This window comes from Varanus komodoensis, unplaced genomic scaffold (assembly GCF_004798865.1).
Source record: "Varanus komodoensis strain SLA01 unplaced genomic scaffold, ASM479886v1 scaffold8, whole genome shotgun sequence".
In the NCBI taxonomy this organism is placed as follows: Eukaryota; Metazoa; Chordata; class Lepidosauria; order Squamata; family Varanidae; genus Varanus; species Varanus komodoensis.
The window spans coordinates 2,664,319-2,804,005 of NW_025336481.1; the positions used below are offsets into that span (position 1 = coordinate 2,664,319).

The window sequence follows — 139,687 nt, forward strand, 5'->3', positions numbered from 1 at the left end:
TGGACTTGCAGGAGTGCCTGAGGCCCGGAGGCATAAATTTTGTGCGCTGCGCTGCAGAGCCAACCGGGCCGATGCACGAAGAAAGAGGAGCAGTAAACAGTGGGGACAAAAGGCGATCCATCTCTAAGTGCCTGCAATCCACCCTCGAATGCAACCAAGGGATGAGGGGCTGCATCCGCCACTGGGAGCTTGGGCAGAGCCGCTGGAAGGGGGGCTTCCCAGGGAGAAGCGCGTGAGAACCTGGAGCAGGGCCTGGGTGGGCCTTTCAGGCTGCTCCAGCAGAGCCTTCTGCATCCTCCTGCGACCCTCTGGGCCGTGGCTCTTGTGGTCCGAACCAGGAGCTCCGTCCAGTGGCCCAAGGGGTCTCCTCTTCTCCACATTGCCTTCACGTGAACTTCACGAGCAACTTCATACGATTCAAAGCCAGCCACCCGAAGCCCTGGTCCCACTCTGCATGCCACACCGCACTGGCTCTTTGCGCAATTTCAGCCCAGGCTCTCTTCAGAAAGGCTTCCCGTGAACCTCAAGGAGAATCCCATTCCCCACCTGCAGCCTTCTTTAGCAGCCACCATCCAGAGGCGGTGGACTAAAACTCTCAGCATCTGCAGCAGGTGCTGCCTGGAGATAAAGCAAGCGGACCTTTTAGCAAGCCATGCTGGGGAAGGCTGCTTGGTCTTGGCAAGGGCTGGGGGTTAACCCTGAAATAGCACCCCAGTCTGGGGTGCCCCTAAGTCTCGTTTTGGGATGAAATACAACTGAGCAGGAGGGTTTTGAAAGCCCCACCCAGGCGCTGGCTGGAGAGAGAGGCCAGGAGTTGTGATCCCAGGCTGAGTTATAGCCCAACGCATCTGGAAGGCACCAGCGGAGGAAGAAGAAACCAACAAGCTCATCCCATCAAGCTGAGCAGTTGGAGATCCCAGAGAGGTCAAGGGAAGGCCTCTTCCCAGTTCATGCTCAAACCCTGGAATGCAGTTCCACCAGAGGAGTCATATGGAACTGACCTCCCACTCCATTTGCAGGGCTTTGGAGGCAGACTGCTCGATTCATGGAGGAAGGGGAACACGGCAGCCTGTTACAGCTGGCATTTTCCCATCCTCTGTACATGCTGGGGTGCGATCGCATGTTTCCCCCACTTCCAAGCCTGAAGTTTGGCAACTAAACTGATTCCAGACCAAAGGCTTCGTGGGCTGGATCAGTACCTCAAGGGGCCTGGGCTAGCCAGGCACTTCACTTTTGATTCCGGGATACTTAAGCAGAACCAAAACCCTTTGTGTCAAAACTGATCTACTGTTGATTGAATCCAGTGATGAAATATGAATGCAGTCTATAAGCAAGCAATATAAACTGTGTGTTTTTCTTGTCTGTGGCTGTACTGAATCCCTGAACCAGCCAGCGGATGCTCAGGGGAGCTCCAAAGTTGTTTGCATGAGTGACATCAATTCTCCTCGCCAAACTGAGGGCAAAAGCCCACAGCTCTTGCCTTGGGTTTCATAAAGTTCCTTTGTCTCACTATTGCACAAACTTTAGTCTAGCCAACCCCTGCCCACCGTTCTGGGAAACGAAACTGCTTCGATAGGGAAAACAGTCTCGTTCCCACAGCAAAAGCAGCTCTTCTCTACAGCATGACTGGGGAAGGCAGCCCCAGGGGGGTTTTCTGGGCTGATCTTCCTAACGAGCCAAAGGAACTCTCCTGGCTTTGGGGCCACGGAAAGCTCCCTACACTTACCTGTTGAACCTTCATAACTTCTTTTCCATTCATCCAACACAGACAGGTTCTGCCCCGTGTTGGTAGCAATGGAGTGGTACCTGGGCAGCTGAAGAAGACGAGACAAGCCCAGAGCGAGCTGCAGCCTGGGAAGATGGCCAGTGCTGCCTGCCTCTCCATCACATCGCCCTTCAGCCGCCCTGTAACTGAATACAGGTGCACTTTTCCCATGCAAAAGGTCCCAAGTTCGATTCCCAATTAAAAAGGGATCGCTGATAAACCAGGGCGGAAAACGTGGCTTTCCCATGCCCTGCAGATTCCCAGCTAGAGCAGAAGGCCCAGACAACTGGGGAGATCTTCCGTTCCGTGTTGTTCTGTCCTGTAATGTAAGCATTTCGTGCCTCCCCCTCCCCGCTGGCATGAAACCCTTCCCTACTTCTGTGCTTCCTGTTTATTTCCTGCGCACCATGGCCTCACCTCCTTCCTGCCAGTCCCATCCTCATTCCCCCGAGAGCCTTCCATTCATTTTGTGGAAGCTTTTACCAGCGCTCGCTCGCTCGCTCGCTCGCTCGCTCGCTCGCTCTCTCTCTCTCTCTCTCTCTCTCTCTCTCTGCGCGCGTGTGTGTGTGTGTGTGCGCGCGCGCACGATTTTTTCTCTTTTTCCCTGGGAGATCCCCCTCCCTGCAAGGGAAGGGCGAGGAGGCAGGCAAGCAGGCGAAGTGCGCGGGGACTCACTTTTGCCAGCCCACCTTAAGAAAACAAATGTGTCGCTGATTCGAGCAGGCAGGGGTGACCTTACCAAAAAGGAGGGAGGGGGGGAAGCAAGCCAAGCCAAGTTGGCTCGAAGCGAGGCGGCGGCAGCGCAGAGCGGCGCGGCGGCACCCCCGCCCGCCCCGGCCCGGCCCCGGCGCCTTGGCTCCGCTCTGCCCGACTTGCGTTTTGCGCAGCTCGCGGGAAAACCCTGGAGCGCCGCATCCAAGAGACCGAGGAAGAGGCGCGGGGGGGGGGGCGCGCTCCGGCCTCTCGCCCCACTTTCTCCCTGCCCCTTCCTTTCCTCCTGCTGAACTGGCGCATTGTTGAAGATGGAGCCCTCCAATGCTAGGCAACGGGGCCGGGGGCGCTGAACCGGCGGCGGGGGCGGCCGCCCCGGCGGGAGCGGCGAGGGGGCCGGCGAGGGCGTGGAAGGGCGCCGGGGCGGGCCCGCCGCCTCCGCGCCCGCGGAGGGAGCAACGCGGCGGCGCGGGGGGGGCGCTGCTTCGCTCCTGCCCGTCCGGGGCATTTCGCGCCGCGCGCGCCCCTCTCCGGCTTGGCGAGCGCCGCGCGGGCGCGAAGGCTCGGAGGAGGGGAGCTGCGAGGAAAAGACCGAAAAGTGGGGTGGGGGCAGCCCTGGCATGTGACTGCCGGAGCCCAGTGGCGATTTTCCGGCGGCGCCCGGGCGCGGGGGAGACGGCTGCTGGTGCGCCGCAGACAGATGCTCCGCCAGGTGAGTCCTGCGTGGCTGGGTTTGTTTGTGTACGTGTCTTGCCAGACGTCCGAAAAGGATGTTGCCTCGTCCGCGACGCACGCGCCCCCCGCCCCTCCCCGCCTCCCCGTCCCCCTTTTTCTTTTCCTCCTTGAATATTTAATTTCCTAGCGATTCTTCGCCGATGTGTCAGGAGCAAAGGAGGGGGCAGCCCCTCTGATTCATCTGTTCTTAAAAATAGGTTGGGGCTGGGTTTGCTGCCGTTTTTTCCGCGCCTTCCGATGTTTAGTTGACTGGGAAGTCAGGCGGCCTTCCTCATTTCGAGGCTGGAGTAATGCGGTGCTGCCGGCTCTCTCCGGCTCCTTCTTTCCGATTCATCTGCCCTTCACGCCGCCGTCTTATTTCCTCCTCATCACACAGTTTTCTCCCCCTTTCTGTCCCCTCCAGTAGCAAACGATCATGGAAGCTCCGGGCGTCGCTTGCGGAAGGCTGCTAGCCTTTCTTCTGCTGCTGCTGCTGCTCCTTGGGAGATGGCCAGGTAGGTCTCCCACTTTCTTTGTTTGTTTGTTTCTTTCAAGAGCATCTTCTCTTGCAAGGGGCCACGCTCGGTTCTGATGCTGACCTTCCCCCTGCCTATTTCTGCTCGTCCTTACCAGACCGGTTCTCTGTCTCGCAGACAAAACCCCCTGTGCATGCTAAACAGACCCGTGTGGGGCTGTACCGTCTCCCAGAATGAGCGCAATGCTGCTGGAACCGACCCCCTTTCTCCCCCTTTCTCCCTCCAAGTGCATGCCTCCCGTTGGCTTTTCCACATATGCACAAGCAAGTTAAGGAGCTGTTCTCCAAGCGCCCGAGGAAAATAAAGAATTCTGTGCCTGCCAGCAAAGGGGGCTGCAGCTGGAGGGCTGTTTTGACATTTGCAAGATGAGGTGCCCTTAATCTGCAAAGGGAACAGAGAGAAACCAAGAGATAAGATGCGTATCCTGTGACTTCTCTGCATGTATTCATCAAGGAAGGAAGCTGTGCTCGCGGTGATTGGGTTTGGCACGTATTTTGCCTGGGAAAGGGCAGAAAGCGTTCCCTGGCCAGCGTGGTGGAAGCCACCCTGAACGCCCGGGCCCATACTCTGCCAATATAATTATCATACATGGAGTGTTTTTAGCCACAGGGAGTGGGGTGGGGGAGATGTGCAAAGACCTTAAGCTTAGGCTCTAACATCTGAGTGACCACCTCCTAAGTTTACTGCACGGCCCTTCCACTGGAGGTTCACCAAAGTCTGAGCCTGAGGGCACCTTTCTTAGAAGCGATGGGCGTCTTTTCTGTTTCAGCTGGTGTGTCATGCTAGGAGCCTGGGTAGGGACAGGGGAGCTCTGTATTTTCAGGCTTGGTTATTCAATTATTGCTGTTACCGGCTTTGACTCGGAGGAGGAGAACTGGCTATAATTAAATCCTGTGACTTCCCAACACAGCCCTTCTCACTTTCATTCTTTCAACCATCCTCTGGGAAATGCCGTTCCCATTTTACAGATGGAGGCTGAAAATTGTGAATCTGCAGAAGATTTTTGGCTGTGCTTGATCTGTAAGCCCTGGAAAATAAATGGATGTCTGTCAAAGGGCCCCTGTTTGGATTTGGGGATACTTCTGAGAGAGGTTTTTCCCCCTTGTGTCTAAGTCTCGAAGAAGATATCCATCCTGCCTTATGTCAGAACGAAAGGAGGAAATTAAGCTGAACAGATGAGCTGAAAGGTAGGGAGGTCTCTTTCTCGAAAGCTCCGTTCCCTGTGCGATGAGAAGCCTTGCATTTTACCGTGTAACACAGCACTCGTAATGACAGGTTAATTACAGAACTGGCGAAGAACCAGTTAGCTGAGCTCTTCCAACAACTGCCCAAGGCAAGAGGGTGCCCTTTGCTTCCCCAGCACCAACCTTTTCCTTGGAAAGTTTTCACAAAGGAGATTCCACTGGTTTCCTGATAGGTACCTGTTCAGCCATGACTAATTGTCATAGTAGATGGTTTGTTTGGTAGCCTAAATTCCTGTTAACTTGTGTTCTGGTTAAAATAGGGAGGGAGGGGTCTCGCTGTCCTCTCTCGCAAGCCCTGAGCAGCCCCATAGGGAATGTCAGTGTTAAATCGGGGCGTCTGTGGCTTGTGTGATGCTTCCTTCTGGGAAACCTTATTGGATCAGAATTCCCAAAGGGTGCCAAGTGGGATTTAAGGCAGAACCGCTGGCATTGGCCTTGGGTCAGCTCCCAAAGGGTTAAATGTGTGCTTGTCGTGACACAGGTTTTCCTGATTTTGGATGTCCTTTTCATGCTTCTGGCCCCAGTTGTGATGCATAAGAGCAGTGGTTGTCATTGGGAAGGCATTATTTGGAGAGGAGCCAGTGCAGCAGAGCAGTTAGAGGGTTTGAGTCCCCGTTTCTCCATGCAGATCCCTGGGTGACTCTGAGCAGGTTCCTGATTCTCAGACTAACCTACCTCACAGGGCTGTTCTGAGGATAAAGTGGAAAATAGGAAGAAGCGTATAGAAGCTGCCTTCAATCCTTGCAAGAGGAATAAAGGCAGGTCTATAAGCAATATAACAACAACAACAAAAATAAATAAAACACTTCCAAATGTTCAAAATGCTTCATTCATGACCTTATTCCTGCTACCTTATGACAACCCTGCAAGGTTGGCTGGTATAGCCCCCTCCATCCCCCCACCCTCAAATTGCTGGTGCAGGGCTGAGTCTGGCAGAAATGGTGGACTTGTCCAGGGCTGCTTGGTGAATTCATGGCAGGAGAGCGATCCCAGGCTCTGGGGTCATGCTCAGCTCTCGTCGCCCAGCCCGACGCTTGCTTTTTGGAGCGGCTGTAAAGCTCTTTGGGCTTGGGTGCCTTTTCTGTTTTTGCATTCCCCACTTACTCTCCCCTTCCTTCCAGCCGCCCCCTCCATAACCACCGAGCTGTCAACATGATTTCCTTAATCGAGTCCTTCTGTGGGCTAAACACATCCACATATGATCTGCTTCATCATCCAATCCTCTGCCATCCTCCTGCGGGGCTGATTCACCGGCACGTGCTTGTCTGTGACTCTCCCAGGCTCTGCTGGAGATCCTTGTGGGTGGATTGAGGTGCTCCGTCCTCCACACGTCCCCGTCACCATCTGATGCTGCGTTGGTTGAGCAACGAGCAAGCAGGAAAATGGGCCTGTGGGCCTTTTTCCCTTTCCATGCCTGCTTCATGCCTCCCGCTAAACCACAGTGCAGTTTATTGACGTTAACGTCGTCCTGTTAGGTCTGGACCCATCCCTGGAAACAAGCCGTGGTTTGCTAGCTAACCAGCTGGAAACCACAAGGAGGGGACACGGCTGGGGGCTGGTTTGCGACCTTCTGCTTGTCGAGGCCATGGCTTTGGGGGCTGTCTGAACTGTGCTTGGTCCCTGGTTTGCCTGTGCTGCTGTCTGTCCGGAAACTGGCTCCCAGGTAGTGCGGGCTCTGGACTCCAAGGGCTCTGCTTAGGAGATGTTCCCCGCTGGCTTGTTGGCCGGGCGAGAGGCAGCAAGGACGTAGGTCATGGCGCTGCGCTTCCTCTGCACCACCTCTGTTGTCTGGGTCCGAATGAGCGGCAGGGGAGCAAGCAGTGAACAGAAGGGGGAGCGACTCCGGGGGGCTTTGCTCAGGGGGTCCTGCAGGCGTGTGCAGTGTCCAAGATGCTCTTCCCCGTCGGCACCCCTGCCCTGATTTTGGCAAAATGGGCAGGAGAGGAAGAAACCAGAAGTACGTAAAACCCACCTCCGGTCCGTTTGCTTGTCTGCAAGACAACTCCTGGCTAAACAACAAACTGTGGTTAACCTACGACACAGTATAGCAGAATATGTGAACGCAGCTTATGGGATGCCTTCGGGATACACAGATGCTGTTAAACTGGGGAGGCGGGACCTGCGTCAGACGCCTGGAGGCTGCCCCCCCCCCCCCCGCATGGGGAAGGGCCTTTTCTAGGGTGGCCAGCCATTCGCCCTCGTGGCCTTGAGGAAACAAGCTTCTCCTGTTTCCAGGTCTGAGTGTGAGGCCGGTTTGCCACTGTTTCATCTGCACTGCAGAACTGCTCTCCTGTGGCTTGTAGGACTCCAAGCTGATTTTCCCACCCGGGCATGTGTTATCATGCTGCTTAAAATATGTCTGGAGCACTTTCAAGGTGAAAGGCAGAGATCTGGAGCAGAAAAAGCAGAGGTGCTGGCTAAATGCCTGGGGCAGGGTCCTGGGCAGAACCTTCTCGGGTGGGCCTCTACGGCTGCCGGTTAAATCTCCCACAATGGCTCAGAGCGATGCCAGGCCAGCAGCGCTGTGGTGGTTGGATTGACTGCCCGATGCTGCTTGTGTTTTCAGCTGGAGGGCGGGGGTTAATGGGGCCAGGGGAGCTATCAGGAATATGTCCTGCCAGGGCAGGGGGGTGGTCTTGGCAGCTTGCAAGGCAGCCCCCACTGGCCCCAGAAAGAGAAGAGCACTACCGAAAACTGTGCCAGTAACCTTCCGCAATAGGGCTTCCCCACTGAGGTATTGCTTCCTCCCAATCTTGCTTTTCCATGCAATAGTTTGTGCTTTTACACACAAAACATGTTTTTTACAAGCAATTAACTGGTTACAAGCTGCTGCCTTGTAAATGGACGTTTCAGCATGTTATTCAGAGAGGATTTCGGTTGCCACACCGGCTACCATTTAGGCTTAGTTTTCAAAGATGCTCATCCTGTGTCGGGGGCATCACACATGTGCCTGCGAGGAGGAGCTTACAGAAATGAATGCTTCTCCCTGTTTGAACCCCCTGCACAGAGAAAGCTAGCATGCCAGGGGGGAAGGCTAGACTAGAATCCATGCCTTTGGCTTCTAGTGACCCTCTAATCACCCACAAATTTCTTTTGCAGTTTGCTTCTATTTTAGCTTGGAAAGTTCCTTGAAAGTCCAGGTGCAGCTCACCCACGATCTCATGGAAACCCGGCTGCCAAGCATGCCACCCGTTGGTCACAAAGCAGGGCAGAAATAAAGCAAATCACTTAAAAATAAGTAAAGGTCAAACTTTACAGTTGCATTTGCAAGTTACCCTGAGTTGGTCACCAGTTGACATAACCCTGGGAGTGTTTTAACATAATAAGCAGCGCATTATTGGCGAGTTTTCTATGGAAAATGGCTATGTAAATTTAGTTTTACTTCCCTTTGGCCACATCCTGCTTCATATGTAGTGATGAAATTCAGACAAAGTAGTTTCCTGGAACCATTGCCCTCAGGCTAAATCATTAGCCCAATCATTCTCTCTTTCTCTTTCTTTTTTCATCCTTTTCATTCATGTTTCATATATTGACAAACATTAAACCATTCTTAAGGTCGCAGAAAGAGGATGAGTAAAAAGCTCTTGGGAATGCACTGAAGAAGGCCCCATGGCAGAAAACAGCGAGGCTGAGGGTACAAAACTGTGTTTGGGTTTGGATGTAAAGAACACAACCCTAAACTCCCTGGCAAATAAGTCCTGTTGGATTTAGAATGAGAGTGTAATTAGTTCTAACTTGTAATGACCGATTTTTGTTTCCTCTCAGAACACATGAAAACTTCTGCATAGACAAATGGGGGGTAATTACTGGCTTGTTCTGTTTAACTGACTGCTGAGTTAGTTTTCACTGTATGTCTCATTGGCTGTCGTATTGTTATGTTGACTCGCTGCCAAAAAGAAACTAATGAAAAGAACATAGCATCTCATAATGAAAGGGTGTTTATTCCTCTGTTTAGTGCCATGGCACCCAGACTATGAAACCTAGATGCCTGAAACTTGGCATGCATACCAAGGGGTCCCTAGGAATGTGCACCTCAGAGTGATTTTGTTATTCAAGCACATTAATTAATTCTAATTCATGTAAAGGTGTCTCTGTGTTTGAAGTCTGCAGAACCATCTTCAGTTACAAGGCAGTAACTTACCCAGCGCATGCCTTTGCCTGTATGGAGTGAGGAGTGTGAAGCCTATATTATTTGTTTTTCGGCACCAGGCTAAGACCTTTTTATTTACAACTTATTTTAAGTGTTAATTTATTATGTAGGATTTTTAAAAAATTTAAGCCGAGATGCACCGGGTTTTAATATTTTTAGTGTATAATTTTTGTATAATTTTGTATGTTTTTGTGGTGAGCTGCCCCGAGGCTTTGTTGCGAAGGGGGTGGCATAGAAACGCTTTAAATATATATATATATATATATATATATATATATATATATATATATATATGTGGAGTGAGGACTTTGAAGCCTATATGGAGTGAGGAATGGGGATGGGTTGGCTCTAGGTGCCTCATGGAGGGACAGTGCCTGGAGATGCCAGCAGCTATGGCAAAACTAGAGGCAGCATTGGGGGAGGCCCATCAGGGCTGGAGCCCCAAATCTTTCAGCTGGACCCCCGAGACTCTGGGAGGCCATCTGCTTCGTCGCAGTGTGTCCACTGGCTGAAATGAAACGACATCTCTGCTGCATCTAATCCCCCTGGATTAGCTGGCTCTCTGCACCTGGGCTTCCACGCCTGTTGCCCCTTGCCTTCGAATCTTTCTGCCAAGGTCCTCTCTGAAATCAAAAGCCTTCCTTTCCCCCATGCATGCATCTGTCCTTATGCTCAGAGGTGCTCTTAGGAAACAGGTTTGCTTAAAGACACACAGAGACTTGGAAGCCTGTGTAAATTAGCGGACGCACACAAATAGCTTCTTCCCCTTTCTGTCCTGTGGGCCTGCGCCCCAGCCCTGCTCCTGGCCTCCCCGAGGAGGGACTCGCACAGGCTGCCCACCGCTTGAGAGCTGCCCAGGTTTGCTGCAAGGCAGGGCTGCGGGAAATCAAGGGCCACTCCAACCCCTGCGGAAGTGGGGCTGTTTGCTAGTTGTTTGCATAACAAAGGTGTCGCAACAGGATGACAGATGCAAGGCAAGAACACACAGGCTTGCCTTGCGTTCTGCTTGAGGAGGAGGATTGCGTGGCTGCTCGTCATTGCAGTGCCTGCAGGCTGACCCGCACTCCGTGGCCAGGGCTCAGAGTTCAGCAGGATTCCGTTGGCAGACCCCTTCCCCCAGGGCCAGGTCGGAAGGAACAGGCAGGGGCCCCGGCACCATTCGAGGGGCCCCCGTGGATGGCCCCTGCACAGGGGGTGAGAAGGGGTCAGGGAAGCAGCTGCACCAGGCAAGTGTGCCGCGAAAGCCGTGTTGTCCTCTTGGAGGCGCCCTCTCTAAGTCTGCCTTCCTCAGCCTTCCAGGTGTGTTTGGCTGCATGCCTTTCCCAGCCAGCGTGGCCAGTGACCAGGGCACGTCCTAACATCTGGAGGGCCCCAGGTTGGGGAAGGCAAACCTCCCAACGCAGCGGCCCTGCACTTGCTGAAGAAACGGCCCTCAGCTGGGCCGGGTGTCCTCTCCCTATCCGCCTTTGGAAACAGGCTGTTGAACTAGACGTCCTTGTGCTCCTGACGCACTGAAGCAATTATCATGTTCTTATTTTGCGACACTGGGAGTATGTAATCAAATCTTTGCTGTAGGCTGAGAAATTTCCAAACTGTGTTTGCTTGCCTGTTGCAACAGAGGCTGAAGGGGAAGGGTTCCTGGCAAGGGTTTACCAATGTTGGGTATTTGATGGAAGAGCCGTCCTTGCTCTGGTTTTGACTTCCTTCCTTCCTCCCCCTTTCTACGTGTGTCTCCTTGCTTCCACAAAATGGTGGGGGGGTCTCATTCGCAGGAACGCCACCCTGCCCTCCCTTTCATTGCACCTCTGATGCTTTTTAATTTTGTCTGCTGGTTTGATCTGAGGCTGGCGTTGGCCCAGCCTTCGCAAATTCGCTCAGAGCCTCCTGCAGGAGCACATTTCTGGGCCTCAAGGAGTCTGTTCTGGATGCTATCATGTCAGGGTCATGTGGAACGGAAACTCAAGTAAGGGAGCTCTCTACCCAGGAAGGAAGGAGGTTTTCTGGGTATGAAATGCCTGTTTGCAGAGAATTTATCAACCCCATATCAGACAGAGCAAAGGTTGAATCATGCAGCACTTCCCCATTTTTATGTTTATTTTTAGTTGTATGGCTATTAAAGCCATTTCTGTTTATGTGATGAGTATCATGTGGTTTTTGTGTTGTCGGGAAGGCAGGTGCATGTGTCCTTCTTGTCTCTTTGCCTCCGTGGCCAAATAGGCTGGGCAGACCTGCCTTTCCTCTCCTCGAAGGAGCTTGACTGCAGAACATGAAGCGCTTCTGTTCAGCCAGGCCAGGAAAGGCCGATCTGGCGGGGTAACAATCCACCCCCATTGCTTTCTGCTCCCACCCGGAAAGCTCCAGAGCAGAGCACGGATTGGAAGCCCCTCTTTTGTCCTCCTGCCGGCATCCCAAAATGTTGACATGCTCCTCCTCCTCCCTGCTTGGTCCTCACAACGACCCTGTGAGGTAGGCTGGGCTGAGAGCCCGTGGCTGGGCCACGTGGGCTCCGCGACTGGGGGTGGACGAGAAAGTCGGTCTCCACTGCTGCACCACACCAGTTCTTGCTTTTGGATTTTCTCACACCCGGATCGGATCCTCTGTCTCGGCCCTCCCCAGCCTGGGGCCTTCCAGATGGCTTAGAGTGCATCTTCCCTCTCATTTCCTGGGAATGATGGGAATTGTAGCGCGGCGGAGATGGCGGGGATGGCTGCCTTAGTCGCCATTGGCAACACTGCATCATCAGCAATCTGAAGGATGGTCTCACACGGGGTCCCCATGTAGCAGAAATGGCGCGTACCCTGGGCCACAGAGACCCCTGTGGGCTAACGTGAGGCAAGAGAGTGGATAGTTCTGGGCTGAGGATGACCGGGAGGGAAGGACAGCGAGTGAGACAGACAAATCAGAGGCGTTGCTCCCAGGGAGGGTGGGAGCCCGGGCCGTTAATTTACAGGCCTAAAAAATATGCGACGGGGATCCCAGTAATTTCCTGCAAACCGTACACAGCCCTGCAGGGTCGTTGTGCACACCCCCAGGTCCGCAGCTGGAAGGTGGCTTTCAGAACCCTGAAGCATCCAGCCGTTTCTCAACCACACGTGAACACGGCTGAGAAATGGACTGTGGGGAGAAAAGTCAAGATTTTGCAATGGAAAATGCCAGGCGGCCAAAGATTGAAAGTGAACTGATTTGATTGTAAAATGTCTTCAAACACATTTGGAATAATAATTAACACATCAAAGTATCCTAGAGATTATAACTTCATTAGGACTAACCAAAGAATTATGAAGACATTCATAATGCTTTCCAGGATCTCAGCTAAAACTAACGAAAAGGGAGAGAGTATCATTTTGGGCCATAGAAGAAAAGCCCAAGTCTGCTAGTCATATAATTTTAGAAGAGTAAAAACAAGCAGCAATCTTAGCGTTTTCAGATTTTATTATGGCATAAGCTTTTGTGGACTAGAGTCCGCAAAATGTAGAAGCTGTAATTACCGAATTCTTAAATGACCTTTCTTAAAAACCTTTCTTTAATGGTGGTATATGTGTCAGTCTTCCCGAACGGGGAACCATTCCAATGTGTTGGGCAGCAGCATCCACCTACCCAGCTATCAGAGCCTGCTGGGGGATGATGGGAGTTGTAGGCCAACACATCTGCCGGGTGCCAATTGAGGAAGTCTGGTATAAATGATATGGGACTTTGGTATGTTTGTGGAAGGGGCCCTGTATTAGAAGTTTGTACTGGATCTCCAGAAAAGTTACTTTAGGACTTGCCAACTAAGGCTTTTATATACGAGTCCATCAAAGATGCAGTTGACTGTATAAAATACAACCAAAGAGAGATAAAATCACAATCTTTTCTGAAGGAGCACCTTTACCAATTAAAACTGCATCTTCAAGGTCTGACGACTCAGCACACCTTTGATGGCGATGAGGGTGGTGGGCACGAGGAAGGGGCTGCTCTCACACTGGACCCCGTGTCCGAGGGATGGCTGTAGCCCTCGAGTTACCTCTAGGCCTGCTTGGATGCTGTATTATCAAGCTTTTGCCTTACTATGGCTAAAAGAATGGATAACCTGAAGAAATAAGAGAATCCTTTACCTTGAAGGGCATGATTTGCAGATGGGTTGGCACGCTTATACGTGGTATGAGAAGTATAAGGCACATGGATGCTTTTTAAACCATTATATCAGAAAGTCTTTAATGTCGGTGTGGGAAAAGCTAAAGACAAAACTGTACACTAAATTACCAAGATGGCTTTTGCCTATGGAAGCTCTTGTATATCCAAATGTATTGAGTTTTGACATGATTGTGAGATACAGTGATATTCTGGATAATGATGGAGGATTGAAACCCAACCAAGAACTACAAGAGCAGGGAATTAATATTTCTTGGGGGCATAAGGTTCAAATACAATCGAGATATGTTAAAGATTATAAAATGTGGGTTTTTTAAAGAGATACCTCTTGGTCCATCACCGCTGGCCCTTAAATAGCCCTGCAGCAGGGGTGCTGAAGGTTTCCACCCCCTGGGGCCAGGATCAGTGTTGGCAAAGCTCCGGGGGTGGGGGGGCTCGGCTGAGAGGGGGGCGGGGCTGCAGGCAAAATAGGTTGAAATTTTTTATTTAAATAAAAACATACTACAAAAAAATAGGGCAGGGTCAAGATGCTGGAATACCAGCCTATTTTAGCTGGAAGGTTTTCCTGCCAGTGGCAAACAAAGGCATTTCAAACTTTTAGGACTGAGGGATAGGCGTACATGCAAAAGGCAGAAAACCACCAAAATGTGTAACAGTTTAGTAATTGTGAAGGAAGGGCTGGGGAGACCCCAACCCATGGCTCTCTCCCAGCAGCCTGCCCGGGTCTGGACACTCGGCGTAGCCCAGGATGAATCCCCCGAGACAGCCAGACCAATCGGGCTGAAAGAGTTTATTTAACAGGGAAGGAAACACAGAAGCAAGGGTTAATAAGAGAAGGGGAGTTTAAAGAATTGGTTGCTGCTAGCAAAAGCTTTAAGCTAGAATAGGTGAATGTTTGGGGAGCTTGTCTGTAAAACTCCTTCCCGGAAGGGCTGCTTGGTACCTTCTCTGCAGATTTTAGACGCCAGATCAAGTTCCTCTTCCTGCAAGCATTTGGTCTTAAATCTGTTTCTTTGATTCTTAATTTTTGCTTCTGGCTCTTGAATATTTTAAATAGGTGTTCTTGTTTTTAATGCTTAAACTGGTACTACATCAGTTTGTGTGTGTGTGGTTGCATTGCTGTTTATTGTGTCAGGGGGTAGGGTATGATTGTAACTGGCCCCAACATTTGCCAGCCAGGTGGCAAACAAATCTGCCAATAATAAGTAAACAAATAAGCAAATAGCTGTGTCAGACTTTGGGCTTCTATGCAAGCTATGCTGAAGGACGGGCTCCCTTCATGCAAAGCAGGGACCAAGCTGCACTGATCAAAGACGAGCTTGGGATGCGGGAGCACCGACAGAACGGGGGTGCAATGAGACCAGGCATTCTCCGCCACTGCAGTGTTGCCTGCACGGCTGGCAGGTGCTAATGAGTTGGGCTTCGGGCTGATTGGTCTGTTTCCCTTCAGAGCTGATGCATGGAGCTGCCTGGTCACAGAAATTATATCTCTTGAAAATGAGGGAAGCCTTCTGCAAGTGCCGGGCTGCTATCAGGCAAATTGAATGCAGACAAATGGCTTTGGTAAATGAGAGAGGGGGTTCTTTTCAACGCGGCGAAGGAGCTCGCTTCGGCGCCCAGCCCACTTAATGGAAGGGGTCAATCTGCACGGAGGAAACGTGCATTTTTGGAAGGACAGTGGCTAATCAAAAGGATGCTGGCCCTCCGCGGGGTGCCTTGAAGCTTGTAAATATGTTGTATCCTGATCTAATTTGGCATCTTACAAACAGGGCCTCCCTGCCTTCCTTCCCTCCTGGGCTGGTTTTACAGGGAACGGTATGGAGGAACAGGAGGCAGACGAGAAGTCAAGGGCTGAGCCACATCCAGAGACAGGAAGTGGCCAAGCAAGGGTGTGAGGGGCTGCAGACACCCAGCGCTGCTTTCTGGCTTCCTGGAGGTCTCCTGAGTTCCTGGTGGACCTCCTGGAGGTCCCGGCTCTGCTCCCATCCAACAGCTCTTCTCCGTTACGTTTTTCTGGAGCTCGGTGTGGGCCAGCAGTTTGAAAAGGCCTTCTTCTGGCGGCATGTCTGAGCAGACCTGTGGTGGAGAGCATCAGTTGCGCCATGGTCCATTCGAAGGGAGAAGGGAAGTCCAAGGGCAATGGTGGCGCATCAGGAAGGAGGTGCCCATCGAGCAGGGAGGGAGAGAGGCCGGCCAGCCAGGAGGGCCGAAGTGCTCAAGGGCAAGGCAGCCTGGCTGAGATCTCAGAGACCTTCAAACAGGGAGAGTGCACTACAGCGAGGAGGCAGCTGGTAGGAAGCTGAAGGGCCACCAAGGCCTGTTCTTCTCTTTCCCCTTCTTAACGTGGCCAAACGCCTCAACCTGACCACCTGCATGGCACTCCTGGAGCCCGTCTTTAAGAAGCGGGTGAGATACAGCAGGCCCGAAACACAGAAATGCATCAGTTGGAGCCACACGCTTCTGGTTGGGGCTGATGATTAAAGTAGAGGATCTGGTCCATCTCTTATTCCAGCTTTCCCCAAGCTGGTGGCCTCCAGGTGTGCTAGATTGCAACCTCCATCATCCCAGCCAGCATTGCATGGGAGTTGTAGTCTATCACTTCTGGAGGGCACTGGATGAGAGAAGGCTGCAACCATCATCTTCTGGAAAGTGATTTGCAGTTTAGGGTGCTCAGAAGTCCTCCAATTCCCAGCATTCCTAGGCAGCATATCTGTCTGGGGCATGCTGGGAGTTTTAGGGATTCTTTCTATCTGAACATAAGATTGCCCTTTTCTGTTCCTTCGTAAAATATACGCATTTCATTTCATTTCATTTATTATATTTTGATACTACTCAATATCCAAAGTTCTCTTTCCAAAATGCTTCTAAAACATTTCAAAATATACACACTCTCCGGAACCTGGGAACTTGATTAAATAAGGAAGCATATGTATGTGTGAACTAACAGAAATTTGTGTAGAGTTTGCAATCTGCTAACAACTTAGAATGTGATGGGACAGAACTTTGGGAAGAACAAAGGTTGTTTGAAAGCCAGTGTGGCACAGTGGAGTTGGTTAGACTGGGACTTGGGAGATCGGGGTTCAAGTCCCCACTTAACCATGAAGCTCCCAGGGTGACTTTGGGCACACCTGTCCCTCTCAGCCTAACCTACCTGACTGGATTGTTGTTGGGAGGCTAAAACGGAGAGAAGCTACTTGTAAGCTGCCCGGGCCTCCTTGCAAGAGGAAGAACAGCAGGTTACAGGTGGAATGTGATACATAGCAACCATTAAAGTGTGGGGGCGAAACGCCGTGCTTTGCAAGAGAAGGTCTCGGGTTCACAGAAGGCTCAGGTAGCAGGAGATCTTGGGAAGTGGGAAAGCTGCAGCTCCAGCCCAGGACACACACTTCGCTTGCAGGAATCCCTGGTTCGGTCCGTGGCAGATCCTGCGCGCCAGAGATCTCGGTGCCGCAGTAGCAGGGAAGGGACTCTGCCCGAGGCCTGGAGCCAGTGCAGGACAGACCAGAGTCCTCAGCTCGATGGGTGGGCTGCCCACCACTGGGGAGGCGGCTGCCAGAAACTGCTTGGCTGGAGACCCGCCAAAGGGCGCCACGGGGCCCTCCACACTCTCCAACGGCACGTGCAGGAAGGATCGTTGGAAATCGGAAGTGCTTGTGGTCAGGCAAGGCACCCATCTTGCGTACATACCTCTGCAGCTGCTGTTGCACAGAAATAGGAAGCTGCTTTCTGCAGCCCGGCCAGGCCTTGGGTCCATCTAGCTCAGCACGGCCCACGTGGATGGGCAGCGGCGGCTCTGCGTTCACACGGAGCTCCCCATCCCTGCCAGGCAAGAGCCTGGAAGAGTCGGGATTTCATGTCGGGACCTCCTGTGTGCAACGTAAGGTGTTCCCGGGCGACCAGCGGCTCCTCCCCCGCGAAGGTGCGCCAGGCTTTCTCTCGGAGCACGAGTCTGCCTGCTCCTGCAGGGGTTTTAAGCGACCGATCTCCCTGAGCAGATGGAGGCTGGCCATTGAAAGCTCGGCCTTCCAGGCCATGGGATGCCCACGTGCCCTGCTTTATAGAGGACAACCCTCTGTTTTGGAGAAGACAGCCCTCTGTTTGAAGGTGCCGTCTGTCCAGTCCAAGCCCGCTTCAAAGTCAAAGAACTATAAAAGGGCAGAGCAGGGAGGGGTCCCAAAGTTGCCCCCCCACACACCCACTTGCCACCTGCGCCCTACAGCTGATGCTCCTCCTGTCGGCAGTGAGATGACTGCCTTAATTTCAATTCTGATTTCAATTGCTCTGTTCAATAATTGCCATTTATAGCATGCATGGTGCATTTGCGTTGTGCAAGTTAGGACCCACTGTTGGCCTCTTTTTTGGTGCAATTCCTCTTTTTCGGGAGTGGATAAGTTGCTGTCCTCTTCCGGGATATCAGCATCTGGCCAGCTCTTATCTTCTGCAACGTGTGAGACAAGATTCAAGGGTCGATACGAAGCCCATCTGCCTTCCAGATTGGCTCATCCCAACTGTTGAACTGCTCCCTCCCTGGCCCGTCTCTCTTTCTCGTGCTCTAGGAAGGAAGTCATGACCAGACACATTCTGTAAGTTGCGCATTATTATTTGTGTAATAATAGAATCGTGTTTGCTCTCCTTTTTAAAAAAGCATACTTCACTCCTGCAAAATTAGGAGAAAGAAGCAAGGCAAGGCAATCTGCTGGGGATATTTCCGTATCAGCAGTGCTGAAAGCATCTAATCCCTGTCATTTCAGCAGAGGATCTGGAGGGGTGTTGGCATAAAGAAGGAGGCTGGGAAATGCAGAGAGATGTTCCACGAATCCCTCACAAACAGATGGCCTTCAACAGGCTTCGTGACTTCTTAGGGCTGAAGTAACCCCGGCCCAAATCTTTCTGTGCATCAGTGAAGACGAGGAATGGGGTTTCTTTAAAAGGATGGATTTTTGGTCCATCTCGTGCTCTTCTTACTGCATGAAATGGCTCTACTAGGAGCAGGTATCCTGCTTTGCTGTTGTGGTAGACAAAATAACAGGGTTGCATGTTTCTGCATGAGGCATTTCTGGTGCTCTCATCTTCCCTTCCTCACAGCTGTTTGCAGGTCTGGCTTCTGTTTTTTAAGAGCTCTTTGGCCAGCAGGGAGGGCATTGTTGTTGTTGTTAGTCGCGAAGTCGCGTCCGACCCATAGTGACCCCATGGACAACAATCCTCCAGGCCTTCCTGTCCCCCACCATCCCCCGGAGTCCACCTAAGCTCACGCCGACTGCCTCAGTGACTCCATCCAGCCCCCTCATCCTCTGCTGTCCCCTTCTTCTTTTGCCATCTATTGTTCCCGGCATCAGGCTCTTCTCCAGGGAGTCCTTCCTTCTTGTTAGGTGGCCAAAGTATTTGAGTTTCATCTTCAGGATCTGGCCTTCTAAAGAGCAGTCAGGGTTGATCTCCTTTAGGACTGACCGGTTTGATCGCCTTGCGGTCCAAGGGACTCGCAGGAGTCTCCTCCAGCACCACAATTCAAAGGCCTCAATCCTTTGGCACTCAGCCTTCCTTATGGTCCAGCTTTCACAGCCATACATGGCAACTGGGAAAACCATCGCCTTGACTATACACACCTTTGTTGGCAGGGTGATGTCTCTGCTTTTTAGTATGCTGTCTAGATTGGCCATCGCTTTCCTCCCCAGGAGCAAGCGCCTTTTAATTTCTTGGCTGCAGTCCCCGTCTGCGGTGATCTTGGAGCCCAGGAAAATAAAATCTGTCACTACCTCCATTTCTTCCCCATCTATTTGCCAGGGCGTAAGAGGACCAGATGCCATGATCTTAGTTTTCTTAATGTTGAGTTTCAAGCCAACTTAAGCAAGGGAAATAGAGAAATTGAAAATCACTCTTTTCCTACTTGTGTAATGGCTTTATTCTGCTATAGGTGACACAGAGGAAAAGGAGGAAAGGAAAAGCTCAGTTGCGTCTCAGTTCTGCAATGAAACTGGAACAGATTTAGCACATTAACAGCCATCTATAGAAAAATCTGGTGCAAATCCCATCTCTGTGGTACTGATATTCCTCAAAAGGCTTAGGAAATGGGTCGCAATTCTGCATCTTGGTTCAGGAAAGAAATGAGCCTGAAGTTTGGCTCTAGTGCTTCTCTTCCTATATTCAGGGGCCTTCGTGCTGTCTGATTTCCGTTGCATAAGCCTCAGGGTGTTTGGGGGCCACCTGGGGAGCTTGTGAGTCAAGTGCACCTCGAAACAAAGGCTGATGAAGGCTCTCAGGGCATGTCCTGCCCAAATGGTCCCCCATAGCACACAATGCAGAAGCACCATGACATGCATGGTGGACTTCCAAGAGAAGAGCATCCATGGTGACCCATCGGTAAGGAGCGCGTTTCGAAGTGCGCTTGTGGATAGCCATGCGGTGCATGGCTACAAATGTGCATTTCCCTGTTTTCCAAAGCAAAGCATGTCCCTTGTGCTCCAAAACAAGAAGGTAGATATCCTTTGTCACCCGAAAGAAGCAAAAGAAGTCAGTCCCATGGGTAATTAGACTGCTAACCCATCAGGAAAAGAAGGTGCGCCGAAGGTAGATAAAGAGTGTTACATTTCCCACTGTTCTTTGTTATTACTTCTTAATGGCATTAAGCTCTTGCATGCCTCTCTGGTAGCATTTTTATGTGCCGAGTCCTTTACTCTGAAAGAACCACCAGGTCTGAACCAGAGATGAGGCTTTGGCCTCTCCTGGGATGAATTTTGGAAGTTCCTTGACACAGAAACATAGAAACAAAGAGAGTCAGAAGGGGCCTCCCGGGCCATCTAGTCTGGTCTTCAGCTCCAGCCGGGTCCACTCACGACATGCCCACGACATCAGCCACCATTTTTTCCCTTTCCCTTTTCCCTTTTTTAATTTTCCTTTTCCCAGGGGTGTTGCAATGAGCTGATTCATTTTATGGGCAGAGCGAGGGTTGCTGTCGAAGAAGAAATTATTAATCCTTATATAACCCTTTGGTTGGTTCATGCTTTAGTTTATTTGTGGTCGTGATGATGATGATGATGATATTTATTGGGGTTTTATCCCACAAAGAACTCAGAGCATTCTTCTCCTTATACTCTCAGACTTATTTCCACAACAACCCTGTGAGGTGGGTTGGGCTGAGAGTCTGTGACTGGCCCAAAGTCCCCCAGCTGGCTCCATGGCTGAGCGGGGACTCGAACCCAGATCACCTGAGTCCCGGTCCCAGGCTCTTAACCACTACGCCACACTGGCTCTCCTCTTTATCAAAATTATCTATCAATCTGTCTGTCTGTCTGTCTGTCTATCTATCTATCTATCTATCTCTCTTTCCATTTATATCCTGCCTTTTTCCTACAAAGGGCTCAAGGCAGCATACATCATCTCTCCTCCTCCATCTTATCCCCACAACAACAACCCTGTGAGGTAGGTTGGGCTGAGAGGCTGTGACTGGCCCAAAGTCACCCAGCTGGCTCCATGGCAGAGCAGGGACTCGAACCCGGATCGCCTGAGTCCCGGTCCCAACACCCTTAATCACTAAGCTGACTTTTCTCTAATAGAAGAAGTGTGAACGCCACGGGTTGGTTGTCTCCTTCCTATGTTGGAACACACCAGCCATTATCCCAATCCACAGGCCTTGTGGACTAGAAATGATGGGAATTGTAGTCAAAGCACTTCTGTGACTGAGGCCGTCTCTGATACAGTCTGTCTTTCTTGCCTGTGGAGATCTTAAGTTAATTCCTTCATTTCTGGAGCTCTGCGAGGTCTTTCCAGCCCACTGAAAAGCCTGAACAGCGAATGTGCAGAGGCAAGACTGGGTAGTGTTTTGAATGATCAAAACTGGGCTCCGTGGTCCTTTCATTCATTCTCTAAGGAAGACTTTAACCCCTGACTAATGAGCGACCCATGACGTCTTACGGGTTTTGTGCAATTTACTCATGGCTGAGTATTCATTGCTGCAGAAAACTGTATTTTGTTTAGATTGCTGATAGGATCTCTCTGCATGACAATAGCAGTGTTTGCCAGAATATGCACTTTAGGGCAGAAACAATGCAAATTTTGAGCAAAAGGGAGGAGTCTCAGATCCTAATTATCCAGATTGCAAAATGGGGATTTGGAAGTCGTACGCTGAATTCTTAACCTGTTGGCACTGAACTTTCTTTGTTGTTTTTGGAAAGCAGCTCACGGTTTTGTACATGCATGTTTTGGAAGACCTGTGTTTCAGTTTGGTACTCCCCCTAGGTGTACCTTCCCCTGTGAGTTTCTGTGAGACACCCTTCTAGCCCAAACCCCTGGTCCTGTCTCTCCAAGATGCTTCGGCTTTTGGACAGTATAGAAATGACATGAATATAATAAATAAACTGAAATAAACAGAAACCGTTCCCATAGTTCCTATCAATTTCCCAAGGCATTGCCTTCATATCACATGTGTCCCCCGTCTTGACCCAACATATGGTTGGGAAGTTGAAAAGACAGCACTTTCTGCACAAAAATATTTAAGAAGTAACACTGTGCTTTGGCTGATCTGCTTGCATGGACTTAATTTTTTTTTTTTCTGAGCCACCATGCTGATAAAACAGCCTGTAAATCCTTGAAAATGCATCTGTTTTTATTTTTACATTATTTTTATTATGACATTGCTAGCCCACTGTTTTTCTTGTGAGGAACCCAAGGCAGCTTATATGCTCCCTTCTTGCCATTTTCTCATCGCAACAACCCTGCGAGTTAGGTCTGGTCCAAACTAATCGCCAAGTCAGGACTAAAGCCTGGCTCACCCCATCCCAGCAAACTCTCTAAGCCCCACACCACACCGGCTCTCCTCTGCCTTGCGGAGTCACATCATCTGAAATGAACACTTCTCTAACCTGTGTGGTTTTCTGGTGAAGTCTCCTGAACGCCATGCAGGGAGTAGTTCTTGGTCCATGGAGAGGTGCAGCTGCCTCCACCCCACTGCCCTTCTTTACTGCAGGGGTGCTAGAATTTGTTCAGCCCTAGGAACTAGGTGACCTCCAGGAGTCCGCCTCACCTGTAGAAGACCCCAGTCCCACTTCCCCAGGGGGCATCTCCAGACAGGCCAGGAAAAGCGCCAGCTCGAGACCGGGAGAGTCATTGCTGCCGGTCCGTGCCAGCAAAACTGGGTTCGATGGGCCAAGCGCATCTAACTCAGCATAAAGCAGCTTCTGAGATTCCCACATCTTGGCAGAAAATACTGTTTTTGAACTGAAGCGGAGGCAAAAGTCCATCCGAGTCATATTTTTCTCCTGCACCAGGGAGACTAGCGGAAGAAGTCAGTGTTCCGCGGTGGGTGTAACCACAGCTGTGTTTATACGGATCGGGCACGGATTCATAAGATGCAGAAAGACTTCTAGTACAGCAGTGGGATTTTTTTCAAAGCCAACCCCCCACACACACACTGGTTGCATGGCTCCTCCGGTGGCTTGGAAGTGGTGATGGGAAGGAATCCAGTGGGAATGGGTTGCTGCAGCAATCCAGCTCCTGAAGGATTTCATGGAGCCCCAGAGCTGTAGACATCTAGCTTGCTGAGAGGGTGTTGCAGCTATTTGGTGCAAGCTCCCTTCCTGCTACTTTGTGGAGGAAAAAGTCATTGTGCATCACAGGCATTGGGGGACTGGAATGTCTGCTCTCGCTCTCTCTCCTTAAGAGGATACTGCTGGGTGTTCGTCCAATGCAAGCCTTGTCAACACGCATCTTGCCCTCCAACCCGATGTCGCCTTCACCCAATTTATATGCACAGTATTCAGAGACAACGGCAGGATTTGTGGGACTATCTGTCCTTTGGTGCTTTCTCATCATGCTGTTATGTGCTGTCAAATTGTCTCCAACTTATGGCAATCCTATGAAGGGATGCCCTTCAGAACTGTCCTTGACGGCCCCGCTCGGCTCCTGTAAATTCTAGACTGTGTCTTTGTTGACAGAATTGATCCATCTCACTTTTGGGCTGCCTTTTCTCCTTCTGCCTTCGAATTTCCTAGCATGAGCGTCTTCTCCAGGGAACCTGGCCTTCTCATGATGTGCCCAAATTATGACAGCTGCAGTTTGTCAGTTTTGCTTCCAGAACAAGCTCTGGCTTGATTTGATCCAGGATCCGCTTGTTCATCTTTCTGTCCATCCAGGGTATTTCCAAGCTCTCCTCCAGCAGCCTGTTTCGGGTGCATCCATTTCCTTCCTGCCAGCTTCCTTCCCTGTCCAGCTTTCACATCTATCCTCGGCGACTGGGAACACAGGGGTGTGGCTGATCTTGGCCTGCAGTGAAACCGCCTAACTCTCGAAAATATTTCCGAAAATATTTCCTCGTTCTTTCATTGCTGCCTTCCAGGTCTCCTGATTTCTTGGCTGCGGCTTCCCTTTGAACTGATGACTAAAAGGGGAGGTGCAAAATATTTCACAATTGCAGTTTCTTCATTGTTGACATGAAAGGCCACTTCTTTTGCTGCCACAGTTTTTGCTTTCCGTAATGTTCAGGTGCAGTTTTGCTCTTGCACGTTCCCTTTTCACTTTCATCAGGAGGCATTTCAGTTCATTGCTGCTTTCTGCCAATACAATGGGATCATTGGCACATCTTAAATTACTGGGGTATCTTCCCCCTATTCGCACTGCTTTTTCCTCTGCTCCTAAGCCAACTTTCCTTATGACATGCTTTGCATACAGGTTCAACAGAAAGGGAGATAAAGCACATCCTTGTCTGATGCCTTTTCCTAAAGAAAACCATTCTGTTTCTCCATATTCTGTCCTAGCTGAAACTTCTTGTCCGTGATGCAGGTTATGCATCAGGACAATCAAGCGCTGGGGCAGCCCCACTTCTTTCGGGACCATCCAAATCTTCCTGCGATCCATACTGTCAAAGGTTCTGCTGCTGTCTATAAACCGTAGACCGATCCCCTCCTGAAATTCCATGGTGTTCGCAAGTAGCCAACACGTATTTGCAAGTGTTCTTGAGTACCTCTCCCTTTCCAATCCCGTTTGAATGTCAGGCGTTTCTTGATCTATACAGGGCAATATTCTTTCTTTGCCTGGACAGGAAATTAGGGCAATGGTCGTGTGGTTGCTGCGCTCCTTCCTTGGGCATCGGAAAGCACAATGACTGTTTCCAGTCTGTGGACCATTATTTTCTTTTCTGTCTTTGTTGGCAAATTGTTGCTACGTAGGATATGGACCGATTCGGTTTCTGCGGCTTGGGATTCTTCTGTTGGTATCCTACCTTCTCCCGGTGCTTTATTCTTTGCAAGTGCTTTCAGAGTAGCTTCCACTTTGGGATGCAAGAAGTGTTTTGATCTTTCCATGTCTGGGTCCAGTACCCACGGGGCTAGGCAGGCCAGGGGTTACAGAACCATGGGTGGCTCCAACGGGGGCTAGCAGCCTCCCATAGCTTGCTCACGAAGCAACGATTGGGAATTGCTCACCCTGGTGAGGCCTGGCCCATGGCGCGCACAGGCGTGTGCTTTCTGAATATACCATCCCCACTTGGGGTTGTCTGGTCATGTGAATCCAGCCACTGAGGGTTAAACAACCCTCACGGGACCCTCACTTTACCCCACAAATGACTTTCAGTCCCTTTGCAGTACATGGCAACCTGCAAGTTGCAAGTTTGCATGCTCCAAATGTCAGGGGGGTTGAACAAGCCACGGTGAGCCTCCGGTGCCTTGCGAACGAACGGGCCCCCTGGTCCAGCCCACCCTCCTCCAGCTCCACCCCCTCGTAGAGGGCCGTGCGCCAGGCTCGTGAACGGGTGCCCTGCCCTGCTCGAGCCCTCCCTCCTCCCCTGCTTGGGGCAGGGGGGCCCTGCAGAGGCTCTGGGGAGGGGAGGGGGCTGCTGACGGCGGGGGGCAGCCTCTACCGCAGCCAAGGGGCCCAGGCTGGCTCATCCACCTGCAGCTCAAGGCTCTCCTCCTCCTCGAGAACGCAGCCATGTCAAGTTCTGTCCTGGGCATCCTCAGCAAGAGCAGGATCACGAACATAAGGTAGATCCGTCTGTGCAGGTGAGGCCGGAGTCCGTTAACCTGTGCGATCATTCCAGCTGGGCCACGTGGACCTTTGCTCTGGTCCGGCAGGGCTGTTCTTCTGTCCTTCTCCAACCTGCCTGACGAAGGGAAGGCTAAAGCGCTTGAGAATGAGAACCGGTTACCGCTCTCTCGCACCGCTTTTGTTTGCATCTGTGGCGGCAAAAGCATAAAGGAGGGGAAATTTGCTGAGAACTCACAGCTGCTGCCAGACGCAAACCATTATCGATAGCGCCCAGCAAAGAAGGGTGGGAAGCTGTTCGTTCAGCCATTTGCCGATTCTGTCCCAGCTCCTGTGTGCGATGGCAGCTCTGTCCGGGGCCCTGACCTCACCAGCTGCAGCGAGACACGGGCCTGACCTCCACTGGATGCGGCGCGATGCCCCCTGGACGGAGCACAATGGACGCGATGCACAACAACAAGGCCGCTGTGCGCACCCTGACCCCCCGCGGCAGTGAGCTGGCGCCTGGTGCGGGGCGGCACGTGCGCGCGAGTGAGACAGACGGCGTGTGACGGCAGGCAGGCGGGCAGCTTGCAGCCAGACAGGCCTGCAGCTCCAGCACGGCGTCTGACGGGATGGATGGCTGCCTTGAGCTGGAGAGCGATTGCCTGGAGTCGTTCTGGCACAGCTCTGATCATTTGGCTCAACGGCATCCGGGAAAGTGGCAGGAGGAGAACGCCTCTATTCCAAAAGCTACGGCCAAAAAGCTCGCTCTCGGTTCAAGATACTTCGGCCTGATTCACACACGGCACTAACCCACAGTTTGTCTTCCCCATGGTGAAGCCATAGTTTGTTGTCCTAGCCAGGATTTTTCTGGCATATGATCAAACAAACCACAATTCCTTTTTTAAAAAAATCTTTTGGTTGCTGGATTCCCTTCTCCTTGGCCATATCCTCTTTACACCTTAGGTGCCCTTGCAAAACTTTGCTGCTGCCATCTGGAGTAGCTAGGGGTTGTTACTGCTTTTGTGCACCACCTTCATGCCCTAAGAGTAACCTGTACCTCTGGGTTCACATGCAACAATAACCCAGGCTTTAAACAACCCAAAGTTCATAATCCAAGAACAAGCAGTGACCCAGGACTCCACAACCCACACCATGAATTCCCATTATGTGTGGACGCAGACAGTGGCTTGGCTTATGTGAAATGCTGGCAGATCATGGGTTAAATTTAGTTAAATAACCCATGGTTAATCTACAATTACTGGTTTGCTAACACTGAGTGATTTTAACCCACATTTAACCTATCGTGTCCAAGTCAGGATGTTGCAGAGCAACTTTTGCTCACACTATTCACAAACTGGGTTGCCAAAAAGCATGGCAAATGTGCCTGACACACACAAAGGCAAATTGTGGGTTAATTGACCCATGATTTGCTGCCAAGATGTGCAAACAGCTCCAGTGGCTCCCATGGAACAGCCAAGCACTGAGTCAGGCCACTGTTAGCTGTAGCTCAATACGGTCTCCTCCTTCCTTGGGTTGCTTCATCATTCCGGCCAGGGCTGGCTTCCGGCGCTATTTCCTTGGATCCCTTTTCCAGCCGAGGCCCTCCCAGTCCACTGGGCCGGCAACTCCCATAATTAAGTCATAATTAAGGGTTGTGGGCGGTGCCTTACCAGTTCTCAGCACTGAGCAAAAGCTGGGGAAGGGTCTCTCTGGCCGAGAATTCATGGGCCTGCCTCCAGACTTAGACTTAATTTTCCTTTTTAATGATGTTACCTCCTCTGCAGTTAATATACACAATCCCAGTTTCTAAAAAAGGAGGGGCAAGTTTCCTCCAGAAGCTGTGTGCTTTTAATGCTGCTCTTTTGCACGCCCTGCGTACCCGCACACGTACTGTGACATCCAGCAATATACCACTGCGCACTTCATTCCCCAGATCTCCCGCTTGCACGGGGTCCTGCATTTTAGCCTAGCACATCTGGAGGTCGACTGGTGGAGCAGGGCTGCTGCTCCGCCTCCGTCCAAGAGGGCAGAAACGATGACTGCAACGGTGTTTTGTGGTAACCAGGGCAACTAAAGAAGGTGTCCGGGATTCCCTCTCCTGAAATCCAATTATGCAAATGGCATGAGCTTTTCCTGTACCATCACAGATTGCAAAATGCATTTGGTCAAGGTTTAATAAAAGGAATGCTTTTCTTGCTATAAAAAACGCTCTAGTCAGCTCATCTGTTCCTCCTACTCATGTCAGACTGGATCACCAGCTTGCTCCATCTGTACTTCAAAGGGGACAACGTGTCATAAGAACATAAGCACAGCCCTGCTGCATCAGACGCATGGGCCATCCAGCACAGCACTCCGTAATGTGGTGGCCACCCAGCTGCCCTCAGGATCCCCCCAGCAGGATGGGGGCAGGACCTCCACTTGCCCAAGCTCCCCAGCAACTGGTGCATGCAGGCCCGAAGGAGGGAGGCCATGGCAAGCAGGCCAGTAGCCACGGAGAGCCCCCTCCCTCCCCCATGAATCTGCCCGGTCCCTTTTTAAAGCCCTCCAGGTTGACAGCCATCCCCATTTCCCATGGCGGCGAATTCTATAGGTCACCTATGTGTCTAGGGTTGCACAAGAGCCATGGTACAGATGGAAGCCATCCAGGAAGCCGTTCCCAGGAGCTGAGCAGGGCTGTCATGGAAGGTCATTTTGGGGTGTTTCATTCTTCGGGTTGCCAGAAGCCAGAGATGTCTTGATGGCACATGACGACAACAAACTAAACCACACATTTATCTCCTCCACCCGCCATGTCTGCGCACATGAATGTGCGTGTCTTAAATGCAAGGAATTTGACCACAGACCACAGATCTCGCTGGACCGCCGAACAGAGCAAGCTGTTTTTGATCCACCAGAGACTCAGCAACCACCCTACAAGGCACGGTTTATGCAGGGGGATTCGGCAGCCATTCTGAATATTCAACCCCCAGTTGGGTGTTGTTAGGTGACACCAGATACTGTAGGTTAACTCTGGGTGGAATGACCTACAATTGGACACATTGCAACTCCCGAAAGAACCTTCCAAAAGTCTGTGCAATTTGCCACTGTGCCAAATTGCGTTAATTATGTCCGAAGAGGACCAATAAATCATCTGTGCTGTCGGACTGCTCAGGCTTGGCAAAAACAACAGTGGCAGATTTAAGCTCCTGCAGGATGCTTCCAGCGCACACTTCGCAGGCCGTCATTCAAAGGTGGTGCCATGCCTTGAACCTGCAACCTTTTAAGCATGTGCTCATCCACCACACAAGGACCCAGCTCCTCACACTGGTCTCCAGCTATGAAAAATGCTGCAGGAATCAGTTGACTTTGTCCTGCATCAAAAGCAAACTTCATCCTGGATATATCCTCTCTGAGCACAATATCATGAACAGCCAATTCAGTCTTCCCCGCCACTCGCGTGGCTGACGAGATGGAGAGGAGGGAAGAATCGCTCTGTCTTGTCCCATCCTTACTCTTTATGGGCATCTTCACCAGTGACACATAACCTTTGTGCTTCTCTCATGGCACTTTGGAGTGACACTAATGTGGTGTATCATGCACCAGGGACTGTCTCTAATCGATCGAAAGCCTCCACTAGGAGACGGTTTTTAAATTCATGTTTAATGCTTGACATGGTGTTCCAGTCACCTGTGAATGGATGCGATCACAAATAAGAGCATTAGTATCTCAGCTTTAAAACGGATGCACAGGCGCTGTTTCCTGATGAAAGCTTTGCATTTCTCCAGACAGCGTTTGGTCTAAAGGAAAGTGACAGCTGAACCTCTTTGCGGGAAGTGGGACATGAAGGAATGGAGGAGAGTTTGCTTCGGTGAAGGGGGGTTGCTCTCGCGCTATTTATCCTGGTTCCGCGTTGAAGCGATCGTAGGCTGTTCGATACTGCTTCAAATTCTGAAACGCTAATTGCCACATTCGCTCAAAAACAGCAGGGGAGAAAGCAGAGTTTTTATTAGTTGGCCCTGGGCACAGAAATATCTTTCTGCAGTTCCGTCTCTCAGTCTGAAGGCAGGTGATACGGCTGGGAATCAGAAGCCGGAAAAATATGGCGGTGTGAAAGTTTGAACACAGGTGTTTGCAGCATCATCAGAAAGGTGTGCGAAATTTGAATGACAGAGATCATCTCTGGAAATCTCTTTCTCTCTCAGGTATAGTAAAGTCTGGTTACAAGGGAGAAATGGAGGAATTGGCAAAAGTACGTACTACATCAAATGCTGTTAGGCTTTTGTGTACATGGATTGGATTCCAGCGTCTTGCAGTGTTGTGTACTTGACTACTCGGGGTCAGAGAGTGGCAGTTGGAAAAAAGTAGCGGAGCAAATGCCCATCCCTCATCTCTTTGACGAGGTGTTTCGTAGGACACCTTGGCTGCACTCAATCCAGATGTAATTTTAGCTTCCTAGCATGATCGGCCAATTGCTGGGGCATATTACTAAGATTAAGAAGAGATGAATGTTACTGCTTCTTCATTTCACTTCATTTTTATTCCATCTGGCAGCTAAAGGCCAGCGAACAGTTCACAGCGATGCAGGTTCATCGGCCAGTTTAAAGACTGCCTGTTCCAAGTTGGGCCCACCCATCTGCAAGGTCATAGACCTATGGCATGGCATTCTGGGTAAATCAAAATGGCAGCTGGGCATGAGGTGCACTGCTGTACTGCAAGCCATGCAGAGTCGTGGCCCATGAGAGACCTTTCAAACTTGGAGTCAGCCCCACAGTCCTGGTCCTTCAGGAAGGGAGTGCTTTCACCCACCAAAATGAGAACGCCCATCTCTCTCTTGGATTCCTGTTTGTTTATTTATTAAAACATTTTTATGCCGCCCCATTCGCCGAAGCCTCGGGGCGGCTTACAACAATAAATTGTAAGTCTCACACCACTGCTCAGAGATGACACGAGGGGTGCTGGACAGTGGTCCCGGGGTCACAGCACTGAGACTCCGATCAGCAGGGATTGCTCACATCCTCTGCCATAAGCAGCCGCACCGCCGTGGACTTTTCTGTCCCCCTGAAGCTCAGCTGCAACCCTTCGCAGCATCTGCGGAAGAAACGGATGTTCCTAGAAACAAGGGGCTGTCGGGAACCCCCCCCCCCCCCCCCGCTGCCAGACAAGGCATCTGGGGGCAGCTGGGTCGTGAATGCAGATCTCAGACCCCCTTGCAGAGTTGAAATCACGCGTGCGGGAGGGAGCAAAGTAGCTGGCTGGATCTTGGATCTTTCACCTTTCGGCCGAGACGGTGAGGGCTGCCACAAGAGCACCTGAATTGCCCGATTTACCACCACCGCTCTGAGCATTTCAATTGCCCCGCTCTGACTACCCCCTGTCACCCCCGTAAGCGCTCAAAGCGGGGCAGACAACTCCTCTGTATCAGGGGACACTGACTGTCCCTTGGTCGACCCCAGCTCACCTCTTCGAGAGGCACGTTTCACAACAGACCTCCGGCCCCAAGTCTAAAACCCTGCTCGATCACAACCCCTGTGCCACAGCTCCTTCTGGCTTGGAGCTCCCGAGCTCCTGGGCTTCACATGTTCCTCCATCGCGTTGCAGTCTCTGCACAGCCGTTGCCTCCCTAAGCAGTCGGCAGATGGAGAGGAGGAGGCCGCAGAGTGTGGCGATGCTCTGAAATCATTACGCACTGAACACTTTGCCGAGCCTACACACTCGCGCTGCCTGGAGCGATGGATCCGTGCGGCAGGAGCCCGTCTCTCTCAGGGACCGCTTCCTGCAAATATGTTCGGAGTCTGTGCTGAGAGTTTCCCCCGCCCCTTCGGCTCCTTTGGAGTCACGGTGGACCTAAGCTCCCGTCATCGTGTTTTGGCAGATGCAATTCAATCCATTGCTACCGTTGCGTGGATACAATGGGCGAACTCCTCTCTCTCGGTGAACTCCTGTAGGCGAAATACAAAAACTGTGGGCAGAGAGTCTGTTATTGCGAAACTCTGTGTACTTGGAGTGTTTGGAGGAAAAACAAGCAGTGCTTTTTCAGTTCCACAGACTAGATCTGAGCACCTGTTTTTCCTTGGATAAATATTCACAGCTACAGGCGGCCTTGACATATGAATTCAAATTAACTCAGATTTATTATTTTTTCCTGCTTTTGTACAGAGTAAATCAGAAATTTAAATGCACGGGAGCTGAATTACCTGGATTTTGAAATAATTGGACAAGTAGGGCATTCACTAATCAAGTAACTTGCCCTGCAGCGTAACAGGAAAGGCAGTTGCAAATTTCATAAATAATGTGAGTAAATTAAGCACAAGCCGTGAGTTTTGGATTCATGAATTCCAAGTTAGCAGAATTAAATCAACCAGCACATTTACAGCTTTGAAAATTTGTCTGAGCAAAGATAACTTGGGTTCTCACATCTTTTTAAGGCTGTGATGCAGAAATTCTGAATGTGCCAATATTTCTGCTTTGAGTATTGGCTTTTTGGCAATGTGTAAGTCCCATCTTTGAAGTACGCTGGTAGTATACCGATGGACTGGATTCATGAAAGGTTTTCTTCCCGCCACCAGTCTGATTCATCTCCACCCCCATGGAAGCTGCAGATTGCACAGTAGAGCGCTATTTGGTTTCCATGTAAGGGGCATGTGGATTTTGCATTCTCCTGATGGCCGTTGTCTGTACCCTGGAAGCCCTGCATCCTGTCCAAGATGTCCTTGAAAGGAGCGATGGATGTGATCAAAGGCTCAGAGCATGTAGCCACTGACCAACTGGCTGGGGTTGACTGGGACTGTAATCCAGCTCCAGAAGGTGGGGAAATCCACAACGGCTTCAAATGCACTCAGAGTTCTAGAAATCTGATCTTCACATTGCACAAATGTTCTGAGTTGTGCAGATTCTGTGAGGTGGATTTTTTGTAGTGGGTGGGTGGATCCTTGCCAATGCACACCTGCACTGAAGTGTAAGAGTGCGGGGCTGGGATTCAGGCGATCTGGGGTCTAGCCCCTGCTCAGCGATGGCGCCCCCTGGATCAGCCGCAGTCTCATCCCGGCCTGTTTCACTGAGTTGTTGCTATGAGGATAAGATTGAGAGGAGGAGGAGATGACGTAACCAGGCTAAGGCCTTTTTATTTAACGCTTATTTTAATTGTTAAATTGTTGAATTAAGTAGGATTTTAAAAATTTTAGCTGAGAATGCACCGGGGGTTTTTTAACATTTTTTTTTAAATTGTTATATTATGATTATTTATGTTTGTATTTATGTATTCTTAGAGAGCCGCCCTGAGGCTTTGTTGCGATGGGGGCAGCATAGAAATGTTTTAAATAAATAAATAAGCCCACATTGAGCTCCTCGGAAGGAAAAAAGGCAGGATAGAAATATAATAATATAAGCAAGTGCATCCGTGCTTCCTGCACGCTTGTGCAAGCGTAAGTTAACACACCGGAAGCCTTTCGAAAGCATTCCTTCACCCACCCAAAAGAACACCGTGCTCCCTCTGTCCAGCTCACCGGAAAGGCTTCCTTCCACGAGACGGTTGTGCCCAGACAAACGAAAGACCGCAGAGCCACTCGTCTCCCTCGGCCAGGCCTAGTCACAGGTTCGACCATCTCTCAGAGGGCATGTTCTGCCCACCGTGCTGGATGCTGTCAAGGCGGCTCCTCCCCACCCCTCCGGGGGGACCGGGCTGCCCACAGAAAGGAAGGGCATCCACACAGTCTTAACTCTGCCAGGCTGCCCATGGCTTCTGGGCTGGGCCTCAGTCACTGCGGAGCTGGGCGTCCCCCGTCACCCCGGCTGCCTGGGCCCCAAATCCTTTTCTCTAGCCATCATCTGGTTCAAGCTCATCCTGGAGGGATCCATCCACTTCCGCTCTGTGCAACCGTCGCATGTGCCGGTTCACATGCCTGTTCGGTCCCGTGGCTGCATCTCGATGCTTGTTTTAAAAGTCTGCACAAAACTTGCGCCAATGGATATAGATACACTCCACACGCACACACTCATGCATTTTGAGCACGTTCTCTCAACAACAACGTCTTTAAAGTATTTTTATCCTGGTTCTCAGCCAAAAAAGGCTTCCAGCGCATTTTAAAATAATCAATAAAACCCGCAAGCGTGCAATGAGCGATGTGCGAGGAATCTGTTCAGGGCTGGAGATTAATCGGACCCCTGGGCGTGACTCCCCAGACTCTGGTCCACTTTGCCCAGCATCCAGGTTCCTGGTGACCGTGCCCGGCGCTCATGGGGAGCTTGCGAAGAATCCGCCTCTCGCTCATTCACCAGAGCAGCTGCTCGAAAGGCAGCCGTTCTCTGTGCCAAGGAGGGCTGGCCGTGGGGTGCTTGCCCCAGGGTACATGCCAGCCCCACAGCGGCTGCTCTAGGGAAGTAAGTTGCCGATGGCGCAGCTGGGTCTTGGAGAGCTTTCGTGGACTTCCTCCGAGCTCGGCGCTCTGTGGAAGCCCGAGCCGAGCGCAAGAGGAAGCCCCGGAGTGCTCGGAGGGATGAATCCGGGAAGCGTTCATCCCATCTCGACTTACAAGGTATAAAGACTTGACACACAAAGGGAAAAGGGTGGCGGAGGGGGGAGTTAAGCTTTTCAGCAGTCCTGCCGAAATGGCCCACGTCTCCCTTAGCTAGCGTTTGCAAAATGTATTTCATCAAAGCTGATGCCTCCACAAACCCATTTACCTTAAAATAAGCCTCTTAAGCTGCTGTTGTGAGCCAGGAAGGGCTACATTCCAGGGATAAATCCATGCTGGTCTCAGGCTCGGATCAGGTCAGTTTTCTCGGATGCGCTTACGGGCTCTGCAGAAGCTCCGGCGTGCCCCCATCATGTCCAAATATTCAAAAGTGTGGCTGCCCCCACAACGAGATACCCCAAGTTGGCTTCTCATTACATGGAAACTGGGCCTTTAATAACCCCCCTAAAATAGCCTCCCCACCCCAATTCTCCCAGTTTTAGCAGTCCATGCTTATTTGCGGAGATTCACAGACTACAGATGCTGCGGCGATGGACGCCCGTCTCTTTTGAGCCTGGCTTAAGATGCTCAAAAGCCCCATTTCCCCTTGGGGTGCTGCCTGGGAACAAATATGGGAAAGGAAACGGCTTGCAAAAGCACCTGCTTGCAGGAGGTTCTGCCCTCTGGATTGTGTTCCCTTTTTAGATTTGACGTCGCTTTGATTGAGTATTCTGATCTGTTGGTTTTCATGTCGCTGCTGATTCATGTGATAAGCGGCCCAAGGTTTGTGCTCATGAGCAGCAGAGGATCCATAAATGGCCGGCAAAAAGGCTGCAGGCAAGCAGGAGTTACCCATTGCTCTTCTTCCTGATCACGAGATAGAACCTCCAGCTGCAGGGGCAGTGTGTCTTGGAACACAAGGTGCAAGGAACTCCTGGTGGGAGGGAGCTGCAGCCTTCGTGCTCCTTTCTACCTGTCACTTTCCTGGTGGCGTTTAGCTGCCCACGGCTGGAATCAACCTTCGAGACGAGTTGGATCGTGCCTATTTTCTAATTTCTCTCTATCCCTCCAAATGTGTTTGACTCCAGCTCCCAACCTCTGGCCATGATGGCTGGGACTGATGGGAGCTGTAGTCCAAAACAACTAGGGCACGCCAGATTGGGGTTAGGGTTATCTTGACAACTTCCATCCCGTAAGGTCGGGTAGGCCAAGACATGCTGCCTGTCCCAAGGTCACTTAGTGAGTTCAATGCCAGGGGTCTGAACATGGGCCCCGCTACCCCCCCCCGCCCCCCAGCGATGCAGCATACGAGCTCTGCGATAATAGTGGGGCAGCTCCTTGAACCTCCAGGTGGATCCGGGGAAGGTCCCAGAAGGAAACAGCCCTGCCTCAGTGGGCCCAGGGCAGCAGGGGAAGCTTGCCCAACCTGCCTTCTCCGATCTCCCCCCCTCCAGATGTGCTGGAGTGCAACCCCCACCCCTCCCAGCCACCATGGTCAGTGGTGTGGCCACTCACCCGGCGGGCACCAGGCCAAGGACAGCGGGTGCCGAGGACCGGAGGAGCCGGTGTTCATTTGGTCACCCCGGAAAGGAGGAGCCCAGATCTGGGCTGGCTTCGGGGAGACAGAGCTGGGCCTTTGCCAGGGCTCCTGGACCAGCAGTGGGCCCACTGCCCTCTCGGTGCTTCCCTTTCCGTTTTGCACAAAGTAAAGATCAGTCCTAGCCCAAGGGAAGGCTCAGCAGCGTGCGCCACTTGGTTGGGGCTGGCAAAGTCTGACGAACGCTGCCTTGCGGTGGAGGCAAAATCCTGGAGCCAGCCCTGGGAAGGGACCAGAAGGTGAATTTTGACAGGACTCCAGCTCCCATCAGCCTCAGACAGGAAGCGAATGCTCAGGGACGATGGGGATGCTAGCCATGGAACCCCTGCAGCATCACAGGTTCCCCAGCCCTGATCCAGAGAAAGAGTTCTCTCTGTTTCGGATCCAGTCTGGTGCAGGATCGGGCTTCCTGCGTTTAAACTCCCCTGCAAGTCCCACACCTGACCATCTTCACGGTCCTGTTTTAGTCTTGCGAGAAGCCGGGGAAGACCAGGCCAAGAGAAGGGGGCCCAGGAACCCATCCCGTGAGCCCCCCAACTGGGCACGGCATGTCCAAGGTGTTGAGGCACCAGATTTTGCTCACAAAAATACTCTTCCTTCCCACCTTGCACTGACTGGGCAAGGCTGGCAGGGGGCGAGGGGGGTGGACAAAATGGAGGGACGTGTGTGAGATGCTCACCGCCTGGCAGAGTCTGGGACTTCCCAGCTTTGACCACCCGCAGCTTGTCCTCCAGGGCAAGAGGATTCTTCCAGACGGGCCACCAAAAGGCGGCACGGCCACCCCGCTCAGGGTCACGTGGCTCCAGCCACGCTGTGGCTGCTCCCGCCACCCCCAGCTCCCTCCATCGCTATTGTTCTTCGTGTTGTCATTGTTATCTTCAGATCCGCAGAAACCTGGTGAAGGAAGGCATGTACTTTTTGCGAAAGCAGACGCTGCTTTCCTGTTATTCCCAAACGTTCTGGGAAGAGAACAGCTGTGCTAGCAAATTAGTCGCGTTTTCGCAGCCTATGGCGCACCGTCTGCCAAGACCCAAATTTAATATTTAATTTTTACGTAATCACGGTGCTCCCGTTCCCATGGCTCCTGGGCACACTGTGCTTGCTTCAGCCCCCCACAAAGGGCATCCATCTCCACCCCTCCAGATCGGCCAGCTGCACACACTCTCCACTGGCTTTCCTTGACCTGTTAGGAGGGAAACACATGGTGTTAAGAGCTGGGTCCTTCTGGGGCTTGGCAAGGGAGAAAGCTGTCAACCGGAGAGCCTCTTGCCCCTCAGCGAAGCTTATTTCTGCAGCTGGGAACCCTTGAGTGTGGATACGGTTGGGGGTTCAACTGCTCAGGCTGCAGACGAAACCCTAGGATGTCCTAGGGGCAAGGAGAGTCCCCAGAGCTTTCCAGAGGGTTAAGAGTTCCAAGCGTAACCCTGCTGCTGTTCCACCCGCCCGTCACCATTGTGGTCCCATTTCATTTTTTCTTTGGCTCCTTCCCCTAAGTTCAAAATCTCCACAGACTGTGGCCTCTCCCTTTGTAGGAAAGATGCTCCAGTCCCCGGATGATCTGGTTGCCCTTTGATGCACCTTCCACAGCTCAGCTGTGCAATTTTTCAGAGCCAAATTGTCAGCCGGCTTTACTGATGCACAAAGTCGCTGGTTCTCAGACTTTCCCTTTATTTGTTGGGCATAAATTGCCGCCCCCTTTCTTCCCGTATTGCCTTGTCTGGGAGAGAGACCCCCCCCCCCAGCCTCCGCCATGGGACCTCTTCATGGAGCAGGTTGTCAGCCCCTTGGCCTCCTTGGCACTGGCCAAGTCTACCAGGCCCAGTTGTTCCCCTGCACGAACTCAGCACCAGTCTGGAGAACCTGTGCCCCTCCAGACTTAGTTGGACTTCAGCTGCTGTTGGCTCCATCCAGCATCACCTGTGTCCAGGGGTGATGGGAGCTGTAGTCCAACAATATCCAGAGGGCCACAAGTTCTCCATCTCAACTCTAGACCAGCGATGGGTCCTCCAGATGTTTTGGCCTGCAATTCCCATTAGTCCCAGTCAGCATAGCCCATGGTGAAGGATCATGGGAGTTGTAGGCCAGGAATCTAGAGTGCAGGAGTTGCCAGGAACATTCCCGGGGCTCCCCCTGGGAAGTTTGCCCATCTTTCCAAATCTCTCTGAGGAACCCAATGTTCGAAAAACCCCAACATCCCCTCCAGGTTATACCATTCCAATCTGCTTTGATTCCTCAACCCATTTCCAAAGACTCAGGGAAAGTAGCAACTGGAAATGACAATGGCTCATGGCAGTATTAGATGCATGAGAATGACATTTCCATTATAATAAGTTCTTTGATCCCGTGGTCTGAATTTGCGCTCCATGAGCACCAGAACTCAAAGAGGTTTTGGAGCAGAGCCACGTGGTACCAGTGGCTCAGATCAAGGCATGAATAAACATGCTGTTCTGATAACCCTCCAAAACAAAAGGTTGTTTTGTTTTTTTGTTTTTAAGATACTTGAACCTAACAGAACTCTGAACCTGCTGAGAACAATTTTGGAAATTACATTAGCAAGAGCTTGAAGTTAATGGTTTCCCAACAGAGTTTTACAAGTCAAAAAAAATCCCTCCTCTTTCTGGTTGAGCCTCCATCTTTAATCATGATAGATCTGGAAATGAATCAAATGCCAGCATCTTGGGGGGGGGGGGGGGGGGGGAACGGAAAATGTTTGATAGCCAACTGAGGGAAAAAATCAACATCAGTTTCATCCTCTTGCCCAATATCCTTGTTCAATCAAGGTTTGAAAAAAGTTTAATCTAAGCAAAAGATATTAAAAATGATTTCTTTAGTAATGTGATAAAAGAAATTGGACAAATATTGAGGAAAGATGGGAAGGCTCCACAGAAGCGTAAAACTGGGACTCCTCTGTTCCCATTCCGAATCCTGATAATGCCACTCAAACAAGGATTAAATCTTGTATCCTGTGCACACCGTGCCTTTTGTATTTGGGACCAGCCTCTCCAATGTTGTTGAGTTGGTTCCTAAGCAAATTGATTGCGCTGCCGAAATCAATGAGACTTAAGTTCATCACGATGGACTCTTCACATTGATTTGAAAGTGAATTAGGTGTGGTTTACCTACTCTGGATGCAACCCATCATTTTTCAAGAAGTAGACACTCCTTCAAGAGTTGGGGGAATTCATGCTTGGGAAATGGCCTCTGGATGGGGCAAGCCTCCAGCCCCACAACCCTGCCCCACTGGAACAGTCCTCTGCTTGTGAAATGAGTCGTGCTGTGAAGAAACTTTGCATAAGAGCAAAGCTCAGCAGCTACATTTCTGCAGCTGTTCTGCACTTGGGGTATTTCTGCATTGCCCCGAACATAAGGGCAACCCGATGCAAGGTGAGGCAGGAAAAAATGCCCCCCACACCCAGAATTCAGGAATTCAATTAAATGAGTCGTGCCAGTTTTTGGAGTTTCTTTGCCTTAGGATGGGATTGGATGGCAGTTTAGCACAGAAAATGAGCTGGGTGTGCTGGAGGAATGGGGGTGGGTGTACGTGGTTCCTCGTTCATTGTTCCCTGTCCCTACTTTGCTCTGTCTATTGAGTTTGCCACTATTCACATAAGAAGTCCTGACAGTTTTAAACATGCGTCTCTTGGGAACAAGGAAGAAAATCTCACTGTATGCAGACAGTATGATGGCATCTGTTACACAACTCCTAACATCTTTATTTGAATTTATGAAATTAATAATGGAGATTAGCTGGATGCAAGGTTAATGAAAGCAAAACAGAATGAATTGGAGTAAATACAAGCTAGGTCATTAATGAAATGATAGAATGGCAGAACAAGCTAGTGAGCTCTTTGGGTTGTAAGTGTATCTGTGTGGGAGATACGCAGCAGTGGATGAGGCTGGGTCAACGGTGCCGGTTCTCCTTTGCTGGAGGTATTTAAGCAGAGATTTGATGCCTGCAGAATTTCTCCCCCTGCTTTGTAATCAAAGTACTTTGAGCTGTGCGTCTGCATAGCAGTGAATACCTAAGAGATGCATGAAACTGCCTAGCAGTTATGGATTGGCTTTGACCAAAGCAGACCCACTGTGTAAGAAAGTATCTCTTTGAAGATGGTGCCGGTGTGCCGACCCATTATTTTCTAGTGCTTTAATATCAGTCTTTTAGCAGTGAAAAGGGCACAAAGAATTGATTTACACTGACCATTTGTTCACTTCCACGAGGCAAGTAAATAATTTAAAAGGAGACAACAGTGAATATTAAAACTGCTCCAGTACAAAATTTATCTGTATAATAAGCTCCTCCCCAAAAGAAGCATTAGCTGTGTTATAATGCCACCAATTAGCTCAATTAGATGATCCCTTGGTGAAGAAACACTGGCGTGACCAGCAGACATGAAGCAAACGCTTTGCGGAACAAGCCACAGCCTAAGATCCACGGATGCAAAATGTGGCAATTTAATGGTTGTTGTTGTTGTTGTTGTTAGTTGCAAAGTCGTGTCCGACCCAGCACAACCCCATGGACAACATTCCTCCAGGCCTTCCTGTCCCCCACCATCCCCCGGAGTCCACCCAAGCCCACACCCACTGCCCCAGTGACCCCATCCAGCCCCCTCATCCTCTGCCGTCCCCTTCTTCTTTTGCCATCAATTGTTCCCAGCATTAGGCTCTTCTCCAGTGAGTCCTTCCTTCTCATTCGGTGGCCAAAGTATTTGAGTTTCATCTTCAGGATCTGGCCGTCTAAAGAGCAGTCAGGGTTGATCTCCTCCAGGACTGACCGGTTTGATCGCCTTGCGGTCCAAGGGACTCATAGGAGTCTCCTCCAGCACCACAATTCAAAGACCTCAATCCTTCGGCACTCAGCCTTCCTTATGGTCCAGCTTTCACAGCCATACATTGCAACTGGGAAAACCATCGCCTTGACTATACGCACTTTTGTTGGCAGGGTGATGCCTCTGCTTTTTAGCATGCTGTCTAGATTTGCCATAGCTTTCCTCCCCAGGAGCAAGCATCTTTTAATTTCATGGCTGCAGTCCCCATCTGCGGTGATCTTGGAGCCCAGGAAAATAAAATCTGTCACTACCTCCATTTCTTCCCCATCTATTTGCCAGGAAGTGAGAGGACCGGATGCCATGATCTTAGTTTTCTTAATGCTGAGTTTCAAGCCAACTTTTGCGCTCTCCTCCTTCACCCTCATCAAGAGGCTCTTTAGTTCCTCTTCATTTTCTGCCATGAGAGTGGTATCATCTGCATATCTGAGGTTGTTGATATGTCTCCAGGCAATCTTAATTCCAACTGGTGATTCATTTAGCCCTGCCTTTCTCATGATGAGCTCTGCATATAAGCTAAATAGGCAGGGCGACAGTATACAGCCTTGCTGAACTCCTTTCTCAATTTTGAACCAATCAGTGGTTCCGTGTCCAGTTCTCACTGTTGCTTCTTGAATGGTACCCACAACCAATTCTCTAAGTTCAAAACATACTTATGTGGGTTCAACATGGTTAGGGACCCCGAGCATAGCTGTGTCATTTATTTTTATTTATTTATTTAGAAAATGTGCAAGCCGTCCATCACTGTCGTCTCTGGACGGCTTACAACATTATTTCAATCCTCAGTAAAATATCTTAAGATATCATGTCTTGCAGATTTGGGCTAGGTGACCTCTCTGCGTCTTTTCAGCTCCATGAGTCTATGATACAGTCCTGGAATACATCACTTGTGTTCAAAACTATATTACTCCAAATATAGCTTTGATGGCACAGTGTGGGGAAAATACAACATTATCTTGGGTTGGAAGCGCAATATCGTTTGTGAGCTGCGGTGGCTCTGCCTTGAAAGGCAGGATAGAAATACTGCAATGAATAAAACAAATTAATAAACATATTACATTTTCAAAGCTGTTTCACTATTTTTTATGCCGCCCGCTTTTATTCCAAGGGGGAGGATGCAGATGTGGTAGAAACTCCTTGATAAATTTGAGCAGGAAAAAGAACACAGAGTGGATTAAGTGCACTTGAGAAGAAAGAATAAAAAAGAACTTGCTGAACAGTGCAGCTGTTTCATCAAAAGTAGTTGGCTGCTTTAAACCAGTGCTGGAACTTGTTGAATGCCCATTGATTTTTCTCCATTCTGAAGCAGTGAGATGTGAAATTCAAAAATAATGGACATACAGTAAAGATCTCCTATTACAACATATTTGCAAAGGATTAAATTGCAGCTTTAACTTAGATACTTTACATTGTGCAAGGTTGGACCCAATCGTCTTTTTGGTGCCTTCCAACTCTACTATTCTGTGATTCTTTGCTTCTAAGATAAAATCCAAATGGAGATTTCCCCCTGCCCCATCCCGGGAATATACCTGAGGCTGGGCTATTATGGGATAGATGCTATCTAGCACCAAAAGAAGTTGGTGATGAAAGATGCTGCTACAATTGTATGTGATCTGATTTGTGAGAACGTTAACGGGCAAGAACCATTCCCCCTCCACCATCTGCAATTGATTACATGTGAGGAACTGATTATAACTGCATATTGAAAGAGGAGCTGTTAGACTGGAATCTAGATGTGAGACATCAGCAGCTCCCCGGGATTGATGGCTTGATTGTTGTTCTGTGCAAAGTTACGGGAATTGATCGTGCATGAGGAAAATGTGTCTGAAATTCTGGAACAGGGATATACGGGACTAAGCTCATATAGGCTGAAGAATATACGAACATAAGGAAAGCTCTACTGGATCAGACCAAAGACCCATCCAGAGCAGCACTCTGTACGCAGGGGGACAACCCAGCTGCCCCCAGGATCCCCCCAGCAGGATGGGGGCAAGACCTCCTCCTGCCCAAGCCCCTCAGCAACTGGTGTGTGTAGGCTGGCCACCTCTGGTGGAGGAGGAAGCCCATGGCCAGCCAGGCTAGTAGCCACGGATAGCGTCCTCCCTCATGGGAATATATATGGAATGAGGGAATGAAGCTATCACCTTATATCTTTCCAGAAATGGTTTTCAGTAACAATATCTGGATGAAACTCAAATGCTTTGGCCACCGAATGAGAAAGAGGGACTCCCTGGAGAAGAGCCTAATGCTGGGAACAATAGATGGCCAAAGAAGGAGGGGGCGGCAGAGGATGAGGTGGCTGGATGGGGTCACTGGGGCAGTCGGCGTGAGCTTGGGTGGGCTCTGGGGGATGGTGGAGGACAGGAAGGCTTGGAGGAATGTCGTCCATGGGTCGTAAAGGTTCGGACACGACTTAGCAACTAAACAGCAAGCAACAACAAGACATGTGGGGTACAGGATTCCTTGGAGGCACAGATTATTCATTATTTATTTAATGTGTTTTCAACTCACCCTTCATCCTAAAATACCGAGGTAGTAAACAACTAACAGGAACCAGTAGGCACTGAAACGGTTCTACAATAAAGCAGAAAGCTCTGCAATAAACACAGATCAGAGACACAGAAACATAGAAACAGAGCGAGTCAGAAGGGACCTCCCGGGCCATCTAGTCTGACCCCCGGCTCCAGCCGGCTCCGCTCACGACATGCCCACCGTGTGCATGTCCAGCCTATCTTTGAACTCCCTCACCAATGGGGCCTCAACCTCCTCCCATGGAAGCCCATTCCACACCCTCGGGGTCCTGACATAAAAAGCAGACTTGGCTAAGCTCAAGTCACCGGGCACTGACAGCCCCGCAGCTGTGGTGTAGTGGAATCGGGGCACCCAGAGACAAAGCGCAGGTCCTTTTCGAAGAGCAGGAATGTTCACATTGTCAGCCATTCCCGTATTGTTTCACTGCCAAAAGCTTCCGGGTAGCTGGGCAGAGGTGAAGGGATAAATTTCCTAAGCAACAGTATATTGCTCACTTCACCAAGGGTCATCCCATGAAGACGATGGGTGGGAGCTGAAAGCGGATCAAAGGAAGGACTTCTTCACACGGCATGTAGTTACGCTGTGGAATTGGCTGCCCTGGGAAGTGGGGATGGCCGCCAGTTTGGATGGCTTTAAAAGGGGCTGGACAGATTCATGCGGGAGGCGGCAATCTGTGTCTACTAGTCCTGATGGCTCTGGACTACCTCCAGAAGCAGAGTAAGTGTCCCTCTGTGCACTATTTTCTGGGGGACACGGGTCGGAGGGCGCTGCTGTATGCAGATCCTGCTTGTGGGACCCAGTGGGCATCACGTTGGTCACTGTGGCAAAGAGCCCCTTATGTTGTTAGGTTTGTGGCAAGGTCAGGGCGCTTGCTTATTGCGGCATTAAGTGGATGCATTTGTAACTTTAGCTTTCAAATACATATTTCCCCCCATCTGCTAATACAGTAGCATCTCAAGAATTTCTGGATCACATTTTAAAACTGTGTTCAGGCTCTTTCTCCAGTACATGCAACATAGCTGTCTCTTTCTCCTCCTTTCCCTGCCCTTCTCAAGTCCTTTTAGGAATCTGTTTCATAGAAGCATAGAATCATAGAAGAGTAGAGTTGGAAGGGGCCAGGAAGGCCATCGAGTCCAACCCCCTGCTCTTGCAGGACACCAAGTCACACCATCCCACTCAGATGGCTGCCCAGGTTCTTCTTGAATGTCTCCAATGTGGGAGAGCCCACCACCTCTCTAGGTCTCTGGTTCCACTGTCCTATTGCCCTGACAGTGATGAAGCATTTCCTGATGCCCAGCCTGAATCTGGGTTGCCACAGCTTGAATTGATTTTGTGTCCTGCACTCTGACATCAGCAAGAAGTGATCTTGACCTTCCTCTTTGTGATAGCCTCTGAGGTCCTTATAGAGAGATACCATGTTCCCCCTCAGTCTTCTCTTCTCAAGGCCGAACATGCCCAGTTCTCTCAGTCTCTCCTCACAGGGCAGTGTTTCCAAACCCTGGATCATTTTTGTCACCCTCCGCTGGACCCTTTCTAATTTACCTGCGTCTTTCTTAAATCTTGGTGCCCAGAACTGGACACAGTATTCCAGCTGAGGTCTGACTAGCGAGGAGTATAGAAGAATTACTACTTCTCCTGATTTGGAAGTTATCCTTCTGTTGATGCATCCCAAAATAGCATTTGCCCTTTTGGCGGCTGCATCATATTGTTGGCTCATGTTTAGCCTATTGTCCACAATTACTCTGAGATTACTCTATTGTCCACAATTACTCTGAGATCTTTTTCTTGTTCCGTTCTGCTGAGCCACGTATTCCCCATCTTGTATTGATGCCTTTGGTTTCTTCTTCCTAGGTGGAGGACTTGGCATTGTCCTAAATGAATTTCATTCCATTGCTTTCAGCCCAGTGTTCAAGTTCATCAAGATGGCCCTGGATCTTCATTCTGTTTCAATTTGGTCCCACAAATTTCTCCACCCTATAGGCCTGGATGGGGAAAAGTGGCTGCTGGAGGGAACTTCGGGGGAAATGTCCTGACCCCTAGCAGCAAGTTCCTTCCACCTGTTATCTTTGGATGGCTATCGAAGTACCCCGGCTTGATCCCCCCATGCCTCCTAGCAAAGTGGAAGTTACTCATTTCGCTACCCAATTGCTCACCTAGGCACCCCCCTCTTTTGGGCTCTGTATGTTTACACAGGTTTAGGATGCTACTTCTAGGTGACTCCAGCTTGACTTCCTTAAGTGGCTTCTCCTGTTCAGTCAACAGATGGGAGAAATGGTGGGAAAGCCCAGAGGCTTTTCCAGTGGAGGGTGAAGTTGCGATCCTGTGAAATTCTGCGAATGAGCTGAGATGGCTGCACCTGGGACTGGGCTGCGCTTTCGCAACTGCATTCCTTGCATCCTTACTCGAATGCATATCTTTATTTAAACATGTTTATTCTGCCCTTCCTCAGCAAGCCTTCCAAGTGGCTTACTGCCAATGAAACAATGAAAACCCGTAAAGACAACCAAAACATTTCAAGGCAGCATAAATTCAAGCGGGAATCGAAAAGCAGCCAGTAAAAATGATGAGCAGACCAATTCTATGATTCCCCACATAGCACTGGGATGCCATGCTCAGAATGCCCCCCCCCCGTACACACACACACACACACACACACAGCCACCATGGGAAAAGCCATGGCACCTCCTTGCAAAAGCGACCTTGGAGAAGGAGTCGCGGGCCATTTCCCTCCACCCAGAGCATCCCAGGCAGGGGAAATCTGCTGGCCAATCCCCATGCCCGCAAGTCTCCCAAGGTCAGAGGGCATCATCTTAGGATTGCTCCCTGAAACAGCTTCCAACATGTTTTAAAGTAGGGAGGAGGAGCCTTAACCCAAAGCCATCCTAAAAAGGAAGGTCAAGCTTAGAAGAGACACTAAGCCTGTTAGCGTTTCAAAGACTGGGTGCAGCTCTGGAAAAGACCTGTTCATTTATTCGGGTATTTTCGTATGGATTCTTAAAAGTAGTTTTCTTCGGAGCTTTCCCTGCCTGAGCTCCCAGAATGGAGTTGCCACCAGCTGCGGGGCTTCTGGATGCAAAATGCAAGCCTGCACGGGCAGGCGGCAGTGTGTCTCCAGGCCCAGCGCATCCACGGCCTGGGGACTTCCGACCCTGTTCCGCTTTGCACTGTCCATAGCAGAGTCCACAAAACCCAAAGTGCAGCCATGCGCTGCGAGGCACCGAGAGCAAGCGCCACCCGCCCACCAGCAAGCATGGCGCTTCAGCGCATAACCCTGAGCTACCACATCGATACAGATTTTGCTCAGTTCAGATTCAATAATTCTATTGGCACGACAGGTTGACAAGTCATGCCAAAATTAATATATCAAGTGAGCCGCGAGTCCCCCTTGGAACACTCACATCACTCGGGTCGTGTTGCCTGCCTGTTATTTCTCCCTTTCTCATCTTGCTTCTTTTAAAAATCGTCCAGCTGGATTGCCTGGACCTAGATCCCCCCTGCCCCACTGGGCCAGGGGGCTGAGCAGGGCCAGCCCCACCACCAGACGGAGTGGGACGGTCGCTCCGGGCGTTGGAGGAGAGTGCCCTGGCCGTGTGTCCACAAGCTGCACTTCCTGCCTTCCAGAAGGGGGGGGGGCTGTCCCATTGCCAGTGTGGAAGGAAGATCCAGCGGGAATGCGGGGGACCTCACCTTACCCATGGCCACAGGCCGAAAATGCTCTGGTTTCCGCTGCAGTCTGCCGGCTCCTCTGCACTGGGCTCCTTGTGAGCCTCATTTCCAGGGTGAAACATTGCTTAACGCAAATTACAACATCATCCATGCATAATAAAAATATAACCTTTCCAAAGACTTAACTGCTACAAATCATGACATGGTTTAAATAATCACACACAGAAAACGTCACTTTAATGAACAGACAGTAGAATCCAAGGATCCGATCATGTGTGTGCTAAGGACGAACAGAGGAGAAACAAACAGATCAAAAAATTAGGAGGAACCCGAGGCGAGGGGCAGCCAACTTTGTCGCTGGAGTCAGTCAGGGCCCCACCTTCCCACGAGAGACTTGCGGCCAGGGGGACCGAGTTGGATGCTCCATTGTGTGGTGCATCGGAGCGTCAGTGGGCCCTGGTTGCAGAATTGGCTGATAATGGAATTTCTATAGTATTTGTGAGTCAGCTCCAGCTAATTCAGGTCTTTGTGTGCGGTGGAAGTCGCTGGCTGTGTGTGTTGAGCAAAGTTCTGTAGGTCATTAATAATGACAGCCTCAGCCAGGCTTAATTGATTTATTAATAATGAATCAACACTGCAGTCTAGTCAGAAATCCTCCAAGAAACGGTATTTCGGCCAGCACTTTGAAGTGCTCTCAAGCTGCAAGGAATGCTTGCTCAAGTGTATTTTCTGGGGGGCTGCAAAGAATGCACACAATGCGTGTGCGAACAGCCTCGCCGCATGTCACACCCTGGGCTTGCCACCCAAGAGTTGTGTCCACAAATGTAAAGTGCATTTCACACTTTAAAATATATAGTGCAGTCTTTCCTGTTCTGCTACCAGGCCCTGGCCAGGCCCACTGGAAGCGGGTTGCATCCAATACATTTGGAAGGTGCCGGATTGAGGAAGGTTGGCAGAGCATGCGAAAAGGGCGGCTGAGGCAAACGGAACCTGCTGAGAGAAAATACCAGTGATGCTTCCGTTGCCACTCGGGACAGTCGCCGAGGAGGGATCGCAGCTGCCTGGAAGGCCTTGCTTTGCAAGCCCAGGATCCAGGGTTTGATCCAAGAGAGCTGCTGCCAGCCGGTGCTGGCCACACTGGGCAGACGTACCAGAGGTCTGATCTGTTGATGTCCCCAAAGAAACGCCAGTTGCCTCCCTTCCCTTCTGGTCTCCTCTCTCGTTGCATGTCTAAGTTCAGAGGCTCATGAGCGTCTGCTGTGAAGTGGGAGAGAGAGGGCTGCTCTCCAAAATACTTTCAGGTATTGAAAATATTTTAAATATTGAAAGCACATTTAAATAAAGTCTCGGGGCCCCTGCTGTGAGCGAGCAGCTCCGGCAAGAAGAGAGAGTGGGAGAGGGAATGAGGATGGGAGAGAGACACTGGAGATGGTGAGGAGGCCTCAGCGGCCCCCTGGCCTCGTAGTGAGGAATCCTTCACATAGGAGTCAGTCCTCCAGCGCCCAGAGGACTGCCCTCTGCAAAAGAGGACATGTGGCCACCCTGGGGCCTGCCTCACCTCTCTCTCAGATGCGGCCAGGTGGGCTGTTTAGAGCAGGCAGCCAATGGCCACCCTTAGCAGGCATCCCAGGCTCTTTGTGACTTAGATTCTGAAGATGGAGCAGGAGAAGACCTGGCGGACTTCATGATGGGAGTTTTGGAAGCTCAAAGAGGCCTTTGATGTGCCCCGAAGGTCACTGCCCGCAGGTGTCAGGCCAAGCAGGACGGGAGGGATGTGTCAGAAGAGACAGGAGGAGTCCAAGAACGGGAGGAGGGAGAGCTGTCCCCTTGTGCAGCCCCTGACCCCATGGCAAGGCATCCAAAGAGACGAGGTGCCCAGTCTCACTGGCTGGAGTTGAGAGAGATGCTGAAAGGCAACCGTTTTGGGGAGACGTTCCCAGTTTGGGTCCAGCACTCTTGACATGAGCAGAGGCACATCTTCCAGCTTACTGGAGGGCCTTTGGGCGCCTTTGTCTGGCAGCTGAGAAGTGGCGATACGGAGCTGCATTGCTGAGGGACTGTCTGGTGTTTGGGAGCCAAAGGGCATGAAGGGAAGGGCTGAGCTCAGGGCGGTCTGGAAAGTGGGGAGCCGAAGTGTCTGGGGGCCCCTGGCCTCCTGTGCCTCAGCTGAAGGGCTCTTTGAATTGGCTTCTGCTTTGGAAATGTGCAGACAGGTTGGTTGGACGACAGGAAGCCTGATTGAAAAACAACCGGGGGACCACCCAAGCGTGGCGCTGGCCCGCCCAGCTTATCATAAAGAAAGGAGCTGCGATGATTACAAGCATCTCCCGCTCACGTCCTTAGATGGATATTAAAGCTGAAAACGTTGTGCTGCTCCATATTGCAATTTAGGAAAAAAAATGGTCAGCAATGTTTACGGAATTCATTTTGTTCTGTTTTAAGTGCTAATCTTCTGGTGAAACTTATCTTGTTTATCTTAATTAAATACAGGGAGCTCTTGCAAGGCCTCTGGTTTGATCTAGCAGCTCAGCGCTTGCAACACTTAATTGCCAATTAGTCTTGTTTGGAAGAGCCTCAAGGAGAAAGGAAATACTTGGCAACACTTGAGATGAAAACAAAAGCAAACAAAGGGATGGAAGATCAATCCCTAACAGCGATAGCCTACCTCTCTTGATGGGGTTGGCAAATCTCACTTGCCCGGAATGGGCAGAATGGCCTGTTTTTCAGCAGTGTGTCTGTTCACATGGAAACATTGCAGGGACAGCCTCCCTCCAAGCCCCCACCCCTCCCTCCTAGGAGCTGCCGTGGTGTTGTGGGATGTCCATAGACATTCCAACTTTGGAAGTGGAAATTATATCCACTTTTACATCTTTTCTATTGTTATTTATTTTCTATTGTTATTTTATATTGTTATTATTGTAATTTTTATTATGTTGTAAGCCGCCCCGAGGGTTCGGCGAATGGGGTGGCATATAAATGTTTTAATAAATAAAAATAAATATAAATAATAAATAAATTACACCAAGCACAAGTGGGTGGATTCCTCACGTATCTCAGTGGTCTCCACTGTTTTTCAGGTAGGGGCCGCTTGGCTGCAAGCGCCAGTGCTAAGTGCCGGGGCCCTTTCCCAGGGCAGGCTCTGGGATGGGGCAGAGCGAAGTGAATGCATCAGGCTACAGATGTGGGGAATGCCAGCAGCTTCCCTTCCTCCTGTGCCCCCTAACCTTTCTCAGAACTATTAGATGCACAGAGGGTGTTGTTTCCCCACCAGTGCTGAAGTAGAAAAGAACTTCAGTATGTCCAGTCAGATTCTGTAGGTGGGACGGAGAGTGGCCATCTTGTGCTTTGCTTTGAGCAGACAACCTCCGGGCTCAGCTCCTGCCTAAATCCACAGCAGTACCTCAGAAAGTCATCTTGGAAGAAAGGATCTGATTATCTTCTGGATAGACCTTCTTGGTTTGAGGCGGTTTAGAAGAAACAGCATTTTTTTTCCAATGTATATCCTGCCTTTTTCCTACAAAGGGCTCAAGGCAGCTTACATCATTCTCCTCCTCCATCTTATCCCCACAACAACAACCCTGTGAGGTGGGTTGGGCTGAGGGTCTGTGACTGGCCCAAAGTCACCCAGTGGGCTCCATGGCCGAGCGGGCACTTGAACCCAGATTGCCTGAGTTCCAGCCCCCTGCTCTTAACCACGACACCACACTGGCCCTCACATTATTGGAATGCAACCTGCAGTGTTGGCTTAATTAAAATTCTGTTCTAAATACACTGATTCTTTCACTTTAAAAATAGCACCAGTACTTTCCAACTATAGCCTCTTGATTCTCCATTCCCGCACAGGTGTACCAAGTGGAGCAGGAAATGTATTCATGTTAATTGCAGGTCTGAAGGGCTCCAGCCCTCCTCTCATGAAAGATTCATAAGGGCAGGGAAGCACCAAAACTCCATAAAGTTCCCAGCTCTCCCGCTGCTCCGAGCCACGGTCACCGGCTTGCTTCAAACAGACCCGCACAACTCAAACAGCAAAGTACCACAACCACACCCGCAGTCCAGGGGGAGGGTCATGTGTGTCCTGGAGAGGGGGATGTTGGGAAGGCCAGATCGTTCAACGGCACTGCACAAAAAAGCTTCCAGGTTCGTGGGTGGTGGGAAAGACGCTTTCCTGCCCAAGATCTGGAGTGCCGCTCCTAGGTAGAGTGGAAAATCTTGCACCTTGGGATTCATGCACATTGAGAAGACCTAGAAATGATTTGGAAGTGAGACGTCGACCACCAGAGGGGCAGATTTCTGGTTTTACACCCTTCCTATTAGCTCAGTTAGTTTGAAAATGGCTGGGGGAAAAGCTTCCTTCAGTCATGCTTCTTCTGTACGGAGGTGGCCCATTTCTGAGCCTGCGATAATATTTGGGAGACAGCTGTGAATTCTTTTTATAGATTTTTGGCTAGCACGCAAGCAAACAACTTAATCGAAAGGAACATTGAGGCAATTAAGCTTTCCATGTGTACGAAGCTACACGGCTGCATCTTGTTTACCTAGTGCGACCTCAAGGTTGTCACAATTTGAATTGTACAGATGGATAAGACGTTGGCGGAGGCAACCTTTAGTCAGAATTGAAGGGGAAAGGTTTTCACTTTATGACGTGCCGGCTTCAGTTTTCTTTAGATGCCAGCCTCAAATTTATAGGTGTAAATCCAGGACAAAGCCGGTGAAATATTACAGTTCTGGGCATCAGCCTCTATTTTTTAGGCATCTTGTGATTTATTATTTTTTCTCCAGCCATGCTTTCATCTCAGAAGGCTAATGATACATTAGCAAAACCCACGTGACTTCTTTTTTAATATATTTTTGAAACCTGATTGTGGAGTATGAACAACTACCACACAATAAGAAAAAAATGCCATGAAGTATTAGACAGTAAAATGGTACCTTTACCTGCAATTAAGGTATGCCATTTTTCCCCAAACAATATGCCTAGAACAATCTGTAGCTTGGAGGATTTGTGTTCTTTTTCATTTGGAGTGTGTTAAAACCCCAGGGGGGGAGAAGAATTTATGATCAAATATAAGGAAATTCAACATTGGCTTTATGCATCCAAAATTCCAACACTGCTGGGTGTGTTTGTATGTTTCTTTTATATTTAATAAAAAAGTGAGCAGAAACTCTTGATGATGTTAAGGAGGGAGCAAACTCTGAAATGCCCAGTGACGGCTTTCAAGGTTGCAACAAGATTAAGTTATAACTAGAAACTGACGCAGTTTTGACAGCCAAAGCATTAATTCATATTGTCCCGCTTTAAGGAAAGAGCTGTTTCCATGGACATATGCAGCCAAACCGATTTGGTCCTTTGCACAACTTTTGGTGTGATTGACTCAGGAAAAGATTGCTGCAATTTTTTCCCCTAATCTGACAAGTTGTTTGTTTTTCCTGAAGGAGATATTGAAAATCGATTTTATGATTTGCTTATTCCACTCCTGTCAGGCATTAGAGGTAGGCAGGCTGAAAATGTTTAACAGTGAAACCCAAACTCCACACTGCAGAAGAATCTTTGTTAGGACAATCAAAGGAATGTGGAAGGTTGCAAGGTCTTCAGAATTCTTCAGAACTGTTGGATAAAGAAAACGAAAGGCTGGGCAAGAGGAACAATTGCTGGTTGGTGCTGAAGCCCGAACTTTGGCCTCACCCGGCACTGGTGCTCAGGGCCCAATCCAGTGCCTTTTTAAGCAGAAACCCTCCCACAACCCAGCATCCTCCCAAGTCAACATGACTGGCTGGGGAATGCTGGGAATTTTAGGAATTTATTCTGTCCAGATATACATGAGATTATTTTGGGGGTCTTCAAGTGCAACATAGAAGGAGGCTGAGTCATTGAGATGCAATGTGAGAGGGTCTAGAAAGTTCTGAGATACCTCCTGCTTGCAACTAGGCCTTGTTGCTGTTGCTAGTTGTGAAGTCATGCCCGACCCATCGCAATCCCGTGGGCAACATTCCTCCAGGCCTTCCTGTCCTGCACCATCCCCCAGAGTCCACCCAAGCCCACACTGACCACCCTAGTGACCCCATCCAGCCACCTCGTCCTCTGCTGCCCCCTTCTTCTTTTGCCATCTATTGTTCCCAGCACCAGGGCCTTCTCCAGGGAGTCCTTCCTTCTCATTAGGTGGCCAAAGTATTTGAGTTTCATCTTCAGGATCTGGCCTTCTAAAGAGCAGTCAGGGTTGATCTCCTCCAGGACTGACCGGTTTGATCGCCTTGTGGTCCAAGGGACTCGCAGGAGTCTCCTCCAGCACCACAATTCAAAGGCCTCAATCCTTCGGCACTCAGCCTTCCTTATGGTCCAGCTTACAGAGCCATACATTGCAACTGGGACAACCATAGCCTTGACTATACGCGCTTTTGTTGGCAGGGTGATGTCTCTGCTTTTTAGTATGCTGTCTAGATTAGACCAGGACTACCCACAGGCCTTGGGGGATCAAAGTTGGGATCAGCCTTGGTGGATCCCTAGTTTTGAAAAACTAGACCCAGTTGTTACCCAAGCTGGTTTCCACTCTTCAGCAAAACACAGGAGCCCTCCCAAGAACACGCAAGGAATAAGAATCTGGCACTGGGTCCATCTAGTCTCAGACTGTCAACACAGATGAGCAGCAGTTCTGCTGGCAAGATTCTTCCCGGGCTGGTGGCCTGTGGCATGCGAAGTGTAGCATTTACGCACGGTAATAATCCAGTGAGAGCAAAATCATGCACGCTGGTTGTGTCGCCAACATCCCCACATGCACCAGGCCCTGCCTCTTCATTCCTTCGCCTCACCACATGGAGGAGATGAGATCAGTGCTGTGATGAGATCAGAACTAGAGCTCTTCATGCCTTTACTGGACTGGGAATGGATGCCACTGGGGATGCTTATAAACAGGGTCCTTTGTCACAAGAAGAATTCTGCTTTCATCCAACCGCATGTGGGCAGAGCCATGTTTGAAACATGGTGCTGAAGGAGAGCTTTGTGCACCAAAGCCGGGCCAACAGAAAGACAAACAAGGGCGTCCTGGAGCAAATCAAGGCAGGGCTTTCCCTGAACGTGAAAAGGATAAAACTGTGGCTGTCCTACTGCAGAGACCTCATGAGAAGGGGAGGCTCCCTGGAGGAGACAATCATGTTGGGGAAGGTCAAAGGCAGAAGATGAAAGGGAAGCCCAAATAGAAGACGCATTAAAGGAAGCCACAGCCTGAACGCATGCTGAATGGACCGGATGCTCTGGAGGTCTTTCATTCATGTGGTTGCCATAAGTCAGAAATGACTTGACGGCACATCACAACAACGACAACAACGAACCCCAGCTCATTTTTTGCTGCCTGGATCAGCAACCTTGTTTGCTCTTCCCATCACTAGCTGTTCTTGTACCAACCTCATGGCCCTATTGTGTGTGTGTGTGTGTGTGTGTGTGTGTGTGTGTGTTGAGGATTTTGTTTGGTTCATTTTTATTGCCTTGTACATATTGTGTGTGTTTGTCTTGTACATATTGTGTGTGTTTGTGTGTGTGTTGAGGATTTTGTTTGGTTCATTTTTATTGTCTTGTACATCACTCCAGGATTTGTTTTGAATGAGAAGCACTATATAAATATTGCTAATTTTAAAAAACTAACTAACCAACCAGTTTTTCCTAATACCTGGGAAATACCTGAGAGGAGATTTGCCCTAGAACAAAGTCTCTACTTCAGCTGTTATAATATACTATTCTAATATGGGATTTTAGGGAAAGTTGGAGGCTACCAAAATCCATAACAGGGCAATACCCTTTGGAGACCAAGACAAACGTGTGAGAGCATATTGCCCTGAGGAAATGTTGGAGAGCTTTAGACTTTGAGTCATGAAGAGGTACTGAAAATATGTTGCCTTTTTTTGGTAGAATAATGATGCCTGTGACAAGGATTTCCAAAGGAATCAGTTATTAAGGATTAAAGGGGAAAGGAATTTAAGCAGTTTTATTTAGAGCATTAGATGACAGCTGGTATTTATAAGGTTAATGAAAGCTTCCAGAACAAATGTGTGAATGCCAATATGGTAAAGGCAGGAAGGGAAGAAAGAAAGATGGGTGCAGTTACACTAAAGTAAAAGGATTTCAGGAAGGGGGGGGCGTTCTTGAAGAGCTGTGCATGAAGAAGCTGGAGAAGGGTCTGGGTGCAAGAAGACTGAAACCGCAACAGAGAAGGGAGAAATCCAGGTGTGAGAAGGAGAAAGAGGGAGGGGTGGGGGAGAGGAAAGACTCCAAAGCAGTTTGGTATGGATTTCCAAGCGTAAGATGCACATCTTACACATATCTGGGTGTTTAAGCTCTGGCGATTAATTTCAAGGCAACAAAACCTGAGAAAAGAGAGGAAAAAGCACTCCTGTCAAACATGAGGGTGGGATGCAAGGGAAAAGGCTTTTCAACAGGCTGATGGAGAAAAAGACTTGATACCCATGTGGCTTGGAGGGAAATGTTGCAGCCTCAGTGGTTAGAAAGGCCAAGGCTCACGGGATTGCTGAGTCCTAGTGAGGGAGGCCGTGAAGCCCCCTTTTTATCCTGAATTCTCTGACTGAAAGACCGGCAACAGGGATGCTGACGGGGGGGGGCGGGGGGAGACTCGGGTGGAACGAAGGATCCCGGCATACAGTTCGTCAGAGAGTGCCGGTCCCAGTGAGTGCGGGATGCCTCCGGGCCTCAGAGGCGACACGGCGCAGCGACCGGTTCTGGGAAACGGACGGGCGCTCCGCCCTCGTGCCGCCTTTGTGCTCCTCCCAGGAATATTCGGTCGACCGCTGTGTGGAGCAAGGTCTGTGCTAAGCAGGGCTCTGGTCAGACCTTACGGAGTCTATGGCATCTGCTGCAGGCCGATGGGTGGATTAGCTGGTGGTCCAGCTGTTAAGGACCTAAAAGGTACACCTGCAGAAAGACTGGCTCAGGATCCCTCCCTCCTGAGCCTGGTGGGGACTTTTGCACGGATGCTGGAAGCAAGCTAAATAAATTGCTGGAGGGCCTCTGAGTCAGGTCTCAACCTCGAAGTTACAGTGAGGAGAAAGCAGGACCTAGAAGGATTACGCCAGACTGAGGGTCCCCACTCAGCCATGAAGCCGTGGGGTGACTTTGGGCCAGGCTCCGGTTTTAGCCTATCCTACCGCACAGGGCTGTTGTTGTCCAGGTTACAATGGAGCCATGTTATCCTCCTCGGCTGACTCGCAAGAGGAAAAGGGTCGGATAGAAATGCAGGGTGTTCATGTCGGTGACGGTGATGTAAGCAAAGGGCACAACAAAGAAAACTTCAGCCGGCTGTGAAGTGAGGCTGTTCATGTCCACCCGCTTCTGCACTGGCTGGGAGTGGTGGGAGTTGTAGTCCTATGCATATGTAAGGCACCAACTTAGGGACGATGGATATCCACAGAGCTGAAGATGGCCTGCAGTTTTGGAAATGGTTGGGCATCTCCCTCTGCCTTTTTGGGACTGGAATGGAAGTCTTCCCTGCCAGGCTTTTCTCCAAAATGGTGCTGGGGTGTCTTGACAGCCAACAATTCAGGCGTCCTTTGGGCAGCCAGAAATCCCCAACTCTGGGAATACGAGGGAGATAAATAAATAGAGTAAGGATGATTTCTGTCCACAGGAGTGTGTGCAGGGGAGTGGGCAACTCTGCACTCGACCTCCTGCAAGAAGAAGGCCCACTTCCCAAGGGGAGCTTATAACTAAGATACTCCTTGTTTGTTCCAGGTGCCGCGGCCCAGAAGCTGGAGGTGCTGCAGTCCCAGGGACCCGAGTCAGTGCCCGCAGGACAGACCCTCACGCTGCCTTGCACGCTCAGGGGGGATGCCGTGCCCGGAGGTGTGCGGTGGCACAAGGGCTCAGACCGGCAACAGCCCCCGATATATAGCCAGAAAGAGCCCTTTCCCCCCCGAGTGATCAGGGTCATTCCTGAATCAAACACGGACTTCACCATCCAGATCACAGACATCCGACCTGAGGACGCAGGGACCTATTTCTGTGTGAAGTACAGATTAAGAGTCACAGGGGAATCGGAGGAGGCGTCTGGAGCAGGCACGGAGGTGTTGGTGATCGGTGAGTTGCGCCCAGACTTATTTCAAAAACCTGGAAGCAAAAGATGGCGCAGTGCCTGCGCAGCAATAAAACCCCAGAAATTTTCTCTGGGGTTTTTTGGAGGGTGGGGAGGGGGTTGCATTGACAGAAGACTGTTTTCAGGACTTCAGATTTAAATGTGGGCATGGCGGGGGGGCAGAGGTTCTCCGTGCCTTTTCTGCTCCCCTCGCTCAGGTCCGAGCTCCCCTTTTCTGCAGCAGAGCCCAAAGGCAGTGGCTACTTCCTTGAAAGTCTAGACTTCATTGCAAGCGTTTGTGGAATATGTTTGGGTAGCCCTTTTGTAAACTCGGGTGGGGAACCGCCTCGATTCCGGATGCCTTTTCCCTGGTGGGGAAAATCAGCGGACACTGTGCCTGGTTTCTCATTTGTTGGAGAGGGAGAGGATTTGAACGGTCGGAAGCGACCCAGGAAGCTTCAGTGACCGAGTAGAAGAGAAATGAACGCAGCAAACGAAAAATGTGAAAACTGCTTTGCAGACGTGTGCAGACGCACTTGCGTGAGCAAAGCTGAATGAGAATCTGGCTTTAAAAAAATCAATTTTGTCAATGAGCAGAGGATGGAGAAGGTGCTTGACAATCCATGAAGCGAATTAAAGAAGTCTGATGATCCACGAGACAAAGCAGGTTTAGCAGGACCTACAGATCCCCAGTGGGGAGCAGGTGTAGAACCCCTTTCCTGCCCGTTGTTTCCCTTCTCGCCGAGCTCGGTTCCCCCGGTGTGTATTTCCTTGACTGGAAAGAAATCAGAATCGCCAGGCTAGCTCTCTTGAGATGTCCTGGCCAAAGGCCTCAAATCCAGGACCTGATCCACGCATGGGGCAGCCACAGCAGCCCCCCCGCCCCCCCCCCCAGTACTGGAGCAACAAGGGTGGTGGCGGAAGGACTGCTGGCGTGTTTCTCCCTGCCCGCCGTGAGAGGCGGGGCTGGAAGGCCAGCACCCCTGGGGGCACCGGGGCAGCGGGGGCTGCCCAGCACGGCCCCGTCCATGCGCTCGCAGGTCCCCTTCCGGCATGTGCCGTGACCCCAGCAGCCCCGCCCTTTCTCTCTGCGCTCTGCGCCTGCAGAGGGGTTCTGTGGGCCGTGGCGCACCTGTTGATGTGTGGTCGGTGTGTGTGTGTGTGTGTGTCCCCCTCGCAGCTACGCCATCCCAGCCCGTCATCACTGCCCCCTCCGGCCGAGTGGCGCCAGGAAGCACCGTCGCCTTCAACTGCTCCACAGGCGGATTTTATCCCCGCGACATCACAGTCACCTGGTTCAAGGGCAGCTCCGAAATGAAAGCCTCGGACACCGTCGTTCTGCCTCGAGGAGAGAACATCACCTACCAGGTCTGGAGCACTGTGAAAGTGCAGCTCTCCAGAGAGGACCTGATGACCCAGCTGCTGTGCAGGATCACACACAAGACCGTTGTTGGCACCTTGGAGCAAAGTTTTCGGCTTGCCGATGTCCTCCGAGGTATGGGACAGGTGGGGCTCCAGGCGCCGGTTTGGGAGGAGCTGCAAGGAAGGGGACAGGTGCAGGTCCGGGATGCCAGGGCGAAGGAGCGGGCGCGATTCCCTCCCTCCATGCTACACTGCTTTTGCATTGCTTGAAGCCGTTTGGTTGGCTCCGGGGCCCATGGAATCCCTTCTACCCAACAGGGCAGTCCTTCGGTTTTTAAGCAGTGCCATAGCGGTAAATCTTGGGGTGCTAAAGCTCACCCCAACAGATCCCCTCGAGAATCAGCAGCCATCCTTGCCACTGTAATTTACTTATCTTTCTTGCCAAAATATGATTATATATATCTCAGTATGTTGCAATAGGTTATAATTTAATATTTAAAGTAGCTAACACCCTAATTAAAAACTCCATCATTAAACAAAAATATTCCCAAAATGAAAAACCCAGTAATAAAAGACCACAATTATGTTTACAGGGCCGGACACCAGTCCTCGGCCTAGTTATCAACCCAGTTCCATTGAATTCGATGGTGGCTACTCCTGACAGCATGGGTTCAACTTATACAAAACAGAAAGCTTTCACAAAGGTCTTCTGTCAGCTTTAGCTTTTAATTTTTAAAATGTGTTACTATTTCAAGCTGCTAGCATGAAGTAGAATCTACACCAAGGAAAGGAGAGGGGAATCCAGCTGGTGCTGAATCATTTTCCTCATTCTCTAATTTCCAGTTTGCTTATCTTTCGAAAACAATGCCTCCTTTTTGCTTAATTCACCTGGGCACAGGAAACCCAGCAACCCCCCCCCCCCGGCAGTTTAGCGGTTCCTTCTCTGAAAGGGGTTCCCGGGTTGTATCCACAAGTAACAAAAGACACAGTTGTTCCAGGCAAGCTTTGCATAACACAGTGCCCAACTAGCTTCAGTCCGTTCCCTAGCTAAGAGGCCCATGAAAGAGCGTCGTTCTGAACAGTGCTTTTTTTGGGAAAAAGAAAATAGGTGCCGGAACTCACGTCGCCGCCAGCAGTAAGCACTCAGCGCGCAACCACACACACCAATCCCAAGCCGAGGAGCGTCCCAAGTTGGGCGGCGCGGACACACAAGCCGCTCGCAGGCACTATGTTAATGGTGTTTGCTGCTGACCTGCTACGCCAACAGGCGATTCAAAATCACTTCGTAAAATCCACTGGAAAAAACGGTGCTGGAACAGCGTTCCGGTGCATTCTATGACAAAAAAACGCCCTGGTTCTGACACGGGCCGTATCCAGCCCGGCCTGCCCTCCTCAGCTAAGCTGGCGACCACCTCGCGCCTGCCAAGTCTGTCTACCCATGAGGTCTTCCCGGCTGCGAGTCTTTCTGAGCTGCACCTGATCCCGTGCTGCCCGTCTCCTCCATCTGATGCTGAGCTCTCAGCGTTCCCACCCCTTTCCTCTTTGGTAGGAGCCCGATTCCCCACAGGAGCAGAGCAGAATTTCAGGGAAAAGCCCTCCCGGGGGTGTGCAAGGGCCCCCATCAGAGTTGGGGCTACATGCGCGTGCACTGGCGTAGAGAACAACCTAATACTGGCCGTCTTTGGCATGGCGTGGCCACGTCCAGCCCCCTCCCTTGCCAAACCAAGAGCACGGCCCGTTGCTACCCGGCAGGAGCCCTAGAGATTGCCAACAACAACAACAGCCCCGTAGGTGAGAGCACAGATTTTGAGCTGATAAGCTGAGGGTGTTGGCTTGAGCGAGATCTAGCATTTTCCAAAAACTGCAAGGCCAAACCAAGGGGAAGTGCAGCCCCAGCCAAGCGAGATTTCCCCTCACAAATGCTTGGTTGTCTTGGCCTCTCTTTGTCCAGTCCCGCCCAAGGTGCAGGTGGAAACGAGCCCGCCTTCTCCAGTCAAGTTGAACACCAACGTGACCATCACCTGCCACGCGCAGGGATTCTACCCAGACGAGACGAGCCTGAACCTCTTTGACGTTAACAACAAGACCGAAATGGGGAAGACTTGTCCCTCGACGCAGAACCAGGATGGGACGTTCTCCATCAAGAGTTCCCTGGAGTTGATGGCAACCGAAGAGCGGAATATGTCGGCATTTACTTGCCTGGTGGAGCATAATTCTCAGCCTCCCTTGAACGGAACGGTGACGCTGGTCATCAAAGTGCAGGCTGAAGAGAGTGGAAGTCCAAATACTCTTCCAGGTCAGTGTACAGTGGCACACCCATAACGGAAAGGGTTTGCCTGACCCAGGTTGATTTTCTTCCTCTTTTTGCCAACTTTCACCAAATATCTAAAGGTTAGATGGGTCTTGTGAATAGCTCCAACATGGGTCCGGGGACTGCAGGTGACCCAAACTATCAGACAGCTTTTCTCTTCAAAAAAAGGTGTCTCCTTCTCCTTTCCTATGTGCCTGCCTGGCCTCTAAGATCTGGGTTGGAGGTCCTTCTTCAGGAGCCCTCCTTGAAGGAAATCAGGAGAGTGGCTACCTGGAGAAGGGCCTTCTCCATGGTGGCACCCCAGCTGTGGAACATGCTCCCCAGAGAGGTGCACCTGGCACCAACACTTATTCTTTTTGATGCCAGGCCAAACCCTTTTTATTTTCCCATTATCTGAAGACGTAATCTTTGTTTTAGTTGGGCTTTTGTCAGATATTATGCTGTGCCGTTGTTATTGGACCGTCCTGAGACTTTATGTATAGGATGGAATACAAAAGTTTTCAATCAATCAATAGAGGTCTGCTGCCAATTTTGCCTGCAGAAGGTCATGCTGGGAAAGTCTCCTGTCTGCCGGTAAGTGTGCACCATGCCAACCTTGAGGACTGGTCTCTTGACTTGGCATAAAACAGCCTCCTGTATTCTGGTGTTGACTTTCCCCCTTCCACATAAAACCAGCAGCAATGTGCCCTGAACCGTCAGAGCTACCTTTTTGTCTGTTGCACCCAGAATGCAGACTTTTTTGGCCCCAGAGATCCAATGTGCCTCTTCTCTGTTTGCATTTTGCAGCTTTTTGTTAGCTGGATTTAGCAGAGTTCCAGCGTGCCATCTGTACAATCTCACTCTCTCCATTTATAAAATCACTTGGTAGTTCTTGTGTTTTGTCTCAAATTGTCTTGAGCATTTAAAGTTATGATACTGTCTTCCTTTTACGGTGTCTATCCACTCCGAGTGCTCCTTTGGGGATGAGAAAGCAGAATAGCAACTCTCAAATCAACGAATCGCATCTCTTTGCAGGTAGCTCCACAAACATTTACATCATCGTTGCCGTGGTCTGTGCGCTCCTCGTCCTGCTTGTGGTAGCTGTAATCTACTTCATCCAAGTACAGCACAAAAAGGGTAAACTGAATCTTCACTGTAGTTGTGTGTCTGTTGGCCCTTTTCGATCAGCCAGCCCTCCTGGACTATTTATTTATTATCTATTTATTATTAGGGGTCTTTCTAACCCATTCATTACTGTGCTTCTCTGGATGGCTTACAATAAATCACCCGATAAATACAGCATAATAAATGCGGCATAATAACCCACGACTGGGGATAAAAACATAATTAAAATATTTAAATTTAAAATACTGGGTACATGAAAATGAAGACCGCATGGCCTGGTGGGACCCGTGGTGGAGAATCTCTCCATCCATCTCCACAATTTGCAGTTTCAGAGACTCCAGAATGACCTGCCCGAAGCAAAGGGCTGGATTCAGACAGGACCAAAATGCCTACTCGGGGCGATGCAAGAAGCATCCCAGATGGAGCTGGACAGCCACCGGGGAGGGATGGTTCTGCACTGTGCAAGGGCTGGACCTGATGGGCCTCTTTATCTGCAGCAGAGCATTTCGTGGCAAACCCTGGGCCTGTGATGGAACAGCGATTGCTCAATAGCCAGGAAAAGGTTTCCAACTAATGCGTGTCTTGTTCTTTCTTCTCTGTAGGTAAAGACCCCACATCTGTAAGGTAAGCCTGAGCAACTGGCTTGATCAGAGAGGGCACTGGCTGACTAGAGAGGGAGCTACAAATAATTCTGGGGTGGGGAACCGCTTGCAGCCTAAGGACCATCTTCCATTTCTGAAGGTCTCGGGGACCCTGTTCCAGTGGTGGGTTGGGGTTAAGGTGAACCGAGTGATCGGCAGCCAGGTGAGTACAGCCAGAAAAAGTGGGTGTGACCATCTTGGAAAGTCAGATTTGGATCCCAGGAGGGGCAGACTTGACCCACAGACCTGAGGAAAGTCCCATCATCCCCAGCCAGCATGGCTTTTGGAGTCGTTGGGTAAAGCAGGACCGTGAGAATCAGTCATCTTAAGCACCTCGCTCGTTCACTGACAGACCCAAGTGACGGGTAATGGTCCGTTTAGTAGTGGCACCAGCTGGAAGGTGCTATGTGGAGAGCTGACATTTTAAGAGAGCTTTATATGGGGCACTTCCTTCTTGTGACGTGTGGGATACACAAGAAATGTTTAACCTTGATGGTTTGTGAATTGCTGTCTGGATTTCTTTAGCCACTGCTGCTTTTTCGCTCCTCTGAGTGATCTTTGTGTTACACGTTGGGAGTTCGAGTTTTCTATGATCATATTAGTCTTCAGTGGTGTTTGCTGCCCTAATTTTTCTTAGAAACATAGAAAATAAGTGTTTAATTCCAAGCCAAGCTGGAAAATCAATGTTTCATTCCAGACTCAATATGCTTTGGTCCACTTTTACTTCCATGCCTTCTTCAGGGGCTACAAAAGCAAGCAATATATTATATCAAGTTTTTTACACAAAACAACCAGAAAACAGAAGATATAAATAAGCACAGATTGCATTAAATGTGTATTTATTTGCCCTGATTAAGGCTGCCTGCAGAGAAGTTTGGTAGCAACACTGCCTTCTAGAAGAATTCCTCCACCTTTGGCATTTCCACATCTCATGTGTCACAACTTGGAATTGAAATGGATTTATTTGGTACTGTTACCACGCCATGTGCAGGAGATGCTCAGCACTGCGAAGGAGCAAAATGTTTTTATTGTGGCGCAAAAGCTAAGTAAATGAAAACAAACTGGCTTCTGTCGGTTGCAGAAATATCCCCCACCCCCGGAGTCGAAACTTGGCAGGATCATCTTTGGCATGGTCCACAGCGGTGAATCTTCGTGGTGGAGTCCCTGTCAGCTTTCAGGTCTTGCCAGATTCTCAACTAGGCTGAGAACTGAACTTGGACTGGCCCCACCTGAGGCATTCAGGTTCTTGGTGTCAGGAGGTGAACGACAGTCCAGATTCTGGCCCAGTCCGGGGTCCCTTGCAGACTGAGATGGGTTTTTCTCTAAAATCTTCCTGAATTTTCTCCATCCATCCTGCCAGCCACAGTCGGTGCTTCTGCACAACTTTATCCTGGAGTTGTTTCAATGGCTCCTTGGTTTGCTTGATGCTGTTTGTTTAGAGATGCATTCCAACAAACGCTGGAGGTTTCCAGAAATATTTATTCTGAGTTGGTGTGACACTGGAACAGGTGGACTCCATCCATCCGTGGAGCATCTTTCAGGGTGTCCTTGCAAAGCAGGCAAATACTTATGTAACCCACAATTGCCAGCTTGCTTTGGTGAACTTTGGGCCACAATAAAACATACGTTGCATCTCCACAGTGCTGAGAACTGCAGGTACTCCATTCCACTTAAATCCATTTCCATTCCAGGTGGTAGCACGACAAAATGGAAATGTCTGGAGGTGAGAATAAAACCTTCTGCCAGGCGTTGAATAGGCTCAACACCAGTCGCTTGCAAGTGGCTGCTGAAGGCTGAGCTTAAGCTTCCATCCTCAGGGAATGATTTGGTCCTCTTGGACACAAAGGAGGAAGAGGAGGGAAAGACTGGGTCTAAACAGCACAACAGCCCATGATGCAGTGCAAACCCAGACCGATGCCCAGCAGGCGGCTTGTGTGTGGTCCCTGAGCCGCCCCAGTGGCCTGTGGCTTTGCTGTTGGGGTTTCTGGACTGATCCTGGCATGCCGTCTGGACCCCAGCGGCTGCCATTGTGGGTTGCTGGAAACTGGTCCTGGGGCACTCAGCCAAGCAGCAAAAAATCCTTGTTGTTGCTGCTGAATCACCCAGACCACCACTGGTGCCTCTGACCCTCCAACGCTCAAGTGACAGCGCTGGCTTGGTCCCCATGTCACACGTACAAGCCCTTTTGAGCTTGCTGTGCCGTTCCCCCTCCTCCATTACCTCCCCCCTCCTTTTTTTTCAGAGATCACTTCTCATTACCCTCAATTTGATAGCTGGCTTGGCACGCGCACACACACCGCAAAAACCCACGTGTGCAAATGTGTGCAAACGATTTCATCTGTCGTCATTTTTCCTTGTTGCACTTGCTCCGGTTTGTCCTTGCAGGAGTTTGCAGTGTCCTGCCTGCCTGGGCAACGTCCTGGAGGATAACAGCCGACCAGGTGCAGCAGGCAGTCAAAGCGACTGCCGAGAGCTTGATTTTTGAGCTTGCTTTGTCTTGACAGCTGTCAAGAGACACCAACCCCACAAGTGGGAAGGGGGTGACCCATGCATCCACCTCTTCTTGGGGAGATGGTCAGGAGGGCTTTTCTGGACCTGGCTCTTGTCCAGTTTTTCTCACTTTTTAGCCAAGGTGTTTGGGAAAGTCAGAAAATGTGAGCCACCCCCTTTATGAGAGCATAAAGTTTGACAGCAAGCTGTCAAAACTTCTTTTGAAAAGGAATTTTTTAAAAATAAGGTTCCCCATTCACAGGGGTAAAAAACATATTTTGAGGTTGTGACAAACCAATGACAAAATGAGGAAAAGTGGGAAGTGACGGCACACTCAGAAGTGCTCACAATCATGGCAGGAGGGCAAACAGTTCAGGACCTGCCAGGGGACCCCCCTGGGGCACTCATGGGAGGACCATGGGGGAGGAAGCCAAGATCTCAGGATCCCGCTGCCCAGGGACCAGATGCTGGTGGTTTGTTCTGCTTTCTGCTCTGCAGACGGCCCAGCAGCCTCTGGAGCCAAATTTTCTTGGAAACGGATGCTCTGGGAAACCCTCTGAGTCACGAGGGTGAGCGGGTGTGATCGCATGTTCCCCTCGAGAAGCCAAGAGCCCTTGGCACGGCCTCGCAGCCAGGCAGACTTGGGTTCTGGAATATTTCTCGAAAAGGCATGTGGTGTTAGGTTTCCATGTATTCTCCAGTGATTTTGCTTTCTGTGTTTCTTTTTCCCCCCTCTTCTTTAGGCTACATGAATCCGAAAAGGCTTCTGGGGGAATGAATCAGGTATGTTCTGCTCAATTTGGGGGGATCCTGAGAAGAGATAGAGGTTGAAGACCTCGTTTTGCCTCTCAGGAATAGTGAGCATTGTAAATCTGCCTTCATTCTGGATGAACAAGGTTTTATGCACAGGGACCCTGTCAGCTGATTCCCAATTATCTTGGGCCCCATCCATCAGTTAAGAGAAAACTCCAGACCGGCCCTCTACCTTGGCGTGCTGGCGCTGCTGACCAAGGGATCACTGTGCATGAAATATATTTAAAAGCTGCCGACCATTCGCCCTTCCCACCCAGCACATACTTTGCCTGGCAGCAGTTCTCCACGAGTGCGTGCAGAGTTCTTTCCCAGCTCTGCTCCCTGAGGTCTTTGCATCAATGCTGTGGAATGAAGGGCACAATTCTAGGTATGATTAGACAAGGAAAAAGTCCTACAACTTTTTTGTAGGACTTGTTTCAGTTTTAGCTACATAGGACTGTACTCTAACCATCTCTGCTCCAGAATACACGGAGCCTGGGGGACATGACCCCTTTCAAACCACTTCATCTTGTGGCTTCCAAATGTTGTACTGCCAAACCCCAAATAAATTAGACACTCTCTAATGGAGAGGATGCTTCCTTGAATCGCTCGGAACATACATTACTTTAAAGCCATATCTAGCAGAGACGTGTTTTCTTATTTCTCGTCTCTTTTCATTTATTGTCTTCTGTTTTTCATTTTTACTCTGAACTAAGCACATCAGGCCCAACACAATTCTCAAAAGCCAGAAATGTTAACCTGAACCCTGCCGTGCTAATTCCCAACTCAAACGGCTATTTTTACGTACTCTAGAGTTTAAAAAGAAAAGAAAAAAAAGGGGGAATATAGGTTTAAATCGTTTTCTCTGATTTAAAGTAATGTGTGTTTGGGTTGGGTGTGTTCTATGGTGAACACTTTCCCACCCAAGTGCCCTTCAGGCACCTGGGACTACCAGTCCCATTATCCATGGCCTTTAGCTATGCCGGTGAATGCAGACAGATCCAAAACAGAAGGCAGGCTGGTGAAAGATGGACTGATTGTCTGCTTCTGCCTAAGACAGCTTCAGAGTGTTCCTAGGAATCCTTCCTGACCCCAAATAGGCATTTGGTGATTACTCCCAAGGCACGTCTGCAGCAGTAACGGGTCAGGAACAGTAAGACTTTAATAGTTTTTGTGGGTCAGGTTTCTCCAACCTGATGCCCTCCAGAGGTGTCGGATTACAGCTCCCATCGTGCCCCAGCCAGCTAAGTTGGACTCCTGAGCTACAGTGTTGAAGGAATTGTAGCCTTCCACTCCTGCAGGATGCCAGCTTTGTGTGCAAGAGCTCCATACTTCCCCATCCGGAACAATAAGGACTAGCCACATGCGTTTGTTTATGATCAAGTCTTCTTTTGATTGTGACAAAGCCTGAAAGGCGTATAAAAGAAAGGTTGCCCTTTCTGCTGGGACGGCTGGCTGCGAGATTTTTGTTTCTTCCCTCGGCAAATAATGCCACAAAATATTGCTTGCTGATGAAAAGGCCCAGCTGCGCCACCGTCCCGGCGAGATTTATTTTTAGAGGTTTTCTTTTGTGCGGCACAATTGTGCGATTTCGCTGAGCAAACTCGGCTCCCTCCACCCTGCGCCAGGCTGTCTTTCTTGCCGTCCTTGGAGCCACTTGCATCGAAGCGCAGCTGGTGCCAAAACCGGGAAGACGTCACTCCCCCGGGACAATAGTCCCGTGATGCGGGTCTTGGTGTGCCAAGAACCCTCTGTGACAATCCCAGCACCACTGCCGTGTGTGTGTGTGGAACAACACCAGATTCACACCAGCAGGCATTTGCCTTTGCCTTTGGGCTCCGATTTTGCAAGCAGTGGCTCGCCGGGCCCAGCTGCTTCCGTGCCGTGCCGTTTCCATCCACAGACATGGAGCAAAGCATTTGCTCCCGTCCTGGGGAAGAAGACTTTGAACCTGTAAAGGGGGGGCTTGTCTGGGGAAGGCCAGACTTGAGCCAAGTCCTGTTGGCACTTTGATTTCATCATTATCCTAAAATCTTTCTTTAATCGGTTATGAAGACGTCCATTTACTCCGCCGTTCCGTCAGTCCTGTGTGTTTCAAAGTGTGATTTGCAATATGCAAATTAAAACCGATCACCATACTGAAAACTGAAAAGGAAAGACTGTAGGGTGACGGGGACAGTAGGGAAATCCTCATACCTGTCCCGTTCGAGCAAAATAACGCACCCCATATGCCTGCTGCTTCATGCCTTTGGACAGAGCTGTGTGCTGAGGAGCTAAAAGGTAAATTTAACCATAGGGGACAGAGCAGAGAAACAACAGAGAGAGCGGAAGGACTGTGCTGCACATGAAAAGCCTCATGCAAAGGCACCCCAGCTCCATTGTTCAGCACAAGTAGCACCTTTCATGGCCACGTGTGGCGCCCCCCTTTCATGTGGCTCCCCCTCTTCAGTTTGGGACTTCCTGGTCCACCTCCCACCTGCCACATCCTTGCCCAGAAGCTTCCTGGCCAGAAGGACGTGCGTGTTGCTCACACGGGGCTGATCCTCTCAGCCTCAAAGCACGGCCTCTGGGAAGCTGGGCGTTGCTGCACTGTGGACTTCCTGGAGGACCTCCTGGCTTGAGCCACTGTGGGGGAAACGGTGCTGGGCTAGACTAGATCGGCCGTCCTTGAATTGGACCTTCTAAATATGTTGGACTGCGGCTGGTTCCCATCCTGAACGGGAATGCTGGGAAGCATGGTGTGTCAGATCTAGAATTGTTGATATGCATTTTAATTTGGGTTTAGATTTTGCAAGATAACCTTTTAATGATGTGTTTACTGGTGTTTGCATTTTGTATAGTATTATTATGTGTTGTACGCTGCCCAGAGAACTTCAGCTATCAGGCAGTATAGAAAATGGATGGAAGGAAGGAAGGAAGGAAGGAAGGAAGGAAGGAAGGAAGGAAGGAAGGCTGTCTGAGACGGACAAGTCATAGAATCCTAGAATAGTAGAGCTGGAAGGGGCCAGAACACCATCAGGTCCAAGCCCCTGCTATTGCAGGACACTAAATGACACCCATTCAGAAGACTGTCCAGATGCTTTTTTTAAATGTCTCCAGGAAGAGGGAGCCCACAAACTCCCCAGGTAATAGGCTCCATTGTCCTACTGCTCTGACAGTGAGGAGATTCTTCCTGGGGTCTAGTCTAGTCTGAATCTGATTTCTTTTAATTTAAATCCATTGTTCTGTGTCCTGCACTCTGGAACGGCCGAGAAGAGATCGCGTCCTTCCAGGGCCATCTTAACGCATGGGCCTGATGGGCACTTGCCCCTGGGCCCCATACTAATCTGTGTATGTTAACCCTTGGAAAATTGGAAAACTTCCAAAATTAACAGTAGTTGTAGTTGTCGTAGGGGCCCCAGCGCACTGCTTTGCCCGGTGCCCATCACGCTGTTCAGACAGCCCTGCGTCCTTCCTCTTGGTGTCAGCCTGGTGGCAATCCTTTTTGGGCCCGGCTTCTCATGAGCTCCATCTCCTTCTCCCCCCTTAGGACCCCGATCCCAACAACGTCACCTACGCAGACCTAAACTTCGACAAGTCCCCGCCAAAGAGCCCCCCGCAGGTGGCGGATCTCAGCCAGCAGTCCGAATATGCCAGCATCCAGACCGGCAAACCAGCCGCCAACGACGACAACGTCACCTATGCAGATTTGGACATGGTGCACCTGAGCAAAGGACCCAAGAGACCGGCTCCGCGGCCCGAGCAGGCCGGCTCGGAGTACGCCAGCGTCGAAGTGCAGAGCAAATGATTCCTGGCTCCCGGCTGGCCCTCCGGCAGGGCTGCCCAAGACCTCCTTGGCCTCGGCCTCGTCCTCACGCTAGGCCTCCGTGGAGTCACCCTGGGGCCGCCTGCCAGGCAGGGCTCCTGCAGCTTCTTCGAGTGGAACTTCAGGTGTGCGGCCAAGGTCGAGCAGGAAGCAAATCGGTGCTACTACACACACATTGCATCCTGATGTTTGGACCGGTTCATCGTGCCTCTTCCTCCCCCGTTAACCCAGTGGATGGGAGAGGCCCAGACCGACGAAGGCTTGGCACAGCTTTTCGCACTGGAGCAAGGACTTGCGAGTCATCGGCACACAAGACCGAGCGAGAGATGCATCAAGGGGGTCCGTCCTCTCTGGCACGTCTTCTCTCCTTCCTTCCGAGGTGACAGAGTCTTCTCCGCAGCTGTCTTCAAATGCCTCCTCCCATTTGATCACCCCAGGCAACTCTGCCAGGGGAAGGAAGCTCTGGGAAGCGATCTGCTCTTGAGGAGACTTGGAGATACGCAAGAGAAAGGAAGGCCCTCTTTCCCTGGGCGTGGGAAGCTGCTTTCGGCACCAAGATGTCTGTTTCACTTTGTATTGCTATAATCCACAGAAACGTCTCTCTCTCTCTCTCTCTCTCTCGCTCTCTCTCTCTCTCGCTCTCTCTCTCTCTCCCCTTGACAATATGTCTTGGGACAGTGCCTCTTTGAGATGCAGCAACTAGTTGTGGGTCCAAACTTCCCTCTTTCCATCTCACCTAGCCCTGAGGCCTTCCCCTGGCAAAGCCAAATCTGTAGAAAGCCTTTCGACATGTCCTCCTCCCTTTTCTTTTCCAATCTGCTTTCATTTTTCTTTCCCAAGTGTTATTAGGACAGGGAGGCCTTGGACTCGCGCTGCAGCCTCTGTGATAGGCTTGAGCCTTAGACAACTAGGGACCAAGCTAAGGAATCTTTTTGGTTCCTCTACCTTCCGGTACCCTCTTCATTTCCTTCCAGAACCCTTCTGAAATCTGGCTAAATGGATACATGTGTGCATCCATGTATGTGTGACACACACACACACAAATATAGACACATGCATGCACGCACACGCTTGACAAGTGGCTGTCTTTTCTCAGTCATCAAAAACAAGGCAACTTGTGGGATCGGAGGAGAACGTGCCTCCCAAGCCAGCTCTTCCCCGGTGAGCGCGTCTGCCCATCTCTGGACCCCCTAGCTGCCCCACAACTGCACCCAGGCCAGGGGGGCCCCTGACCTGCACGCTCCCTCAGCTCCACCAAGGACGTGGCTCTGCCTGGGAAGTTCACTGGGCTCACAAATGCGCAGTAACCCAAACCAACCAGCTGGCCCGGGATGGGACAGAGCTGGCCACAGGACTTGGGGGAGCGGCCACAGAGGGAGGGAGGAGGCAGCTCGGAGGGCACAGCAGGCCTGATGTCCCACCTGTGACCTGTGAGGGAGCAGCCCCTGTGCAAGCACCTCCACCCGGGGCCAGAACGGCGGACAGTCTTGCTGCACCTTGACCCCGCACCTTCTGGTCACCCAGCTCGTCCCCTCCCGCGATGTCCAGCCACGCTCTTCCATGCCGAGAGGATTGCGCTCGCCTTCCGGGACTTCCATCTTGGCCAGACCCACGGCATTTCTCCGCTTCTCCTTTGGCCTTGCCCATTTTCCACCCCGATGCGCAGGGAACGTGGGGAGACCACAGGAGAAAAGAATAGCACTTCTCTGCCCACAGGGGCTGGGGGGTCAGCCCCCCCAAGAGATGTTGTACCACCCTGTGTTGACTGTTCAGCATTATAACTGTTTACTCCTTTTAGAACTAAAAAAACAAAAAAATACCAGTATTTGTGTGTGTTCTTTGTAAGTGGGTGTAGTACTGTGTACTTAGCACTAGTGTGAAAAGCACAAAAACAGAGTAAGGGATGAAGTGCTGGGGAGAAAATTAACGCCAAACTGTCTTTTCCCAATGACTGAGGCATCATAACCAACCTTCTGTGTCTCCCGCCGCTGGTAACCAAAACTCCTCCTCTTGTTTTCTTGCGGCTCTATGTTCCTTTTCTTTGTTGTTATTATTATTATTATGCAGTTTTGTGACTAACGGAAATGTGGCAGGTACGAAAGGAAGCAGGAACGAGTGCTGTGGGAGAAGTGATGTCTTCCAAATCTTCTTCCACCAATTCTCCACCCACACCTTAGATCCATCTTTGACCCGAGGAGGTTTCCAGGTGCAGGATGATGAGAATGAAACTTCAGTGGGGTTTAGCTGGTAGAATCTTAAAGGATTTTGCATTCTCCTTGGAAGACAGATGATAAGTTCCACGTATCATTTCCATGTCTTCTGGCTGTTAACAGATGGCTTCCAGTTGGCCCACTGATGTCCATTGTGTAGCCTCTGGTCTATTATCCTCCCTGCACACTTTGAAGAATGCCATAACCATGAAAGCATGTTGGAGACACAGAAACAACTCCTCTTTGGGACTCTGAATAGTGCAGAGGAAACATTTTGGGCTCACTGACAATGCTTCATTCTCCTGCCGGACTGTCTTTATAATGTCATTTGGGAAGACATCTACCTTCCTAGTATGAGAAAGGGGAGACTTAAGTGTGTGAAATGTAGATGCCGTCCTGGAATTTCGCAAATTGTAGGCTTCTCATGGAAGCATCTTGTCCTCCTGATGTTCTGAGGAAATCTCCCTTCTGCCACTTCCTCTGGGCTGTTTCCATTTTTTTTTAAAGAGGTGAACTGAGAAATACAGTGTTTGGGTGGTCCTCAGAGCAAACCAGATGTCCCCATAAGCAAGCAGCTGCTGCCAAAAATGGCAACCCCATGCCTTCTTCCTTCTTCCTCTTCGATACTGTCTCACCCAACTTGGCCGTGGACATTCTGCAGTTCCTCACCCCAGATTCCACAGCACTGGCTGCTGAGAAAAACCAGATCTTCGCGACATGACTCCGTGTCATGAAGATCCAGTAGGGTGGTGTAAATTGGTGAGCTGCAGCAGCGAGGGGTTGGACCTGATGGTCTTCTTGGCCCCTTCCAACTCTACTATTCTATGAGTCTATGATTCCGTGTGTACGTTTGAAAGACGTTATGCAGGGGGAGAAGGAAGTCAGCCTGTGGACGCCATTCTGGGTACACGGTCTTTGGTCACCATGGCTGTGTCTTACCTTACCTGGGCCCTGAGACAAGACGGCAATGTAATACCAGCTGGTCAGTGCCCCTTCCTGTGCGCCCCATCCGTTCCCTTCTCTTCAGTGGCGTTAGATGGGGGTGAATGAAAGTCCACCGATACGGTTGCTTGGAATACTTTAGCTGGTCAGGGCCAGCCCCAGCCGGAGGCGTGGAAGCCACTCTGCGTAGCCTCGTCTTTAGCCCTGGTTTTTCAGGGAGGAATATGGGGCCAGGGAGGAGGGAAATCCCATGAAGCAGTTTGGATATATTTGTTGTGGAGAAAAAATAAAATAGGTGATTGTTCGTATGAATTGCACCTTAAGTTTTGTTTTTTTCATTTTGTTTTGTTTTTCGCTTGCAAGATATTTTTGTAATAAAAGGTTAAAAGTCTGCATCATCCGTGTGTCCATGTGAATGACAATGGCAAAGTTGACTTTGGACAAGTAAGCCTGCTAGTCAAAATATGAAATGTTGTCTCTCTCTCTGCAGAAGAGCAGAAAGCTAGACCCCATGAAAGGTTCAGTTTTGGCAGTCCCACCCAAATATTTGAAGGCAGCAATTTAAATATGAAAATAGCTTGTGCTGCAGAAATCTATGCACGCATGAACCAATAATTATCAAAAGATGCAATCTACAATTACACAGAACTGTTATTATGATGGAAAGTCCAATTCCAGTTTGTTCTTCATTCAGAAGGAGAACAATAATTCTAATTATTATTGTGTGGACTTTGGTTACAGCTGTTTAGAGCACAGAATAATCATTTGACTGTCAGCCATCGCCACCATGGGACAGACAGAGGACTGGATTGGAGCCCCTTAGTTCCCCAGCGGCACACAAAAAATGTGGTTTTGACTCAAGTCTTCCTGAAATGCACATATATAAACAACTCTATGTAACTATGGATTGCATCTGTTTGCATAATTACCAGCTGATGAGCTGGTTTTGCAATAAAGGTTATTGCCATATGTTATTATTTATGCAGTGCCAACAATATAGATGACAACTTCATGGCATTCACATGAAGAAAGCAGATCCTTGCCGCAAGGAGCTCGCATCCTTAATTTTGACAAAAGTTTAGAACGCAAGCTAAACGTGGGCCAGAACATGGCAGGGAGGGCACAGAATCAAGGCGCAAAAGTGATAGGGGATGAAAGCACATGTGGTTTTGCATGCTTGGAGTTTGTTGTGAATGAAAAAGGTAGGCGAATCAAGAGCTGGGTGGAAGAGATGGGTCTCGAGGCAGGGGTAAGTGGGGTGGCCCCATGGAGATATCCCGGATGGCACTTCCGGCTTGGACTGGAGCAAATCCGATCGGAATCCATCCCTCCAAGCATTCCTGGGCTTCTGCTTGCGCTCAGCCTGCTCCTGCAAAACAAGCTGGAAGGGAGGAAGCCCGCGGACCTACACAGAACACTGCTTGTGACGGACGGCTTCCTTCCGCATCAGTGGCAGCAGCCCTAAAGGTGGTTGCGGGTGACGCGGGGGAGGAGCACAGCTCACACAGCAGTCTTGGGGGCCTCGATTCGTGGGCACACCTGCCAGGGCCTCAGATTCCCACCCCCAGATGGATTCCGTGCACCCCTGCTTCCAGGAATAGGCAAGGGGCCACGGGGGGCATCCTTCGAACTGGCAAGAAGGGCTCCGGGTGATTCTGGCCGAACTCTGGGCAGGCTCTTGCGTTCACTGAACCACGGATGCCCTTGAACAGATGGCTAGAGGGCCGAGAGCCGTCCTGTGCGCTTCTGCCCCCTCTGGCCACAGGAGGGAATGGCAAGGAGATCGGCCATGCCCACCAAGGAAGCTGCCTGCTCCCGAAGGCCAGAGCAGGTCGGAATACTTCCCGGACCCCTGAAGGCTCCCAGTCAGGCTTGTTTCCCAGTCCAAAGTGCTTGCTGGCTGCAGACGGAGCTTCACAGGAGCTGGTCAGATAGGTCAGTGTTGGAGGCCTTCCAAATCTCTCCGCAGATTGCCCCAAGAGGCTCCTTCTCACGCCTGGTGCCGCTGGGTTTCCTTCCTTGGCTACAACTCCGTAGGAAGACACTTTGCAGAAATGAAAGGGCCTCAGGAATGATAATCCATGCAATGAATAGCTTTCACCTGAGGGATTCTGCTTCTGTGAACAAAGGAGAAAATTGAAAAATGCCAGCAGGACATTCCGGTGCTTCCCGCAGGAGCCTCTGAAGTTCTCAAATCCCCTTAACCTTGATGTCTCAGCTGCCCAATAGAACCAAAACAAAAGAACCAAGTGGCACAGGTGAGTCAGGACAGAATCGTTTCCAAATGGGTTCCTTTATAACACGTTAAGTGCTTGAAACGTGTTCCTGCCCATTTTCATCTCAGCAAGCGCGGAGCTGAACACTCAGAAGGAGCAGAGGGAAACTCAGTCTGGGAAATACCTTCTAGATCAGACTTCTGTGTGCTGGAGCTACACGGATGATTTAGACTGCAAATCTGCCGTCGTGGTCAGTGTTTGGGGATGGTGGGAGCTGTAGTCCAACACATTCAGGGCACCAGGCTTCACCCAGGAGACTACATCACACACAACAACATGAGTTCTTCAACATGAGCACAGTGGGAAGTTACTGCGCAGACTAGAGGGGCCCTGAACCTTCAGGGGGGACCAGAGGGGTCCAAAGCACCCCTGCAGGAATTTACTTGCCTCTACTTCTTCACAGCAGAGAGGGGCAAGAGGGAAAAGCGCAGAGCGGTGGGGTTGCTGTCTGGACAAGGCGGTGAGGTGGTTGAGGTAGCAGAAACCCCCCTTCCTGGCACAACAGTTTGACGGCGGAAGCGTGAGGGATGTCTCTGGTGACGGATGAGGGTTCACGCTGACCTGTTCCTGCAGATCTCCGCAGCATCCACAAGGGGGCCGGTGCTCCCGGGTCCATCTCCTTGGGCCACACATGGGGGCCTCCAGTGGGGCCGCTGGGCAAACCCAGCAATGGACCAGGAGCATTTTGGTCCCGCTCAGGCCAGTTCCTCTTATGCTCTTATCCCGAGGGGCTCCTCTTGGGTGGTGTACGATGCATCCCCTTGGAGATGCATCCCAGCGCCTTTTGCGGAAGCACAAAACATATTGGGGGGCACACTTCTGGGGTCGTGCACCATGTTCCTTGAGCCTCCCTCTCCCATGGAAAGTAGGAGGAGGGAAGGCACAGAAAAGCTGAGCTCCGATGCAGAACAGCCGGCTTTGCACGGTGGGGGCCCTTCCTGTTCACAGGTAACCCTGAAGCTCTTCTTTGCAGATTGAGTTACACGGATCAGCTTTTCCAAGCTCTTTTTAGAGCATGTGGCATTTACGATCCCCGGGGAAACAGAAAGCCCACCCACATGGGTTAATTCAAGAGACAGTAACAGGGCTGGAGTTCATACTGAGCCCCAGCCCCAGGATAAGTTGCAACTCAACGTCTTAAGAATGCAAGCATCCAATCAGGCCAGAGTTCAGGATTCCCATTAAGTCTGGGCAAAGAAATATCCTCAGGGATGCTGGCAATAAAATGTCCTCGGCAAAAGCCCTTCAGCCTCAGCACCAGCTTCAAGGTGCTCCTAAAGTTTCCCTTCTCACCTGACCGGGATCAGGTACCTGCATCTGTGGGCAGGGATGACTCCATCCCACCTTTTCACTGCTACCTGGGTGACAGGTCCACAGCTCAATAACTGGGCACACGCTCCACCCACAGACTGCTGCCCAATTCAAATACCGGGCACCTCCACCTTGCTCTTTTAGTATTTCTGAGCCTGCCTCCATGGCTCTCAATGCCGGGATGCAGCTCCCAGAGCTTCTGTGAAATCAGATTCAGCTTTTGGGCTGGCAGCATTCCAATTACCCTGTAGGTGGATGAGTGTTTGTGCTTTAACTGGCTACCTGACACCCCAAACGTACTGTACTGTTCTCATTCTTCCTGCCCTCCATGCCAAGGTTTGGGGAAGACCATCAGACAAGGGAAAGTTGAAGGCAGAGGAAGGCCAGATATGAGATGGATGGACTCCACTGGGGAAGCCGCAGCCATGAGCTGAAGAACTGAATAGGGCTGTCTTGGATAGGGCACTTGGAGGACCATCATCCACAGGGGTGCCTAAGTAGAGACAGCCTGAGGTCACATAACAACAGCTTCACATTCTATCCCTTTAGCGCCCCAGCAGGATGTAGTTTAGCAGCTGGTACCCTTCCAAATTCTGCAAAGTGGGCCACCTGGTCAGTTCCGGGCAACACTTTCAGACATGGTTGGAGAGGTTTGCACACCACAATCTTCCTCCAACCCAAAGCCTTCCAGACGTATTTTTGCTGCCAAAGGAAAATTAGCAAGTTTTTGTAAACACAGTCAATTACTTTCTATCCCTTTCAACTTTCTGATGTTACCTCTGCTGCCAGTATCAGTGAAGTAGTTCAGAAAGTGTCAAGTTTATGGACAGAGCCATGTGAGTGTAGGAAAGATTTCTGGAACATTCTAAGATTGGAGTCAGTGCAGCAAAGGGCCACTAGGATGGTGGCTGGTTTGCAGGGTAAGCCAGATGAGGAGAGGCTGAGGGAGCCGGGTCTTTTCAGCCTTGAGAGGAGGAGACTCTGAGGGGATCTGTTGGTGACATATAAGTAGATGAGGGGTGTCACACAGAGGTGGGTTGTGACCTGTTTTCCCCTGGGGAGGGCAGGACATGTTCCAATGGAGCAAAGTTCAGGAAAACAAGATTTAGGGTGGGTGCCAGAAAGCACTTCCTGACAGTTAGGACCCCGAGGGTATGGAATGGGCTTCCACAGGAGGTGGTTGAAGCACCATTGGTGAGGGTGTTCAAGGACATGCACATGGTAGACATGTCATGAGTGGAGCCGGCCGAAGCTGGAGGTCAGACTAGATGGCCCGGGAGACCCCTTCTGACTCGTTCTGTTTCTAGGTTCTGTTTCCAAGACAGAAGTTCCAAGTTTTGCTTTCACACTTTGTGTCTCTGCATTCCACTTTCCTACCACCAGGCGGAGCTCATACACCACCTTTGACTGAGGGAGCAAGATTTCTCCTCTTGCCGGGAATGCTGGTCCACCCGCACCTTGAACACTGCTTTGGGAGAGGCATATCAACCACGTGGCAATTCTGAGTCCATTTCCCCAGAATTAATCCTACCAAGCAGAAATTGCAGACTGCAAACTAACGTTGCTTCTTGAACTCTATGACTGCACAGTGAAGGTGAAGATATTTTTGATTTGAGTTGATTTGGAGGGCCAAAGAAATGGATCCCGGCCAGATGGCAAGGTGAGGCTCAGCCTGTGAAGCTCTCCTATTGCAGACTGAAATCAGTTTGGAGGCAGAACAAAGCAATCACTGCTTTGCAATGAAACCAGAACACCATAGCTAAATGCCGTGAAGTAACTGCATTCTCTCTGAAGCTACCACCTGGTGACCCATTCAACAAAAAGCCCCCTGCCAACTGTTGGGAGAAGTGAATTCTGAAGTCTGCTTCCTTTTCCATATCTGAGGGAGATGGAATCGTCAGTGCGCTTTGCCTAGTTGGTGCTTCTGAGAGCCCCTAACGCACCAGGGGCTACTTTCCCTGTTTTCCCCTCCCAGTTACTCCCGTGCATGTAGGAGCAAGCGCAGGTTATCTTCTGCAGGTCAACACTGGACGCAGACTCCTGGTGTCTCCACACAGAGAGTTCTTCTATGGCTTGGGCGCATCCTCCAAAATAATTCCCCTTAATCTGGCTTCCAGTGCTATGCTTTGTGTTATCCATCTGGATGAAGATGTTGTGGTCAGTCTGGGGTGGCTTAGAATGGTCCGTGCAGCCGGACCATGCTCAGGTCTAAAGGGAAGAAATCTCAGTCCCACGGTCCATTGCAGCTCCTGCTAGATGTCTCCTCACCTGGATGCTGGCACTGAGATGTGAACGCCTTGGCCGAAGGCACCTGCAGTCCAAGAACCTCCTCTTAGGGAGTTTCCAAGCCCACTAAGACCTCGTCCCCAAAACTCTTTGACTGGCAAAACTGTCCAGGTGCCAAACGAGGAGGAATCTTCAAAAGCTGGGGATGGTTGGGGCGCAGGGCTCCAAGAAAGGGACCTGCTGCAGCCACCAAAGGAAATGCAGCCCAGGTGTGCAAACAAGCAAGGAGGCAGCAGGAAATAGCTGCACGGTCTTTTTCCGTTGCGTTTGCCGCTTGGCACAGAATTGCCACTCTGAACTTCTTGCTGCTTTGTGCTCTGAGGCCACCAACTGTTTCCCATCCTGTACTTTTTTGCATGGATCCCTAATGCATATTTAACCCTCTTTTCAGCAACCGCATTTGAAAGGGGAGGGTCACAAGGCGGTGCACCCCGTTATTGGCAGGGGTGCACAAGGAACCTGTCTAGGCATGGGGATGCTTTCGATTCCCTGGGCTTGGCTCCCCAGACTCTGCTGTGCAGTGGCCCTCAGTCCAGGTTTACGGCTCGTGGGCTCAGCATTCATGGGCTGCTCTCTAGGCATTCAGCCCACGGGCTGTGCAAGCTGCACCAGGCACAGGAGAAGGCGGGTTGCTGGGGGCCCTGGGAAAGTTGCCAGGTGCGAGCCCTTCGCAGTGCCTCTCTTCCACACCAGGGCTGCTGCTCCAGGGCTTCCACTCATAGCCAGGGGCCTGTGCTTGCAAGCCACCCCAGGAGGGCAACTGCATTGTCACACCAAAGAGGAAATGAACCGTGTCCCTTTCTGCATTTAGGACATCCAGATGCAAGCAAAGGACAATCGCTGCCCTCAGTTTAAGGTCTGGAACAATTGTGGAGAATATGTCTTTTCAATAGCTGTTACCAAGGACACCTAAATCAAGCTTCCAGCTGAAGAGGAGGCCACATCCAGCTACTGAGGCCCTAACGATTGGGATAGGCCGTCTTTTTAACCTCCTTGCAGTTTATCTGCAGGTCCTTTGCTGGAAGCCTTTTCTCTGAGGCAGATGGTCCTTTGGTCTCGCACAACAGCACTGCCTCTTCACATGTTGAGGAAGAAGCCAGGAACTTTCATACTTTTGTAGAAGAATGAGATATGGGGGACCTCATTTTTGCATATCAAAGCTTCCCCTACCTCAGTTCCCACCACCACCACTATTCCTCACCTGAGAAAGGTCCCACTTGGCTACCTGGGGTTAGCCCATTGCATGGAGGTGACGGTTCCCAGATCCAGCTCCATCTGCGTCTGCCTTCTCCTCTTTTCCACGGTTTCAGTTTTGCCCCCCCTGGGTCTGCGTGTTCTTCAGCTGTCGCCATGGTAACTGTTTGTTGTTTGCAGGCTGTTTCTCCTAAGTTGGAAGGTTGTAGAGGGATACATCATCCCCTATTAGAAGGATGACCTTCAGGGTGAGATTTCGGTGGGCCGCCGCATCCATGGATGGAAAATACCTCCCACTGAACGTTCCGCAAAGTAGTTGCCATAACTACCAACCCTGAGCAGATACACGAGAACCCTGATTCCCAGGTGGGTGGGGTGACCTCCCCAGCATGGAGGACCTCCCCAGAAGGAGCAGGTGCAGCCACGAAGAAAGAGGCTGCTCCTCCTGTAGCCCTCTCCTCTCGGAGCAATTTTAGCACGTATGCTCAAAATACAGAAAGGAACAAGGAGGCTTCTCCCACACCCAGCATGGCCAAAATGCAGTCTCCAAGCAGCACTCAAGGAGGGTCCAAAGCCATGTGGCAGAACAGATGCCTCACATGCAGAAGGGTTGGTTTTCAGGAGAAGCTGGCGTCTCCCGCGTCGCTGGGGCAATGTGGAGAAGTGCGTGGCTCCAAGAAGCAGCCCGGAAATGTTTTCAGCACCACGGATAGCTCCTCGAAAGCTGCGGCTGAGGGCCCCTAGATGCGGCAATGAGGGGGCCGCTGGCTCGGCCTGCCCCTGCTCTTCACCATCACCCCACTGCTTGCTCTGGCCCAGAGGGAAGGGCAAGCAGCCAAGCCAACAGCTGTGCCATCTCCGTGCCGCTCCGCTGGGCCAGTGAGGGCAGGAAGTGTGGAAGCGGCGTGGGAGAACGTCAGGAAACGGAGACCTGGTGGAAGTTCTCGAAATTGGAGCAGTGGAGGGGAAAACATGTTTCTCCTTCCCTCCTAATAGGAGAACCCCAAGGCATCCTCCCATGCAGCTGGCAGGTGGGGGATCCAGGACAGATCCAAGGAAGGATTTCACCTCCACAAATGTAGCGATGGACACCAATCTGGGGGCTACGAGAGGGGAGTTTGGCACAGTCATGGAGGAGGAGGCTGTCTCTGGAGACCGCCAGCTTTGCTGGCTATGTGCTACCTCCGTTGCCAGCGGCAACGTGCTTCTGTGCTCCAGTTGCTGAGGCGCTTGGGCAGGTGGAGGTCTTGCACCCACCTGCCTGAGGGATTCTGTGTGGGCAGCTGGCCTGCAACTGTGTGAGCCGAGTGCTGGCCCGGAAGGACCACTGGCCTGATGTTCTCATGGTCTTACGGAGATCATGTCCTGCACAGTCCGCTGGAGGAGCAGGATGGCCTGCTGTGCACAGGGCCCCTGGAGGGCCATTGGTCCGTGCCTTGGCATCCATCAATAAAGACCTCAAGGCACCAGTGGCAACCAACCATTCCTGGTGCTGGCCCTTTAGACGGCCAGTGCCTGGAAAGTCAGTGACTATGTTCAGAAGCATATTCTGAATGAAACCAAAGCTTTCTATCGAGCCATATGAATGAAGCAGGATGAGATCCCTTTTTTTTTTAATAAAGATTTTATTAAGATTTTAAACTAAAAACATCAATCATCAAATACATTGGACATACTGGGTCAGCCCCCTACTACATATCTTTTCAACATTCTATAGTCATATTCAAATTGATTTATAAAAATTTTAAAACATCTTTAAATCTAAGCCATCCCGTTTTTCCAGCCAATCATAAAAAAGGTCCCAGGTTTGATAGAAGTCAGTATCTTCTTTCTCCTTCAGTGATAGAGTCAATCCGTCCATTTCTGCACAGTCCAGAATTTTTTTAAAAATCAGTTCAGCAGTGGATAATTCCTCACTCTTCCAGTATTGAGCAAGCGCGATCCTCGCCACTGTGATTAGATGTGACATCAAATACATTTCTTGTTTGCTAATATCTTCCATTATGATGCCTAACAAGAAAATTTCGGGTTTAAAAGCTAAGGGTTTTTGTAGCATTTCCTCAAGCCATTTATGCATTTTAATCCAATACTTTTTTGCATTTTCACAGGTCCACCACATATGGTAAAAAGTACCCACTTTATGTTTACATTTCCAACATCCATTTGACATATTTGGAAACATCTTAGCTAATCGACTTGGCAACAAATACCATCTATAGAACATTTTATATACATTTTCTTTATACGAAGTTGCTAATTTACCTTAATATTTCTCTCCCATAGCTTTTGCCACTTTTCTAATTCAATATTATATCCAAAATTGTGTGCCCATGTTATCATAGTTTCCTTAACCTGTTTCCCTTCCATTTTCCTGTCAAGTAAGAAATCATATACTTTTTTAATCATTTTCTCATCTGTTTTTAGCATCACTTGATCAAACACTGTTAAATCTTTATAAAAACCCCCATATTTTACAATCTTTAGCATATCTTGATTGCATCTGCACCTTATACCACCAAAAGATATTAAGTCCCTGTTCTTGTATTTCTTGATCTAGTTTCAGGCCTCCATCCTTATCCAAAATATCATTGTATCTTATGACCCCTTCAAAGTTCAATACATTTGGATACACAAAAGCTTCCATAGGTGAAAGCCATCTTGGTAGCTTATTATACAATTTTGACTTTAACTTTTCCCACACTGACATTAATGATCTTCTAATAAAGTGACTTAAAAAAGTCCCATGAGACTTAACCTTCTCGTACCACAAATAAGCATGCCAACCCATTGGCGAATCATGACCCTCAAGATACAAGATTCAGGATGAGATCCTTTTTATGTTTAGACAGAAAAAGGCAAACAGATCCCAGCATTCCCCAGACAGCATAGCTGGGAGGTGATAGACTCCCAAGTCTAAACATACCTAGGACTGCACCCCACTTGACTCAGCTTGGCAGTTGAAACTCCAACCCCCAGGCCCCTTTACTGCTGAGCAAGTCCAGCCCTGAGAAGTCACAGAATTAGATCTGATCCTCGATGATCTATGAAGCAAACGCGCTCCTTAGAATCCCTCTTCTTCACACTGCTTAATAGCAGCTGCTTTCGACTTCCCCTGGGATTCAGGGCACTTAGTAGACATCGGTGCACACTAGTTTCTGACACTGGGAAAATGACGTGCGAAGTGCTGGAGGGCCTGGGGGTTGCTAAGTGGCTTGCTCCGGTTCTTGTGGGATGGCGGCCATTTCACGAGGAAGCCTGGCTGGGGCTTCTGCGCCAGGCCTTCTGCTAAGCGCGCGTTCTGCATGCAGTGAATCAGCAGCAGGGCTAAGAAAAGAAGCTGGAGACCAGCCTTCCCCCTGGTTGCACCCATGACTCATGCCTCAGCTTATTTTTTTTCAGCAGCTTGTTAGAAAATGCAGGTCTATTTAAAGAAATTTGAAAAGTCATCATCTGCCAAGGCCAGCTGGTTCATCTCCTGGCTCTGTAAAGAAACATAGAAACAGAGTGAGTCAGAAGGGGTCTCCTGGGCCATCTAGTCTGACCCCCGGCTCCAGCCAGTTCTGCTCATGACAGGCCTACCATGTGCACGTCCAGCCTGTCCTTGAACACCCGCACCGATGGGGCCTCAACCTCCTCCCATGGAAGCCCATTCCACACCCTCGGGGTCCTGACTGTCAGGAAGTGCTTCCTGGCATCCAAATGGAACCTGGTTTCCTTGAGCTTTGCTGTGTTGGAGCACGTCCTGCCTTCCTCTGCAGGGGAGAACAGGTCTCTCCCCACCTCCGTGTGGCACCCTCTCACATACCTGTGTGTTGCCAACAGATCTCCCCTGAGTCTCCTCTTCTCCAGGCTGAAGAGACCCAGTTCCCTCAGTCTCACCTCAAACGGCTTTCCCTGCAAACTGGCCACCAACCTTGCAGCCCTGCGCTGCACTGACTTGTGGCCCAGCTATATCCTTCCTGGAACAAGAACAAATCCAACCAAACCCAAGAACAAACCCAATGCGGGATATGGAAACCGTGCAGATGATCCAGTAATCCCTGGGTGAAGCATTTCCTTCCAAGTGCATCTCTTCAAGCAAAGATCAGAAGCTAAAATGTCTCTGTGAGCAGAAGGCCCCTGCTTTGCACAAATTCGATCCAGGCAGGGCAAGGACGAACTTTCTGAAGCCCTGAAGGGCTGTTGAAAAAATGATGGCACAAACTGGTATTCGGCACCTCCCTGGATTCTTCCTTCCTTCCTTTCATTAATTCATTGCTGTTTTAGTCCGCTGTTATTCCAGGGGGTCCAAAACAGCACCCATTTCGCCCCTCCACCCATCTGTTCCCTGTAACAGCCCTACAAAGTGGGGGCAGGTGAGATAATTCAACTGGCACCAAATCACCCATGAGCTTAAGGGCAAAATGGAAGTCTGAACCCGGGTCTCCTCTGCCGTCGCCCAACAGGCCGGCCTCAACACAACACTCTCTCTTCCCATCCAGACTTTAAGCTTCCCTGCAAGACCACATGCTCGCCTGGCACCGTCGTTACTGGTTTTTCGGCGCCAGGTAAAGACCTTTTTATTTAAACATCATTTTAATTGTTAAAATATATGATCTGGCCAGGGCAACTTCTTCTTCCTTCTCTTTTCTCCTCCTATATTCTTTATTTACTTATTTTATACTGTTAATTTTAATTTTATATTATGTTTGTATCTCAGTGTATTTTTTGTATTTTTGTATTTAGTGGTAATTTATTATGTTCTATTGTATTTCAATGTATTTTATTGTGTTGTAAGGCTTCAGCAAGGGGCGGCATAGAAATGTAATAATAATAATAATAATAATAATAATAATAATAATAATAATAATAATAATGCTCCTGCAGCAGGCACACAGTTTCCGCGGATCCTAAGCAAAAGATGAGGCAAGTCCAGGCGTGTTTTCATGGAGATTTTGTTGAGTAACACAAGCTGGAATGGATGGACACTGAAGCCCATGGGTTGGAACCAAAGATGCCCAGCCTAGAGGCTGGGCCAACTGGGCAGCTGATATACCTTTTGTTCCTTGCAGCCAAAGTGTGGATTGCTACAGTTGTGTGTGCTTTGCTGTTGCACGAATCCACTCTGAAGTTACACGGATGTATGTGTCCATTATAGGGATCTATTGTAGTTGTGTCAGGGTACAGGTTACTTAGTACCTAGCGCTGCTAACTGGCAAGATACTCCTTCACAGCATTCTCACCTTAAGTTAGTACGGATATTGCTCGCAAATGATCGACTGATTGGCAAGATCCTCTTTCAGTTAATGAGCAAGGTTATGCTAGGATTGATGGGCGGGGAAGTGGCCTGTGTGACATCCAATTAGCACTGCGTCTGCCTGGAATGCATGCTTGTTAGTAAGCCCGATAAACAAGCACAAGTTTGTTATTTTGCACGGTGCTTCCTCTCCGTCCTTTGTCCATCTTCCCTGCCAAGAGGTCTAAAATCTGCCCAGGCAAGAGGCAAACCAGTGGTCCATGCAAAGAGAGATACCTGCAATGAAAGGGGTAATGGCTTCTAGCTTCAGAGCTGATTGGCACTTTTATGGTGGAAGGAATGAGGGACACTGATGCATACACTGGGCTATGAGAATGAGAGGCCTCACGTGCATACCTGGGCTGGTTCACCTGGCACAGCAACACGCCGTGCGTAATCAGCCATGATGTTCTGTCATCTGAACCCAGAATGCTTTGGTAGGGTGGTTTCTCTTTCAGGAACAAGCCACCCTGACCACCCATGGCTTGGTTTAGAGGTTGAGCAAGGGGTTCTCGTGTCATCCAGATCTGGAACAGCAGGTTCATCATGGGTTATGGGATCAGCTAGCTAGCTACCTGGCAAAACCAGTGAAAACCCTGTTGCTCTTTGCAAGTTCACCACGTGACCCCTGGTGGCTGCGCCTCCAGTGATGAGCAAGCAGCGCTTTGGATGCACCATTCCTGATGCCCACCCTCTAGTCACTCGAAATTAAGTGACTGTGTTCAAAATTGTTAAAATTATTATTTTTGTCAGTGTTTCACAAGCGGGTATGTGTGTTCTTACTGCAATCTGATATGCGTGTTCTCGTCTAATCCATTTCCAGGTCTGTTTCAGCTGCGAAAGGAAGCAGAGAGGCGGAGTAGGTAACAAAGAGACTGACGAGATGAGAAGGCCGCGTGTTGTAAGCCTCGTTGTAAGGCCTCGTGTTGTAAGCCGCCCCGAGGCTTCGGCGAATGGGGCGGCATAAAAATGTTTTAATAAATAAATAAGGCCTGGGAACTGACTGAGAAGATCCCAGCACCGCCGTGTGCAAAATCCATCACGTGGGGAACGCCGGTCTGTTTTAGGGGTTCTTAGGACTGGCCCCAGGAGAGAAAGCCCTGCTCTTTTCTGGGAAGACCAGTGAGAGATGAACCCACTCCCCCGCCTCTTCTACACACAAGGCATGGAGAGCGCCAGAAATCAAGAGGGAATGTGCACGGCATGCTCCTTCTAGGAGATCCCTCTGTGAGCACCAGCTGCATTCTGGGGCCAACACCAAGTGTACCCCTCCATATCTGGAATGCTCTCCTCAAGGAGAGTCCCTTGGCACCTTCCTTAATTTCTTTTCAGCACCAGGCACAGACCTTCCTTTTTAAAAAAGATTTTAAAAATTAATTGTCACAGAACTTTGTTTTGTATGTTTTGCTGTATTTTACTGTTGTCTTTAATATGTTGTTGGTTTTATTATGTTTTTATTGTGTTTTTATCTCATGGTTGTGAGCCATCCAGAGGTGTTGTGGCACAATTGGGCAGCATGGAAATGTTTTAAATACATAAATATGTAGGAGGAGTGCTTTGTTCGCTGTGATTCGATAAGCAAAAACACACTCGTGCTTATTGGCATATTCCTTTTATTGATCATAGAGAAGAGGAACACGGGAAGAAATATACAGGGCTCTTGAGTACGCCAAAAGTTTTCTCTGTCCTTAGAAACAGAAGATCAAACTTCATTCCTAGAGAGTCCAACACAACAATTACACCTAAAAACATCACAAGGGACCAGAGGGGTTGGTGCTGAGCCAAACAGTGCATTGTTCTAATGGAGCCACAAGTGAGCATGCATTTTAATTTCTCCGTTATTCCCAAAGCAGACCTTTCTGGCAAACGTTCGTGCTTTTTTTCTCCCAGAGTTCAGCTGCCTTTCCGCATTTCTAGTAATGGAAGCGGTTGGCTTCAGATATGGGGCTTTAGAAGCACTGAATAGTTATGATAACCGACTTACAAATCAATAAGAACTTTGGGGATTTTTATGAATCTCCTTCGAGGCTGAGCTTCAGATGTGGAAATTGAAAAATCGCAGGCATTCAATGTGTGAATAGGGCAGAGTTTGGATTCATGTGAAATTCTATTTAAGGGGAAGTGTCATGTGCCATCTCTTTCATGTGAGCGGAATTCAGGTTCCCCAGTGAGAGTCGGGAAAGTCAGGAAAAGGAAAGACAAGACTTCGCCAGCTGGCTTTCTAAATTAATATTAGACAAATTCACTGGGGGGAGCAGCCAGAGCCACAGAATGAAATTACTGTGGTCAGAGAGTGTCGACCTGTGAATGCCACATCCTGACGATGACCAAAAGGGGGGCGCAGAGATTCGGAAAGCAGTGGGTCGTTGGCCCGCACCCAGGTGAACGGAAGATTGCCAGGAGAACCCAAAGACCAGAACCTTTGCAACAGCTGCGAGTGAAGGGTTTGGGTCACCCGCATGGACTTGCCAGCGAAGGGTGAGCATCAGTGAAGGGTGTGTAAAGATGACCATCCACTGCTTGGACGATGGGTGTTGGCATCTCAGAGGACGTGGGCAATGGACAGTGACCTGGATAACAGGAGCGTTAGAGGGACTGATGCACAGCTGGGGTGGTGCTGGTTCTCAGAAAGCAGCTTTCTGCATGTAGGACCGATCTGGCTGGCCAACATCAAACAGGGGCAGGCTGGTCGTGTCCTCCAGCGTTATCGGTGCAATCGGAGTCCCCATACAGTCAGGAATTAAGAGGGATCCCTCCCCAGAGCTCCCAGCCTGGCCCTAAGGTGACCCAGCCTCCCAGGTAAGCGTGGAAGCCACCTGCGTTCAAATGTGCCAATCAGCATTCGCAGGGCGAATTGCAACCCAATACGCAGCTGCCCTTGCTACCTGGTCATCAGGTGCATTGCACTGGGCTCTGCCGTGCACTTGGGGTCACTGTGATCAAACTTTATTCTGGAGAATAAAAACGCAGGTTTTTTCTTTGTTTAATTGGGCAAAGTGTACCGGGGTGGACCTGTTGTGTCCTTCAATAGTACCGTCAATAACTGAGAGAAGACGTTTGAATTCAGCCTCAATTTTGCTGGAAATCACACGTTGGCCTAGAATCCTGGTTGTTTCATCTCATGTTACCCAGAGCTCTCACAGTGAGAAAGGGGCAATGGTTAAACACACGAGAATCTGGGGAGAAGTATAATATTAGGGCTGGAGACAGTCCAAACTTCTCTGAAAGACTTTTGCATGGCAGGAGCTACCACTGTATCCATGGAACAAGGTTAACCATGATCAGCCACCTCAGATGTGTGAGCTCCATCTTTCTTCCTGAAATTCTTTCAGTGCAAGAAAACAAAGGACAAACTCTTGAGTCTTTTTCATACATTATGCCATGGCAATCCCCAATTTGCCTCTGCTGGTTCACCTGGCAGAGAGCTACTCGGTTCAAGGTGCATAGAACACACAACTGTGTACCTACTTATAGTACACATTGCTTATTTTCAGGTGCACACTTCAAGCACCTTGAAGGTACACCAAGGAAAGAAGTATGTGTGGAAAAACTGCAGGAGTGAATATAAGATTTCAAGACACTGAGGGGTGGCATTTTAGTGATATTAATTCTATGCACCTAACAAAAAGGGTAGAGAGATTGTTTTTATTTTGCATGCACCTGGCTAGTGATGCAAATCTACAAGCTTCTGGGTCACACAAGACTCTTTATCAGACTCTGTGCAATGACAGCTTATCGGCACCCTATCAGGCAGCAAAGCACCTGTGCGTACCTTTCACCACCTGTGAGAGGAGATCACCTAATTAGAAAGCCCTGTGCTTTTGAACTATGCCCCGGCCTCACACACTAAGGGTTAGGGTAGGCAACAAATTTGAGCAGGCTGGCAACTATTCTGGTGGGCTATCAAAGCCCAGATGGCCGCTGGGACAACAGACTGCAGGCTGCCGTAAGCTTGCTTCTGCAATGGAGAGCAACGGCTGTTTCACCGCTCAGCTGACGAGCCTTTGTTCTCGCCCTTGCCAAGGGTCAGGCCTGCAATTTACCTGGAATAAAAGCAAGTGGCGCATGAGGCTCTCCAAGCAAACAGCCCATAATAGCGGGTGACTGAAAGTGGGATGCTGAGGCACCCGATGGATGGTTCTGGAATAACAATGCAGAGGAGGTCTCAGCTGGGAAAGGGGGCCTGGACAGGCGATGGGAGGGGACCGTCCTTTCTTTTGTTAAATGCTGCTTTCTGTGAAAGACGCTCTTCAGCAGCTGAGGGTTGGGACCTGGCACGAGAGTTGCTACCTTTGTTAAATAGCACATTTATCATGGAAATGAGAGAGCAAGGTGAACAACTGAACTGAACAACTGTGGAAGGAAGAACCCCGCGGGTCCATGGCAGGCCCTGATCCAGCGAGAGAGAGAGAGAGAGACCCTCACACGAAGGACACACAATTCCACAGAGCCAGTCTGCGATGCAGCCCTCATGCAGGCCCCCCGAAAGGCTGGGTGGCTGTTTGTAGGTGGCTGGCGAAGAAGGGTGTGCTGCCTTTGCTGACTCCATACTGTCCCCTTTTCTGCAGTTTGCCATGCGTGTTTCTTCCAAAAATCGGGGAGTTTCATCCAAAACGTCTACTTCTCCTAATCCTCACATGCACACCTGCGCTCATGCAGACGAGCATAGATTCTCCCTCGCCCCCCAAAAAGTGAAAAACAGGTCCACACGGCTGTGGAAATTGTGCTACTCAGGAGAATTCCGTCTGCTGAGCAATCTGCAGGTCAGGTTTGTAACAAACCAGATGCATCGGAGGCCTTTGTGGATTTATCCCTCAAGGAGATACACGGGGCCAAGAGAGTCACTGCTTACCTGCTAGGAGGAAGGCGGACACTCTTCACCAGTGCTGTGAAAGCTGTTTCATGATATCCACTCTGGTTTCATGGTTATCGGCCCCACGCATGTTACATTATCATCTGCTTGGGACTTTTGCAATTTCACTGTTCAGTTTAAGGTCGGTTGTTTGGTTTTGATTGCATTTCAATTGCCTCCTGAGTCCTTTGTGCTGAAGATCAGCCTATTCCTTTCCCTTCCTAGAAAGATGAAGTAGGTGCCTCCGCACTTAGGTTTCTGTAAGCAGACTAAAACCCTTTTTATTCCAGCAGCCATTTGCAAAAGCCTCTGAGTTTGTGCCAGGTTCATTTAACTGTTTGTAGCTTTGTAGTGTTTTCAACCTAGGCAGTGGTATGATTTCAATGTTTAATGGAATAATTATATATTTTTTAATTTTTGTATGCTTTGGGATGTTTTAACAGTGTGAATTTTAATGTTGTGAGTCACCTAGAGTCCCAGGAGTTGTGAATTAGTGGGATATAAATAAATTGTTGTTGTTTTGCAGACAAGCGAGTGAATAAATCAAGCTACCCTGTTCTCTCTGTGTGAAAAGAAAAAAAAATTCAGCAAGATGCAGGAAGGAAGAAATTGCTGCTGAACTGGCACAGACCAGCAGCACATGGATCAGTCAGGTCAGCCTTCCCCATCCTGTTAGCCCTGATATAGGTTAGACTACAACACCCAGTATCCCAGGCAGCACAGCCAATGGAGTTACAGCCCAACACGTCTTGAGGGCCACTGGACTCAGGAAGCTGGCCCTGTTGTGAATAATGCTGGCCAGCGTACCTTGTGGGAGAAAGGAGACGAAAAGATCCTTTCACCAGTTATATATACAAAAGGGTCCTACCAATGCTGTTTTCTGCTGCCATTTCTTTGGGAAATGGGCTGGCTGACCACAGATTGTGCAGGAACGGCACCAGAAGCTGACTCTGGAGCAGCGTCTGGTGACTCCTTTAGACTGCCATCTTCTGCAGGCTTTCCTGGGAATCAGCCCTGCTAAATGCAGGGGAACTCATTTCTGAATAAGCCTGCATAGGATTCTGAGCTGGATTCATTTTCCTTCCTTCCTGGCAGCGTTCCTGGATGGCTGGAAGAACAGTCCACGGGCTTTCTCCCTCCCAGCCAAATGCGACCCTGGCTTTTCTGCATGCCTCCCCTTCTGCCCGCTTTGGAGCAACATCTACTCCGGGGTTACTCCCAGCTTAACCACGTGGCCTCTGCTGCCACAGGCAGGGTCTCTGCATGGCCTTCCAAGCCCAGGGGCCGAAGCCCAGAGGTACACCCTGGCCCTCATTGAGCACCCCCGGCCTCTCGGGACAAGCACTGATGAGCTCAGTCCTAGGAAGAGACACGGCTCTGAATCGGTCCAAGCGCCTATTCCTTCAGAGGCAAAAAGCGGGAGCAGTTCTACCCTGTCTTGGGAACTCATCTTGCTATTGCCTTTAGGAAACGGGGATTGTGGAGCGGGCTGGAGCGATAGCATTCGAAAAATCTGTTAGCGCAGAAACAGCCGGATGAGGCAAGGACACGGCACACAGCCATCTCTTGCGGGTCCTTCAGTGCTAGCACGTTTCATTTCGTCCTAAGCTTTGTGGACCAGACTTCACTACAGTGGATGCAAGAAGGATTTCCCTAAATGGGAGGCTGCACACACACGAAGATGTGAACATGGAAATGCAGAAAGTACAGAACATCTTAACACTCCTCTGGCCACAGGGTTACCTTAACATTTCCATGTTTGTGAATCTGTACCATAACTGTTCAGAAATAGACGGTTGACACAAACCTCCTAGGATTGGTGAGCTAATTGATATCAAATATCTTCAATACTGGATTGTGAAATTTTAGTACATTTCAGACTGGCTGGGGCATGGTGGGTTTTTTTCTTTTTCTTGTCCAAAATTTTTCTTACCCAAACATGCTTTGGGTTGTACCCTTCAGGTTTAATGCAAATTATCAGAATATTGATTGTGTTCTGGTCCCCTTCCACACACGATCTATTGTTCTGTCCTCATATATGCATGCATACAAGTGTATGTGCGTGCGCATGCAAATCCTGGCTAATACTTCATTAGAAAAATAAATGAAGATCACGTCGTGCCACTAAAGGAGTTTTTACAAGACTTGAAGATTAAACAGAAATCATTTTTAGGTGCTGTACACAGACCTGGGTGGACTTTTTCTCCCATGGTCATCTCTGGTCAAACAGGTCCCACAGGTTTCTGAAGCAGGACAGAAACCTGTAAAGCCTGTGAACAGAGGGTACTTTCAAAATACATCTTCGCACATACAATTTAAATGCAGAGTGTATGAACAAGCCCAGAAACTTAAACGCAAACACCCCAACACAGGGTGCAAATGCACCTTTCTCTCTGCTCTCCAAAACCCCACTGAATTATTTTATTCAGGGGAGCCGTGAACTGTGACTGTTCTGGACATTTCTTCAGTGAGATTTGATTGCTGTTTTACTGTTTTTGGGGTATTATCCTGCGCAAGATCAGAGAGGAAAAAGTCTTCCAGCTCCCAGCATGGCTGGTAGGCCTTTCCCCCCATCTAAATATGCACAGAATCGCGCCGCAAGAGAGTTTCTTAGCTGCTCTCCTGCACTGCATGTACTAGACAGAAGGATGCTCCATTGCACTCGATGGGACCAACTTCCAAGTAAACATGCTTGCGTGGCGCTAGTGTGCCTCATCAGTGTGGCTCCGTTTCTATTTCACGTATTTATTTTAGGGACCGGTCTGAGGGGCTGGCTGTTGGGATTCCTTTCACGGGGACGAGAAATACCGACTATGGCGAGAGGAGGAGACCGGGGCTGGGCGAGAGGCTTGGAGGCATGCGACGGCTTCGTCTGCGCGACAGGGGAAGGGGCACGAGTTCTGCCCACCCGCTTCCCACTCGCCGCATCGGCGGGCGGCCCCTGCGCTGTTCGGCTGGGCACGCGGGTCGGCGGGTCGGCGGGGAGGAAACACACGGTCCCAGCGTGGAGGCGCCGCGGCCGGAGACCACCGAGCGGCTTCTATAGGTCGGAAACCTCCCCCGAGGCGGCGCTGGGCTCTTCCGCCGACCTCGTGTTCACCTTGAACTGGCGCCGCAGGAAGCCGCCGTACCGCTTCTGGTTGTCCCACTTCAGCTTGGGGCGGATCCTGCGCATGAAGCCCCCGTAGCGCTTGTGCAGGTCCTCCGGCTCTTGCCCGCCTTCCTCGGCCGCGCCCGCTCCCACGCCTCGCTTGGGGTACTTGCGCAGGAAGCCCCCGTAGCGCTTCAGCTCCTCCTTGAGCGCGGCTGGCTCCCACTCTTCCCCGCGGGAGCCCGGGCCCCGGGCCTCCGCCAGCCCCGGAAAAGGCTCCTCGGCGCCCGCCTCGGGGGCTGATCTCTCCCCCACCTTCCGGAAGAGCCCGCCGTACCTCTTGCCGGCGCCCCCCTTGGCCAGAGCGTTCTCGTGGAAGAGAGAAAAGATCTTGTTTTTATCCAGCTTCTTCATGAACCCGCCGTACCTTTTGACCGGGCTGGTGAGCAGCTCCCAGGGGTCTGGACTCTCCTCCTGGGCAGCTTTTGCCTCTGCCTCTGCCGCTGCCTCCTCCTCCTCCTCCTCCTCCTCCCCCTGGGGCAGCCTCTTGGACTCGCCCTCCATCAGGACGGGGGCGAAGGAGAGGGCCTGGATGCACTTTTCCCACTCGGCACCAGATGGCAGGTTGCCCAGGCACTCCAAGGAGCAGATCTGCAAGACACCAACGGGAGGGTCTCCTTCACTGGCCGGCTTTTCCCCACCGCCCCAGGGGAGCGCCCCGCTTGCCCTGAAGCTGAGATGCAAAGCTCCGCTCGTTCTGGTACTGACAAGAATCTAGCAAGTTTGAGATCGTCCCCCATAGTTTGGGGCGGGGAAAGAACGTGAGATTCGAACAAGGAGAACCAAAAAGGCCCTGTTTTCTCCCCCAGGTGCAGCACTGGAGATGCACCCCTGTAAATGGGGATTCGTGTGTGCTCGCGCCGCATCAAAGCCTCCTGCTTCCAGGCAAGCTCTGCCACTTCAACAGCATGGCAGGCAGGCCCCCACCCCATGGGAATAAGCTGCAGCAGTGGGTTTGGCTAGAGCAGAGGGGTTAAAAACCTGCTCTGGTTCAGTTTTTGATGAGAAGCTGCCCGAATTTGCAAGGAAAGAGCTTGATTTTTTTGATCTGCAAAACTAGCAGGTTTTCCTTTATTATAGTAGCCTTTCAAGAATGGGAGAGAAGAGCACGCAGGACTCCGAGGGTGGTGGGAAGAGACAGGGCTGCATGGCCAGCTAAGGAGAAGCATGGAGCTTTTGGATTCAAGGGCAAGTGCGTCGTTTGGGTGATGGGCACAGTGCAGGAAAACGGCCTGGTGGGGCCCAGGGCAAGAACCACGTGGTGCCCCCCCCCCAACTCACTGCCCAGACGTTGGGCAAAAGAAACTCAGAGTCTTTATGGTTTGGAAGCCACCCCGAGGCTTATGCGAATGGGGCGGCATATAAGTTCTCCAAATAAAAAAATAAACCTGGCTGACCATCTTGTATCATCCCTGGAATCATTCAAGGCTAAGTTTTTAAGAATGCTGCCTTTGCATTTTTGCTCAGGGAACCAAGATTTAGGGTGGATCCTAGGAAGTACTTCCTGACAGTTAGTACCCCCAGGGCATGGAATGGGAGGTGGTTGAGGCCCCATTGGTGAGAGTGTTCAAGGACAGGCTGGACATGCACATGGTGGGCATGTCGTGAGTGGAGCTGGCTGGAGCCAGGGGTCAGACTAGATGGCTTGGGAGACCCCTTCTGACTTGCTCTGTTTCTGTGTTCTATGCTTTTATTTTTAAAAAAAGCTTTTGTATGTGGGCAGATTGGATCTATGTTGTCACTGAACTAGCGGCACGTGCTACAATGATGAAATCATTGTCACATGCAATGATTTCCACAGCTCCCACTTGGATTCTGAAATTGCTGGGATTAAAGTCAGTTGCTTTTCCATCCAACAAACACTTCTGGTTCTCCAAGAGAATCTGGGAGCAAGGATGAGCCAAAACGGAAAGAGGGAATTCCTGCGAGGCGGCCGCTTTGGTTTCGCAATGGTCGCTCGCCTTTCCATAATTTGATACAGTGTCAGAAGGGAGATCATCAAAGATTCTGCCCCTTCAGAAGGACAAGTGACCAACAGGAAGCGTTATGTGTAAACGAAAGACGGGCTTGTCACAAATGGATCAGGCAGAACGTTTATGTTCTAAAGTATGTTTGTCTCGTTCTCACACTTGTGTCACTTTGGGTTCTGAAGGGCATCAGCTGCACTATCGGGCAGCTTAGTGGGGTTCAACCTGCTGGTCTTCCCTGCAGGATCCCATTCACTCGGGCAGGCTAGGAAAGTCAGGAGCCCCTGACCAGGGAGGCCACTTACTAACGGGCTGATGGGCTTCTCCATCTCCTGGCCACGAAGAGTACACACCGAGCACTCGCTGCTGCAGTCTGCAGAAGCCGAGGGGGCCAAGCCAAGGCAAAGGGCCAGTCCCCAGAACTGCCACTCCATTGTTCCCAGCAAGCACCTGAAAGACGGGAAGACAGGTAAGCATGAGACAGGTGGGCTGTCGCATCATGGGTGGTCACCTCTTTGATCTGCTCCACCCTTTCCTGCCCGGGACAGATAATCCAGCTCAGTTTATGGACCAGAGAGTAATAGTATTGGGGTAATTTGGGGGTAGGGGGAGAGCCTGGAATTTTAAAGCACGTGAACTAGGGAGAGACCTCCAAGCATCAGGATCTGAGCATCCTTCTGCCACAGCTGCAAGGGTTGGCAGGCCCTGGGGGGAGTCTCCCCACTGGACACCTTGCTGTGGGGTCCCCAGAGAGAGGCAGCGCTCCAGAAAGCCACAAGGGTGCCCTCGTGCTCCAGGTTTGACACAGACTGCTTCCCTCTGGAGCGGCTGACACTGCTTGTGTCTTGCTTGGGGGCATGCACAGGGCTGGCAGGGAGAGAGACACTGGCTGCCCCCCCCCCCCCCCCCCCCCCCTGGGGGGGGGGGGGGGGGGGGGGGGGGGGTGGGGTGGGGGGGGGCCCCGGGGGGGGGGGGGGGGGGGCCCCCGGCCCCCCCCCCCCCCCCCGCAGCAGTTGTGGGATGGAAGAGTGGCTGGCTGGGGTGACTGCTATGCCTGACTCCGAGATGGAGGCTGTGGACCACGTCCCTCTCAGGGGCAGGAAATGTGGAATACTCGGCCCTTCCAAATCGGCTACCTGCTTTCTGGGAGGGACAGCCAGAGGCAGGGTTAGAGGAGGGGGCCCTGGGGCTGGAGCCCCAGATCTTCCATTGGCAGCCCCAGATCTCTGCGGGGGCAGCTACCCCACCACCCAGCCATCCAGAGATGGCGCTGATGAGAGCTCACCTTGGGTCTTCCGTGAAGTGCCCCGTTGCCGTCACCTGCCTTGCACAATCCTGCTTCTTCCCTCTGACTCAATTAGCACACTAATTAGAAGTGCAGCCTAGACTTAAGCCAGAGGGGAAGCAGTCACCTTTCCTTCCATGGTCTACTCATTATTTTTATTAAGTCCAGGGCCACAGTTCCCTAACAGCACCACTGTGGGAGCATGCCCGGCCCTTCGAAAAGATGCTCGGGATTTTGCTGCTGGGTCGCCTGAGCCCTGGACCGCTGCAGGCAGCAAGATCCTGACAAGAAGAAGAGCGGGCACAGGGGCTGCTCACACCCCAGGAGGAGGTCCAGAGGCCTTCCTTGCCTGCTGCTGCTCCGAGCTGGCCCAGGTCACTCCCCAGGGGAAACAGAATGGGTGCTGCTCTCTGGAGGGCAACTCTGCTCTTGCGTGGCCAGTGGTGGTGGAACGACCCTCTCTCGCGCATAAAGGCCACAGTGCCTTGTGGCACCTGAAAGACTCCTCGGTTTGCAGCGGCACAGTATGTTGTCTGCTGGAGGAGAGCTGTTTGAATACGCCGGACCGACTGAAAGATGAACAAGTGGGCCTCGGATCCAACCAAGCTAGAACTTTTCCTGCAAGCAGAAATGTCCAAAGTGAGGTTGTCCTACTTTGGGCCCATCATGAGAAGGTCAGACTCCCTGGAGAAGAGCACCATGCTCAGGAACACAGAAGGCAGAAGGGACGGCCAACAGGCGAGGGACAGAAGGCGCTGCACCCCCGACCATACAAGAGATTAACATGGCTCTTGTGGGCAGGGCAATTTGGAGAGCTTTCAGCCATAAGTCAGAGATGACTTGATGGCTTGTGGTGACAACAGCAACTTCTCATGGACAAGGAGAGCACTGTAGAGAAAGGAAACTTTTCATGTAACTGGAGAAAAATGGCTGCTCCTGAAACCCTGGTGGTCTCCCCATGTTCATGTCCTGCTGCCCCCACCTTGAACGTTTCTGCATTACATTCCCACCTCCACCCCCGGGAATCAAGTACCTGCTCTCCTCTGTTTGCAATCTCTTTCTACAAGTAAGTGTGTCATTAGGAGACAGGATCGTTTAAAGACACACACAGAGAGAAAGGCTTTTGTGCCTGAGGCGACTGCGTTGGATAACCGATTTAGGATGTCATGAAACAGCAGCAAATCATTTATCCTTTGACTCTTTGCATTTCTGCTACCAGGAAAGGGGAGAGATGGTGCTAGTAGGATTTTCTGCTTCAGGGCCAACACCTCTGGACTGTCGCGTGTGGATTCTACCATACTCCCTGAGTAGAGTCATGGGGCCAAGTGCCCATTGGCTCAAGGCGGCACAGTGCCTTGGACACGGCTAAGGAGACCAGGTTGGCACAGGAAATCACGTGGGGTAGGGAAACAATTGCACTGTGGCTGGGCGTGAAAGCGGGATGGTGAAGAACAGCGACAGGAAGGAAATCGAACTGGCAGGAGCAGAGCAGGACTATCAAGGACAGGACATTGTGGATGGCTCTCACTCATTGAGTCACCATGACATAGATAGAAAGACAGAAAGATAATAGAAAGATAGAAACATAGTGATTCAGAAGAGGTCTCCTGGGTCATCTAGTCTGACCCCCGGATCCAGGTGGCTCCACTCATGTAATCCCCAACATGTGGTTGTCCAATCTTTCCTTGAACACCCTCACTGATGGGGCCTCCATCAGCTCCCTTAGAAGCCCATTCTATATCCTAGCGGTTCTGATCACCCAGAAGTATTTCCTGACACCCAACCTGAAACCCAGTTCCTTGATCTTTGCCCCAGGGAAGAACAGGTCATGACCCTTTATCATGTGATACCCTTCACATGCACACACGAGATCCCCCCAGGGTCTCCTCTCCTCCAGACTGGAAGACGCAGCTCCCTCAGTCTCGTCTCCATCTCCTCAGTCTGCCTACCACCCCTGTAATCTTGCACTGAACTGGCTCCAACTTAGCTATGTCTCTCTTATAATGTGGAACTGAGAACTGGACAAGGTACTCCAGTTGTGGGTGTTCCAGAGTCCTATAGAGCAGCACCTGTGTTGATCTGGAAGCCTTGTCTTTGGCTGTACATCCAAGGCTGGCGTTTGCCCTCTTGACCACCGCGTCACACTGCTGGCTCATGTCCAGCCTGCAGTCAACCAGCACCCCGAGGTCCCTTTCACAGGTGCTGCTCTCCATCTCCATCTCCACTTGATTCCCAAGTGCAAGACTTTACACTTATCCACATTGAACCCCTGCCCACTTCCAGATTCTTTTGGATCTAGAGCACCTGTTTCCCAGTGGTGGCCACCACCCCCACCTTGGTATCGTGTGCGAATGGGTGGGCGGACTGATTGCTCCCTCCTCCAGGTTGTTGCTACGGGGTTGAACAGAATCGGTCCCAGAACCAAGCCCTGGGGCACTCCGCTCATCCCGAACTGCCACCCCGATGATTCCCTGCTGATGGACACCCTCTGCTTGCAGCCTGTCAGCCGTGCCCTAATCCATCGTCCACCTATCCCAAAGCTCATCGGTTTCTCAGCCATCCGTTTCTCAGGTCAGAGATGACTTGACAGCGCTTCACAACAGCAAAAATGGAGCTATCTGCTGGCACAGGGAGATCTGTGGATGCAGAGATGAGTCCAGGGTTGCCTCACACTTCCTCTGCTTGTTCCAGAATAAGACATTCTGAGTTCCGCGGGATTTGCTGCTAGGTCAGTGTAGAACTAGAGTTTTACTCATGCAGAGTTGCGCTCAGAATAGCAGCCTGGCTTATTTCCCCTGAAGAGGGTTGGATGTGGAGGGACACCTGGGGTTTCAAGATTCCCAACATTTAGAAGATTAGAACTGTAAAATGAGGGAGGGGGGAGGGGGAGTTCTAAAATCCCAGAAACTACCAAAATACAGTATTTTACCTATTCACGTATGGGAATTTTACATATTTCCCAAAGTATTTCTCTAGGGAACAGGAGCAGCAGCGTGTGTCCTCCAGTCCTGAAAGCGTAAGAGCAGCTGTACTGCATCAGACCCAGGTCCAGCTAGTGCCACACTCTGTACACAGTGGCAGCCCAGCTGCCCACAGGATCCCTCCAGCAGGATGGGGGCAAGACCCCCTCCTGCCCAAGCCCTCAGCAACTGGGGTGTGCAGGCAAGTCACCTCTGGAGAAGGAGGGAGCACCTGGCCAGCAAGGCTAGTAGCCACAGATAGCCTCCTCCCTCATGAATCTGTCCAATCCCTTTAAAAATCCAGATTCCCGTGGCAGCGAATTCCACCGTTTAACGATGCCTTGTGTGAAGAAGACCTTCCTTTGCTCTGTCCCAAACCTCTCGCCCATCAGCTTCATGCAATGACCCAAGCTCAAGTGTTATGGGAGAGGGAGAAAAATGCCCCCTCCTCACGGTCCCCACACCACACATTGTTTCGCACACCTCTGCCCTGTCTCCCCTTCCTCGCCCTTTCTCTGAGCCGAGCCGTCTCTGTGGTCGCGGCCTCTTCTAGTGCGGGAGCTGCTCCAGTGCCCAGATCGAGTCTCCACCTGGTGCTGGAGGGCTTGCAGGTGTTGGGAAAGCAGGGAGCAGGTGAGTGAATGCCCATGTGCTGGAGGGGCTTTCTGCCTGGCAGGTGTGGGGGCTGCAGCCCTGAAGCACGAATTAGTCGAGCTTTCAGTGCCCTGCCACCTGCTCGCCAGGGGCCCACGGTCCCCTCTGAATTCGGAAATGCTCACTGCCCCCTTCGGCGCTTTGCTGGTCGGAGGTGCGCCACCATCCTCATCTGGATGCGGCCTCACAGACCAAGGAGCCGTGAACGGAGAGCCAGGTTTTAAGCAAGCGCTCAGGCTGGGACCTGGCACAGCCCTGCTCTGATAGCAAAGCAAAGGGTTAATTGCTTTGCCTCCCCTGAAATGTGATTAAAATAATTATGTGCATATAGTTGCACACCAAAGTTAGTAGATGCTCATGGGAGTGGGGTTTGGGTTTGGGTTTGTCCTGTGGGCCTGAGTGCTGTCCCCATCCCCCCCCCCCCCCCCGCAGTTTGAATCAACACTTCTTGAAAGGAAATTTAAGAAACTCCTCTGCAGAGCAGCTTTTGTCTAGGCCACAGCTGAGATTTTGGCTGGAAATGAAGCCCGAGATTTTTGCTTTCACCTGGAAATGAATCCCAGCAATGAGACCACTTTCCCACCTGCCCTTGCTCTCCTCTCTTCCAACCCACCCCGCTCCCCGGCCCAGGAGGGGTCCATTTCATGGGTCCCAAGAGGCCACGTGAAGTCCACGCTCTCTCTTTCCTAGGCCAGCGTCGCCTCTCTTCGTCATTTCCTTTAATTGTGGCTGATGGAGAAATATGTTAATGTTCCCATATTCATCCAGGCTAAATTAAGATGTAATTTGAATGATATGCATGATCATATGTCGAATTATTGGCGTTAGCAGAACGTAAATTCTGCTGTTGCTCAGAGGGGTGATTCACGGTCTGCTAACAATGCTTTGTGATCCTCGGGCACCTTTCATCTGCCAATCCCAAATTGCCTTAAGAGCATTCATTAATGAAGCCTCCCAGCACCAGGGAAAGATCAGAATGTTGCTTGCGGGAAAAGAGCCGCGGGGGATGGCTTCCAAGCCAGTAAAACAAAATTTAAAAAATAGCATATGGGCAAAAGGAAGCCGAGGGCAACTTGGGGGCGAGAGGACATGATGTACACGATGGCCCAGAAGGCACACACCAAAACCGTGCCTTTTGGCAGCAGTTATTCCATCTACCAAAAATACTGTGCATTGATTTGATTTCTATGTGAGATTTATTGCACGTTTCTAGATTGCTTTGGCCCAAAAGCCAAGGGTCTCCGGGAATCCATAGCACCCTTCCCAAGCCTGGATCCTTCCAGATGCCTTGAACTGTTGATGGCCATGCTGGCTGGAAAGGGTGGGGATTAGAGTGCAGCAGACCTGAAGGGCCCTTGGTTGGGGAAGATGGGCTTGGAGTTTACAGTGCACACTGCTTGTGCCTATCATTTTCTTAGCAGGCCTTAATGACAGAAAGTTCCGCTTAGTCCTTTGGGGGGAAATGCAGCCTAAATTTTTCAAACAACTGACATAAACCTCTCAAAGGGTTCAATTTCTCCAGAACTCATTTTGAGACTGGATATTTCCTTTAGGGACGATCAAACGAGCCACCAGAATTAAAGGAACCCATCTGCAGTCCCAGGTGCATTTACTAGGGAGTAAGCCCCACTGAACACACTGGGACTTCCTTCTGAGTAGATGTGGGATTGCACTGTGAAGAGCTCTCCTTATAGAAACAGAGTGGGTCAGAAGGGGTCTCCCAGGCCATCTAGTCTGACCCCCGGCTCCGGCTTATCTCCTTGTGCTTCCCCTCGGGCAGCCTCTGTTCGTTCCAGTGCAGCCAGCTTGGGGATCATCTCCATTCAAACAGGCAGGAGGAAAGTAGCCATTTGGGGGTTCCATTCCAGGCCCTGCTGAGATCTTAAAGACCGTTCTGCAGATTCACTAGCCCATAAACCATGGAACAGCAGAGCTGGAAGGGGCTGAGGAAGCTGTGAGTTCCCACCCCTGCCCAGGGCAGGATTCCCAGTTCAAGCACCCGGGCAAGTGGCTGTTCAGCTGCCTCTTGAAGGCCTCCATGTTGGGAGAGCCCCCCACCTCCCTAGGTCATGGCTCCACTGTCGTGTTGCTCCGAACAGTCCGGAAGCTTTTCCTGGCATCCAGAGGGAATCTGGCTTCCTGGAACTTGAGCCCATAATTCTGTGTCCTGCACCCCAGGGTGATGGAGAAGAAATCTTGACCCTCCTCTGTGTAGCCAGCAATAAGCGATGGGTTCTTATATCATCTCTGCCGTTCCTCTGAATCAGCTTCCTTCTATCGATTTCTCTCCAGAATGATTTAAACTCTCTTATTAAAGCATCAGGGCTGTGAATTAAATCCCACACTCACTGCATAGTGCAGAGGCGTCTCCAGGAATTTTCCAGGGGCAGTTCAGAGACAGGAATAATTGTATACACAAAGCTGTGCGATGCAATAAGCTGTATTACGTTAGACAAGATAAACAACATACAGATCCAAAGATCTTCCCTGTGACTTCACACTTTCAGAGAGAATGCCTACGGGGAATGCCAGGCTGCCTGTTGCCACTTGAAGCTTTCAAGCCAAATCTGGGGCTGCAAAAAGCAGTGCCCACCCACAAGAAAAGGGACAGGCTGAGAGATGCAGCTTGTGCTGCATCCGTTCAACATGGAGAGCCTCACGATCGCCTTAGTGCACGGGGCTAGAAGACTTGATGACGATGGAAACTCGCCCAGAGGCCAATGTTGGCCCACAAAAGCTGCACATCTCCCTCTCCCAAAACACAGAGAGGGCCAGACATGATATTGGAAGCCGCTTCTGCGGGACAACACAAGGGTCTGATGTTGGTTTCTAACAGTGACTGCCTGTGCATTGATGCAGAGGTAAGCGTCACTGCGTTTCGTGGTACTTACTCCCAGGTAAACGAGCTTTGGATTGCAGGGTGCGAGGGGCAGGGAGGGTGACCAAATAGCCAGTTATAACCATCACAATTAGTGGTGTGATATTATGCCCAATTATACATGGTTTGAAGAATGCAGGGAAAGATGTTTGATGTCTCTTTGTAGTTCAAAGAGGCAGAGTTGCAAGATCAGTCCAGGTATCTTCAGGAGGGCTAGGAAAGATTCTTGCTTGAATTCGTGGAAAAATGCTGCTCGTCCATGTCCACAGTATTATTGGGCTGGCTCAGCCAAAGGTTTGCGCAATCACTGCATCCCACCATGACTGCCCTCAATCCCTGGACCTGTGGCTTGAGAAGGCATGGCCCTCTGAACGAGCATTCCTGCTTGGATCCCTGTCTTGCAAAGATCTCTCTCTCTGCAAACACAACATAGGTTTTGATCACTTAGAATCGTAAAGTCATGGAATAGTAGAGTTAGAAGGGGCCAAGAAGGCCATCAAGTCCAACCCCCTGCTGTTGCAGGACACCACGTTACACCATCCCACTCAGGTGGGTGTCCAGTTTGATTTTGGATGTCTCCAGTGTGGGAGAGCCCACCACCTCTCTGGACAGCTGGTTCCACATCGTATTGCTCTGGCAGTGAGGAAGCTTTTCCTGATGTCCAGCCTGAATCTGGGTTGTCGCAACTTGAATGGATCATTCCATGTCCTGCACTCTGGCATCAGCAAGAAGAGATCTTGACCTTGAGCCGGGGGTCAGACTAGATGGCCCGGGAGGTCCCTTCTGACTTGCTCTGTTTCTGTGCTTCTATGTTTCTAAGATGAGCCAGCCCTGACTCTCCTGCGGGCGAGCTGCAGCGATGGCCCATGCTCAGCCAGCCCAGCCAGGCCTCGCACTGTGCAACCCGTGCACAGGGGCCCGGTCGGCCCCTCGGAGCGCCTCAGCCAGCCCCACGCTGCGTGGGCCTGTGCCCCCTTCCCGCCTTGCCCGCTGCGATCTGCGTCAAAAGCCGGGCAGCAGAGCAGCTTGCAGGATAAGAGTGCTTCGCCCTGCGTCACAGAAGGAGCGTGCGCGGCACAACCTGGGTGGGAGGAAGGATCCGGCACGGGCGGGGCGTTGCTGCCTCCCACATGCGCCACTTGCGGGGAGCATGGGCACAAGGGTGGCGTCCCACCTGTCTCTGTCCTCCTCCCCTTCCTCCCCCTCTTTCTACCTGAACAGCCGCAGGTGCTGCAGCCTCTCCTCATGGCCCTGCTCCAGCCCCCCGGGCATTTTCACGGCCCTTCGCCGCACTTTTTCCAACTCCTTTTTCAGGTCAGGCAACCAGAACTGAGCACGGTATTCTAAATATAGCTGTGCAAAATAGTTGTCTAGTTGTCTAGGGGAGTAAAATCCTGGGACGAGCCCTCATCCCGCTGGTGGATTTCTTCTGAGCTGCTGGCCGGCCCCTGTGTGAATGCCAAGCTGGACTAGGTGAACCCTGCCCTGGACTTAGGATGCCGTTACGTCCACATTCGTCCCCGTTTATTGCCTTTATGCCTGATTAAACTTCCGGAGACCCTTTTCTCAGACAACACATTTCAGCTGGAAAAATGCCGTTTCTCAGAAGAACAGCACAACTTTCAGGAAGGGAATTTGGTCCCACGCAATTGCAGAGTAATAACTCCACTATTTTTCATGAAAAATGTTGGGCCTCGGTCCAAAATAAAACAGCTGTGGTGACTCAGTTTAGAGGCTATTCCATAACTGAAGACTAAATACCCTTCAAAGTGTATTTGAAAAGCATTCGAAGACTTGCTTATTCCAATAATTTCATGTGAGATATGTACTCTTTCTTGCAAGAGACTTAAAGGCAGAATTCTGATATATTTTTTTTATTTTTTTATTTTTTATTTTATTTTCGATTTATATCCTGCCTTTTTCCTACAAAGGGCTCAAGGCAGCTTACATCTCTTCCTCCGTCTTATCCCCACAACAACAACCCTGTGAGGTAGGTTGGGCTGAGAGTCTGCAACTGGCCCAAAGTCACCCAGTTGGCTCCATGGCTGAGTGGGGACTAGAACCCAGGTCGCCTCAGTCCCAGACCCATGCTCTTAACCACTACACCACACTGGCTCATATATCCGTGACTCCAAAACCTCAGTACTAATACAGACACATGGGGTTTTCCCTTAATGCAGGATTTTATGTGTCAGCTCTGCCAAAGTGATATTGGGGATAATGTAAGAAGCTGCATTTTATGGTGAATGAGATCAGTGGTCGATTGCGCTCGGCATTCTGTATTACGCTGATGGGAGGCCGTTCTCCAGGGTCTCAGAGAAATGGTAACCTTTGTGCTGATGTACTTAGTATGTTAGATTAGGGCTCAAGGGGCCCAGGTTCAAATCCACACTCAACCACCACGCCTGCTTGGGACCCTGATCCCGTGATCACCACCTCCAAGCACAGCCTACCTCACAGGGGTGTTCTGAAGATAAAACGAAGAGGGGGGAGAAAGATCCATTTACTCCACTTTGATCTCCTGAGAGGATCCCTGAGATGTGCAACAATCAATCAACAAATACAAGCTCTTAATTATTCATTTGCAGGGGGTAGAGGGAAGCAGCCCTATCCCACAACTTGATGACATTTTAGCCCAAAATTTATGGTAATAAATGTGTTACAAATGTGGCTTTGTTTTTACTTTTCTAATGGATCAGCATGACCACCTCCAGTGTTTAAAGTGATATTGCTCCATATATTTTCAAGCTTTCCCTTCTTTTGACGGGGAAATGCTATTTCCTGCCACAAATCAAGACAGACAACTAGAAAGAGGGTGACATCAAAGTGATGAACCAGATGATAAAGCAGTTTGATAAGCAAGAGCAGGCACAGCGGTGGATATGACGGTGCTGGTGGTAAAAGTAATATCCCGTGGGTGCCCAGCCTGGCCGCAGAAATGACTAGCTGCAATAAGCCTGAACCCCAGAAAGCCAGGCCCAGGTCTCTGGCCCTTTAAGCTGCTTGCTTCACTCGGCATTAAAGTCCAGTTGCTGACATGAGCACAATACAGCTTTGGTTAGCCTGCTTTCAGGATACTGGGGAGTTTTCCTTTCCTGATGTTGAGATGACACGAGGACCATGCAAGCTACCCTTGAACCTTCCTGTCAGTCATAACTTCTGCAAGCCAGAGACAGGAATGAGCCTGTGCTTTGATGTTCAGGCAGAGAAGAAACTCGCCCATCCAGGCAGAAATCCTCTCACTAACTCACTAACACTTCGTTATCTCTTAGAACCTGTGTTAACAATATTATTCTTGTAACCTCGTGGTTTAATTATGCAGAATGCTGTACGCATGCCCTACAATGCCCTGTGTTAGTAATCTATAAAAGGCACCCACTTCCTTTGTTTTCTGGTGCAGAGTCTTTCCGAGGGGCATCCTGCTGCTGTTTCTGAACGCAGCCGATTGGGGTCCGACCTTGCAGGGGCTCTTGCAGTGCCACGTAAGTGGATCGCTGCTAAATGTTACGGAAGTCTAGCTAGCTTGCTTGGCATTGTTGCAATAATAAATCATCTCCTCCTTAGCAAGCCTGGAGCTGGCATGTCACTTTCTGGGAAACCCCCAAAACCTTCTGCCCCAGCCAGGGCAACACTAGCTGATCAAATACTTTGTTTGGCTATACTTATGGTAGCCAATTGTGATATTTCAGTGGCCCACAAGTGATCAGGGGAGGAAATTCCTCTGATATATTAAAGTCCACTTGCTCAGTTGTTCGTAAAGCGCTGCTTTGCTTGCATTAGGACCCCTCTGATCCCCGGTGTAGCCTCCAGGTAGGGCTGCTAAAACCCCTGTCCGGAGCGCTGTGCCTGCGGGCCAGTGTTGGTACATCTGGCTGGATGGAGTGAGATTCATTTCCATTTTAGGGATGAGCAGGGAAGGGGCCCTATTTGTCAACATGCCAGGAAAAGCAGACAGGTGCTGAGCTAGTGGTGACTGACCTAGAAAGAGATTGTGGGGAGGTGGTGGTGGCCAGTTTGATCGAAACTCCAGCACAGTGTGTGCCTGCTGAGACGCTCTGTGCCAGACTTCATGGCATAGGTAGGGAAGGAAAATAAACCTGCCCAGATCATACTCCCCATAGAGTGCTGTGCACAGTTCTGGCCACAGGAGCGCGAAAGGATATTGCAGAGAAACTGAAAGATCGCACAGTTGCAGTGGCTGCCACAACTGGGGTTGTTTAGCTTAGGAAAAGGGCAAGTGAAGAGAGGCTTAACGGAGGTGTACAAAGTAATGCATGGCAGGATAGAGAGGGCTGGGAAGAAGCATCCTTCCTTTCTTAATAAAGGTAAAGGTTTCCCCTTGACACTAAAGTCCAGCCATGCCTGACTCTTGGGGGCGGTGCTCATCTCCGTTTCCTGGCCGAGGGAGCCAGCGTTTGTCCGCAGACAGTCTCCGTGGTCATGTGGCCGGCTAAACACCGAGGTGCACGGAATGCTGTTACCTGCCCACCGAAGTGGCACCTTTTTATCTACTTGCATTTGCGTGCTTTCGAACTGCAAGGTTGGCAGGAGCTGGGACAGAGCAGCCGGAACTCACCCCGTTGTGCAGACTCGAACCGGCGACCTTTCGATCAACCAGCACAGCAGTTTAAACCACTGCGCCACCTGCAGTTCCCTCCCGCTCTTAATAGTGGGACTCAAAGAGGTCATCGCTTGGAGATGGTTGGTTGGAAACTCAGGTTGGATAATAGGAGGTCCTTCTTCACACTAAGCTGAATGGCAGATTCACTTTTATTTATTTATTTATTTATTTATTTATCGATTTATATCCTGCCTTTTTCCTACAAGGGCTCAAGGCAGCTGACATCATTCTCCTCCTCCATCTTTTCCCCATAATAACAACCCTGTGAGGTAGGTTGGGCTGAGAGGCTGTGCCTGGCCCAAAGTCGCCCAGTTGGCTCCATGGCTGAGCGGGGACTCAAACCCAGATCGCCTGAGTCCCAGTCCCCTGCTCTGAACCACTGCACCACACTGGCTCTCACTTCCAACAGATCTCTAACTAGGAGGTCTTATTTGGTTTGCTTCCTTATGGGAACACACTGCACTACACAGAGGAAAAGTACCTACCGGACTCGACAAAAATGGGCTCGTCTAATCCAACTTCTTTTTCCAAATGTGGTTCACCAGAGACTGACTGCTCAGACGTCCTCAAGCCAGGTATATGCATAGCAGCCTTCACAACATCTAGGGTTCATATTAAGGTATACTGCATCTGAAGATGGAGGTTCTATTAAGTAGACTTGTCCCATCATTGATGATAGATCCTGAATTTCTCTCATGCTTCATCTTTGCATTTGGACGGAATTAGTGCAAATATGATGGGTGGCATCCATGTAGCCTGAAGTGCCTGATCCTGCCTAATCTTGGAAGCTAAGCAGGCTCAGGCCTGGGCAGAAGTGGGATGGGTGACTTGAGTGTATGAGTCTATTGCTGTCAACTGCCTAGAGAGCTTTGGCTATAGGCAGTATAAAAATGTAATAATAATAATAATAATAAAATAATTTAATCATACATAGGGTTAATACATTCAATCCATGGAATTTAAATTATTCGCCTCTAGTGAAGTCTGATTTATTTCAATGGGTCTCCTCTACCAGTGGCTCACTGGGGACCCAAACGCATCAGCTGACAGTGCAGAACAGTCTGAAGCCCAGCTGGCCGGCCCTTTGCCCAACATACCGCTTGATTTCCATTGCTGAAACCATTAATAGAAGTCGGTTTTGCTCATTGTTCTGTGTGTGCGTGTCTGACAAGTAAAACTGCACCGAGCAAAGGATCACTGACCAGAGGGGAAAACAAGGACTGAAGTGTTATCATGAAAGGAGGTGAGATTTGAAATGGATCAGCTCTCAGTGCTGTCGCTTGACGGGGAGGACAAGAGGGCTGTGATAAGACTGCAACCTTTAACGATTTAGCAGAATGTTAAAACTCCCTGATGGAAAATGCTGCAAATCAATCTTCTCCAAGCCGGCACCACAATTCCCGTCATTCCCAGCCAGCATGCTGGAGGGCACCGGCTTGGGGAAGACTGTTGGAAACAGAAAGGGCTCTAACCACTGGGCAGCTCTGTCAAGTAATCTTTGCGCAGGAGACTGTCCCTCCGGATTGGGCCCCAAGGTGATGGATCCTGTGAATGTACACAGAGCATTGCAACGAGTGGAGGAAGCGGATTGCAATCCCCCCCTCCTCCACTCCATTCTTCATCTAATTTTACTTCCCCCGCAAGAATTGTGTGTGAAACTGTGTGAAAAGGGCTTTTGCCCTTGAACGCCTATTCTAGCCGGGGCTGCGGTGGACGATTCTCAACCACACTTCTAAGGAAAGTGCCCCGCTTCTCTCTCCTCTTTTGCCGATTGCTTATTCTTTCTCCACACAGACCCCAGTCCGTTTCTTTTTAATGAAGCCACACCTATGGCATGATTTCACTGGGAAGTTCTCCTGCACAAGCCACTTTGCCACAAGCAGGAGTTCTTGCAGGAGACCTTCCCAAAGATGTGCACTTAAGGGATCGTTCATTCCTGGTCTTTTGTTTTTTGCAGAACGTCTCAGTGGATTTGGAAGTAAGACCCCCCCCCCCCCAAAGCTAAGGAACACTGAACATTTTAATAACCTAAACTGTGCCCCGAGGCTGGATCAGACCAACACCCACCCAGCTCAGCCTTCTGCTCACGCAGCATCCAACCGGCTGCACATGGGAAACCCACTAAGAGGACAGGGGTGAACCACTGCCCCCCCCCATGTTCCCCAACAACTGTCTGCCCAGGCATACTGCCTCTGGTCCTTCAGGTGCCACAGAGCCACCAGGATTGGAAGCCTTCTCCTCCGTGAATCCGCCCAGTAGCCTTTCCAAGCCCTCCAAACTGGTGGCCATCACTAGAAGTGAGTTGCGTGGGTTAACAACTCCGGGCTAGGCGAAGAGGTCCCTCTATCTAGCCAGAGTTCCAGCCCAAGCCAAGCCATGTCTAGCCAGAAGTTAATCCCACTGAATGCGACAACGTTTTCCCCCTGGTAGGTGTGCACCAGCCGCAGCCCCAGCCCTTGAGTCGGTAGGCATGAGCTCAAAATCAACGCGATTTTAAATGACTTCATTTTGGCAGGATCCTGTGCAATTTTCCACTAATAAATGCAAAAGTGATGCACATGCACTCTCAAACACACATATACACACAGAGAATCAAGACTGTTTGCTCCCACTGGTTTGGTCCAGAGAAATGTCCCAGCGTATGTGTGGAGGGGTTGAAATAAAAGGTACTTTCCTGTTACAGGAAAAAAGAGGTTTTGATATCAGGAAGAGCCACAGATAACTAAAAAGGGCTTCTTTTGAACACGGAGTTATTAAAAGATGGATAATTCTATCTCTTTTCTGTTAGCTTGAAAGTTCGATATCTACTAGAACAGCCGCGATCGGCAGCCTTGGTACTGTTTCCTTCAGTGCCTGATAATTGCTCCCAGAATTGAAACTGAACCTGCATGGAATTGCCACAAATACATTATTCAGAGGCAGCTTTAAGTAAGAAACCCATCACAGGGAAATGGTTGGGAGGGGGAAAGGAAGAATCATCTCATGGTGAGGGCTTCCCTTTCTCAATTATACTTTCAGTATGTTTTCGAAAGAAAGCCACACGGAGTGCAGAAAACCACGCAGTGTTCGCTGCCATTGAGAGCTATCGAGGGATCAGAATTGCCCACGGGTCTGAAAAGACAGAAACTGGGGGAGCGGAAAAGACAAAGAACTGCATGACAATCATTGAGGAAGGCCTGTGAACAAGGCAAATGAACGCAGGAGAGTTAAGAGGTTACCTGCACGAACTCCGAAAGGATTCCTGGCTCTCTCTTCCGTGGTCTGAGCTGCAGGTGGTTTCCCTGGAAAGTTGTGCGCCTCCCGCGTGTCCTTTCAGGATTATCTCGTCACCAGGAGAAGGACAGGTAAGGGCTCCCCGCGCCCCACCTTTGCTTTGCAGCTCGGGTTGTTCCCTGCCCCGTTTTTTATCGACAAGCAGCTTCCTCTCTGGAGCCAATGGGAAAGTCGGAAGCTTTGAATAATGAGCAGCATCAGCCGCCCCTCCATGGGTGAGAAAAAGGACATCGACTTTCTCAGCAGATCTTGGCGAGAAAGACCTCTCTGCTTTGTGCCCTGGGATGAATGGCATGAGCACACAGAAAGACAACTGCATTCTCCTCTTTCCGTGGATGTCAGAAGGAATCCACACATTATGTTTATTCAGCATACACCTTTAGGGTTTCAATGCAAGCCCAGGTCTTCCAGGGGAAATGCAGAGGAGCAAAGCCATATTCACAGATATGTGCATCACACAGAGATGCCATGACATGGACCTTAGCGTTAGCACTGCTCCCAGCGTTGATCTGTTTGTTTATTCATTTCGTTTTTCTACCACCCCATAGCTGAGGCTCTCCAGGTGGTTTAGAAAGCACACCTACCCCATGGCAAACCCATGGTTCCTACTGTTGATGTTGTTGTGTGCTGTCAAGTCGTCCTCCGACTTACTGTGAGCCTATGGATGAGAACCCTCCAATTCTCCTGCCCACGACAGCCCAGCTCAGCTCTTCTAAGCTCCTTCAAGGAGTCCATCCCTCTCCCGTTTGGTCTCCCTCTTCTCCTTCTGCCTTTGGCTTTCCCTAGCACGATGGTCTTCTCCAGGGAGTCTGGCCTTCTCATGGTGTGACCACATTCAGACAGCCTCAGTTTGGTCCTTTTTGCTTCCAGGAAAAACTGGCTCGGCTTGATCTAGGACTCACTTGTGTATCTTGATTTAATATTATGAAAATGCTGTTGTTCCCAAGCCCAAAACATTCAAAGTGAGATGGAAACAAAATCAGGGAAGCCTCAAAATGAGGAAGTACGACTGGATGTCTTCAGTTACCCCACATTGTCTGGATAAATGTATGGCCCAGTTCTGACAGAGAGGTTGAACTTCTTGATGTCCTAAAAGACTGTGTCCCAGGACAGTTGGTCATGGAGCCAACCAGAAGGGAGGAAATGTTGGATTTGATCCTAAATGCTGTCATCCAGGACTGGGTTCAAGAGATATCCGATGTTGAATTGATTGGAAACAGTGAACACTATCAGATTTAAGAGATGCTAAGCTGGAAAAGGTCAAGGAAGTGCAAACCTCTCACAGAGGAAATTTTCTAAAATGAGGGAACTGGTAAAAGGAAAGATGAAAGGATGAGTCAAGAGGGTTAAATCCCTTCCAAGTTTCCAAGATCTTGGGGATTACTAAAAAATGTGATAATAGAAGCTCAAGTCGCATGTAATTGCCAGCACAGGTTAGTAAAGGTAACACCAGTCCAAGGGGTCACCAGAATAGTTAACAAGGGCAGGAGGTTATTAGAGAAAAGGAGGGTTCCTTTAGAAAATGGAAGTATTTCCCCAATGAGGAAAACAAAAGGGCCACCAGCTTGCACAAGGGAGATGCAGAAACCGTTTTGAGGAGCATATTGCTAACATCATCAAAGCCAGCAAGCAATAAAGAATTTTTTAAATGCATGCAAAATGGAAAACCAGGTAGGGAAGCCATTGGAGAGTTGGATGATAACGAAGTTAAAGAAGGACTAAAGGAAGACAAGGAGATGGTACAGAAGCTGAATAAATTATTTTCCTCGTTGCAGAAGAAATGGAACAGACACCTATCCCTGGTTGGATGTTTGTTTGGACAGGAGAAGCTGAGGCGAACACAGGGGACAAGAGAGCAAGTTCTCTACCTTATCAATCAATTGAACATTAACAAATCAGCAGGCCCAGTTAGTGTTATCCTAGAGTCCTTAAATACCTCAAATGCCTCAGTTTGGATTTTCTCACAAAAATACAGGCATGGCCATAAGATGGGTCTTATGTAGCAGAGGACTGGAGAATATCCAGTGTAACAGCCATTTTTAACAAGAGTTCCAGGAGACGATCCAGGAAATCACAAGGTGGTTGGCTAAATGTCTGTTCTTAGGAAATTGCTTGAAATCTTTTTTAAAGATTAAAGCAGTAAATATTTAGAAGGACAAATCCTGCTGAAAAAGAATTGACGTGGCTTCTGCAAAGGGAAGTCCCATCTCACCAACCTTTCAGAGTTCTTTGAGAGTGTCTATAAAGGTGGACAAGGGTGATTCAGCAGGGAAAGTTTACTTGAACTTCCAGAAGGCTTTTGACTAACTCCTCCACCAAGGACTCCTGAGAAAACCAATAGTCATAGAATATGAGCAGTGCTTCTCTCTTATGAGTAGCTGGTTAAAGAACAGAAAGCAGAGAGCAGGAATGAATGGTAAATTCTCCCAATGGGTGGGTGCATATCATGGGGTCCCACAGAGATCTGAACTGGGAGCGTTGCTTTTCAACTTATTCAGAAATGATCTAGAATTAGGGGTGAGCAGTGAAGTGGCCAGGCTTGCTGAGGACCCCAAAACATGTAGGGATTTCAGGGAGTTCCAAAAGGATTTCTCCAAACTGGGAGAACGAGCATCAAAATGGCAAACATGATTCGATGTAAGCAAGCGTAAGCTAATGCGTGTGTGGACCTGCTGAAGTTACAACTCATCGAGAGATTCAGCTCCGATCCTATGGCTGAAATAAGGGAAAGTGAAATAAGGGAACTCTTTGAAAAAGTGCTCTCCCTGACTGTGCAAAATACAATATGGATTATTTGTTCCCAACTTGGTGCCCAAAAACATCAACACAGTATCTTCTCCAAACTGCTAGGAGGAGGAGGAGGAGGAGGAGGAGGAGGAGGAGGAGGAGGAGGAGGAGGAGAGCAAACATTGGTATGACACTTTTAAGTCTTCAACTATACAAGGTAAGTCAGACTTAATATCCCCAAATTACGGATGGGGGACTGAAGCCCAGAGCAAGATTGCACAAGGCTGCCAAGCAAATTCTTGGCAGAGAGATTCAGACTGGGAAGGCAGCTCAGCCTCTTGGTCACTATGTCCACCTTTCCCAACCAGGTGCCCACCAAATATTTTGGACTACAGCTTCCATCCGTCTCAGCCAGCATGGCTGATGGTCAGGAGTGAGAAGAGTTCCTGCCCAAAACAGGTGAGGGAAGACACCTTTGCTTGTCCTATAACCTGAAAGCAGAAGGACTCACAGCTTCGGGTGCCACCATTTTGCAGCTGTTAAATGGGTTGCTTTCACATGTCCAACATTTTGAGTATTCTGATTTTCACACAGGAACAGAAGAAAGAGATGCAATTAATTAGGAACTGACTGTGAAATGAAGCGGAGGATGCTGCTCACCGCCCACTGCCCACCAGCCGCCTCGCCTTGGCTAAGCAGGGGGAAACGTGACCCAGGGGCACCTCTCTGGGCCCTGCTCTTGTCCTAAAGGGCTCAGACGCCTGTCCAGTTTTAAACAAAAGATGCCCCTCTCAGAGATGCGCAAGGAGAGAGGCGGATGCTGCCCCCTTGCACGCTTCGCTTCTTTTTCGTTCTCTCCATATGCAGGAGAGGAGTGTTTACCTTCCCTTTACCTTGACTTTCCACAGCAACGCGTCGGCCTTTCTTTCATTCCTTCCACCCACTTGTTATTAAAACATCTTCAATTATGCACATTCCCAGAAACACTCATATTAGCGGCAGTGCCTGTCCTCTGAACCGTACCCCCACGCCCAGCTCAGTCAGCTTCCCAGCTTCCTGTCTCCCCCACTGCCCACCCCGATCTAGCTATTGATCATTCACCTTGAGGGAGCGAACAAGGAAACCAAAGTCTAACCTCTTCATCTGCATGACAGAGAGCGGGGAAGAGGGAAAGAGCAACAGCCCTTGAGCGTGGTGGACTGCAGCACCCATGTTGGCTGGGGATGCTGGGGGCTGTAGCCCAACCCAGGCCAGACACGCCCAAGGCCTGTTGTAAGTATGGAGCATCGATTGCAATGGGTCATACTTCCTGTCCAGTACCGAGAGTTGCAGCCTTAGCAATGACAGTCCCTGCCAGGCCTGATGGCCAAAGCCATCAGCTCCAGCGCAGGTGACGCAGCTCAGAATGCCCCGTGATTATCTTTATACAAGCTTCCAATGTGCCTGATTTTGACATCTGTTCTCCATTTGAAGTGCCTGATCTTGAGAAAGACACAAATGCCATTTTTGTTGTTGCTCACCTGCCTGATAGCGCTGTTGTGACTTCAGATGAAGGTATTCAGCTCCAACAAAGCTCTCTGCTCCAAGTACTCAGTTTTTAGGCTACACCTTGAATAGGTCGTGAGCTGGGCCTTTGATTTTTTGTGTGCGCGGATGTGCCTGCAATTGCAGGAAGACACAAAAGTGTAGAACTACAGCAAGCTGATTGCATTCAGGCAATCAGAGAACAAAACATGACATCCGATCAGCTGCGTCCAGCCATCTTTTACAGGAATCCAAAGGGGAGTGTTGAAGTTTTGCACCTAATGCTGTGAGTTTGGCTGTAATGACCAGAGTTACTCCATTTCATATTCTTAAGCTGGAAACCTCCTTGCTATGAATTGGACCAGCCTAAAGAGCCATGTAACAACTTTTGGACTGCATTCAGAGGAGAGCACTAAAAATAGTGATGGTTTCCACATCCTAGGAGGAAAGTTTGAAGGCATTGGGTATATGTTTACCCTGAAGAGATGATTCAAGAGATGTTCTTTGACTGGAGTACGTAAGGCATGCTTCTTGTTGCTATGTGCCATCAAGTCATCTCTGACTCACAGTCCCTATGAAGGAGAGCCGTGCGCCGTGTCCCCAGCAGCCCTGCTCAGCCCTTGCAAATTCCAGCCTGTGGCTTCCGCTGTGGAGACAATCCAACTCAGATTTGGTCCCCCTCTTCTTCGTCCGCCTTCGACCTTCCCTGACATGTGTTCCCTTCTCGTGACGTGTCCAAAGTATGACAGCCTCAGTTTGGTCATTTTTGCCTCCAGGGAAAGGCAAATCGTCTTGGTTTGAACCAGAAGCCCTTCGTTCATCTTGGCTGTGGTCCAGAGTATTTGCAAAGCTCGCCTCCACCACCATGTTTTGGATGCATCCATTTTTTTCCTGTCACCTTTCTTCACTGTCCAGCTTTCAGGACAGTGGTCAGGAGTACAATGGTGTGAATGGTCTCAGCCTTGATCTCCAGGGAAAACATCCAAGGTAGGCTTGGAACTCAAGCTCCTGGAAGACTTCCGCCTCCCAAGCGAGCCTGCCCTTTCTGGAACAGTTTCTTTCTCTCTCCTAAAGGCTCTTTGCTCCTTGGTTCTTGCTGGACATCTGGGCTGTTTTGATAAGGACCAGACTAGATCATAGGCCAAGGATTCATCAACTTCCCCTTAACTGATCTTTTTATCTGAAAAATATCCACAGGAGTCCAACACTGTCAGGGAAGGAACAGTGGGGGGAAGCTGGCCTAATTGTTCAAGCTCCCACCTTTTGTTCACTCAAAAACCTCCTCCCCAAAAGGATTTCATAGAAACATAGAAACAGAGCGAGTCAGAAGGGGCCTCCTGGGCCATCTAGTCTGACCTCCGGCACCAGCCGGCTCCACTCATGACATGCCCACCATGTGCACGTCCAGCCTATCTTTGAACACCCTCACTGATGGGGCCTCTACCACCTCTCGTGGAAGCCCATTCCACACCCTCGGGGTCCTGACTGTCAGGAAGCGCTTCCTGGCATCGAAATGGAACCTGGGTTCCCTGAGCTTTGCTCTGTTGGAGCGCGTTCTGCCTTCCTCTGCAGGGGAGAACAGGTCTCTACCCACCTCCATGTGACACCCCCTCACATACCTGTATGTTGCCAACAGATCCCCTCGGTGTCTCCTCTTCTCCAGGCTGAAGAGACCCAATTCCCTCTGTCTCGCCTCATACAGCATCCCCTGCAAACCGGCCACCAACCCTGTGGCCCTACGCTGCACTGACTCCAACCTGGCTATTTCCTACCCACTGGGGATGGCCCTGCCCCAGCTTTTCTTCCATAGGTTTGAAAGTATCTCAGCTGGGGGTGCGTTTTGAGCAAACCAGTAGCAAAACTGGAAAGACTTGTGCAACTGCCTCCTGTCTAACTCTTCTGCCCGCAGTTGCTGCTCCACTGGTACTTTTCCACTAAGAGAAGATGCAATCTGAGCACTGCCCCCCCCCCCCGCTTACCCTCAGGCAGTCCTCCAGGCCAGACGAGCAGAGCAGGGCCACTCAGCCCTGCCTTGCTGTGGGATTCCTACCCCCAGCCCAGGATTCCCAGCATGGAATGTGGATATTTCGGGAGAGTTTGTGCACTGCAAACACTGCCCAAGGCTTCTGGGGTAGTCCTTGCTCTCTTTCCAGCTGTTTCACACATGCCTGGAAACCAGCACAGATGTGTCCTGCAGGGACTATGTCACACACCAAAAGATCTGCTCTTCGATGAGATGGCCCATGCTGGGAAGAGTCTAGGACCACACCCAAATGCCAGTCTTACAGTGGTTTGATAAGCTTTTCCTCTGCCCAGAGTCCCCTCTCTGAGGATTTCCCAGCATTTCCAGCAAACTACAATTCCTATTATTCTTTCAAGCTGAGCTTTTAAACTTATTTCAGCCGGGGGGACAAAGGACACTTTGGAGAAGCTTGGAGGACCCACACACCTGTAGTCAAGGGGCCAAAGGCAAATGGGAAAGGACCAAAACACCATCATGTTTCAGTTTAAATCTCTCCCTGCCTGTAATTATGCCACAGGAGAATCAAAGCATCCATTTATTTGACTGTTTATTCCATTGGTGTGTCACCCCATAATCTGAAGACTCACACTGAAGGCCAGAACAATCAGCGTAAAGCTGTAAAACAGAGTTAAAACTCTAAAATCCAATAACAAGCATAAGATCCACCAGCATAAAATGATGATATAATGCACAAGGCAGGAGAACCTAATGAGCAAAAGGAAACAAATAGGAGTATAATAAACAAGCAACTACTAAAAACAAGATCTGAATAAAAACATCTTTACCTGGTGACAGAAGTCCAATAACAAGGGTGTTAAATGCACCCCCTAGGGAAGAGCATTCTGCGTGCGAGGCGCAATCCCAGAAAAGGCCTCCTCTCCATTTCCCCTTTTACATCCTTAGGGGGTGGTTCATAAAGAAGGGCCTCCACTGGAGTTTCTTGGGGTCTGGTAGGGATATATAGAGACAGGCGTTCTGTCAGATATCCTGGTGGCAAAGCATGCAGGGCTTTGTATGTTAACGTAAGCACTTTGAATTGGGCCTGGGCGGTAGTCAGTGCGGCTGACAGAGGAGGTCTGGCATGACGTGCTTTAGGACCGGTCCTGGTTAACAGCTGTGCTGCGCTGTGTTGAATCGGCCGGAGTGTCCACACCATCTTCAAAGGCAGGCCCATGCAGAGCGCATCACACCAGTCCAGGCGAGAGGTGACCAGCAGGCAAGAGGCTCTAGAATGGTAGGAAATGAAGCAAAAGCCAGGACACCATCACAGAACGATGCTCGGTGGGAAGGGAAGGGCTAGCAGAAGCGGGCATCCCCCGAGAGGAGGGCTGGATGCGTCAGAGGGCGGCATCACGACTGGACTGGCGTGCAAGCAGCATCCATTTGCTTTGAAGGTTCGGCCCAAGGGCAACATGCGCTTTCAGTCTGAGGAAACTTGCGAGTAGAAAACAGGAGGAGGATCGGAGACGGGTGCTCCTCAGTGGGAGCCGCTGGCCAAGGAGAAGGAGGCGCCTGCCGTCAGAGCCATGAGTGGCGCGACATGGACTGCACAGTGCGGCGCAACGCGGGTTGCTCCGGCCGCGCCGTGTGTGTGACCGTGGGAAGCAAGCCGAGCCTTGCGGCCGTTGTGTCAGCCCTTGCAGCGGGTCTTTCCGGGATGGTGGGAGCTGTCCATGGCCCTCCCCGGCAATGGAGCTGTTTGCGGCTGGAATTCCGAGCCATGGACAGCTCCCTCCCTCAGCCAGAGCCGCCTCGTCCTGGCGCATCCGGGCAGAGAGTTCCAGCATGCCCGTCAGTCGCGCTTTACTCACTCGGAGCCCTGGATCTGGTAGTGGAGTCAGGAGCTGCCAGTCTTGGCTTGGCTGTTTGTTTGTTTGTTTGTTTGTTTGTTTGTTTGTTTGTTTGTTTGTTTAGAGCATCTGTATGCCATCCCATCGCATAGCCTTAGGACAGCTTACATAAATAAAGTAAAACATAATACAGATAAAATCCAGATCCACCCTGGATCCAGATCCACCCTGGATCCTGTTTCCTGCACGAAAGCCGGGATGGGGAACCCCCGGCCTGTGGAGATGGCTCATGCAGCCCAACATGGAGTGCCCCGTCCCCGGGAAAGCAGAGCCCCCTCTGCCAGGCTTTCGCCAGTCCTTTCTGTACCCTGAGCTGGAGGACCCCTCTTATCTCTGATGTCCCCAAAAAAGACAATGTGACAAAAAAGGACAATGCTGGAAAAGAGATGTTATAAGTAGATGAGTCTTTGGGGAAGCATTGGAGCGTTGGCATGGAAGGACCTGCCAAGAACTGACTTCCCAAGACAGAGGCTTGAGTCCAGTAAAAGATTCAGAGTAGTAATTCTAGAAATTAGTTGCAAGGCTTTACAGTCCCAGTAATGTTCCACAATCCACCGATTACAACATAGTTCTTTCACCTGGAGCAGTTTAGAAGTCTCTTAACTAAACCCCTACAAATGGTTTGTTCATGGTTTCATGCGAATAGCAACATCAGGAAGCTTTTCTGTTACAAAGGCTTTCCCTGTAAACTCTGAAATCCAGTGTGGCGTTGTGGTGAGACTGTTGGACCAGAAGATCCGGGTTCTAGTCCCCATTCAGCATGAAGCCCCTCCGGTGCCTTTGGGCCAGGGACTCTCTCTCAGCCCTCCCCACCCCTCTGGGTCATTCATGGAGCTACATAGGCTGCCTCGGTTTCCTCACAAGTGGAAAAGGCAGCCTACAAATGCAGCATGACAATAAAGTTCTGCCCGTTGCGCTAATTGAAATTTAGGGCGCCTAAAGATCCCCATTGGACATTCAGCCTTGGCAGAAAAACTGCCACACAGATGCATCTTGTGCCTTTGCTCTGCCTCCTTCAGTTGGCAAAGCATCTTAGGACAACCCCAAAGCCCGGCTCTCCTGCTGTGTTTTTGTTCCCATGGGGAGAAGCAGGGGCCCCCACCCGAGCCAGGCCTCCCCACTGTGGAAGGCAAGCCCTCCCAACATGCCGAGTCCCACCCCTCCTGGCTCATGGGCTGCCGGAAGGCCTGGCAGAACTGCCTCCCCAGACCTGGCTTCCCACGCTGTGCCTGCAGCATCCCCTTCTGACTCAGAAGCAGTGCCACCAGCTCTAGCTCCCCCTGCACTGGGACAAGGTCTCAGTGGCCCACCCAGATATTAGGGGTCTTCCGCCCCCAGGAAGCTCCTGGGAGACCACCCATCCCCGCACAGAGGAATATTATCAAGCATTTCTTCTTCCAGCCATATGACCAACAGGTCCACACCAGGGAGTGGTGGGAGCTTCCTGGAAAAGCACTCAGAAGACCCCAGTTCACTCCCCGGTATGCCCCATCAATGAGCTCAAGAGGCAGCTGTGCTTAAGACGGGTCCTTGGGTCTGCATCTGTGAACAACCGTTGCAGCACAACCATTTCTCTCATCTGCGCTGCCACCCGTCTTGTGCTGGGTGAACTCCAGGAATCTGTTGTGAAGGGACCCTGAAACCAGCAACGGTAAAAGTTCAAAAAGGGGAAAAATGGAGGGGGGAATCACACTCGACGGTATATTTAATTAATATTCAGCCTGCCTGTGATTCATGCTGACATTTTGCTGGGACAATGACAATTAAACATCAAGGTAAAAGATGAGGAAAGTACAGTAATGGCAAAGTTAAGTTCTTAACTTGATCACACTTAAAAGCCTGGAAAGAAGGGGGGTTACGAATTAGCATATGCTCCGGGCTACCGAGAAAGAAGTGGGAGTTAATGTAACATCATGTCACACGGTAATGCTTGTTTTTTAAAAACCCCTCTCCATTTTTCCAGTGCCAAATGGCAAACCTCTGAACTATTGTGGCACTTTGCAGAGCTCCAAGGAAGTTTCTATGCTTTTCCTCATTCTCTGTGCATTTTTTAATTCAGGGGAGAGGCTGCCAGCCACCCCATCAGTCTGATTGCTGCCTGTCCGTGTGTGTGTGTATGCATATCGGGTCAACAGTCACCAGGAACAGATGAAGTTGCAAAACTCTTTCTGCACCTCCCAGTCTGCTACTGGAAGACTGCACGGCTGCTTGTTCCCCTTCCCCATACAAACATACACCCCCCTCCCCACAGATCTTCCCTTCATATAGAATAAATGGCATGTCAAAGAGAGCCAGTGTGGCGTCGTGGTGAAGAGCATGGGACTGGGACTCAGGCAATCCAGGTTCGAGTCCCCGCTCAGCCATGGAGCCAACTGGGTGACTTTGGGCCAGGCACAGACTCTCAGCCCAACCTACCTCACAGGGTTGTTGTTGTGGGGACAAGATGGAGGAGAATGATGTAAGCTGCCTTGAGCCCTTTGTAGGAAAAAAGCAGGACATAAATCAATCAATCAATCAATCAAAAAGTCTGGCCGTGCCTTCTGGCTGACATACTAGGCTGAATCTCAATGGAGTCACTCTTGGAATAGACCAACTGGCACCAATGAGCCTTAAATTAGTCGTGAATAACTCTATGGCCCATTGTTTGCAATGGGGCTGCTTAGCAGGGCTCAGTCTGGATCCAGCCCTCTGTGTATTTTACTTGAATGGTTTTTATACACAAGGCAGGCCATGTTGCAAGGATGCCAGACCACCGCATCCCCAAACAGCTCTTCTATGGTGCGCTGTCTCAAGGAAAGCGATCGCACGGGGGACAAAAGAAGCAATGCAAAGACACGCTGAGAGCCTCTCTCAGGTCCCTGGTTATCGACACCACCTCCTGGGAGACCCGGGCACAAGACCGATCGACATGGCGCACGCGGATCCACCAAGGCTGCCAAGCTTCTGAAGCCAGAAGGACAACCGTAGCACAAGAGAAGCGAGTGCTCCGTAAAGCCAGAGTTGCAAACGCTGCAACAGTGGTGCCCACACATGTCTGCCCGACATGTGGCAGAACACTCTGTGCCCGTATCGGCCTTATCAGCCACCTGCGGACACACCGTGGACAACTCACAACCCATTTGATGTCAAGGTCCTCATCGAAAACAATGGACGAACATCATTTTATACAGAAGCCAGATTCGCTTAACAAAACATGACCTGTCGATTTGGGGGGGGGGCACTTATCCCTTTCCTCAGACTGGAAGAACAGGTGAAGGGGTGCATGGACTTGTCCTGTCACCCACTGGAAACTCACCCCACCTTCTTCTGCTGTGTGACAAATATCCAGTGGATGCTGCAAGAAGAACAGCCTGCCCAATCTGGGTACCGTCACACATGCAAAACCTCACATGTAGAGCATGGTTCCCATGAATGCCCAGTGCACATTCACTGAAGGAGGGCAGGGCTGTGGTCAGTGTGTGTGTGAGTGGCGGCTAACCTTCCCACACCCAAGGAGCTCTCCAAATATTCTTGAAATCCGCGGATAGGTTCATGAGGCCCTCCCCACCCCCGTGACAATCAAAGATCCCTGCAAAGAACAGGCTACCTTCGTTGCTGCCTTATCTTGTTTATGGGGCTCTGAAATGGTGTTTTGCTGGCCGGCACTGGAAACAGGATAATAGAACGGATGGACCTGCCTTGGTCCAATCCAGACTCTTCTTGGTGTCGGCATTCTTCAGATAAGACAGATGACGATGCATGATGGAGGGTGTAGTCTGACTCATCTGGAGGGCAGGAGCTTGAGGAAGGCTGTCTTAGATCTCCGGGGCTCAGATAATTTGGGAGAATGCCTGTTTTCCAGCACGGTCTTGCTGGGGGCATTGCAAAGATGCGCTGCTGGCTAAAATTATTTCAGGACCATGGACAGCGCCGCGTTCTGCGCCGCGGACATAACCTCCTTCACAACCATGTTTCATTGGAGCTCTTATAAGTCCGTGGCATTTATATCTTGCCCTTTTCCCTCTTGTGAGGAACCCGGGGTGGCTCCCATAGTCCTCCTCTGCTCCATCTCATCCTCACAACAACCCTGAAAGGTCCCTTCGGCTGAGCATGAGTGACTGGCCCCACGACACCCAGTGAAATGGTTGAGCAGGGACTACAACCCGGACCTCCTCAGTCCCCAGTCTGAAATTCTAACCACTGCATCGCACTAACTCTTGATCGAGGGAAGAAAAATCCCTGATGGGCATGACTAATGCCAATTTCAAGCTTTGCTTTTAAAAGGGGGAAAAACTGGCCATGAAGTTGTAAAAACAGTCCCAGAATTGGTTTCCTCTGCAACAGAGGGGGAAAGCAGGTGCTCGGCCTGGGTGCTGACAAGCAACCAAGAACTTGTGCTGAAGAGAACATTCGTACCCTGACCACTGGCGGGCTTTTTAGTGGGATGATCAAGGCAGGATACAATTTCTCAGTGAGAGCTACAACAGACGTACACTCTCTGCATTTATATAGCACCATTTCAGCATCCAAACCATTTCACAGGCATTATCCGTTTATCCTCACAACTTGGCTGTAAGGGAGGCCACAGCACGGGTCTGATGGAATTGGACTTTTCAGGTTCTTGTCTTTGGGTTTACCTATTTCTCCACAAGCTCTCATGTAAACATAGAAAGCAACATATACCGATTTTATGGATCGAATTCATTTCTTGCTTTGCTTTGCTTTTTTCAGGCTTGAATCCTGCTTAACAAGGCTGCACAGAACTAGCAGCCTAATGAAATAAACAAAATTGAATGTAAAACTGTCATTGATACTTACAAATCTACCGATTTGCACTCTAATTGATATGTATGAATGTGTTCGGAAAATAAAATTGCTCTCTGGTGAGTAAATTGCTAACTGCCACAAGAACTCTTGCGGCAAAGAGAGGGAAAGCTAGGTAGAACAAAAGCCTTAAAGGGGGAACGGATCAGGAAAGTTTGGCATATAGTGCTAATGAGTAAAATTACATCTTTTAAATGGATAACAATGGGGTTAGTGTTATTACCCAATTATGAGATAGTTGGCAACCATTTATGGACTATTGGAACAGATTTAAGTCACCCAAATTCCTTCAAAAACAGGTACTGTAAGTGATTCTGAGCTTCTTAGTGAAAGGATGGGAGCTGCTTATGAGGCAGCATTCAGATTTTTTTTTTGTTTTTTTGTGTTAAAGCATCAATTGTTACTTGGAATTATCCTTCCATTTCCCTTTCTTTTTCCCTGGCTTTTCAATGTGTCTTTCTTATTCTGCACATGTCTACAGGGTTTGGTTTTTTAATATTATCATTGTTATTACCTGGCCAGCTTATATTTGTACCTTTCAAGTTAAAAGGGAAAAATGTCTCTAGTACCAGTTTCAAAACCAGAATGATCCTCATACAATAACCCCATAGTTCAACAACAAAATGATGTTTAAAAAAAGGAAAAAGCCGTCAGAGCAAAAAATGATTGGAGCTTATCAAGGAATTTGGGATGACCAGCCTCTAAATCAGGGTTCGGGAAATGATCCACCATGGGCCAGAATGCCCCACTGGCTAACTTCTAATGACCACCTAGAACCTGCTAGGACTTTCTTGAAAGAATGCTGGATTAAATGCCCCTCGCCCTGATCCCATGTGCTACTTTTGTGTTTGTAGATTAAAATGCATGCTGAAGCGAGCCAGAGCGCCAGCTGATTGCCTCTCAACATTGACTGGGACACATAAGATTATCTGGAGGCCCATCTTCAAGGTCGTGTGGCCTATCAACCAGGACTTCCCCATTCCTCATCCCCCTTCCCCACGGCTGGCACGGGAGGAACGATGCCTCTCCGAGGTCTGAAATCAACCTCGGAGAGGAGGCAAAGGGAAGTGCTGGGGAGAGTGGGGAGGAGACTGGGGGTAACGGCTGACCCCACACCCAAATGGTGTGCCAACCCGCTTCTTGCCTCCGCTTTGGCGCTTCTGCTAGATGGCTGGGAATGTGCTATGGTGTAATTGCTGAAAGATCCCAGGTCTAGATCTTTGCTTTATAAACTGCAACCCATCAGAGGACCATGCAGAACTAGGGTGAAAGAAAGACAGTGCGAGATAAAAGTTAGCTTATTCTGAGCTATCCCTTCCTTATGGGGAGTGAAGCACAGAATTACAGAACTGGAGTGGGAAGGCATCTGGAAGGCCATCTGGTCCAGCTGCCCACTCCGCACAGGACCTGCAGCAGGGGATGGAGCTGCAGGTCCCTGACAGAGGAGCGTCAGCCGCTACTTCAGTGCCTCCAGTGACGCAAAGCCCCACACCACTGAGGCGGCCAGTTCCAGTGTTGAACAGCTCATACTGTTCGGGTTTGTCTTTTAACGTTTCACCAGATATGCTTCCCTCAGCTTTCCCATTCATACATTGCGACTGGGAATACAATCGTTTGAATGGCCTTGACCTTGATCTCCAATGAAACATCCTTATAATTGATGATCTAGTTCATTGAGGCCCCTCCAGGTCTTAATCTCCTTCAAACATCTTGCCTGCAGTCTTCATTTGAATTGATAATTGAATCACATCGAAACATAGAAACAGTGCGAGTCAGAAGGGGCCTCCCGGGCCATCTAGTCTGACCTCCAGCTCCAGCTGGCTCTGCTCATGACATGCCCACCATGTGCATGTCCAGCCTATCCTTGAACACCCTCACCGATGGGACCTCAACCACCTCCCGCGGAAGCCCATTCCACACCCTGGGGGTCCTAACTGTCAGGAAGTGCTTCCTGGCATCCAGATGGAGCCTGGATTCCCTGAGCTTTGCTCCGTTGGAGCGCATCCTGCCTTCCTCTGCAGGGGAGAACAGGTCTCGACCCACCTCCGTGTGACACCCCCTCACATACCTGTATGCCGCCAACAGATCCCCTCTGAGTCTCCTCTTCTCCAGGCTGAAGAGACCCAGTTCCCTCAGTCTTGCCTCACACGGCATCCCCTGCAAACCGGCCACCAACCTTGTGGCCCTTCGCTGCACTGACTCCAACCTGGCTATATCCTTCCTGTAATGAGGGGCCCAAAACTGAGCACAATACTCCAGTTGTGGGCGCACCAGAGTCATGCAGAGTGGTAGTAACACCTCTCTCAATCTAGAAGCCACGCTTCTGGCTATGCAACCAAGGGTGGCGTTCACCCTCTTGACCACCACATCACCCTACTGGCTGATGAAGCAGGATGGCGTTCAATGTGGATCAGTGCAAGGTCTTGCACTTGGGTCATAGGAAAGGGTGTCATAAGTACAGGTTGGGGGACAAGTGGCTGGAGAGCAGCACTTGTGAAAGGGACCTCGGGGTGCTGGTCGACTGCAGGCTGAACGTGAGTCAGCCGTGTGATGCGGTGGCCAAGAGGGCGAACACCACCCTTGGTTGCATAGCCAGAAGCGTGGCTTCTAGATCGAGAGAGGGATTACTACCACTCTATGCAACTCTGATGCGCCTGCAACTGGAGTACTGTGCTCAGTTTGGGGGCCCTCATTACAGAAAGGATATAGCCAGGTTGGAGTCAGCGCAGCAAAGGGCCACAAGGTTGGTGGCCGGTTTGCAGGGGATGCCGTATGAGGCGAGACTGAGGGAACTGGGTCTCTTCAGCCTGGAGAGGAGGAGACTCGGAGGGGATCTGTTGGCGACATGCAGGTATGTGAGGGGGTGTCACACGGAGGTGGGTAGAGATCTGTTCTCCCCTGCAGAGGAAGGCAGGACGCGCCCCAACACAGCAAATCTCAGGGAGCCCAGGTTCCATTTGGATGGCAGGAAACACTTCCTGACATTTATGACTCCCAGGCATAGAATGGGCTTCCACGGGAGGAGGTTGAAGCCCCATCAGTGTGGGTGTTCAAGGATAGGCTGGACATGCATATGGTGGGCATGTCATGAGAGGAGCCACTGGAGCCAGGGGTCAGACTAGATGGCCTGGGAGACCCCTTCTGTCTCGCTCTGTTTCTATGGACAGAGATCCCTTGAGGAAGGACCAGTGCTTACCAGCAGAGTCTGTGCTTCACAAACAGAGGCTCCCCTATTTTGTTCCTATCATCCCCATGATAAAATGGGGATCCCTGAAGAGCTGCACTGCCCTCCAGTACGGTGGACAGTTGGGGAAAGTTTCTCAGCCCGAGGGACAAGGCCCAGTCTGGGAAGGACCTCAGGGTCAACCTTCCTTCTGTGAGTGGGGCCAAAGACAGAGTGGGAAGGGCCAAAGTTTGATTCTTGCTGGGTTTGATCCTACTCAAAGCTACTGTTACTATCACCAATCATTACATCATGACTATTGCGTTTCATTGTAATTCCATCACTTGCCCCTGGAGCAGCGCTCTCAGAGAGCAGAGCAAAGACCAAGGCTCTGCATGGCTACTCAGAAGTAAGCAGGAGCACAAGTGGCCTGCTCAGAAATAAGGACGGCAACCCTCAGCAGTAAGCAGGACTGAAGATGGGGCAGCTTCTTTTTCCAGGCCTTGCCGCTCCACCCTGGCAGGAGGCGTCTTCAGTGAGCTGAAGTGACCAGGTAGGTACAGTCAAGGTAGGGGCAGCTTTTTCCAGGGAGTGGATACTGGAATTGGCTGTTGATGGGGTGGGAGGGGGCAAGAACAAAGCGCCGGTGTGAGGGACTCACGGCTGACAGAGAGGGAAGGCAGGGAAGACAGCAGGGAAAGAAATCGTGGGCGAAGCATTCGCTGTTTACAGAAGTGTTTGCTCATGAAAGAAAGAAAGAAAGAAAGAAAGAAAGAAAGAAAGAAAGAAAGAAAGATCTGTGTTGTGTCAAGTGAGACTGAAGTTGGCGGAGTGACAGTTAGAAGTCTGCTTTTTCTGAAGGGGTCCTACTGGTGTCCGGGAAGCAGGAAAAGGAGCCAGGAGGGCACTGGAGTCATTGTGGGTATAAGTGTTACTGCTTGTTGAATCCGTATTTGTTGACGTACTCAAAGCACTTGTTTATTCTTGCATCCTTGCGATGAATATTGAGTTCTTCTACTTTAGTATCTGAATTCTGCACTCTCCCTGTTCTTTATTTAAAAGATCTCTGCGCATCGTCCCCTGTTGGCCTAGAACTCAGCAGCCACTTGGAGATGAGAGGCATTTTCTCTGCCAAATGCTGAGAAAGGGATCATTTTTAGTGCTCAGCTGCTTAAATCTCTTTTCTCGGATTAGCTTCTGATTAGTGATTGGTCCTGCTGTGAGAGGGGGCAGCATCTGGAGACGTTACTGGTGGGCCAGGAGGGGAACCCACTAAGTTGACAACTGCGTTCAGACAATACGACAACCCCTGGCTCAGGAGTTAAGTGTGGATGAAACGTGAATTGTGGTTGAATTAGCGCTGTGTGAGGAATTCAGCTTGTGGGTGGGAATCCGACAGATTTCCTCAGTTCCCAGATTGCAGCCCAGTTTCTCTTTTCTGTATATCTGCCTTACACGAAACTTTTGCACAAACAGCCGGCAGGAAGCAGGTTCAAATGGACTTTTGCTTCCACTCAGGGGACTTGCAGGCTTTGTATACATTATTCAAAGAATTATGTACTTTGAATATCTCGCACAAAGAATCTGCTACTGTTTCCAAGCATTTCTGGTCTTGATCTCATCTCGACCCTCTTCCTAGCCAGGGCAGAGCATAGGAAAGCCATCCCTTGAGGGCCAGACAGCCAGATTCTGACCTGATACTCACACCCAGCTGAGACAACAAACCCACCATTCACAACAAACCTCGGGTTCTCTCCATGGTTTAATTGTGATTCCCAAGCCATGGCCTGTTAGCACAGCTGGGTTCAAACAGCTCAATCACCCATGTTTCAACAGCAACCCTTGAACATGTGTTATGGTGTTGTCTGAACCCAGCCAGGTGTTCTCCATCCCTGAACTGGGTGGACTAGGGGGTCTCTTCTTGCTGATGCCAGAATGCAGGACACGGAATAATCAATTCAGGCTGTGGCAACCCAGATTCAGGCTGGACATCAGGAAGAGCTTCCTCACGGTCAGAGCAATAGGACAGTGGAACCAGCTGCCTGGAGAGGTGGGGGGCTCTTCCACACTGGAGACATCCAGAATCAAACTGGACACCCACCTGAGTGGGATGGTGTAACGTGGTGTCCTGCAAGAGCAGGGGTTGGACCTGATGGCCTTCATGACCCCTTCCAACTCTACTATTCTATGATTCTATGATTCCTCAGTTACTTTCCTACACGATGCTCATTACTCCTCTTCAGTCTTCCTCTTCATAACATCTCAAGGAAACAACAGCACACATTTCCATGGCACTGTATAAATACACACCTGAACAACCAGTCCTCTTGGAGGGTATCACTTTGAGAAAAGCTTGCGTCTCCTCACTTTCCTGCCTTTCCCTTTCCGGGATCTGCCCTCCTGCCAGCATCAGCACATTAAGCCATTCCTCATGAATCCGAACCTGCTATCCCTGAGGAAAAACACTGAGGCTGGACTTCCACCACCTTCCTGCCAGCCAGCATCACTCCTGCTGAATGGGCTGACTCGACACAGAGCAAGTTGCTCAGCTCGGATCATTTCTCACCTAGAGTCCGGTGCAATTTTTTAAAAATTGGCCTGGTGCCGAAAGGATATTCAAGTGGGCACCAGGTTCTGTTTGTGCATGCGTGTGTGCTAGTTGCATTGGTATACAGTTCAGCTCGTACAATAATGTAGCCTCTTCCCTCTGGTGTGCAGTGTAAAGGACGCGGCACAAACGAGAAAAGGCACTGGGAGGGAGAAGGAAAGAAGCAAGCTCTGGCACTGGAGAGCCCAGGTGGTGCAGTGGTTACCGTCTTGGGCTGGGACTGGGGGATCTGGGCTCTAGTCCCTGCTCGGCCTTTGAGCTCCCTGGGTGACTCTGGGCCTGTCCCAGGCTCTCAGGCAAACCAGGCCAGGGCTCTGCTCAGTGACGGAGCCCCTTCTGCTCCGCCTGTTGGCCGTTGTTCTTGGCGTGTGTTTCAGGGCCAGGGTGGCTCAGACAAGCCCTGGGAAACGGGGCCTCCAGAGATCACGGGTCTGTCTTAAGGTAAACTGAACACCTGGAGACTGCCAGGACCTGCACATGCCGGGAGGGGGCAGGGACAGGAGCCAGACGAGCCAGGAATGGTCCTTGGCCCCACGGCATGGCTCCGGGAGAGAAGGGCTGACCCACCAGTGGGTTCAGTAAGGCGAGGAGGCTCCAGACGGGCCGCCCCAGAGGGGTGGGGTCCAGGGGGAGTTCAACTACGAGTCCTCAGAAAGAGTTCGACTACGAGTTCAGCAACCACTCTGTGCATGCTCAGAGACTCTTTCTTCAGTGGGTATAGTTTGCTGGATGTATACTGGAAGTAAAGAGCTTCTGGCAAAGAACAGCCGGTTGTTTTGAAAGTGCAAAGGGGAGACACAGCTCCAGACTCTGCCAAAGGTCCCGAGTTCAGTCCCAGCAGCTCCAGGGGACAGTCTGAAAACAGTCCCGGCTGCCAGTCAGTGCGGACGAAACTCTTTCTGGGCTGGACGTTCCGGTGCTCCTCCGTTCTCGGAGCTCTTTAAGCAGAGCCCTGGCAGCTTCCGGCGGGGAGGCTGCAGCCACACGCTGCACTGGGCATCCCGCATGGACTGGGGGTTGACCTAGGTGACCTCCAAGGGGCCTTCCAGCTCCACGTGTAGAAACTACGATCCACCAACCCATTCCATGCATTTTCTTTATCCTGGAATGTATAAGCCACTCCGCCTCGGGGCAGGTAGGAACGGCACACATTACATCACAGCACGAAAGGTTACAGGAGAAGCGCCTGGGTCGACGACACTGCTTGACAGCTTCGCGACTCTTCATCGAGGTTCGCTCTCCAGGGGCTGCTTCAGGTGGCTCAAGCCAGCGGCTCCCCCGTGTGGCCACGTGCCGGAGCCGAGGCGGGCGAGGAAGGGCCAGAAGCCGCGGCCGTTCGCGCTCCCTGCCGGCCATCGGGGGTGCTGCGCTTCGATCACCAGACGGCTCGATGGAGAGCAAGAAGCCCGGCGGGGAAAGGGAGGCGAGAAGGATCCGTGGTCCGGCGGCGGCGGGGCCAGCAGGGGGCGCCCGCGGGATGCTGAGCGCGCGTAAAAGCGCCGCTCGGAGGAGAGCGGAAGGCGCCGCCTCGCAGCGGCACCTGCACGACTCGCACCCGGGGCTGCCTCGGTTGGCCGTCGCTGCTCCGCTCCGACTCCGGCTGCACAATGGCCCTAAGCTCTGGGGCGGGGGAGGCCCAGCCCCGGAGGAGCCCGGGAAACGACTGCTCCTGCCGAGAGCTACTGATCTGATGAGTCTTTCGCAGCTCTGTGGTGCGCCTTTTGGGGAGTTAATCGGAGCCAAGGCGAGCTTTCCTCTTCGGGCACTTTAAGGGCGCTCTGTAGGAACTGCCGGGCCTGCCTTGCCCAACCTGGTGCTTTCCAGATGGCACAGGACGAGTCCTGTTTCCTCAATTGTAGCCCAACACATCTGGGGAGCACCCAGTTGGGGAAGGACAAGTGGTTTTCAAAACAGGAACTCTGCTGTAACCTAAAACCCCACCTGTGTGGGTGTGTGCTAGGCACTGACTGGAGGCTCATGCCCCCAGCGTCAGATATGGTTACTATTATTACTACAACTACACTTCCATACCACTCACAGCCGAAGCGCTCTGTGTGGTTTACAACAATAATCAGTCACACACTCAGGTCACCCATCCAGATGCTAACCAGGCCTGACCCTGCTTAGCTTCCTTGATTGGGCAGGGTCAGGCACCTCAGGCTATAGGTAGAAAGAGAAACACAGATGTGTACCCATTGCATGAGCTAATTGACATCCTCTTTAAGATGTGGACGTGCCTTTTCGGGACCGTGCTTCTGACAGACAGCCCTATTCTAAAAGAGGGTGTTTGAACAAAAGGGCGTTTCATTTCAGGAAACAAAAAATTCAGGTAGATGAAGCACATCTGGGCAAAAATCCCCTTTAGAGCCACCTGATTTCTGTGCTGGGTGAAGGACATGGATCCACAGCCAAACAAGTTACTTCCGCCAGAAAGAAGGGTCATTCAAATCATTCAAATCGCACCAGGCCAGTGTTGCACCTTGAACTCCTTACTGGTATGTTTTGCTCAGTTTTCTCGTAAGAAAAAAGCCTGAAGAAGCAGTGGGAAGGGTCAGGAATGCTCCAGCTGGAGTATAATAAGGTCTGCAGTCACATATTAATTACTCTGACTGCAGCAGTGCAAATGCACAACAATTCAGAGAATAGATGCATAAAACCTTGGATTATTAACCCACTGTGCTTCTGTTGACATAATTTTATTTTGGCTTCATATATAGAATAGATGATAAACTGATGAATCAACAGGTCAATCGATCATTTTACCACACTGCATTGTAGGTTACTAGGTACTAAAGAGATAGAATGCATAAATTTAAAAAATGCCTTGTCTAGGAACAGCCTCAATTTCATGGCTTCCAGTGCTGTGCTGTCAGAGGGGGACCAAATCTCCTCTGACCCCCATACCCTTTAGCATCTTCCCCCTGTTAGGCAGGGCTGACCTGGGCACGCCACTCCAAGGAATGGTGGCCAACTCCATTTTCCCCAGCAAGCGAATTTACACACCACGTGAGTCTGGGTAAGCATCTTACATTTTTAGTCGTGTGCTTCCAACATGTTAAGCTCTTTTTAGCTTAGAAAAAAGGCAAGACAAGGAGAAGCGTGATAAAGGTATTCTATCGAGAGAGTCAGTGGGGGTTTTTCTCCCTCTTTGTTTGGCCTCGAAGCCTGAGTTGCATCCCAGCGGGCAAGCTTTGCCTGGCACCTGAAAGAGGACAGATGTGGTGAGGGGAACAGCAGGAGAGAGTTCCAAAGTTCAAAAGCCACCACTGAGAATAATCTCTCCAAAGCTGTCCGGCTACAGAAGGCAGGCCCTTGACAACGCCCTCCATGCGCGAGGCTGGTCCCCATGGATTACATCTGGCCCATCGGGGATGACGCCTGCACACTCGTTCTGCCATCTGAGACTGTCGTGAGTCACTGCAGCCGCGGCAACGCTGAGGTGCCTTTCTCTAGGCCGCTGTGCAACGGAGCCGTGACGCCGCGGCTTCGGTGCCAGGGAAGAGGCATCAGTGTTGCTAAGGAAGAAACCTGACGTCCTGCGGATGGGAAGTGGCATGTTCCCAGGTTACCATGGCTGCACAAAGGAAGCAGGAGAAGGGAGGCACGTGGAGCCTTGTCATCAGGGGCGGCGAGCATCCGTCCCCAGGTCGCCACGGCTGACCTCCTGGCACATTGTCTTTATCACAGGCATCTTGGTACAAGTGAGCTATCTGGGGCAGCGTTTTGTGACAGGGTGGGTAGGTAGATGGACGGATGGACGGACGGATAGGTAGATTGATTGATTGATCAGGCAGGTGGGTGGGGGTTGGACAGACAGAGAAACAGTTGGATGTAGGGCTGCTATCATTGGTGAGCACAAGAGGGGATGGGCTTTGGACCCGTGCCCATCGGGGCCTGCACACAAAGGCCCTCAGAGTGGCTGCCCCGCACCCTGCCATTCCCCCGCCTCGCCCCCCAGCCCAGACGAGGTGATCGCGGGATGCGTGCTCCGCAGTGCTCTCCCCGCCAAGCCAGGAGGCCACCGCTGTAACGAGGGAAAGGCCCAGGAAAAGGGGAGCTGCGGACCACGGCAATGGGGAGGCCGAGCCCCAAGGGAGGGGCCAAGCTTGCTCAGCAGCACTAAAACCGGCCAGCAGCAGACCCTGGAGCTGCTCCCGGATGGGCCGATGTGGAGAGAGCTCGGCCGGGAGGCCGCCCTGCACCGGATGGGCTCCCGCCTGGTCTACCTGGTGGAAGGGCTGCCGAGCTGCAGGTGAAGAGAGGCCTCCCCTGCCATCATTACCTGGAGATGGAAGAGACGCTCTGCGGGCGAGCCGTGCTCTCTGCCCCCGAGCCACAACCCTTTCCTGTGGTTTCAGGATGCCATAGGGGCCGTGCTTCCTCTCCTCCTCCTCTGCCTCCTCTTCTACTGCACTAAACCTGCATAGCAGCCCTACCCCTTCCTCTGACAAGGCAAAGGGGACAGAACACCCATGTGCCTGCCCATCGCCAGGGGGACACACGAGGCGTGTGACAGGGTCAGCCTCAGGCAGCACCAAGAGTTGTGTCTCCTTTGCACACCGAGAGCAGCCCAAGGGGGCCATCAGGTAGCCTTTCCCTGCCCTGGCTCCTTACATCCGGTCACCTCTGGCCGCATCCTGCCCCATCCAGAGCCCCAGTGTCCTAGGAGAGCAAGCCTCCTCCCTGGTCACTCGGCATATGCAATGGAATACGCTGCGTGGGCCTGAGCCCCTTTATGTTCGACATTACACATGCACTTTATTACATTTGACACCTGCCTTTTTTCCCTCCTGCTGGGAGCCCAAAGCGGCACATATGTTCTTCCTCCTCGCCATCTTATTTCACAACAACCCTGTGAGGTATGCTAGACTGACGATCAGTGACTCGGGAGCTTCATGACCAAGTGGGGACTAGAACTGCGATCTCCCAAGTCTCAGTCCAATATTCCAGCTCACAACAGCCGTGGAAAGTAGGCCAGGCTGAGCGTCACCCCTTGAGCTTCATGGCTGAGCAGGGACTAGGACCTGGAACTTGCAGGTCCCCTCGCTGTGCTGTAACCACTGTGCCACGGTGCCTCTCATTTAGTGTCCGCCTTGAGCAGAGCTTTCGCTGTGCTGGCACTCACTCTGGGGCTCTCCCCAAGAGTTCATCACTTAATTTTAAGTACCTGCAGAAGCCATTATCCTTGCCATGTATGGCTGTGAGAGCCGGACCATAAGGAAGGCTGAGCGCCGAAGGACTGAGGCCTTCGAATTGTGGTGCTGGAGGAGAAGCCTGCGAGTCCCCTTGACCGCGAGGCGATCAAACCGGTCAGTCCTAGAGGAGATTAACCCTGACTGCTCTTTAGAAGGCCAGATCCTGAAAATGAAACTCAAATACTTTGGTCACCTCATGAGAAGGAGGGACTCCCTGGAGAAGAGCCTAATGCTGGGAACAATTGAAGGCAAAAGAAGAAGTGGACGGCAGAGGATGAGGTGGCTGGATGGAGTCACTGGGGCAGTGGGTGTGGGCTTGGGTGGACTCTGGGGATGATGGAGGACAGGAAGGCCTGGAAGAATGTTGTCCATGAGGTCATGATGGGTTGGACACAACTTCACAACTAACAACAACAGAAGCCATCATCCCTTAAACAAACTCCTCCAGAGGGACCAGCCAGGGTTTTATTGGTATAACTTGATTTATATTCTTTTCCTGATGCTGTTCACTGCCCAGGAATCCCTTTTGTTTTCTTTCAGATAGAAATGTCCGATCTTATGCCCTTCTAATGTCATTTGAGAGGCTACCTGCATCTTCTGCAAAGGACTCTGGAGGATTCCAGAGTCAAGTCCCACCTGCCCCCTAGGGCTGAGGTGCAGAGAACCGCACCTGGTCCTTGGAGGGCGCCCGGGATGCAAGTTATTCTGATCCCAGTCACCCCCCCCCACCCTCTTCCCTCCAGCCACTTATGTATGTATGTATTTGATACCGACCCTCTACTATACTGACCTTCGTTTCAAGACTTATAAGCTTTTGCTGCAGGGGCCATAGGACTGCATGGCAAAAGGTCAGAAATTCCGGCATCCTCTTGATCGGGGTGGCAGCGTTAAAAGGAATGGTCCCTACAGCCCGGTCACCACCTGCTTTTCCAAGGAAGCCCCATCAGCTCTTGAACCAGAGAGGCATTCATGAGGCTGTGAAGCTGCTGCTCCAGGCAGACAACTCCACTCCTGCATGTGAAATTAACCAGCCAGAGTGCTGCTGGCTGTGCTGAGGACTCGTGCCTGGGTCCAATTACCTCCCCCTGCCTTTAGAAGGATTCACGGTTATCTCAGCAGGGCAGAAACCAATCAGCCCTGAATGGTCCCCCCTTCCTTCCAGAGGCATGTTTCCATCTGGCCCGCGAATACCCCAGGAAAAGCTTCCTGGAGGCATCAAGGAAACACCCTTAAATGTGGCAGCGCAGCGTACCAGGGTGATGAAACGAGGCGCACGCAGCATTAGGAGCTATTGAGAAGATGGCAATGTCACCCCAATTGACAGGGAGCGTATCCCACTGCAGCCACCGTGGCTTGCATCTGCACAGATGTGGCTCGGATGGTGTCGCTCAACGGGCCGTGCACAGTTTTGGCTCTCCGTTGCAAAACGAGCATTGCATGTAGAGCCGGAGAAGAGACGATCGCAAGCATCCAGCAAAGCAGCGAAGCACCTCTCTGGAACAAAAGGCCCCGGAGCTTTTTCGTTCAAGGGGGAGCAAAGATGACTAATGGAGGACAGAACAGAGGCTTGTGCAGTCATGAATTGTGCAGAGCGATGGGCCAGGGAAACATTTTCCTCCCTCGCCTGTAAGCACGGGACTGTCACGTAGTGGGAGAAACCACCATGGGTCTCTGTCGGACTCAGGAGGGCTGGTGTGAGCGGCATGCAGACAGAAGGTCGGACTCCACCAGGGATGTTCCAGGGATGGATGCAGCCGAGGCAAGAGCAGCAGAGCCCAAACTACTGGAGTACTTTGTCTTAAAGCTCTTACTGCTGGTAACCGGCAGGCGTTTCAAGCTTTTAGGAGGAGGAAGGGCTGCAGAATAGCTGGAAGCCATCAAATCATAAGTGGCTGCCCCCAGAGGGCCAAACTGGATACCTGGCCCTCCCATTCTGCACAGGGTAATTCTTTTAATTTCCTATAAGAAACTTATGGTATTTTTGCTTGGATGGATCAAGAGCCTTCCTTTTGTTCCTTCCATGCTTGGCTGTTTCCCCAGAACTGGCATTGCTCGCTCACTCAGTCGTCAGAGGGACTCGGACACCATTGTGCGCCGGCCATCACATGACAGTTCTCCATCTTGTCTTCCCATCTGTTTTGCAGAGCTTTCTTTTTCCTTTTTTCAATTTTCAAATGCTTTTCAATATGCCCCTATACTGCAAAGTGACTTTTTAGACCAGCTGCTCCTTTCATGATCCAGTTCCTCTTTCCCCCTTCCTTTTAAAGAAAGCAAACCAGCGGAAGGCCTTCGCCCTTGAGAACGGGCATATCCAGGTTTTACCTGGGGGCCACAGACCTGCATTAAGTGCCATGCAACAGCGCCGTTTTAATCCCAGTTCCAGCTAAGGGCCCCACTGGAGAAGCAGCCGCCTCCGCATCCAGCCCCCTAACCAGAGGAGGCGTTGGCAATTGCCACACATGCAAATGGTGGCGAGGGACTTGCGTGACCCAGTGGTGCCATGTGAGTAGGACTTGGGGCATACTCCCGCGGCCCTCCACAACGAAAAGGAATGGCTGATTGCATTTTGAAGATAGAAAGTCATACGTTATCTAGTGCGATGCCTTATCTAATATCTAATGAAGGAATAAGGCAGCTGTATAAAGTAATACACATTCCCATCCAGTACCCCCAGTAAATCCACGAGGTCCAGAGGCCAAAATTATGGAGATGGCCCTACATGGACTACAGTCTTCACCCACACACCCAAGCTGCTGCGCAGTCCACTGCCATGGGGAAAGCGGAGCTGTGCTGGCCCCTGGCCCCTGGAGAAGCAGCTCCATGCAAACCGCTCGACTCAACGGAGCGGTTTTTCCTCCTCCCCGGGGTGTGTGTGTGTGTGTGTGTGTGTGGATGCTGCCATGACAAGTACACCGAGCATCCGAATGTCCTTGATGGGAGATGTTGTTCAGGTGTCCTTGGTGAGGCAGTCTAAGAATTTGAGCATTCGGCAGCAACACGCATCGAAAAGGTGAAGATGCCAGGAAGAATAGCTGTCACGCCACACTCAGATGTTGCTCCCAAAGCTCTTGTAGGGAACATTTTCTCCGTGTCACCTGGAGAGAGAGGAGAGAGAGAGAGAGAGAGAGAGATGCAACTGGGAAAGAGATTTCCTTTGCTCCCACATCCATTTTCTAAATAGGGGCTTTTCAGTAGGACTTGGAACTTTGTGAGGAACTAATGATCAATGCGCTGAAAACAACAATGGGAACAATAGCCACCAGGTATTATTTGCTGCCGTGACAATTACGGAAGAGCTATGGGTTAAATAACTGGGCAGGAAGCTTGTAGCAAAGTACGGCTTTACCCATTCCAAGAATCAAAAGGTGCTTTTGATAGGAACACAGCTGGCAATTGCTACTGAGCTTGAAAAACATCTTGGGTCTTTCCTTCAGGGGCAGATTTGGTCCCGCTGTGTGCATTTGTCGATTTTGGCAGGCTCCTGCCTCTCAAATAACAGGTGATAACATGTGTCACTTGTGCTTGATCTCCGGGGACCTTGGCGTTCTGTCTGCAGAAACAGGGACGCTTCTCATTCATCTTAGCCATGGGCTGGTTTGAGCATAATAGAGAGAGAGGCCAGTAAGACTGTTGAAGCAGCCTATAAGGGCAATCAATAAGAAATAAATAATAGCTTATATTCACGAAATGACTGCAGGAAGTCATCCCAGGTTTCCACATTGGGGAATATAGGATTTCAGAATGAGCTGCAAAGATTAACGATGAGATCTAGAAATATGCATATTTGTATTTCATTAATGGAACTGTTTCCATTTTGGCTGCTCAGTTACAGACCATGATTGATTGATTGATTGGTTTTTCGATTTATATCCTGCCTTTTTCCTACAAAGGGCTCAAGGCAGCTTACATCTCCTCCTCCATCTTATCCCCACAACAACAACCCTGTGAGGTAGGTTGGGCTGAGAGTCTGTGACTGGCCCAAAGTCACCCAGCTGGCTCCATGGCTGAGCAGGGACTCGAACCCGGATCCTCTGAGTCCCAGCCCCACGCTCTTAACCACGACACCCCACTGGCTTAGATGATTTAACTACCGTCTTTCATTCTAAGGGAAAATGTAACGGAATGTTTTGATTGGTAAAAAAAACCTGATTGTGAAGTCACTAGGAAGCCCGATTGGAATGAGAAATCCCACAAATGGGATGCGTGAGCATGCTGTGACCCTGCTTTGTGAGAACGTAAGCTGGACCAGACCCAAAGTCCATCCAGGCCAGCTCCCCACACCCAAGGTGGCACACCAGCTGCCCCCAGAATCCCCCCAGCAGGATGGGGGCAAGACCTCCACCTGCCCAGCTCCTCAGCATCTGGTGTGTGCAGGCAAGCCGCCTCTGGTGGAGGAGGAAGCCCATGGCCAGCCAGGCTAGTAGCCACGGATAGCATCCTCCAGGCCCCTTTTAAACCCATCCGGATTGGCAGCCGTCACCACTTTCCATGGCAGCAAATTCCATGGTTCAGCCGCGCAGTGTATGAAGAGTCCTCCCACCAACACATTTCATGGGATGGCCCTGGGTTCAAGTGCATTGTTTTCAACACTTATCAGATCCTTTCCTTGCCTTCTTTCTAAGCTGAACAGGCCCAGTTGTCCCAGCTGCTCCTCATACGTGATCAGTCATTGTTAGCTACACCCCTTTCTAGCTCTTAGCAACTGACAGCCACCAAAGACACAAATGGTTGTAACGTACCCTCAGCTGCAGCGGGAACAAACAGGACAGACCATTTAAGTCAAGGCAGGAGGCGACTGAACGCTGCAGTCCTAAAACCACTTGGGAGTGTTCTGTTTGGATTTGGTTCTTCAGAAGGGTCAGATTGGAAAGCCCCCGGTGTCGGCTCCGGCTTTGCAGGGCCCCTGGGCAAGGCACCCTCCAAGGGCCCCCTTCTTCAGGGACTTGACCTTCTCAACAGCCTCCTTTGGCTTGTCAAACGCTTTGACAGCCATGGAGGCAACCTTGGCACAGGAGCTGGGGCATCTCCTGCAGCTGCGGACCACCAGCACAGTCCGAAGCAGAGCGCAAGACAGGTGAGCAAGCAGGTGCGGGAGCTGTGGGCTGCCAAGGGGGACAGGCCTTGGGCAGGTGCCTGAGATCACAAAGACCGCGGATTGTGCAAGCGGCATACTTTTCCACACACGGTTTTCTCAGTGGAAGCAAACTTGTCAAAAGTGAGGTTCCTCGTGCTGCGCTTCATTAGCGGCAAGGCTCCCTGGAGAAGACCATCTTTCAGGGAAAGGCAAAGGCAGGAGAAGAAGAGCGGGGACAAACCGGAGACAGATTGATTCCATAAAAGAAATCACAGCATTGATTCTGCAAGAGCTGAGCAGGGCTTCAGGACACTTTGGAGATGACTTGGCAGCACCAAACTACAAATTTTCTTTATGTTACCCAGGTATTCTTACCCACCTGGTACTGCGTCTGTGGTGGAAAATGAGACAGCAGTGTGAAAATTGATCAGTTTACTCCTTTAATCATGCACTAAAAGCCAATCCAGGGCTCAAGTTGGTCAAAGTTTCTGTTATTAGTTCAGCATCTGGTTGCCTTGTCTCACAAAGCTGGAATAATCCTAATATTGACTCTCTAAAACCTTTTGACAATGGAGGGGCTTATGTGGCAGTGAAAAGCCTCAAGAAGATAAACCTCACACTTTTTCCAATGTAATTTCCCTTTCTCCTTCGTCCAGAGTGGCCAAGGGAAGAGATTAAACACACAGTTATGCTGATCAATGATGTTTTTGTATTTTTGTATTTACTAAAACTCCTAAAAGCAACAGAAGCAGAATTG

At 50.5% G+C, this 139,687-nt stretch overlaps 2 protein-coding genes across 2 annotated transcripts; one reads left to right on the top strand and one right to left on the bottom strand.

Annotated features, from left to right (window-relative positions):
- The first annotated feature begins 3,017 nt into the window (after nucleotides 1-3,017).
- On the top strand, nucleotides 3,018-72,372 carry LOC123036390 (tyrosine-protein phosphatase non-receptor type substrate 1-like). Its single transcript, XM_044455595.1, has 9 exons — nucleotides 3,018-3,188; nucleotides 3,615-3,705; nucleotides 55,984-56,328; nucleotides 57,504-57,818; nucleotides 59,637-59,981; nucleotides 61,011-61,112; nucleotides 61,703-61,724; nucleotides 64,975-65,014; nucleotides 68,553-72,372. Exons 2-9 carry the CDS (start codon nucleotides 3,627-3,629, stop codon nucleotides 68,808-68,810), a joined length of 1,506 nt encoding a protein of 501 aa, XP_044311530.1. The 5' UTR covers nucleotides 3,018-3,188; nucleotides 3,615-3,626; the 3' UTR covers nucleotides 68,811-72,372.
- Nucleotides 72,373-92,214: 19,842 nt separating this feature from the next.
- Nucleotides 92,215-94,726, bottom strand: PDYN (prodynorphin). The gene is made up of 2 exons (XM_044455727.1): nucleotides 94,598-94,726; nucleotides 92,215-92,916 (listed from the first exon to the last, which is right to left on the bottom strand). The coding sequence occupies exons 1-2, from the start codon at nucleotides 94,724-94,726 to the stop codon at nucleotides 92,215-92,217; spliced, it is 831 nt and encodes a 276-aa protein (XP_044311662.1).
- Nucleotides 94,727-139,687: the final 44,961 nt, after the last annotated feature.

Bases quoted from the DNA above. Each gene is read 5' to 3' on its own strand.
- PDYN (XM_044455727.1), bottom strand. From the start codon at position 94,726: ATGGAGTGGCAGTTCTGGGGACTGGCCCTTTGCCTTGGCTTGGCCCCC. The intron at 92,917-94,597 runs GTAAGTGGCCTC...GGTGTCTTGCAG, and splicing joins AGAAGCCCATCAGCCCGTTA to ATCTGCTCCTTGGAGTGCCT.
- LOC123036390 (XM_044455595.1), top strand. From the start codon at position 3,627: ATGGAAGCTCCGGGCGTCGCTTGCGGAAGGCTGCTAGCCTTTCTTCTG. The intron at 56,329-57,503 runs GTGAGTTGCGCC...TCCCCCTCGCAG, and splicing joins CACGGAGGTGTTGGTGATCG to CTACGCCATCCCAGCCCGTC. The intron at 59,982-61,010 runs GTCAGTGTACAG...ATCTCTTTGCAG, and splicing joins AAGTCCAAATACTCTTCCAG to GTAGCTCCACAAACATTTAC.